Genomic DNA, 144,179 nt, shown 5'->3' on the forward strand with positions numbered 1-144,179 from the left:
ACTTCCTTGAGAGGGTCCCCAAGGTTATGGATGAGAAATAAAGCAGTGCACACCACCGACCTCAACCTGATCGATGCATTTGATACAATACCTTACTCAGGTATTGTTGATAAACTGTCAGAAATTGGCATAAATCTCTAGATATCTCACTGGATTGCTGGATGGCTATGTCACAGATAGGATCCAAGAAGTCAGGATTGATGAGACTACTTCCACCAACAGACCAGTCATCAGTGGAGTACCTCAGGGTTCTGTGTTGGGCCCACTCATGATTGGCATCTACTTCTCAGAAGTCAAGGTGAATATCGAAGGCCTCTGGCTCACTAAGTTTGCAGATGACTGCAAATAGGGAGCTATCAAAGATTCCTTCCAAGACACAAACATCCTACAAAACTGTCTGATACAAGCAAATGACTGGTGCCAGAGCCATGGATTAAACCTCAGCATGAAGAAATGCATTATTTTGCCCTTTGGGAAGTCATCCACCCAAGCTAATTGATTCATTGATAAAACCCAGTAGTTAGAGATTTGGGATCATATGTTCATAGGTTGGTAATAGGCTATCAGCCCTAGGGCCTATACAAGCCTAGCCATAACAAATCCCAGGATATTTCTTCCCACAATATTTAGTTCCCTGAACCCCTGTCTAGCAGGGTGACTGACATGATCCCCTGGTGAATTTCCTATCTCCCACCCAATTGTCAAGGTTCCTTTTGAAGAGGGTCAAGGAGGCGCTCTGCTTGACATGTATGGGCAGTCTATTCCAGAGTATGGGGAGTTTCTGGGTCAGGAACCTATCCCTCCAGCAAATTTTGCTTATTGTGATGACAAGGTTTAGATCCCTGGAGTGTGTGGCTCTAATGAGGGATTGGGATTTCTTTAAGTGGAGCATGTCCAACAGCTCAGGGTTTGACATGGCCTTGTATGTTAAGCAGAGATTGCCTCTGAGTAGACTATATGCCACAGAGTATAGCTAGAGTTTTTTTTAGACTGTCAGCATAGGGCATCTGCTTTAGGCCTGTGATTCTTTTAGTGAGGTATTTCTGTGGCCTTTTCAGCTGTTGCAGATGTCTTGTGAGGTACATACCAAATGGGGTGTTGTACTCTATAATGGGTCTAATGAGGGATGAGTACAGTGGGACAATGACCTCCTTTTTTCTGGATGAAAAGCCCTTAGTGATGAGGTGTGCCACATAGAAGGATTTCCTGACTGTTGTGGCAATGTGGTTATCGAAGGTGAGACCACTGTCTACCTGTGTCCCTAAGTCTCTCATCACACTTTTGGTGTTTAGTGTACTGCCACCTATGTGGTAATTCATGGGTACATGTTTTTTCCTAAATGGGATAATTATACATTTCTTGGCATTAAGCTTGAGCCCATAGCTCTGGCACCAAGCATCTGTTTCTGTAAGGCCCTTTTGTAGAATATACACTTCATTTGGGGATTCAATAATGGCTCCCAGTTTGTAGTCATCTGCAAACTTTATTAGCCAGAGTCCCTTAGTGTTGGCCTGTACTTCAGAAAATTAGATGCCAAACAAGAGTGGTCCCAGGACTGAACCCTGAAGTACTCCACTTGTCACTTGTCTGGAGCTGGATTTGGATTTTTTACAGTTTGCTGTCTGTCAGTAAGCCAGTTGGCAACCCATCGAGTGATGTAAGGATTTATGCCCAGCTTAGTAAGTTTATCTATGACTCCAGAGTGGGGGATGGTGTCAAAGGCCTTGGTGAAGTCCAGATAGGCTGTGTGAACCACCTTACTCTTGTCCACAGCTCTGGAGACTGAGTTGAAGAAGTCAATCAGGTTCAGGGGACAAGATTGGTCCTTCATAAACCCAAACTGGTGGGGTCCAGTGTTTGAAGGTTGTCAGTGTCTTTGTTTATAAGTTCCATGATAGTGCATTTCATGATCTTGCAGATCAGGCTTGTTAGACTGATGGGACAGTTGTTCCCGAGATCCAAGGTGGATTCCCCCTTGTGGAGTGGGATAACTGTAGCTGTGTGCCACTCAGTGGGCACGAAGCCTTAGGTGAGGCTATGATCAAACTTGACACTTAGGTGAGGTGCCAGTTAATTTTGTAGTTCATGTAGTACACAGTCTGGGATGTCGTCTGGTCCCATGGATGCTGTATTCTTAGCTTCGGAGAGTGCAGTTTCTACCTGTGTGGCCGTGATTACCAGAAGTTGGCAATCATTTGGTATTGAGATGGGCCCTTTAGGGGGTGAGAGGGGGGGTGAAGTTGGCACTGAATTGATCTGCCAGAATATTGGCAATATCCTTAGGATCAATATATTTAATGCCATTCTTTTGTAACTCAGAGCAGATCTGAGCACTGCCATTTAGATTCTTGACATAACTACAGAATGCCATGTGGTTGTCTTTGGAATCTTTGGCAATTTTATTTTCGTAACTAGCTTTGGAGGATTTTCTGAGGGATCTCAGCTTCTTTTGAGGCTGGTAAGGGAGTTTTTGCATCCTGGGATTTTCCTCTTTTCTGGAACAGTTTCTTCCTTCTGTTGTAAAGTTTGTTTATGGCAGGAGACCACCAGATTGACTTCCTTTTTTTGGAGGAGAGCATCTTGATTCTATTTTGGATGGCACGATTCATGCATGAATGGATGTGCTTGTACAGTGCCTTAGTGTAGGATTTAGCAGTCAAGCTTTCAGCTCCCGTCTGCATGAGTATCATGAAGTTTGTCACTTCTGACTTGAGTAGCATGAAGTTGGCTTTGGGGAAGTTTTTTACGGAGGTTTCCTTACTGGGAGTTAGGGGTGGAATGTGGATGTCAAGGGTGATTTGCTTATGGTCAGACCTGACCAATGAGGGGGTGACCACTGGTATAGAGCATCTATCTCCCATGTTGGTAATGACCAGGTCTAGAATATTGGAGCCCCTGGTGGGACTATGGATTAGTTGATCCAAGGTGTTGGAATTTATGAATTCCAAGAACCGTTGGGAAAAGGTGTTGGTACCCGAGCAGGTTTCCCAGTTAATGGCAGGGTAGGTGAAATCACCCAGTATTAGAGTGTTTGGTTGTATCTTAATATTTTTCCAGTATGTTTAGAAAGGTGAAGTGAGAATCTTGGGGCATGATGGGGGATCTTTAGCAAGCTAAAATTTGGAGTGCAGTCTTAAATAGTGTTAGTTGCACATGGAGAATTTTAGATATATTGTGTTGGGCAACTAGCCTGGAAGTGTGAATATCCTTGGTGAATATGGGCACTCCTCCACCTTTAGTGTTTTGGGTTTGGTTTGGTGGCCGAAAGGTGTGGTAAGAGTTGTAGCCTGGTATTGCAGGGGTGCTCTCTGGAGCCTTGAACCAGGTCTAAGTTACGGCAGAGATATCGATGCTCTCCATTTTTAGGAGTGCCTCGAGAGAGTGCATTTTGAGGTTTAGACTTCTAGAATTGAGTAGCATTACCTTTAGATTTTGCATGCTTGTATCTGTTACGGTGGTGGTTTTGTCCTTTGAATCTTGCCTGAAAAAGTCACTATAGGGGTGGCAAGAGCTTTAGCCAGTAACCTGAATCCCAGGGGCAACAGGTGCAGACCATCTCTGGCAAAGCATTGTGATTTGTCGATCATGTCATCCCAGGCAGACAGATACTGGATCCCCTTTGAATGACACCAGAAACTTGGCCAACTGTTGAAGTCAATCATTTTGTCCTTATACTGTGGTATCATTCTGGGTGAAGCCAGGATGCTACTCAGGGCTAGGGTCATACCTGCCTGGGCCACATGATCCTATAGTACTGGATAGTAATTTGGCCTTTGACCAACATGTGAACAAGGTAGTAAAAAAAAACTTTCTATATCACCCAGCTATTAAGCAAGGGTATATGATCCAGGTACAACAAAGTTATTGTACCACTCTACTCAGTACTTAATAGACCCATCATCAAATAGAATGTCCTTTTTGGCATATATCATAACCTACAATTGCAACAGATGGAATACCCTCAAAGGTTTCTCACCAGGAGAATCCTGGGCATGAATATCCTATCTTACACAAAGTGCCTTAAGGGACACTGTGGTGGTGGTGCTGCAGTAGCGTTGTCACCTCACAGTAAGACGTTGTCCTGTTTGATTCTCAGCTAAAGCGTCTTCTGTGGGGAGACATGCATGAATGGGCGTACCTTCGTTGAAGGTTGTGTGTCAGGGCTGGCAACTCGGTACGTAAAAATCTACTGCCAATCATTAGCGGACCGGAGTTCCACTGTTGTGACCCCTAACCAGGAAAAGCCGAAAGATACAACAACAACACAAAGTGCCTTAAGGCCCTATCTCTTTACTCAGTGTCATACAGGTTACTGACAAGTTGATCTTTGCCTTGCATATAAGGCGTCCTCAGACCTAGCTCTGATGGACCGGTTGCACATCTTCAAAACTAACAGCACTAGGAACACTAGATCCAAGGACCTGAACTTTGCTGCAACCTAAGAAATACATTCTGGCAAGACAGATATGATTTTCAAAGGATCCCTGCACTATGGAACAGGCTCCCCATCCATGTGAAGTGCAGTTCATCCCTGACTGTTTTCAAACAAAATCTTGCTCACTGGATGGGAAATCATAAATTCACCCCTGGTCTGGCCCCTATGTCTCTGATGGACAGAGGCCAACAGTAAATTAACTAATCCCAAACTAACACCCCCCCACATAATCCTTAGCTAACTCATTACTAACATATCCTCACAGTATAGGAGTCCAATGTACAAAACTGGGTTGGGTTGCACAGCAAGGCTTATAAAGGCCTTGATGATCAATAGCCAAGTACAAACCTATGAACCTAAGAGGTACAGTGTTTGATTCTCAGTAAGGGAAACTGGCTAGGCTTAAAATGGTCTTCAAGGACAGCTAGCCTGGTACCGACCTATGAACCTAAGCAGTGCTAATTGTGCTGTTTATGCTTTACATTTGCAGTGCTAGCTATGCAGGCTGCCTTGTTTCAATCAAGCTTACTGTACTTTAAAGGCAGACCATGCACAGCCCTACCATTTTAGTGTAACAATAAAACCCTGAATTCAAGATATTTATTGCTGTGATTGAGTAGTTTAAATTCAAAATATTCAATTTAACTGAATATACAAGACAAAGAAACAGCAGTCAGGAATGTGATACCTGATTAACAGACTGCTGGAAGGTGTTTATTTTTTTATTTTGTATTTATCTATTTATTTTGTCATGGGGGTCAACTGGCATTATAGCCTGATCATCAACTGCCTTTCACCCCTCAAATTTCATCTTCCTCACTCACGCTATTATCCGTCTTACTTACACTGCTTTGGTGGGTTGTAGTTTGAATCAAGCACCATTATCTTCGCTAATAGCCCCACATGGGCCTGCACTGATTGGGTAAGAAAGGGATGGGGATCTAGTGCCTGATAGATGTGTAGAGGAGATGAGTCACTGTAGTCATACATGTGCTACTCACACCAGGGATTTTTGTTTAAACCATAATCTTTCTGAAGTGCTTGGTTAAAATAACAAGGTGTGGACACTTGCAATGGTGCTGTCAGGGACCTGTCATTACCTACATGGCAATGTATCCTTCAAGTGCCTGCCTCAACACATGATGGGTGTGAGACTCAAATGGCTCTAATATCACCACTCTCTCTCATATGTCTTGGTCATGTGTCTCCAGCATGCTGCCACATCTGGATAAATGAATGATCTGCCCTCCCACATACCTACTTCAGCAGGTGTTGAATGTGCCAAACAAATTCAGTTTGTCTAAGTCACAATTAGGGCTTCATCCTTCTGCAACTAGGTGTTGATTTGATTGGCAGGTCCCACTGAGTCTACACCCCTTTTATAGAGGAGACATGAGAAAAAGTAACCAAAACATGTGTATATATATATATATATATATATATATATATATATATATATATATATATATATATATATATATATAGATAGATAGATAGTAAAGAGGTAATGTTAAAACAGTTAATGAGCTAATGCTATAGAGCTGTGAATGATCATGCATTTTAACTGAGCACTAACTCTTTAAAAACTGATCAATGAAAAAAGCACAAACACATTACAGAGAATATCTGATGGTGCAAATTACAGCTGTGTTCATAGACTACATAGAAAAGCGAGGAGTTATTTTGGAATGCTACTAGGTTGTAGCCTGCTACAGGTCCCCAACCATGTCCCAAGACTCTCACTCCATGTTCCTAAGCACCCTGGAAACTACTAGGGTCCAACCCAACGCGGTCATACTAGGTGACTTCAACTACCCCTCCATCAACTGGGAAAACTACTCATGCACCAGTACACTGGCCCAACGCTTCCTGGAATTCATCACTTCCAGTGCCTTGGACCAGCTCCTTCTTACCCCCACTAGAGGAAGATATATACTTGACCTGGTTATTACTAACATGGGCAACCATTGCTCTACTCCAATAGTCAATTCCTCTCTGGTTAGATCCGACCACAAGCTAATCACCATGGAAATCCACATCTCACCTGCACCCCCTGCAAAGGTAACCACCATGAAAAACTTCTCCAAAGCTGACTTTGGGCTCCTAAAAACAGAGGTGGCTAACTTCACGGCACCCATGTCAATGGAAAATAGATGCATGACTCCCGAATACAGCAATGCATTGTACGAACACGTACATAAATGCATGGAACAAGCCATACCCAACAGAACCAAGATGCTCTCCTACAAAAAAATGAAGCCAATCTGGTGGTCCCCTGCCATTAATAAACTCTACAACAGAAGGAAGAAACTGTTGCAGAAAAAGGTGAAGTCCCAAGACTGGAAAACCTCCCTTATTAGCCTCAACAAAAAGTTGAGATCCCTCATCAAAACCTCTAAAGCCAGCTATGAAAGCAGAATTTTAGCAGACACTAAAAACAACCCCAAAGCCTTCTAAAATTATATCAAGAATCTCCATGGCAATATCCAGGTTTGCTTTGAGTTACTTCACAATGGTAACTCCTGTGCTAAGCCAACAGATATTGCCAACATACTGGCCGACAGATTCAGTGCCAACTTTACCCTTCTCCCCCCCCCCCCCAATGGACCAATCACAATACTGGAGGAATGCCAGGCACCCAGCATTACTGCATTGTCCAAGGCCAAGAATACAGCTTCCATGGGACCCGACAATATCTCTGGATGTGTTCTACATGAACTGCAAAGTGAACTGGCAGCACATCTGTGTGCCCTCTTCAATCACAGCCTCACCTCAGGCTTTATCCCTACCGAATGGCACATTGCTACAGTCATCCCGCTCCATAAAGGGGGAGCAACTACAGACCCTGGGAATTATCTCCCTATTAGCCTGATGAGTCTGATATGTAAGGCTATGGAGCGCATCATCATGGACCTAATTAACAAGGATATAGGGAATCTCCAAATTCTAGATCCCAAGCAATTTGGTTTTGTGAAAGGGAGATCATGCCTGCTCACCCTGGTTGACTTCTTTGAGGCAGTCACCAGAGCTGTAGATAAGGGCAAGGCAGTTCATACAGCCTACCTCAATCTGGCCAAGGCCTTTGATACCATTCCTCACTCAGGAATTATTTATAAACTCACCAAACTAGGCATAAACCCCTATATCACTAGGTGGGTTGCAAATTGGCTCACAAATAGAACCCACAGTGTAAAAGTAGCGGACTCCAAGTCAGTCTGCAGACCAGTCATGAGTGGAGTCCCACAGGGATCGGTCCTGGGTCCCCTCCTGTTACGCATCTACTTCTCAGAAGTCCTGGCCAACACGGAGGTACTCTGGCTGACCAAGTTCACAGATGACTGCAAGCTGGGAGCCATTATTAACTCCCCAAGTAATGTAGACATCCTACAGAAAGGCCTCACTGAGACCAGTGACTGGTGTTGAAACCATGGCCTTAAGTTTAATGCCAAAAAATGCATTGTCATCCCCTTTGGGAAAAACTCAGTTCCCACTAATTACCACATTGATGAAAGCCCACTGAACACTGAAGGCGTTATAAGAGATCTGGGGACACAGCTTGACAGCAACCTCTCTTTCGACCACCACATTGCCACTGTGGTCAGAAAGTCCTATGTAGCACATCTCATTACCAAGGGTTTTGCATCCAGGAAGAAAAAGGTCATCATCTCCCTCTACTCTTCCCTCGTTAGGCCAATCATCGAGTATAATACCCCATTTGGTATGTACCTCACTAGACACATGTAACAGCTGGAAAGGCCACAAAAGTACCTCATGAAGAGGATCCTAGGCCTTAAACACATGTCCTACATGGACAGACTCAAAAAGCTCCTGCTATTCTCTGTCTCATATCATCCACTAAGAGGCGATCTCTGCTTGACTTACAAAGCCATGCCTGACCCAGCTCTGTTAGAAATGCTACATCTAAATAAATCCCAATCCCTCCACACCACATACTCCAGAGACCTCAACCTGATTACCACAATCAACAGAACATGCTGGCGGGACAGGTTCATAACCAAAAGACTGCCCATGCTCTGGAATAGACTTCCCATACATGTCAAACAGAGTACCTCACTGGCCCTCTTCAAGAGAAATCTTGATGAGTGGATGGGAAATAGAAAGTTCACCCTGGGGCACTCCGAACTAAAGTCATGTGGCATGATGCCAGGGAAATTCTATGGGCTAGGCTTGTAAAGGCTCCAGGGCCATTAGCCTAGTACGTACCTATGAACCTATGAAGAAGATTTAGTGAAAAAAAAAAGATGGAAGGTTCAGCAGAGAACAATTAAATATGCATAATAAGGTTCACAGCATTTTTATAATACAAATATGACACCACAGGGATTCATGTAAGTTCAGTTACCCAGACATAGGGGTTGTAGGAGGAGATAGTCACATAAATGAGAACACAAAATCAGATTCCTCATACATATGAGAAAATGAGAGACTTGAAAGAAAATTAGGGGTGTAATTCAAAGTGCTGAAGCAGAACTCTCTGATGCCAAGGATACTTAAGAATCCCACACCACACAAGAATGGCAATTAGGTGAAACAAATGGAATGCAGCGCAAATTTGTTTTTGTAGGGTAACTGCATGCTCTGCAAGCCCAGTGTGGAGGCTCTGTCCTCATATGCGGATCTCTAAATATACCACTCCTGATGTCACACCAACTCAGAGAAAAAGAAATTGGATTATTTCTGCCAAACTGGTGTGTCCTGTGGGTGTGTGGGCAGAGTCCTCACATTAGAGAGGGATTCAATAAGTAATAGTTTCAATTTGGATACATCAGGTATGATATATTGAAGCCTGATAAATCAAATAGACCTCAAGACTAGTGCACATTAGAAAGTGGACTTTGAAGTCAGATTTTTTGTGATAGTAGAAGGTGGAGGTTTTACTTTTTTTTCTATTACATGATTTTATCAGAAAATATTAACAGTTTATGCTGAGATATAGAATTTTCCAATGTAAAGTTTATTATTTTCAAGCATCGCACATCCTTTGTTGCCCAGTGATTTGCTGGTTAGGATTTTCATGAGAATCAGCACATGTCGGTTAACTCTGATTGTGTGTTAGCTGTCCAGTGACTGACATATAGGGGGAAACTGGCTCAAAAACAGGCCAATAATTAGGTCAGAAAATTAAGAAGTATGACAAATCCATGCTGAAAGGTCAGATTATCACATTTCTAAGAAAACAAAAGAAGAAGACGGAATAAAGGGGAAGGAGGTGAAACCAAGAGCAGATAAAAAACAAAAAAGGAACATGCGGGCGGAGAGGGGGGGTCATACATTTCTTCTAAGAGCTGCAACAGGCTTGTTGGGGGCAGAAAAAAATGGAGAGAAAATAAGACTAGATACAGAATCACAGAGATGCAAAAATAGGAAGACAGAAATATAAAAAGTGCAGGTGACTGTTTCATCACAGAATAAATGCAATGTAGACCTCACCATCCCACCTCAGACAGGATTTCACTGTGTTTAATGAAGCATGAACACAAAGAATTGCTTTGAGTATAGAAATATTACTACAGTTTTGTGCAGTTGGTATGAAAGGGAATTCAATGTTTCTACAAGTTCTTTCAGAAAATTAAATGGGAAAGCAGATTACACCAACCACCAGTGCCACATTAGTTGTATGGGTGGTATGTCTTGAAAGGTTGTTGCATTATTTATTTATTTATTTTTATTTTATTTTACATTTGTTGACCGGGCTAGTCTAGCTGGATACATTTCCATTTTCAGTAGAGGCCCGGGGAGAAAAGCTCTCTCAACATTCCCTTCTCTTTTCTTAAACTGCTTCCCTTCCTCCTCTCCTACTATAGTGCTTCTCTTTCTCCTTTTGTTACTAAGATTAGTTCTATATAATATTATAAGTCAATTTTGCTCTCTGTTTTGTGCCACGCATTTGCAGAACAAGGCTGTGTGTGTGTGTGTGTGTGTGTGTGTGTGTGTGTGTGTGTGTGTGTGTGTGTGTGTGTGTGTGCGTGTGTGCGTGCGTGCTTCTGTGTGTCTGTATGTGTTCACTTGCACTTATGCATGTTAATGTATTTTTGAGAGCTTTGTGAAGTTTGCATCATAGGTAATTCAATTTACCATCAGAAATAGACTACAAATGTACTACTCTGTCTCTGCAGTGGGTTTTCTACAGACTGTTGAGAGACGATCTATGCCTGCCAATATAAGCCTTCTTTAGATATCACTCTGATGGACCTTTTGCACATCTGCAAAATCAGTGGCAACAGAACTACTCAATCTAGGGACTTGACCTTTGCTTGTGACATAAATAGGACATACTAGAGGGACAGGTGTGTGTCTCTAAGAATGCCTCTGCTCTGGAACAGGCTTCCCATCTATGTGAAGCAGAGTCCTTCCCTAACACTATTCAATAGTAATATGGACCAGTGGATGGAATATCAGAAATTCACCCTGGGTCTAGCACCTATTTTCCTAATGGACAGAGGTAGTCTGTAAAGCATACCCTGGCTTATGTATACCATTTAAAAAATGGGAAATAAAGAGGAAGGAGGTGGAAGGCACAAAACACTTGCAGGTGCATGTCTAGGCTTATAAAGGCACCACTGGTCATTGGACTACTATACACCTACCTATAACCTTAACATACTGACTTGCTATGTACAAAAACAATGACCTTAGAACAGCCCCTTTATTATGTATATGCATACCTTTATTATGTATATGCATACATAACTATCATGTTAATCAATTGATATGGACATCATTCAGTTTAAGACACTGAAATTATAATTTACTTATAAGCTTATATAGAAATCATAACCTCAGCCTATTAATATAATAGGACGTAAGAAAACAAACATTATTGTTTTACTTGCTTTTTTGTCCTTGCTTTATGTTGATCATCAGATGCCCTCTGATATCCATTTGACAAATTTGTTCTCCATACTGGGACCAACGTTGATGAAGATGACTCATCACTTAGGGGACCATATTTTTTTTTCTGTTTGTAAGCCCTAACCCTTATGCATGTTTGGTAACTTTCAAGGGGTTGTCATAAATGGGCCTTTGTAATGCATACCATGCCACCATGTGATGTGATCGGCTGGCCCTGCCCTCCCCCGTATAGATAAGCATCTCCATATGATCCCCAAAACCCCATCAGGGATTCTGTCATAGAGTGTGTGTTCATGTTTAACCATCCCTCCCCCTTCCTCCAGAACAGAGGGGAAAAGAGGAGTGGATTGCATGCTTAAGCCTTCTCGTTCCTATCACTTGCCATGACAGCAGCAACAGGTGCTTGAGTAACTATAGGATCATAGGAAGTTACTGGGCTATTGGCCTTGAGGCTCTTATAAGCCTTGCCAAGGGTTTAGCCCATGTTTAGACACGTCAGCACCCAAATCCCCTGTGCAAGTAGGGACACAGGTGGAATCCCAGGGGTGAATTTTCTGTTTCCAATCCAGTTATCCAGGTTGCACTTGAAAAGAGATAATGAGGTACTCTGTTTGACATGGAGAGGGAGTCTATTCCAAATATGGGGGAGTCTCTGTGACACAAATCTGTCCTGCCAACAACTCCTATTGATGTCACAGACCAGGTTGAGGTTGCACATATGGGTTACTCGAGTGGAGATTGACTTGCAGATATGCAGCAGTCCCATCAAGGTGGGATCTGAGATTGCTTTGTATGACAGACAGCAGTCACCTGTGAGGAGTTTGTATGAAACTGAGTAGAGGGACAGCGCTTTTAGCTTATCTGTGTATGGTAGATGTTTGAGGCCCTGGATTCTTCTGGTGAGGAACCTCTGTGGTTTCTCCAGCTGGTGCATGTGCTTTGCAAGGTACATGGTGAAGGGGGCATTGTACTCAATACTTGGCCTTATAAGGGAAGAATATAGGGATGTTATGACCTTCTTGTCCCTGGATGAGATACCCTTACTTATGAGGTGGGCCATGTAGAAAACTTTCCATACAATGGAAGCAACATGGTGGTCAAAAGACAGGTTGCTATCAACCTGGGTGCCCAAATCCCTCACAATTGATTGTGTGCTTAGGACATTATTATTAATGTGATAATATGTGGGAACGTAACTCTCCCCAAAGGGGATGATGATGCATTTTTTGGTATTCAGCTTGAGGCCATGTTTCTGGCACCAGCCATTTGCTTGGGTGAGACCCTCTTGGAGGACGTCAACATCGCTTGGGGACTTGATGACTGTGTCCAGATTGCAGTCATCTGCAAACCTGGTCAGCCATAGCCCACTGGCTTTAGCCTGCACATCAGAGAAGTATATCCTGAATAACAGCATCCCCAAGACTGATCCCTGAGGTACGTCACTCCTTACTGGTCTACTGCTTGAGGTGGCTTCCCTTAATTTGATTAAGTGGGTTCTATCAGTGAGCCAGTTTGCTACCCATCTGATAACATATGGATTGATACCTAGTTGAGAGAGTTTACCTTATATTCCCAATTGGGAATAGTGTTGAAGGCTTTGGCCAGGTCAAGGTAGGGGGTGTGCACAGTCTTCCCCTCGTCCATGGCTTTGGTGACTGCCTCAAAGAAGTTGACCAGATTTAACAGATATGACCTCTACTTGACAATGCCAGACTGTGTGGGGTTGAGTGTTTGGAGATTGCCAATGTCCCTGTTAATGAGGTCCATGACAATCCATTCCATGGCCTTACAGATCAGGCTAGTTAGGCTGATGGGTGTATAATTTCCCAGATCAGTGGACGCTCCACCTTTGTGTAAAGGGATGACAGTGGCTGTCCTTCACTTGGCTGGGACAAAGCCGGCACTCAGGCTTTGGTTGAAAAGGGTGCCTAATGGTGCAACAAGTTCATACCTGAGTTCATGTAGGATGCAGCCTGGGATGTTATCGGGTGCCATGGAGGCTGTATGTTTTGCCTTTGAGAGGGCAGTGATGACCTGTTCCCTACAGATAAGGGGAGGGGGGCAGGTACTGGGGATGTCCTGATTTACTGATGGGGGAGGACAGAGGGCTGAAGTTTTCACTGAATCTGTCAGCCATTAGGTTGGCTATATCTACAACATTTGTGTATGTGGTGTCCTTGACCACCAGTTTTGAATCAATCTGGGTGCTTCCTTTGAGATTGCGGACATATGTGAAGAAGGCCTTATGATTGTCTCTAGTAGATGTGGCCAATTTGGACTCAAAGTTGGGTTTAGAGGATTTCACTATTGCTCTTATTTGCTGGTTTAGGCTAAGGTGAGATTGCTTCCAGTTGGGCACCTGCTCCTTCTTGGTCCTGGACAACAATTTTTTCCTTTTGTTATATAGTTTATTTATTGCAGCTGTCCACTAGACAGGTTTACTCTTCCTTGCAGAGGATGATTTTGTCCTGTCAGGTATTCCTGATTCCATGCAGCTATATAAGTGCTCGTATAGTACTGTGTTGTAGATTTGGACATTGGTGCCAGTTCCAACAGGGGGGGGGGCTGGCGGGGGCTGTGGAAGCTGTTTATATCATCCCTCTGGAGGTTGTAATCAGCTTTGGAGAAGTTTTTTTGTTTGACCCTAGCTAGAGGGGGTTCAGGGGATATGCTGACTTTGAAAGTGACCGCTTTATGGTCAGATCTTACCAGGGCAGATGATACTGTAGGGGTGCTACAGTGGTTACACATGTTGGTTAATACCACGTCCAAGATATTATCACCTCTTGTGGGGGTATCAACTAGCTCTTCCGAGGCATTTGCATTGATAAAAATCAAGGAATCTTTGGGCATTTGTGTTCTGGCATGAGCAGTTTTTCCAATCTATAGCTGGGTAGTTAAAGTTATCCAGGATCAGGGTAAAGTATTGAATCTTGATAGATATGAAGAGGTCCAGATAGGTGTAGTGGGCATATTGAGTCAAATTTGGGGGCCTCTAGCTAGCTATGATTTGAATAGTGGTCTTGTCAACAGTTAACTGCACCTGAAGTGTCTCCTGTGAGTCATACTGTTTGACCAGCCTGGAGGTGTGTATACCTTTAATATATATTGAAACTCCCACTCCTTTGACTTTGCTGCCCACAGTTTGGGGACTGAATGTATGATAGGATGAGTAACTAGGTAAGACTAGGGTGCTCTCTGCAGCTTTGAATCAGGTTTCTGTGACTGTGCAGATGTCAGCATCTTCCAGGGTTAGGAATACTTGCAATCAGTGCAGCTTCATGTTTAGACTCCTAGCGTTTACCACCATGATCTTTAATTTGCATTTTGTTGATATTTTTTTGTTGACTTTATTGACCTCAGGACTTTTCCTAAAAAAAGCACTCCGGGGTGGCAAAGGCCTTTGCCAGAAGCCTGAAGCCCAAGTGGGACAGATGCAGGCCATGTCTAGCAAAGCATTGTGGTCTGTTGACCATATCTTCCCAGGCTGTCAGATACTGGATCCCCTGGAATGACCCTAGAAACTAAGCCAACTGTTAAAGTAAATCATTTTCTGTTTATATTCAGGCATCATTCTGGGTGGTGGTAGAATTCTGCTTAAGGCTAGAGACATACCTGCCTGGGATACATATTCAGTGAGCTCAATCATGTCTCTCTTCATATCGTGCAGGGAGGTATGTCTCAAGCCGTTCACTCCAACATGGACTATGGCAGAGTTATAACAGTACCTGTTGTCGAGAGACTTGAGTGCGTGTGTGATATGGCGGATTCTGGGACCTGACAGACAACTAACCATGACTTTCTCCTTATCCAGCCAGGTGAGAAGCACATCTGTGCTTCACACGATGGCGTCTCCTATGACTAATATGTTGGGTTTATGATTAGGCCTTTGTGGTTGCGAGACACTGGTGTATGGACTATGCGTGGTATGTGGTGTGGAGGGTTATGGAGTTCATGTGTGTTTTTGCCTTTGAGGTCTCCTTTGGGTATGTTTTTGTTGAGAACCTCCACATATGTGGGTGTGGGTTGTGTAGTTGTGGTTGGTGTTTAAGGTGCAGTGAATGCATTGATAACCTTCTCATTGCCAGATATACTGGCTTGTGATGGAGAGAGCATAGACTCTAGGTTCTTAATGTAATTGCATATCTCACAAATTGTGTTCCTAGGTGGTAATAGTAGATGGTTGTCCATGTACCTGAGGCAGTTTCTACCCTGTCTCAGAATGCTCATATCAAGCAGGCTGGCAGGAGAAACCATAGGAAATTGTCCAACCATATTTGCCAGAATCTGAGGGAGACTAGACAAATTCTGGTTATTTGAGTCATACTCAAGTCTTTGTCCCTCTATGTCAGCAGAGCTGGCTAACTTATTACTTTACTACTTTTATTAAATGTTTTCTATTAATTGATCTTCTGTATTCCGTCATGTAAAATATCAAATACAATAAATTAATTTTGCTTACAAGGTCATTGAATAAAAAGACTGAAGACAAGGCATGGCTCTTACTACCAACCAAGTATCAACATGTTGGGTGTCAGTGCTGCAACCTGACCCTTTATCTGCTACGTTATGCAACAGCATAGAAATGCATTAAATGCATTTTTGGGTTTTATTTTATTTATTTATTTGACATTTGTTGACTGGGAGTGTTTGACTGAGAGAAAGCCCTTTTTCAGCGGAGGCCTGGGGAGAAAAGCTCCTTAAAACACACAAGTAAAGATTTTTGCATGCTATTGATTTATTAATACAACAATTTCATAAAATGCAAATACAATAGCAAACATTTTCTAATTTGAATAATATATAATATTTTTAGGGAATTTGATTCACATCATCATTAACAGGTTCATAGGTAAGTTGGCCATTTTAAGCCTAGCCAACTTCCCTTTTGGTGCTTGAGTTAAACTATCCTGTTAGGTGTTCGACTGGCCTTACCCATCCCATGGTTGATAATTATATGTTACGTCTAGTGAGAATAACTGGGATCATTCCATGGATAATTTGAGGCAACCTATGCATGGAATAAAGCATTTAAGAGCTGCTGCTGTCCATTAGTACGGGAGCAGACCTATGGTACATTTTTCTAATATGCATCCAAAGATACAAGCTGCACTTGAATATGGACAGGGGTGAGCTTTATTAACTAGATATTTACTATATTCTTTTGTGTCATTTCAGACTCAAGTTTTAAGTGTGAAAATTGTGTCCTATCAGACAACTAATTTTCTGTTCAAGATTATCATTACTATATGTACTTTTTAAAACTGATGACAATTCACTTTATGTTGCAGATTTTAAACATGACAGTATCTCATATCTTGTATTTATCTATTCTGCATTTATCACACATCAATTTAGATTATGAGTATTCATATCGTAAAAAAAAAGAAAAAACTTGCAATGTGATTTGAAAGACAGTACTTTTTTATGCTGGAAATAAATTTAAATAAATTACTGAGTGATATGTCTTTTACATTCTGCAGTCACAGAAAAAAAAACTAATAATCTCTTAACTGGATCCATGCTACTTAAAGTATATTTATTAATTCAAAATTCACCTTCCATATTTTATTAATGAAACACATATGGTTAACTATGCAGCTGAAACAATTTCATTAAAAAGCATGAGTTATAAACTCTAGAGGCAACCTGTCAGAGATTATTTAATTTTGCCTTGTACATTACTTGCAAGAGGCATTATTTACATAAGAATAAAGAAATAATATCACAGTACTGGTGAATAATATAATCTCAAACTCCAAGGTAATAATCTAGCTACAGAATTCCTCACATATGCCAGGTTCAAGCTGTCAGATGACCTTTAGTGATTTATAATGCAATTTGCTTAAAATATCTTTCAAGAAATTGGATATCATTGGTATTTACTTTATCTGCTTGACTGTCACATTGTTTATGTATCAAAACTGACAGAAAATATTTTGATGTCTTTATTTTCAGCACTGCAATTATAGCAGCCTGCTCATTTACTGATTTTGTTTAAATTTAGCAATTGCATGTTTCTCAGTAAACAAAATGGTGAGAAAACCATGCTCTATAAAATAAATCTATATTTGTGTTCCTTCATTTTTTCATAGTCTAAATTGATGTGTCATAAATGTACATTAGACATATACAACAGCCTTTGATATACCATTGGACTTGACGGTGCTGATAATTACATCCATGATAGGCTGGAATTGTGTAAACCTTATCTTGCATGGTTAAGGTTGAGGAGATGCAGGGCAAATGAAGGATCAGGTATTAGGGATAGAGATATGGATGAAGTGCTTAGGTTGTGAATAACATGTTCCTAAGGAGCTTGAGGAAATATAGGACAGTACTGCACATTACAGCAAGCTGCAGAAACTGGTATGGGAGTAGTGTAATGGGATAACAGAGGAGAGAGGTAGGCATAGAGGAAAGGAGGAAGATAGAGCAGATGTGCAGGTAGGGATAGACAGTGGAAAGTTAATCAGAACAAGGACTTTGGCAGGAAAGAGAACTGGTTATCAAAACATGTAGTGGCAGAAAGGAGGAGGAGAAACAGGAAACAGGAATGGTAAACAAGGATTAAAGGCAAATGAAGTGGAAGGGGAAAAGGGAAGAAAGGCATAGTGAAAGAAAGAGGAAGAGGAGGCTGGTCAGGATAAAAAGAAGGGAAAGGCAGCAGGAGGAGAGACTCAGGGAAGAGAGGTGAAAAAGGAAATACAGAAAGAAGAGGAATATGATGAGATGGCATCAGAGGCAGAAAGTAGAAGGGGAGAGGAGAGGAAATAAGAGAAGTGGGAGGAAGGAATGAGGAATGACAAAGGGGTATTGTATTTATTTTTTTATTTATGCTATATTTGTTTACTAGCAAAGTCTGACTGGACAAAATAGTCCATTTCCAGCAGAAGCCCGAGGAGAAAACCTCCATCACATACAAATGACAATCCAAACAACAAAAAAATAAATATAACAGGACAATAAAATAAAGTAGCAAGCTCAATTACATACAAAAGCCAATCCATTCAAGGAAAAAGTATATCTCCAGGACAATAAAAATGGAATGTAGCAAGTGTGGAAAATATAGTCTTCTTACTAAAATATTCATGGATTACGTTTTTAGACTGATAACGCAGGACAGGAAATTGGGTAACATTGCTATTCAAAATGAGATCAGAAGAGCAAAGAAAATATCGGTGTTGTGTAGTTTGGTGAAGGCATCGTATACTGGGATTTATAGAGGATTATTCAGTATAGTGAGAGGAGAAGAGAAGGGGAGAGGAGAATTTCACATAGCTGGCTATTTATGCCTAGTTTATTAACTAAGTAACTCACTAACCTGGGTCAGAACAAGAGCATATCCATGAACTGGACAAGTCGGATTTGAGACTTTTTTTAAAGTTGGATGTAGTTGCAATGCAATTTGAGTACAGGGCCTCCCCAGCAAAGTTTTTACTTTTGGTTATGCAGATCAATGATTTGTTGCTGGAATTTAGGTGCCGGTTATTTGAGTAATGAGCTAGCAGGTTTTTAAGAGATTTTTTTTTCAGACTGGTAAAGTATTTGATGGGACATAGAAAGTTGGTTATATGGCAAAGCTAACTGAGGAATGAACCAAACATCTATAATTATGCAGATGTAGAGACTCAGCCAAGTACTGAGAGAGGATAGGGAAATTATTCAGGAGGGAAAAAGACAGAAGGATGAGGTACAAGATGCAGAAATGGTGTTATAAGTGATGAGGTCAGTCATTAAAGGGACTAGGTTATGACACAGAAGGGACACAAGGAACCTAGCAATGATGGAGATGGTGCCAGAGTTAACACTAGTCAGGGCATGTGAAGCTGTGATCAGAGTGAACTGTAGAAAGCACAGTCAACTCACAGTATGTGGTACATGTGGGCACATATGTTTTGGCAGATAGTACAATGGAGGAGGCAGACTGATAAACTAAGGGGAGGCTGCTAATTAGAAAACTATGAAGCTTGATAACTTTCTCATAAATGGTAATGATATGTCAAAAGCCAGGTGGAACAGGAAAGGCAGGACAGTAGAGTGGAAATGCTGGCTCAGAGTGAGCAAAGGATCAGGTGCATAATATGTTAAGCAAAAGGAGGAGGACATTGGAGGAGGAGGAGAAGAACGAGGACTTGTGCAGCTTGGATGGACTTCGTCACATCAATAGGAGATAGCAGTGCTTAAAGGAGGTCTGTGAATGTACAGCAGGGTGACTGTGCCTTTAAAATGAGATGGAAAAGGGGAAGTAAAAGAAAAGTGCATAATAGAGGAGGACATTATTGCTGAAGGATAAATGTAGGAGGGGAGAAAAGGAGAGAAAGACAAAGTTGGGAAAAATGAGAAGCAGCAAGACTGGAAGGATGTTACTCGTTACTGAAATGCTAAGAGCTTGTGAAAAATATTGAGTTATAGGAAGTTGCAGAGACAAGGAAGGTGGATTTTATGGAAGTAATTTTGACTTTGACTACTAGAAAATAACGAGGCATGTTATCTCCGGACTGTATTTTATTTAGAAAAGATGGATGGAAAAATGGTGAGTACCTGTATATAAGTGGAGAGACTGAATATAATGCATAAAACAGACAGAAGGGGATAGTGGATATGGATGTAAGGATCCTACTAACAAACAGTGACCATGTCAATATATTGTTTACTATCAATATGGAGCCAAAACTATGGAAAGCTGAATGATAGTAGGGGTTATGGGGAATTAACAATAACAAAATAGCAGAAATAGTTATGATGAACTGGTGGGAAGATGAGAATAAGTGAGATAACACTTTTATGGGAAGAAATTAAGGGTATGGTGTAGAAAGAAGATAACAGAATAATGAAGAGAATGTGAAACCTAATGTGGCTAAATGGAGAGGTTAGCAAGTTAAGCTGTAAAACTTTGGGATGACTGATTCTCTAAGCAAACTGCATAGTTAGGTGTTACAAAATTTGTTCTGTTGTATGTGCTTGGAAGATACTGCAAGATCAGTATCGATTAAAGGTAACTGATAAGTATTCAGAAAGTAGTACACAGTAGAAAGACATATTACTTAACTAACAAATACAAACATTTTTTTTGAAGAAACTAACAAGATATAAAGGAAAGACATTGAATAATTAATCTCATCATAGTTGGTGACCTCAGTATGAACTTCCTTGGACCAAATAAACTTCAGTGAAACAGAATTATTTTCCCTCAAGGACCTAATGTAAGTTTTTGCAAGTACAAGACCTAATCCAAACTCAGAAAAGATCACACTTTTAGATTTGTTAATTACAGGCATTTCTCACACACAGTGCTAAATTCCCTCAGTGATCACTGTCCTGTTCTAGCAATATTGCCCTTTAAAGCCACACAAAAACTCCTTCTAATTCTCACAACAAGCTCCATATCAAAGTCCATGGAAGAACAGTGTCATGCTCATCTTAAAGTTGTTGACTGGACCACTCTTTACCAGACGAAGGACCCCACAAAGGTTCTAAAATAATTTAACTCAACAATATACAGCTTTTTTTTTAGATATAAGATGAGCATTATTAATAATGCTGCAGTACAAAGTTCATATGTCTTTATGATAAATAAAGAGGTGCCATGTCACAATGACCAACAAATATGTGTAACGGGCTTGTCCAAAATTTAAGCATTGAGTATCTTCTAGTCAAAACAAAGTTAAATGTCTACCTGATAGAAAACTAAAGGTAGTAGATTTATCAACTCTGAACACATAATACTTTATAAACAAATCCAGACTGAATACCATTCCATGTAAGAAAGTATAATTGAATATGGGATTCTAAAGTAGCCATTTGTTTACTGCATTTTCATTTAATCTAGCAACCAGCACAGCCATTTTAACTCGTAGTAGTTATTCATTATTTCAGTAAAGTTTTCCTGGTGCGCAAATCCTCTGTTTTCATTTGAAAGTAATGTTTTTTCTTCAGGAAAGATCGTTTAAGTTTATTAAATGAAGCAGGATATCCCAAATTGATTAAAAACAAACAATCCATTAATTATTTGCTTTGTCCAGAGCTTATTACAAATTTCCTGAATTTCTAGTTTTTAAAGATTTCGAGGTGAAATTTCCCAGAAACTATAAATCCATCCACCAAGTTTATTCCCATAACATCCAAAATATTAAGAAGAAACTGTGAGAAACATTATGAGACAGCATAGTGGGAATATAAAACATTTAAGTAATCATTGGCATCTCACAAAGTCTGAATTTTTCAATTTCTTGGCATACCTAGAGATTAATATTCTACCCTGGACCCTCTGGTTTATCTACACCTCTGAATCCATTTCCTCCATTAATTTATATTTGGTTAACTCCCTTTCCCTTGGATCATATATTATATAAACTCACTTATGACCCCAGTCTTACAATAAAAATGACCAAACTTAAACATAAAATAAAAAAAAAAAATAAAGTTGGAAAACTAGAATAAAAAGGCTTTATTTGACTAGCACATTGAGTTAACAAACATCCAAGGTCATACAAAACACAATGAACTATAAGAATAAATACCTGCAATACTTTTCATTACTGGAGGAGGGGGATCATAGAGAAAATTGTCTTACGTGATCTTCATCCTAGCTTGAAGTACGATATATCACAGCATTTTTGATAAAATCAGCCCTGTTACTAGAAAAAAAAGGTGTAAAATCCTCAATGGATTGCACCAGAAATATTCAATGAAATGAAATTAATATATGAGGCTTAACATTAATGGAAATCAGCAAAAAATCCAGAAAACTGTAATATCTTCCACTCACAAAGGAAAAATTGGAACTAAAACCAGAGAAGCAAAAACTGTCTATTTACATGATATATAAGTATAATATCATATTAAATTATTTTAGAATACCCTTAAAGATATTGCAAACCATTATTCAAACTTTACTTCTTCCATAATTTTATTGACCATAGTCTTTATGAGTTTTAAATGTAAATACCAGAGTAAATACAATATATCCCATTTAAACACAATACATGACAGATTCATGTCAATTCACTGGCAGCAGTCTCTGCAAGTACTATTATAGCAAATCATCTGAAAACTACTTTTTGTGATAAAGAAACTTTTTTTTTGCAGGTAGGCAAGCTCCATTAAACTCCCGTGTGCTTGGCAGCCACTACCCTATCAACTTGTATATAAAAACCCATAGTTGCACAACAGTGGGCAACTGGGGAACCTCAATTATTGCTGAAAATATTTGCCTTTTAAAATGGATTGCCATCAGTGGATCAGATGGTTTCCATATGACTTTCCCTTACCACTTCATCACTACCCTACCTTCCTCTTTTGGACAATTTCTTTCAAACAGTATATGAATATTGATAAAACTAACAAAAAGCCAACCCAGATCCTTATGTTATTCATTCTACCTTGCTTTACATGGCTGTATCTGCCATTTCCAAGCCCCTTACTCACAGTTTCAATCTACCCTTAACCACAGACATATTACTCAATCAGCTGTAGCATGCCACTATAAAATCTCATTCAAAAATATGCAGACCGTCAGCACCTACTCCTACAGCTAAAACTCTTGAAATACATAGTGTGTACTCAGAATATGGAACATACCAATAATTACAGTTTACTATGTGATTCTTAACATGGTTTCTGGGAAGGTCACTATACTCTTTCTGCTCACTGACACCAATACCAGTTACTCATGGGATAATTTGTGGACAACAAAAGGGCTTTGGAATATGTAGATTATCAGCCCCTATTAAAAATTACAATGGATTCAATCGAGGATTCTGCAATAAATGGGCAAATAATTATATTGTTTCTCTCTCTCTCTTTCTATGATTTAAGAACTCTGAAGACAAATGTTACTCAAGAATCTATTTTAGGTTCCATACTCTTCTCCCCTTTCATTCATAATATTGCCCATTTATTTACAAATACAGTAATATTATATGCAGTCTATCATATTCTATGAACACCTTCAGGAATGCATGGATCATGCAATCCCAAATAAAACCATATTAATGAAACCAAAAGGAGCAACTAGGCTGATGCAGAGTCACAAGTAGAAATGAAAGGCAAAATCCTCAGGTTAAAATCCAAATGAAAGGCAAAATCCTCAGGTTAAAATCCAACTTTAATTCCACTGCAGGTGGATTTTAACCTGAGAATTTTGCCTTTCATTTCTACTTGTGACTCTGCATCAGCCTAGTTGCTCCTTTTGGTTTCATTAATATTATTCAAGTTTTTCTGGAGCACTGGGCGTTTATCCTGTTTGTCAGCAAGTGGTTTGTTCCTGTTTTATTAGCCAAATAAAACCATGACCCAATCCTCCAAAGGCAGATGTCCTGTCTGGTGGACCCCAGCCATAAACAAACTATACAATAGAAGGAGGAAGCTACTACATGATAGAGCAAAATCCCAAAAAGGGAAGGCATCTCTGATCAGTATTAGCAAAAAACTACGGGCACTCATAAAATCGTCTAAGGCCAGCTTCGAGAGAAAAATTGCACAGGACACTAAGGATAATCAAAAGGCTTTCTTTAGTTATGTTAGGAACCTGGGTGCTCAGAATTAGTCCAAAATGACAAAAAATACACCGAACCCACAGACATTGCCAACATCCTAGCTGACAGGTTCAGCGCAAACTCCCCCCCCACCAAAAGGGCAAATATCTATCCCAGCAGAGTGCTGACCCCCTGACATCTCAGATGCTCAGGTAAGAGCCGCCCTCTCCAAAGCAAAAAACACTGCATCAATGGGACCAGACGGTGTCCCAGGCTGCATCCTACATGAACTCCAAGAAGAGCTAAACCCAAACATAAAACTACTGTTCAATCTCAGCCTTACTACAGGATATGTGCCCAAAGAGTGGCGTACAGCAACAGTGGTCCCTCTCCACAAAGGTGGTGCCTCAACGGATCCTGGAAACTATCGCCCCATAAGCCTGACTAACTTGGTCTGCAAAGCTATGGAAAGGATCATCATGGACCTCATGAATAAAGATACTGGGGACCTACAGATACTGGATCCTACCCAGTTCGGCTTTGTTAAGGGCAGATCCTGCCTCTTAAACCTGGTCGATTTCTTTGAAACAGTCACCAAGGCCATTAACGAGGGGAAGGTGGTCCACACAGCCTACCTGGACCTCGCAAAAGCCTTTGATACAATACCCCACTCGGGCATTATAGATAAGCTCACCAGCTTAAATATAAACCCCTATGTCACTAGATGGGTTGCAAACTGGCTCAAGGACAGAACCCACATGGTTAGAATTGCTGGAGCCATGTCAGACTCCAAACCAGTTACAAGTGGCATCCCACAAGGCTCAGTCCTGGGACCTCTCTTGTTCGGTATATATTTCTCGGAGGTACAGGCCAACACGGAAGTATTGTGGCTGACCAAGTTCGCAGATGACTGCAAACTGGGTGCCATAATTGACTCTCCAGCCGATACAAGCATCCTCCAAAAAGGCGTCATAGAAACAGACAACTGGTGCCAGAGCCATGGCCTCAAGCTAAACACCAAAAAGTGTATAGTCATCCCCTTTGACAAAAACAAAGTGCCCACAAATTACCACATAGGTGGTAATCCATTAAGTACAGAAAAAGTAATTAGGGACCTGGGGACCCACGTTGTTAGCAATCTCTCATTTGACAACCACATGGCCAAAGTGGTTAGAAAAACATTTTATATAGCCCATCTAATCATGAAGGGATTCACATCTAGATCAGGGGAGGTCATCGTGCCTCTTTACTCATCCCTCATCAGGCCCATAATTGACTACAATGCCCCTTTTGGGATGTACCTTACCAGACACCTGCAGCAACTGGAAAGACCCCAAAAGTACCTCACCAAGAGGATCAAAGGGCTCAAACAGATGCCATATGCTGCCCGGTTAAAGAAACTCCAGCTCTACTCAGTGGCATACCGCCTGCTCAGAGGCGATCTGTGCCTGATGTATAAAGCCATGTCCAACCAGGAATTAATGGACATGCTGCACCTCAGAAAATCCAAATCCCATCGAGCTACGCGCTCGAGAGACTTGAACCTCAGCACTGAAATAAATAGGACATGCTGGAGGGACAGATTCATAACCCAGAGGCTCCCTTCACTCTGGAATAAAATCCCAGTCCAGGTTAGGCAGAGTCCCTCATTGACTCTCTTCAAGAGGAATCTTGATGAGTGGATGGGAGATTGTAGGTTTACCCCATGTATCACTTCTGTGTCACTGTTAGACGGAGGCACAGTATACTAACCTCGAAAAAGGGCATAGCAAAATTAATTTAAAATGGGTGGCGAAAGCCAAACACACTCTGGCTAGGCTTATAAATCCCCTTGGGCAGATAGCCTAGTATGAACCTATGAACCTATGAACCTATATGATTATTCTTACATCTGGACTAAATTGCCACTATATAGCAAGCTATATAATTGCCTCTAAAAACCTTAACAATGACATAGAGTTAACAAATTCACAATAAACACTGAAAACTGTTCATATCATCTGTAGACCTTATTTGTTTTTGTTTTTTAATTCTATTGATTTATTTATTTAATTATTTATCGCTTGTTGACTGGGTTAGTCTCACTAGTCTAGAAGCCTCTTTTCAGGGGAGACCTGAGGTAGTATTTATAATACTAGGTGAAATTTGGTCAGGACATCAGAGAACTTCCCCTGCTATTTTCAACAGGTGCCATGGGATCCTTTACATCCATGCTGAGCTACTACCAACTCAAGCAGACGAAGATTTGGTTTAATATCTCATCAAAGGATGGCACAATTCATGAGTGCAGCACTTCCCCTAATGCTGCACTGCATCATCAGCAATCAATCCACCTGGTGTGGGAATAGAACTCACAGCCTTCTGCAACACAGGTGTGTGTGCTACCTGTCGTGCCACTGATACTGATAAGGAGTTGAACATATAGACTTTCAATCTGTAGTCAGATGCATTATCCATTGTACCACTGGACCTAGTAAATTCTTAAAACCTACTGATACCATTAAGATTCTTGATCCATTTGAAAACCAGTTAAATAAAGTCTGTATCTATAATAACTTGGGGCTTTTATTTAATCCACACCTATCATTTAAGGAACACAGGGAAATAATGAACTAAAATGTCCTACTTAAACACTCCTAACACTTAAACACTCCTAATACCTCTTAACTTCACCCTCCCACTCCTGACCTGAAACTCATTACCCCATATTTCCATCCTAATGTAATGCTGAAATATAATCATAGGTTCATATGTCCATAGGTAGGTACTAGGCTATCGGCCCAAGGGCCTATGTAAGCCTAGCCAGCAAGGTTCCATAGCTTACGCCACCCAAGAAAGTTATTTTCCTGTGCCACTGTCCAGCAGAGACACAGAAGTGATCCCCGGAGTGTATTTCCTATTTCCCATCCACTCATCAAGATTTTTCTTGAAGAGTGCTAATGAGGAACTTTGCTTGACATAGATGGGTAGCTTGTTGCAGAGTATAGGAAGTCTCTGGGACAGGAATCTATCCCTCCAGCATGTCCTGTTTATTGTGGTGACAAGGTTTAGGTCCCTAGAGCATGTAGCACGGAGGGATTGGGATTTCTTTAGGTGTAGCATGTCCAACAGCTCTGGGTTTGACATAGCTTTATATGTTAGGCAGAGATCACTTCGGAGTAGGCAATATGCTACGGAGTAAAGCTAGAGTTTTTTGAGGTGGTCAGTGTAGGGCATTTGTTTGAGGCCAGTAATCCTCTTTGTGAGGTACTTCTGTGGCCTTTCCAGCTGCTGCAGATGTCTTGTGAGGTACATTCCAAAAGGGGCGTTGTACTCTATAATGGGTCTAATGAGTGATGAGCAGAGGGGAACAATGACCTCTTTTTTCCTGGATGAGAACCCTTTTATGATGAGATGTGCCATGTAGAAGGACTTCCTGACCACTGTGGCGATGTGACTATCAAAGGAGAGACTACTGTCCACCTGGGTCCCAAGGTCTCTTATCATGCATTCGGTGTTAAGTAGATTGCTGCATATGTGGTAGTTCATGGTTACAGAGTTTTTACCAAAGGGGATGACACTGCACTTTTTGGCATTGAGCTTGAGGTCATGGCTCTGACACCAGGCATCTGTCTCAGTGAGGCCCTTCTGTAGGATTAGGATATCCACATAATTTGGGGACTTGACTATGGCTCTTAGTTTGCAGTCATCTGTGAACTTCGTTAGCCAGAGGCCTTCTGTGTTAGCCTGTATTTCAGAGAAGTAGATACCAAACAGGAGAGGTCCCAGGACGGAACCCTGTGGTACTCCACTTGTCACTGCTTTGAGGTAAGATTTGGAGTCTGCAACTTTTACAGTGTGGGTTCTGTCAGTGAGCCAGTTGGCAACCCATCTTGTGATGTAGGGATTTATATCTAGTTTAGTGAGTTTAGCTATAATTCCAGAATGGGGGATGGTGTTGAAAGCCTTGGCGAGGTCAAGATAGGCTGTCATACTGATATCATGCAAAATGTATGTTTCTCTCATAACTGTTGCTACATCTATTAATTGCTGCTGTGCAGTTTTGTATGCATTGTTACTTCTTCAGCTTTTGATATGCATAACTTATGCCCTATCTGTTCCACATTTTTATTCTTTTGTGAATTATTTCACCTGGGCAGTATCTGCAAAATGTTATTTGTGACTGGTGTACTACCCCAGTAAACACATGTAAAATAAAATAAAATAAGATAAATAATGGATAAGATAACAAACTGTAAAATAACAAACAAGCCAAAAGTAGGCAGGTGAGGTTCAATTAAACTGTTTATTACAGTAACAGATGAACTCTTTTGTCTGACATAAAAACCATAGACTTCATCAGATAAAATGCACAAGAACTACCTTTCAATAGGTTATTCATTATCAATTAAGCAATCAGTTTCCCACCAAAATAGCCAAAACAGAAACTACAAACTAAACTACCATTTTAAAATGAATGTTGTTTTTTAAAGGAATGTTTCTGTTTTGGCTATTTTGGAGGGAAACTGATTGCTTAATTGATAATGGATTACCTATTTAAAGGTAGATGCTGTTGTGCATTTTATCTGTTGAAGTCTGTGGTTTTTATGTCAGATGAAAGCACTCATCTGTTACTGTAATAAATAGTTTAATTGAACCTTGCCTGCCTACGTTCAGCTTGTTTGTTATTTTACATTTTATCAGTGTAGTTTTACGTTTTCAGTTTGGATAAGATAACAAATCAGTATGACATATTATACCATATTTAATCACTTCATGACAGAATGACAATACTAAGAAGTGTATTAATACCCAAACTTAACTATAGTCAAAATACCTAGCTACTCCAGATAGCCATTAATAAAATCTACAGCTTCTCAACTGTATACCTCCCAATCTGAATATCCTTGCTTTACAGTAAAAAAGGCCAGCTGGTTTCCAGTTACAACTTAAGTAATTTTTTTCTTATTAACCCTGACTCATAACTTACTGCATAACAGCTAATATACCCCTCTAAAATTAGATACAATGCCCCCCTTACATTTTAAAATAGAATACAGACGATGCCTTCACACTGCATAGATCACATTTTAAATAAACAATGGGGAGAGGAGCTCTAGGAAAATAACCCTAGCAAATTTGAATTACTTACCAGCAGGGATGAAAAATAAAACAGCCAAGTTAAAAGAATACCTAAATGAGGCTAACAAATGTAACCCCTTTTTAGAGATTAAGATTAATAATATTTCTACAACAGAATCACACTGATTGGTGTTTTTTTTTTCTTTCAAGCCTACCCCTGACTTAGGTAAAACATTCTAAAAATGAACTAAAGATTTGTTGAGATAGATCTCTCATTGCCCTTAAATTACTCATCTCACTAAATCTGTTTAATTCTAAAATTGTCATAAACTAAACTTCCTGTACCCCTCACACTTGATACTAATTTACTAAACTTATTATCTTGTCTCACATTAACACCCCATCCTTAAACTTTTTCTCTTCCTTAGCTCTCCTACTGTTTTCAAAGTAGCATTCAGTAGAACTGTACTAATTCACATCAGTATAATGTAAAACTATCCTTATTGTAGAAATGGTTCTGTTGAGTATGGCCTGTATGTTGTAATTCATGCCAAATTTTAGCTGTAAAACTATATTTTTAAACTGTTTCTTTTTGTCTTAATTATTTAAAATCTTGTGAAATATAGGACTGGAAATGATTAACTGATGGGGGTATTGCATCATTTACATTTAAAAGTAAACTCAACAATAAAATTGTAATCTGTGTACTGTTCTTTTGCTAAGGTCTACAGAACATGATGTTGAATGTAATACCATGAGCAAACAATATAGTCATTGTACTGCCTTTTGTCCCCAGTCATGGCTGAAAAGGGTTCTTGCACCAGCCAAAATTCCCAGTAGACAGATTAAACAAATAAAATAGCTAAATAAATGTCCACTAAGGAAGTTCCATTTTCACTGGAATTCCAGGGAATGTCTCCAAATACAGTTACTCCAAGGCTGCAATACATACTTATAACAAAGAGCAGATTCAGAATCAAGGTGCTAACATTCTTTTTTTAAACACCCTTATTAAAATATCAGTTAAGACATAAGCACACATGCATTAATAGAAAACAAACCATATTAATATTTTCTTTTCATTTACACACTTTTCTTCTTTTTAACAGCTGTGTTTCAGTCCAGCATTACATAAGTCACTCAATTCATGTCTTCACTTAAACCCCACTCCTCTTCTTGAACATTATTCTGCATATATTTTCCCACAAATTCCATTTATTTCTATGTAATTTGCTCTTTCATTTTTCTTTTATCTCTTTTACAATATTTAATACTTCAGATATAGCTGGTTTCAATTTAAATTTCCATTTTCTAGTCATTTTTTTGGCAGCAAATAGAATTAATAAAGTTTTACGATATCTAGGGAATTCAGATCCTGTGTCCCAGGTCAAAAGAATCATTCCCCTAGTTACAATAATTTGCTTCTCAATACTTCTGACAGAGTACCATGTAGGGAATTTTTCTTCATCTGCTAACTCATTACACTGTCAGAAGATATGTTCCTAGTTATCTTATTTGTCCTCATCACACCTCCAACATTTTCTATCTGCCTGAGGAAAAATATTTTGAGGTATGCTTGGGGTATAAAAATACCTATGCATACATTGCCAAGGAATAATAGTAAACCATTTGGACTTTGCATACTTGGGATACATACATATGCCCTTCCATTGTTGCTTTTGCAAATAGATTTTCCAGTCTCTCTTCCCAATATTTTCTAATCTCCTGACTGATTCTTATAGTTACCATGCAATATTTTATATGATCTACTAACAGTTCCCTTTTTAATAGCAGCTATTCTAGATTTGACTAAAAACATTACTAGAGCAGGTCTTTCACTTAGGACTTCCATATCCCTTTCTCTTTGCCTATACTTCGATTTTAACCCCTGATAGGGAAGGCAGTCTCTTAACTGCACTTCAAACTTCTTCTTGGCCTCATCCTATTCTGTTGTCTTTCCTTCTAGTTATTTGCTCCAAATACCTTGGTTCCTTTGCTAGTTTTCTCCAGTAAATTACAGCCCTCTCTTGCCAATTCTCTATACCCATAGGTGCAGTCATTCCTAATGGCAACACTTCCTTTCTCCACTCATGTGTTGGCTTGGTTCTTAAAATGCTTTCTGCAACTTTATAAATATAATATTCTTATGATGGTTATTATTCTCCTAAAGGATCTGCATCCAAAATCCCACTCTCTCTTTATTTCTTGACCCCCCAATTCATCATCATCCCTTTCAACTTTGAATTATAACCTTTTGTTTGTATTATGTATATGAACCTTAACTGTGAAGCTCTAAAATATCCCCTCAAATCAGGTAATCCTAAATCACCTTGTTCTTTTGGGAAGGTCAAGCTATCCCACTTAACTCTTCTCTGTTTCCTTCCCAGATAAATTCCTTCATCTCTTTATTAATCATTGACCACAACCTTTACTTTAGTTGATAGAAACATGCCTGATCTGCATATAAAACTAAAATGATTAAAGACATTTTCACTGCTAGCCATATCCACAAACAAGAGCTTCAAGTTTTTTGTATTATCTTTTTGTTTATTTTCTTCCCACACATCCTTAACTGCCATAAAAAGCCTTTTTAGTCTGGTAGTTGGCCTAGAAGATTAAGGAGCCATTAACAAGCTGTTTCTTTGCGTCCAGTGGTGCAAGGTTTGAATCCCTCAGCCTCCACTATCTGTGTGACTCTGAGCAAGTCACTTAACCAGACCCTGCTCTTGGACTGAGCCTTTAAAGCATCCATGGAAATCAGTGCTCTACCCCAGAAAAATATAAATAAATAAAAATAGCATAAAATAAAATAAATCCATACTCTTAAATACTTCATCTTATCATTTCCTCAAAAATATGGGTATTGCTGAACCAAGTCATGTATGGGTATAAATTTATAAATATAGCCTTTGCTTCATCTTTATTAATTTTATATTCCAAAAGACTTAAAGCTCTCTCAAATGTTCTGCAACACAGAAATGTCATTTTCTGGATTTATCATTAAAAATATTATCATCTGTGGTGGTGCAGCGGTTAGCATTGCCACCTCACAGCAAGAGGTTCTCCGGTTCGATCCTCGGCTGGGGTGCTTTTGTGCGGAATCTGCATGTCCTCCCTGTGGTTGCGTGGGTTTCCTCCGGGTGCTTCGGTTTCCTCCCACATCCCAAAGACATGCTGTAGGTGGATTGGATACTCTAAATTGGCCCTAGGTGTGAGGGTGTGTGCCTTCAGTGGAAGGTTGGGTGCTGGGCTGGCAACTCGACACGGTAAAACTCCACTGCCAATCATGAGTGGACAGGTGATCCACTGTGGTGACCCCTAACTGGGAAAAGCAGAAAGAAGAAGAAGATCATCTGCAAATAAAGTCAACTTTTCTTGACTACCATACCAACTATATCCCTTATTATGTTTGCCAGTTGGCACTAAATATAACACAAATAAAGGAAAAAGCGGACACTCCTGCCTGTTTCCTTGGTTCAAATACAACTTGTTGTAAAGGGCACATTCTCTGATCCCCACTGGACACAACCCATCATGGACTTAACACTGACAGAAGTGATCAAGTGACTTTCAATCACTTCTGCCGGTGTTAAACATGTTCAAAATTATGAAAGTTCAATCAAATGGACCACTCTTGGAAATATACACCACCACACTATACCAGCATATAAACAGCTGCATAAATGCAGCTGTACCCTGTAGGAGCAAGTATGGGGCAAACTCTATAAACATACCCGCATAGTGTAACCATAATATCAACAATCTTTACAATAAGAATTTTGACCAAAAGTAAGAAGAGCAATTCCCAGAATGCTATAACCCTTGTCAGTGAGATAAACAAAACACTCACGAGCTTAATAAAATCCACTAAAGCCAAGTTTGAAGCTAGAATAGCCACCCAAGCCAAAGACAATCCCAATGCCCTTTTTAGTTATGCTCATAATCTCAAAAGCACAATGCAGCAATGCACTGAGCTGATTGTGAAGTATGTTAGCTACACTGTGGCTGAAGATATGGCCAATCTACTGGCTTATAAATTCAGCTCTAAGTTTACTCATCTCTCCCCTCCATCTGTCCCTCAAGATATACCTGAAACTGGTTCATGTCCAACTATCACACAAGACCAAGTCCAAAAAGTGCTATCAGAAGCTAAAAATATGGCATCAATTGGTCCTGACAATATCCCTGTATGCATCTCAAATACCATGAAACATGATTTAGCCATCACTCCTAACTTCACTATTCAACCTCAGCCTCCATGCAGGTTTTGTACCAAGTGAAGAACAGCTACAGTCATTCTCCTACATATAAGGGAAGGCCTTTCACAGACCCAGGCAATTACAGACCTATAAGTCTTTCCACAGCTTTCCATATGAGGCTGGTCGAACTTATCATGGAACTAATCAATAGGAACATAGGGAACCTCCAAATACAGGATCCATCTCAGTTTGGATTTTTCAAGGGCAGGTCATGCTTGCTCATCCTGGTGGACTTTTTTGAAAAGCTCTCCAAAACAATGGAGGAAGATAAAACAGTACACACTGCATACCTTGCCCTGGTCAAAGCTTTTGGCAATCCCCCATTCAGGCATAGCAAAAAAAGCTAAATGAACTGGGAATAAACCCCTATATCACTCAATGAATTGACAACTGGCTCACAAGATTCAGGAATTCAAAATAGAGGAAGTTGCCTCCACAAAGAAACCAGTCACTAGTGGTGTCCCCCAAGGCTCTGTTCTGGGACCTCTCTTGTTTGGCATCTACATTTCTGAAGTAAAAGCCTATACCAAAGGGCTGTGGCTGACTAAGTTTGCAGATGAATCCCCAAATGCAGGAATCTTTGTCTCAAATAAATAACTGATGAAAAAATCATGGAATGAAATTAAATGCAAAAAAAATGCATTATTATATCCTTTGGGAAGTCATCTTCCCTGGAGAACTACCAAATGACAGTACACTTCTATGAGCTGATCCAGTTATTTGGGATTTGGGAACTTATGTGGACAGTGACCTAACTTTTGACCAACATGTGTCATTCATTTTAAGATAGTCCTGCTTATAAACAAAGGGATGGTGTCAAGATCTAGGGATGTTATTGTCTCCTTTTACTCAACCCGCATTAGGCCAATCATTAAGTGTAATGCCCTCTACTGCATGAATCTGTCAAGATGTACACAACAGCTTTAATGCCCACAGAGATACCTTAGTGAAAAAGCATACAGGGCCTAAACAATATGTCCTATGTGGACCGACTCAAAGCTCTGTCATTATATTTGTTATTCTACAGACTGTTAAGAGGTGACCTATGTCTGGCATACAAGGCATCCTTCATTCGAATAGTGATGGATTTACTGCACCTTAGCAAGTCAAATTGTATCAGAAATACTAAGTCTAGGAATCTAAGCTTTTTGTGCTAGATCAACAGAATGGTTTGGAAGGATAGGTTTATCTTGCAGGGGATACTGCTGCTCTGGAACAGACTCCCCATCCACATAAAACAAAGCTCATCACTGTCCAAATTCAAATGCCTCCTGGATCAATGGATGGGAAACAAAAAAAAAAATCCACAGGTGTGTCTCATGTGCTACTAATAGACAGAAGAAGCTCCAGAATACTTTATCCTATGCATGTGTCCCCTCAAATTATCTATGGTATGAGCCCAGTTATTGTCAATAGGGTTAATACATAATTATTGACCATGGAATGGATAAGGCCAATCTAACACCAAATGGGATAGGTTAATTAAACCACCAAAAAAAGGAAATTGTCTAAGCTTAAAATGGCCTGCAAAGGCAGATAGTCTTGTACTTACATATCAACTTATAACATGCAGTTTATATCTTGAAATGTTTTATACAAATACTAATAAGAACAAAAATTGTTTTAGTTGCAGTTATGCTTTCCCTTTAGTGTCCTTCTAAACATTAAAGGCATAATGTTAGTATATACTTTGGAATCCACCCACAAGTTTAACAAAGTCAAGAAAAGTCTAGCCTTTTCTCAGCTACTTTTATTTTCAAAGCCGTATTTCACAAATGAGATCAATGCTTTATAGTCTCCCATTAATTTACTAATTTCAGTGTTGGTCTAATCCTTGATCATCTCTCTTTCTCAACACTAGACTCTGGTTCAAGTCCAAGATACTCCCATTTCTTCTAGTCATTTCCTGAGCATTTTTCTCTGTCTCAACCATTTTTCCTTTGGAACATTAGAAAAGGTTTCACTGACAAAGTATCTCTACAAGCTTTATTGCCAGAAGAATGAGAAGCAGAGTCCCCCTCTGCTTGCCAGCTCATTTTATGTTGCATATATATTTTTTTATTTTTTCCCTTAGCTGATTCTGCATCAAAAATGGCTTTGATCTTTCAGGATAAGATACTCTGAGGACAGCTTGATATAGCAACTTGAAAGCCACACCTGCCTCTTGACATTCCCTGACTGCTGGGATAAATTTGCTTCTCTTCTGCCTGCTGTACAGTGAATAATCATTTTCCGCAAACAGTCTGGTGTTTCCAATTTTTAATATATTTTTTTAATATTTTCCCCTTCTGCAAAAGTTTTTTTTCAGGATCAACTCTTTTAGCTGGTATGATTGCATCTTTATTAATATCGGTCTTATCTGATTTCTTAACGCCAGGTTTGGAGCAAACACTTGATGTGCCCTCTCAATTAACAAATCCTGCTGTGGAACACCAGTCCAGTTGTTTATTTTTCCTTTCACTAAATGAACATAGTTTGTTTCTTGTTATTTCTCTGGAACAGTAGAAAATCTCAAGTTTTCTCTGCTTGCTTTGTCTTCTAGCTCTATTGTTTTTTGAAATTGCTCTTTTTGAGAAAATACTCAGCCAGCCTTTTCCTCATTTCATCGTCTGATTTTTGCGGCTTTTATCAGTTCATCTGAATAGCTAGTTAAAGCATCTTCTATCTTTTCAGCCTTTTGTTATTTGAGTTGATATATGACTGCAGTGTTTTGTTTATTTTAATCACCTCTGAATATACTTGATTTATTTTTTCCTCTAAATTACTGGAAACCATCTCATGAAGCAAAGCTGAAGCTTGAACTACTTTTTGCTGAACAGCTGAAGGATCATTACCAGTCAGTGCCTTTTTAGCTTTTCTTGTTGATTTTTTTCAGGTTTTTTAAATTTCTCCTTTGCTAGCATCCAGGCAGTGCACTAACCAGTAAATGAATTTTACCCAAATAACAGTTTCAATGGCAATCCTTTTCTCAATTTTTTTGCATGTGTATGTGACTGTGCAGCCATACTGGAAATCCAAGGTGATACAATTCTTATATACATATAAAATTTCAATTCCTCCTCATAAGAAAAAAACTTTCAGCTGTTGCCATCTTATGAAATCAAATGTCCTTGCTGCCTTGACATTGGCTCTAGGACTTTCTTTGCAGCTTTGACTTTCTTATTGTGTCTGTATTATACTCACAATTTTCACAACTAATCAGGGGGGGACTAATATAGCAATAACCCATGCCTGGGTGTGGGTAATGCTGGATTTACCCACGGTTGGAGTGGTTTGGTCCCGAGGGCGAAGCCCGAGGAACCAAACAAAGACAACCGTGGGTAAATCCAGCATTACCCACACCCAGAAGTGGGTTATTGCTATTATACAATGCCATTATTTAAGAAAAGAAATAATTACTTTTCTTAAATAATGGCATTGTATAATGCCTCTTTGCTGCCCTTCCGCACCTGTCTGGTGTTCCGGCAGTTCTGATGTACTGCGCATGCCTCGCAGTACATCAGAGTTTGGGCAAAGCAACGGAGAACGCAAGTTCTCCGTTGCTTTACTATCTCGCTATGTTAAATGGGTTTAACATAGCGAGACAGCTTTAAAATAAGCAACGGAGATCCCGTTGCTTATTTTAAAGCTGTCTCGCTATGTTAAACTCATTTAACATAGCGAGACAGGTTTATAAAAAAGCAACGGTGATCGCAAGATGTCCGTTGCTTTAAGCTATGTTAAAGGAGTTTAACATAGCGAGACAGCTTTAAAAAAACGGAGATCTCCGTTTTTTAAATCTGTGTCGCTATGTTAAACTCTTTTAACATAGCGAGACAGTGTTTTATACTAACGGAAAAAGTCCGGGCGGCCGGACCTTTTTCCGTTAGTATATTGAGGGATTTACCACGGGCACGCTGGTTGGGCTGGCCAATCAGCGTGCACGTTTTTAGGGTAGGCATTGTATAATATCTAGTAACATCAACAACATGATTTGGAGATTAAGGGGTGCAGAAAGGATGGTCCTTTAACCTAAGTATGCAAATAAAAAGTAATAGTTGGCAGGAATGAAAAATGAAAGTTTGGTAACCTGACATGACTTGTTTCAAAAGCATTGTAGGAGAGTAGTACAGTCTCTTTTCCTTTAATTTGGGTTGATAAAAGCAGAAACATTGTGATATGAAACAAAGTTCAATAAAATACTGGAAATGTATCTCATTTCAGAAATAAGTAATCTGTTATAAAGAAGAATTGCTACATATTCTTACTGAAGAAAGGTCACATTTTTTTTCAGAACCTCTCTCTCCCCCAAATTGCTGAGAATTATTTCTAGTCTGCAGATGTTTTGTACTTGTATTTGTGTAATACATCATGGATGCATAATCCATAATTCAACATTTACAAGTGGAATATATGCAGATGACTTGGACCTGCATGTTGTATTACACACTGTTTAGAGTAGCTCTAAGAGAAGAAGAAAGGGCTCATTATTGGAGGAGAAAAGGGACTTACTTTAGAAGGACATATGAGCAGGGTAGGAGTAGGACAATCAGAAGGTATGGGAGAGTCAGAATGAGCTTGAAGGGCAAAATAAAAGTAGCAGAAAAAAACATTCTTCACATCTACATTGAAAATAAGGACGGTGGGATGGGACATAAGTGAATAATAACAAGATGGCAAGGAGGACATGGATATGCATGATGTAGGTAGGAATTGTGATTTATTTATTTATTTTTTTGCATCATGGTTTACCACAGAAAAGGAGGCACATTGGCCAACAATATCAGGATTCTTACATCAATTGTTTTTACTAACATATAAACAGTTACATTTTGTGTTGCTACGACAGTGAGTTAAACGGTTGTGTATATGGTTTATAACTAGAATTTTTTTTACAGGAAATGATTGATGGAAAACCTGTCATTAAGATAAGTACATGCATTTATTAACCACAAAAACAATAAATTGTTGTGAAATTTACAACCTAGATCAAAAATTCTTCAGATGATCAAATGAACAAACTGACAGTAGCTGAAGCAACATTACAAAAGTACGTGTATTATTTTTTGGCAAGTCATAGGTTCATAGGTTGGTGCTAGGCTATTGGCCCTAGGGCCTATACAAGCCTAGCCATAACAATTCCCTGGCTATTTCTTCCACACTATTTACTTCCCTGGACCCCTGTCTAGCAGGGTGACTGATGTGATCCCCGGGGTGAATTTCCTTTCTCCCATCCAATCATCAAGGTTCCTTTTTAAGAGGGGCAAAGAGGCACTCTACTTGACATGTATGGGCAGTCTATTCCAGAGTCTGGGGAGTCTCTGTGTCAGGAACCTATCCCTCCAGCATGTTTTGTTGATTGTGATGACAAGGTTTAGATCCCTGGAGCATGTGGCTCTCAGGGATTGGGATTTCTTTAAGTGTAGCATGTCCAACAGCTCTGGGTTTGACATGGCCTTGTATGGTAAGCAGAGATCGCCTCGGAGTAGATGATATGTGACAAAGTATAGCTGGAGTTTTTTAAAGCAGTCAGCATAGGGCATTGCTTTAGGACTGTGATTCTTTTAGTGAGGTATTTCTGCGGCCTTTCCAGTTGTTGCAGATGTCTTGAGAGGTACATACCAAATGGGGCGTTGTATTCTATAATGGGTCTAATGAGGGATGAGTACAGTGGGACAATGACCTCCTTTTTTTCTGGATGAAAAGCCCTTAGTGATGAGGTGTGCCCTTAGTGTTGGCCTGTACTTCAGAGAAGTAGATGCCAAACAAGAGAGGTCCCAGGACTGAACCCTGAGGTACTCCACTTGTAACTTGTCTGGAGCTGGATTTAGAGTCAGCTACTTTTACAGTGTGGGTTCTGTCAGTAAGCCAGTTGGCAACCCATCGAGTGACGTAGGGATTAATGCCCAGCTTAGTAAGTTTATCTATGATTCCAGAGTGAGGGATGGTGTCAAAGGCCTTGGCAAGGTCCAGATAGGCTGTGTGGACTGCATTACCCTCGTCCACGGTGCTAGAGACTGATTTGAAGAAGTCAATCAGGTTCAGGAGACAAGATCGGTCCTTCATGGACCCAAACTGGGTGGGGTCCAGTGTTTTAAGGTTGCCAATGTCTTTGTTTATAAGTTCCATGATAATACATTCCATGGCCTTGGAGATCAGGCTTGTCAGACTGATGGGGCGGTAGTTCCCGGGATCCAAGGTGGATCCCCCCTTGTGGAGTGGGATAACTGTAGCTGTGCACCACTCAATGGGCACAAAGCCTGAGGTGAGGGTATGATTAAACATGACACAGATGAGGTGCCGGTTCATTTTGTAGTTCATGTAGTACACAGCCTGGGATGTCATCTAGTCCCATGGATGCAGTATTCTTAGCTTTGGAGAGTGTGTTTTTTACCTGTGTGGCCGTTATTACTGGAATTTGGCAATCTTCCGGTATTGAGATGGGCCATTTAGAGGGTAAGAGGGAGTGAAGTTGGCACTGAATCGATCTGCCAGGATATTGGCAATATCCTTGAGATCAGTATATTTAATGCCATTCTGTTGTAGCCCAGAGCAGATCTGAGCATTGCCATTTAGATTCTTGACATAGTTATAGAATGCCTTGTGGTTGTCTTTGGAATCTTTGGCAATTTTATTTTTGTAACTAGCTTTGGAGGATTTTATGAGGGATCTCAGCTACTTACTGAGGCTGGTTAGGGAGTTTTTTGCATCCTGGGATTTTCCTCTTTTCTGCAACAGTTTCTTCCTTTTGTTGCAAAGTTTGTTTATGGCAGGGGACCACCAGATTGGCTTCCTTTTTTTTGGAGGAGAGCATCTTGGTTCTATTTGGGATGGCCCAATTCATGCATGAGTGGATGTGCTCGTACAGTGCCTTATTGTAGGACTCAGCAGTTAAACTTTCAGTTCCTGTCTGCATGGGTGTCATAAAGTTTGTAACTTCTGACTTGAGTAGCATGAAGTTGGCTTTGAAGAAGTTTTTTATGGAGATTTCCTTACTGGAGGGTGGGGGTGGGATGTGGATGTTAAGGGTGATTAGCTTATGGTCTGATCTGACCAATGAGGGGGTGACCATAGGTGTGGAACATTGATTTCCCATGTTGGTAATGACCAGGTCTAGGATATTGGAGCCCCTGGTGGGACTATGGATTAGCTGCTCCAGGCACTGGAATTTATGAATTCCAGAAACCATTGGGCAAAGGTGTTGGTACACTAGTATTTTTCCCAGTTAATGGTAGGTAGTTGAAATTACCCAGTATTAGGGTGTTTGGTTGTATATTAATATTTTCCAGTATGTTTAGAAAGGTGTAGTGAGAATCTTGGGGCATGGTGGGGGATCTGTAGCAAGCTACAGTTTGGATTGCAGTCTTACCTAGTGTTAGTTGCACCTGGAGAATTTCAGATGCATTGTGTTGGACAACTAACCTGGTGGTGTGAGTATCCTTGGTGAATATGGACACTCCTTTAGTGTTTTGATCCTGGTTTGGTGGCCGAAAAGTGTGGTAAGAGTTGTAGCCTGGTACTGCAGGGGTTCTCTCTGGAGCCTTGAACCAGGTCTCAGTTACTGCACAGATATCGATGTTCTCCATTTTTAGGAGTGCCTCAAGAAAGTACATTTTGAGGTTTAGACATCAAGCATTGAGTTGCATTACCTTCAGATTTTGCATGCTTGTACCTGTTACGGTGGTGGTTTTGTCCTTTGAACTTTGCCTAAAAAAAGCACTATAGGGTTGGCAAGAGCCTTAGCCAGTAACCTGAATCACAGGGGCAACAGGTGCAGACCATCTCTGGCAAAGCATCGTGATCTGTTGATCATGTCGTCCCAGGTAGACAGATACTAGATCCACTTTGAATGACACGAGAAGCTTAGCCAATTGTTGAAGTCAATAATTTTGTCCTTATATTGTGGTATCATTCTGGGTGAAGGCAGGATGCTACTCAGGGCTGGGCCACATAATCCGAGAGCTCTTCCATATCTTTTTTCATGTAGACCAAGTTGACAAACTTCATGCCTTAGCTACAGTAATGATTCATGAAAGATTAAGATGAGATGAAATAAAGTGAAAGACCCATGATCAACAATACCCCTATTTTGCAGTTTTTCACAAAGGGTATACCTTAAGCTAGGAAATCTAAGTAAAACCATTTTTATAACTATATGATCACAGGGTGAATTCCAGGAAAAGATATGCAACATTAAAAAAATTCTTGAAAAGGTGAATTGTCCAAAAGAAGAAAGACATTGGTACTGCTTAGTGCCATCTATCAAAATGTATTAATATATTTCTTTGGCTTCTTAACTTGCCTGGAAGTCCCAGAGGAATAGAAGAATTCTGTAGCTGCAACTATTTTCATTGCACTAATGACATATTCAGTACAAGGAATACACAGCTACTGCTGTAGTACTACTGCGGTAGCAGAAGAACTACAGAAAAACCTGAATTATACACTACTGACAATGAGCAGTGTGACGCCCGTGCCCTGGCCCAGCAATCAAGGAGCCTCAATCCTCACCACTAACACCAGTAAGGGGCATCTCAAATAGGAGGAAAAGATAACAAATACACACAGTAAAGTGCAATTTCCCTTAAGAGCACACAGAGATCATGGTCAGTCAGGGGCTGGTCGCTCCCTTGCTCTCCAGGTCCCTAATAAGACTCCCCACTGGCACAGCTATGGGGTCCAGATCTCAGCCTAGTGGGCAAGCTCAAACCTCCAGCACCCTCTCTGTCCAACCAGGGCTTCGTGTCCCTGCCCAGGTAGCTGACACACATGTATACACACACACACACACACACACACACACACACACACACACACACACACACACACACACACACACACACACACACACACACACACACACACTTTGAGAAGAGTTTATACAACCATACAGACACTCCTGGGGAAGGCTGGCACAGGTCCTCCAGCTGTGCCCCTGTTTCCCAGACTATATGGTAGTACCAGCTGCCACCACCCACTAATATTTATCAGCTACTCAAAGGCCCTTAAAAGGGTGTCCAATTATTACTGTGCAATATTATTATCCAATTGGTAGTATAGCCCAGGGCTAAAGCTATTAGAGTGGCTTTGTACAATTTTACCAGATTCATGCAAGTACTCTAAAGAGCTTAAATTATCTCTACAAAAACAGCCACAGTTGAAAGGGTTTAAAAATATTTAATAACAAATAGACAAAACACAAGACAATAATTTTTACTACACAGTGCTAGTCAAGAGTTCAGAGATCACAGAGTAATACTTAAAATAATTCAGTAGTACAGTTCTGACATCACAGAAAAACACTTAGTCTAATCTTTCTAGTTTCTAGCTTTTCCTAAGAGAAAACACAAGTCTATGATAAACTTACATATAGAGCAAGACAATGCTGATGAGTTGGATGGTCAAGACAAAAATGCTTTAGTTGGTCAGCAGAGTGCACTGTTGTTACATTTTTGCAGTTCCACATGTAACAGCCTTTTTTCCATTTAAGACAACAAGCCTGTGGTTTACATTAATATTTAAAGATGACAGAATTATCTCCAAAATTCTATCTGTCTAGGCTGGCAGCCTTCATCTATCTTCAGCCAATCTTCACATATCTCCCCCCTGGAGAACTTAACCTAGTTTTTCAAGTGACCCTTGAGAAACACTGCTTGAGGGAGTTAGGTCTGTCTAAGTATACCTTACCCCATTCCCTGTCTTGAGAGCCCATCTGCATTGGCATTGCTAATCCCACTGCGGTGCTGCACAGACATATCATATGCTTGCGACCCCAGGCTCCATCTTAGCAACTTAGCATTTTGCTGGCTGGCTCTATTTAATCATGTTAGGGGGATGTGATCTGTCATAACAGTGAATTTCCTTCCATACAGATAAGACTGAAGTTTCTGCAGTGCCCACACTAGGCTAGACATTGCTTTTCTACAGCTGCATAGCATTCCTTCCTTGGTTGGAGCCTATGACTGAGATAAACCACTGGGTGCTATTCGCCCTCTGAAGAAATCTGGCTAAGTACAGCCCCCACCCCATGGTTTGAAGTATCCACCTGCACAACAAATTCCTTGCTGTAATCTGGACTTGCTAACACAGGGGATCCTCCCAAAGCTTCTTTAAGCTTCCAGAATGCCTGCTCACATGCTGGGGTCCACACTACCCTATCTGGCCTGTTCTTCCTTGTCAGGTCTGTGAGGGGAGCTGCTATGGTACTATAACTGGGGACAAACTTTCTGTAGTACTCTGCTATCCCCTAAAATGCCCTCACCTGCTTTTTAGTAACAGGTGCAGGCCATGCCTGAATAGGTTCCACTTTGGTAGGTTCTGGCCTTATCTTACCATTCCCCACTCTATGTCCTAGGTAGGAGACCTCTGCCATACCCACCTGACATTTGATCGATTTAATGGTAAACCCACCCCTCTGTAGTCTGCCCAGCACCTCTCTGACACGCTGAAGGTGCTCTGGCCAAAAATGGCTATAGATGGCAAATTCATCTAGGTAAGCAAGGGCAAACCCTCCTGTTCCGGCTAGGATATGATCTAGCAGCCTCTGGAAAGTTGCTGGGGCATTCTTCATCCCAAAGGACATCTTTGTGAACTCTTACAAGACTAAAAGAGTCACAAAGGTTGACTTCTCTCTAGCACTGGGAGTCAAGGGCACCTGCCAGTAATCCTTGGTAAGATCAATGATGGTAAGATACTTAGCCCCACCCAGCTGCTCTAGTGCCTCATCTGTCCTAGGCATGAGCCTAAGCATCTGACTCTGTGTGACTAATTTCCTGTAGTCCACACAGAATCTGGTGCTGCCATCCTTCTTTAGCACCAGCACCACTGGGGAGGCCCAAGGACTGTTGGACTCTTGAATCACCCCTAGTTCCAACATCTCCTGTACCTCCTCAATCAGAGTCTGTTTGACTCTCTCAGGCACTCTATATGGGGCCTGCCTAATAGGCCTTTGGGGTCCTGTATCCACCTGGTGCTGCCTCAGGTGGGTGCACCCTGGTTTCCGAGTGAACATGTCCCCAAATTCCTGCAACACTGCTCGGATTTCTCGAATCTGGGTAGGAGATAGCTGCTGGGACATTGCTACCCCTTCCACTGAGGTGTCAGCCCGAGCCTCACTGAAGAGATCAGTCACCAGATCTCCCTCAGACTCCTCCTGCAATCCACTGCAAATGCTCAGCACAAGGGCCTCCCTATCATGGTAAGGTTTCATCAAGTTAACATGGTACAATTTGTGCCCCTGCCTTCTTCCTAGCAGCTCCACCATGTAGTTAACATCACTTACCTTTCTTACCACGTCATAGGGTCCCTCCCAAGCTGCTTGCAGCTTGTTGTGTCTGACAGGAATGAGGACCATTACCTGCTGCCCCACAGTATACTCTCTAGCTCGAGCATTCCTGTCATACTACACCTTTTTCTGTTGTGGGGCTTCTGCCACGTTCTCCTGGGCCAAGCCCATGAGTTCCCTGAGCCTTGTCCTGAGATTTAGGATGTATGCCACAAAAGACTCCTTGAGAGACTTGCACTCACCTTCCCACTCATCTCGAATTAAATCTAGAGGTCCCCCCACCTTATGCCCATACAGCAATTCAAAAGGTGAAAAACCTGTGGATTCATGGGGAACCTCTCTGTAAGCAAACAACAGATGGGCAAATATTTGTCCCACTCCCTCTTAAACTGATCTGCAAATGCCCGTAGCATGGACTTGACTGTAGAGTTTAACCTCTCAACAAGACCATTAGTCGGGGGATGGTAGGGAGTGGTCTCCATGTGTTTAACCCCATAGGACTTCCACAGATAAGCCAGCAGGTCTGACATGAAATTGGCACCTTTGTCAGTGAGCATTTCTTTTGTGAAACCTACACTGCTGAAAATCTCTAACAATGCATTTGCCACCTTCTCTGCTTCAATGGAGGACAAAGCCACAGCTTCAGGGTATCATGTAGCATAATCCACTATCACTAGGATATACTTTTTCTCTGTGGAACTTGGGGTTCTCAGAGGACCCATAATACCCATAGCTACCCTCTGAAATGGCTCCTCAATCACAGGCAAAGGCATCAAAGGAGCTCTCACCTTGTCTCCTGCCTTGCCTACCTTTTGGCACTGCTCACAGGTCCTGCAGTACCCTGTTATATCTCTGGAAATTCCAGGTCAATAGAAGTTCTGCACAATACACCTCTTTGTATGTTTTATGCCCATATGACCTGCAAAGGGAATATCATGGGCTATTGGTAGAAGCGCCAGACGGTAATCTATAGTCACTACTGACTGCTGTACTCTCTCACTTTCTATCCCTCCTTCAGGGGTCCACTCTCTGTACAGTAACCCTTTGTCCAAGTATACTAATTCCCCCTTTCCATGAGAATCAGGTGCCTCCCTAGCTACCTGCTCAATGCCTTGCAATGTAGGGTCTGAGAGCTGAGCCTGACTCAACTATCTCCTTGTAACCCTTCCCAGCTCCCCTTCCACAGGAAGTCTGGCATCTTCTGACAGTGGTGCCTCACTGTCAGCCTGGGTACTACTACTCACCTCTACCTTTGCAGTCACTCTGTCCAAGGGACCATCGGTACCACAAGCAGCTGTGACTCACCTTCAGTCTCACAGCTACTGGGTAGGTCCCTCCCTGAAGTAACCACCTCACCAGTCATGGCTGCAAGTATGCAGTTTGTCTGGGTCTCCCGCAGGCTACCAGACCCACATGATTGTCTCCTAGCCTGACTGTATATAACTTCACAAATACAGGGGTACTGCCTCTTCCGAATCCTTCCCTCTCAGGACATCTGCAGGATGGTAGTTTGGTACCCTTGGGTTTTCAAGACAACCTACTATTGGCATTTTGTCTTTCCCACTTTCTGGCTCCCTCAGCTTTTGTTCCCCACCTTGCCTCCATGGACATCTGTATGCCACATGGCACCACTGGTTGCATTCAAAATATTTAACCCTAGCTCCTGGACATGTACCTGGACTAGTGGCTTCCCCTGCTACTGGTAGATTCTGTTGGGGCAGTCTGTGCTGCCCACCATGGTTTCCTTTGGACTCATGAGCAGTACTGGGGGTCCATTTCCTGTGTAGAGCTGCCCTGCTTGCCAGGTATAGGTCTCCCTTCTTTCCCAACTCATCTAAAGTGGCACATTGTCTATCAGCTAACCAGATCCTCATATCCTCAGGCAAAGTGCTAAGGGCTTGTTCCCTCACCAAAATGTCTGTCAGCCCTTCAAAAGTGCTGACCTGACATTCACTCACCCACCTATGGAAATAAGTGCTCAGTTCAGCAACATATTCACACACACTTTCATTTGCCTTGCGTCTATGCTCACAAAACATTTTCCTATACATTTCAGGTGTTAGCTTAAACAATTCTAACAAGTGATTTTTAACAACAGTATAATCAAAACATGCAACATCAGGCATTTTTGACAAAACAGTTACAGCCTTACCATTGAGTAAGGGGATCAGGAACCGTACCCAGAGCCTTTGGTCAACACCATACTGTTTGCATAACCTCTCAAACATATGAATGAAACTATCAAAATTATCCCCCTCTTTAAACTGCGGAAGAAATTTACTGACCCTTTGTGCTTCTGGGGACCAGTTACTCCCTTCCCTATTACCTCCATGACTCTGGCAAAGAGTCAGCATTTCCCTCTCATGCTTCCTCTGCTGCTCCTTTTCCTCGGCTTCCAGGCATAGCAGTTTCTCAATCTCCTCAGCCTGTAGACTCCTCAGTCTCTCAACTGCTTCTATTTCCAAATGCCTGGCCTCCAACTCAAGTCTCTTTAGCTCCAGATTGATTTTTAAGTCCTCTGCAGAAAGGTTAAGCTGTCCATTCTCCAAGGGTATTATATCTCCACTGCCAGTCTGATTGTCCTCCTGGTTGCTGTTTTCTGATGCAGCTGTAACCAAGGCTGCAATCAGGTCTGCATTAGTCAGGTTTCCATGCACCAGTCCCCTAGCCTGGCACATCTATGCCAGCTGGCTCGTTGTCAGCTTTCCATACTCCTCTGCTGACATGCTGCCTGCTCACCCTGACTAACTAAGCTAACAAACGAAATAAAGCAATTGTGATCTAAATGCTGAGTATTCACTGCGTGGCTGATTTAGAGTACAAAACACCTTCAGAACTCACCGTACACAAGCTACAGGAATTCACTCTACCCACACCAGTACAAGCCAATTAGTATTTGCCAACTAATTAATATGTGGTGTGGATATCCCACCACTGCCAAACAATTAATATGTGATGCCCGTGCCCTGGCCCAGCAATCAAGGAGCCTCAATCCCCACCACTAACACCAGTGGGGGGCGTCTCATATAGGAGGAAATGATAACAAATGCACACAGTAAAGTGCAATTTCCCTTAAGAGCACACAGAGATCACAGTCAGTCCGGGGCTGGTCACTCCCTTGCTCTCCAGGTCCCCAATAAGACTCCCCACTGGCACAGCTATAGGGTCCAGATCTCAGCCGAGTGGGCAAGCTAAAACCTCCAGCATCCTCTCTGTCCAAACAGTGCTTCGTGTCCCTGCCCAAGTAGCTCACACACACAAACACACACACACGCAAACACACACACACACACACACACACACACACACACACACACACACACACACACACACTTTGAGAAGAGTTTGCACAACCACACAGACACTCCTGGGGAAGGCTGGCACAAGGTCTCCAGTTGTGCCCCTTTTTCCCAGACTATACGGTAGTACCAGCTGCCACCACCCACTAATATTTATCAGATACTCAAAGGCCCTTAAAAGGGTGTCCAATTATTACTGTGCAATATTATTATCCAATTGGTAGTATAGCCCAGGGCTAAAGCTATTAGAGTCGCTTTGTACAATTTTACCAAAGTCATGCAAGCACTCTAAAGAGCTTAAATTATCTCTACAAAAACAGCCACAGTTGAAAGGGTTTAAAAATATTTAATAACAAATAGACAAAACACAAGACAATACTTTTTACTACACAGTGCTAGTCAAGAGTTCAGAGATCACAGAGAAATACTTAAAACAATTCAGTAGTACAGTTCTGACATAACCGAAAAACACTTAGTCTAATTTTTCTAGTTTCTAGCTATTTCTAAGAGAAAACACAAGTCTAAGGTAAATTTACATATAGAGCAAGACAGTGCTGATGAGTTGGATGGTCAAGACAAAAATGCTTTACTTGGTCAGCAGAGTGCACTGTTGTTACATTTTTGCAGTTCCACATTTAACAGCCTTTTTTCCATTTAAGACAACAAGCCTGTGGTTTACATTAATATTTACAGATAACAGAATTATCTCCAAAATTCTATCTGGCTAGGCTGGCAGCCTTCATCTATCTTCACCCAATCTTCACAAGCAGCACACTTCTGCTTCTGTTTGCCTTCCGAGATGAGAGACCATGGATGATTTCCTACAATGACGTGACAAAATAGTATAAGTTCCAGAGTTTTCAGAGAAGAGACACTTATTACTTAACAGGCATTCAGTTTGAGTGTACAACTATATATCTCTTTAAACAAGTTACATGATTTATAATATCAGGCTTTATGACCTTCACAACTACTGACAAGAACGACATCTCTGAGGAACAGTAAGAAATAATAATGACACTATTCTGATTTACATTTCATCTTGCGTGTACTTTTTTGTTATTTCTAAATAAATGCAAAATAAGAGTGAAGATACGATGACAAAAATATCTGAACAATGACTAACACCTGTTTTCATTTAGTTTTGATTTATAGTTCACTGTAAAGAGAAGTTACAAGTAAAATATTTTTTGATAATGGCTGTAAATGTTAAAGAGGTTTACATATCAAAACCATATTGGAAAGGGGCCAGACTGGTAGCCATGAAGTGTATCACAGAGGAGAGCGCACAAGTATGGTGTTTGAAAATATTCGAAATACATATTTGAAGGCTATAAGTATCTATTGTTACCTTTCCAAGGATGATACCATGGATCTTTGCTTGGCAACTGAAGATGTTCAAAGTTTATTTACAGTCATCCCAAATAACACAGGTAAGAATTTTTTTCTGGAGACTTAAAGAACACTGCCACACATGTCCAATAAGTCAAAGGAAATCTTTAGTATAACATTGGTTAAGTGTTTTCATCCTTATTGTGTATTAAGAACTTCATCAGAAAATAGTTTCTGGAGACTATAAACAGCACCTGTAATTTATCTAATACAGACTTGAGACTAGTTGAGCAATTTATGGAAAAATTATTTTTATTTCGAGAATGAATATTATTACCAAACTCAAGGATTTGCTAAGGGAGATGCCTCTACCATCATATATGCTGTTCATAGGTTCATAGGTTCATAGGTTCATAGGTAAGTACTAGGCTATCTGCCCAAGGGCATTTATAAACCTAGCCAGAATGTGTTGGCTTTTGCCACCCCCTTAGATTAGTTCCATGTGCCTCTGTCCAGCAGAGCCATTAGTTCCCTGCGCCACTGTCCAGCAGAGCCACTGCCGTGATCCCCGGGGCAAATTTTCTGTTTCCCATCCACCTGTCAAGGTTTCTCTTGAAGAGTGTTAGTAAGGGGCTCTGCCTGATGTATATTGGAATCCTGTTCCAAAGCATGGGGAGTCTCTGGGATAGGAATCTATCCCTCCAGCATGTCCTATTTATCGTTGTGGTGAGGTTTATATCTCTGGTGCGTGTGGCTCTTCGGGATTTTTTATTTTTTAGGTGGAGCATGTCCATCAATTTTGGGTTGGACATGGCCTTGTATGTCAGGCAGAGGTCACCTCTGAGTAAGCGGTATGCAAACGAGTACAGCTGGAGTTTCTTGAGTCGGGCTGCATAGGGCATCTGTTTGAGGCCAGTAATCCTCTTGGTGAGGTACTTTTGTGGTCTTTCCAGCTATTGCATGTGTCTTGTAAGGTACATCCCAAATGGGGCATTGTATTCTATGATGGGTCTAATGAGTGATGAGTAGAGAGGCACAATAACCGCTTTTGTTCTGGATGTGAACCCTTTTGTGATTAGGTGGGCCACATAGAAGGATTTTCTAACCACCTTGGCAATATGATTATCAAAGGAGAGATTACTACCTATTTGGGTCCCCAGATCCCTTATTACATTTTCTGTATTTAGGGGACTACCACCTATGTGGTAGTTCACGGGTACTTTGTTTTTTCCAAAGGGGATGACTATGCACTTTTTGTTATTGGATTGTTACTGGATTATGGGCAATGGGAAAGATTTAGTGTCTTTTCATTTGAATATATGACGTATGTTAGGTTGTATCAGCAGTTTTTAGATGACATTTTTGTAATGAACAGGAGATAAGATATTGCTGGCAGAATTTTTTGGCTTTCTGGGTTCAAGAACAACTTGTCTAAGATTTGTACATTGTGTGTCAAAATGTGTTATTAATTATATAGATTTCAATATATATAAGGGTGATCCAAACAATACATTTGGATTCAATATTTAATCCAGTATTTACAGAAAGCCATCCATTTCAATTGCAATTTTATATTTTAGAAACAATTAACCCCTGCAAGAAAAAAAGAACTTGGTAAAAGATCAAGTGATAATACTATCCACATTGGTAAGTGATGATGGTGTTTTTCTAAGTGAAATTACCAAACTGGAAAAGATGTTCATTGAGAGACACTACTTACCAGACCTGGCCTATGGATTAACTAAAGAGATTATTACTAGGAGAATATTAGATTGAGCCACCTTTGCTATATCAAGTTAGGCATATGGTTAATTACATTCATCAATTTAATAAGAAAAGGAATATTTCCAGGGCAATGGTCATTCCAGGTTTTTCACTATAGTGTATCATGTACAATGTAAACACTATAAAGAAGAATTAAAAAAAAGATACTGTAGCTGACAAAAACTAGAAAATTAGGTGAGTGCCTTAATTTTGTTTAAAAAAGATGTTTAAATGAGCCACATGAATAGACATGAAGTAAATCATAGAGGAAAAAAGAATGATCAGATGCAGTGTTTGCAAATACTGTAACTACATATATAAAAGGCCCCTATGCATCTGCTGTTACTTCCAAGGATACTATGCCCCAATGCAAGTAATTGCAAAGGTAAGAATATTGCATTCCTTGCAATGTGCCTCTCATGTTATGAATTTTATTTAGGCAAAATGGTGAGGCAGTTTAGCCAGATGATATATAGCCATTTGTATATTAAAAATATTGACACATGTAATGCACTATATAAACATACTTCTAAATATATCCACTTCAAAAAATTCCTGTTTTTTTGTGAAAAACAAAACATTAATTTCCCCTACAGGAGGAAGTTGGGAATATACCTTAGAATACAAATAACTGCATTTACAGTTGATGAATAGTCACCCCATTAGGGGTTAATGACGGTACATCTATTATGAGTGTCTTTAAAATCAAGGCTATGAAATTATTCGTGTGTGTGCGTATGTGTGTGTGTGTGTGTGTGTATATGTGTATATATATATATATATATATATATATATATATATGTATATATATATATATATATATATGTATGTAATATATATATACATACATATATATCTATACACACACACACACACACACACACACACACACACACACACACACACACACACACACACACAGTGGATATAAAAAGTGTACACATCCCTGTTAAAGTGCCAGGTTTTTGTGATATAAAAAAATGAGACCACAATAAATAATTTCAAAACTTTTCCCACCTTTAATGTGACCTATAACCTGTACAATTCAATTGAAAAACAAACAAATCTGTTAGGGGAAAAATATAAAAATAAAAAACTTACAGTAAGCTGGTTGCATAAGTGTGCACACCCTTAAATGAATACTTTGTTGAAGCACCTTTTGATTTAATTACAGCATTCAGTCTTCTTGGGTAGGAGTCTATCAGCATGGCACATCTTGACTTGGCAATATTTGCCCACTCTTCCTTGGAAAAGTGCTCCAAATCTGTCAGATTGATAGGGCATCTCTTACGCATAGCTTTCATCAGGTCACCCCACAAATTTTCTATTGGATTTAGGTCTGGGCTCTGGCTGGGCCATTCCAAAACTTTAATTTTCTTTGGATGAAGCCTTTCTTTTATTGATTTGGATGCATGCTTGAGGTCATTGTCATGCTGAAAGTTTAAATTCTTCTTCATCTTCAGTTTTCTAGCAGACACCTGAAGGTTTTGGGCCAAAAGTGACTAGTATTTGGAGCTGTTCATAATTCCCTCCACTTTGACTAAAGTCCCAGTTCCAGCTGAAGAAAAGCAACCCCAAACCATGAATCTATCACCATCATTCTTCACCGTGGGGATGGTATTCTTTTGGTGATGCAAAGTGTTGTTTTTGCGCCAAAGATACCTTTTGGAATTACGGCCAAAAAGTTCAACCTTATCTCATCAGACCATAACACATTTTCCCACATGCTTTTGGGAGACTTGGTGTATTATTTTGCAATTTGTAGCTGAGACTGGATGTTTTTCTGAGTAAGAAAAGGCTTTGGTCTTGCAGCCCTACCCCATAGTCCAGACATATGGAGAATATGGGAGATTGTTGTCACATGTAGTACACACCAGTACTTGCAAGAAATTTCTGCAGCTCCTTCAGTGTTGCTGTAGGTCTTTTGGCAGCCTCCCTGACCAGTTTTCATCTTGTCTTTTCATCAATTTTGGAGGGACGTTCAGTTCTTTGCAACGTCACTGTTGTCCCATATTCTCTCTACTTCTTGATGACTGTCTTCACTGTGTTCCATGGTAAATCCAATGCTGTGGACATTTTTTTGTATCTTTCTCCTGACTGATACCTTTCAATAATGAGATCCCTTTGATGCTTTGTAAGCTCACTGTGAACCATGGGTTTTGCTGTAGCAGGCAACTGAGTAAATGTCAGGAAAATCCTACTAGGACAGCTGAACTTTATTTGGGGTTAATCAGAGTCTCTTTAATTGATGGCAGGTGTGTACCCAAGAAGACTGAATGTTGTAATTAAATAAAAATGTGCTTCAACAATGTATTAGTTTAATGGTGTGCACACTTAAGCAACCAGCTTATTGTATGTTTTTTATTTTTTATATTCTTCCCCTAACAGATTTATTTGTTTTTTAAATGAATTGTACAAGTTATAGCTCACATTAAAGGTGGGAAAAGTTTTGAAATTATTTATTGTAGTCTCATTTTGTTATATCACAAAAACATGGCATTTTAAAAGGGGTGTGTACACTTTTTATATTCACTGCATATATATATATATATATATATATATATATATATATATATATATATATATATATATCTGGGATTCATACAGATCCCCGAAGACAAAATCACCGAAACTAATTTCGGTTTGGCATACTTGCGCGAAAGTGCTTTTCACCGAAGAAGCACTTTCGTGTAAGTATGCCTGTTTGCGAGACCGCACTATGGTGTGGATAAGGGAAAATTCCCTTTTCCTCACTGTAGTGCGGTCTCAGAGTGAGAATATTAAAGTAGGGGGGTGTGGGGGTTGCAGGGGGTCAAAGCCCCCCTGCATAAACGTAGATTTCTTTCTTTCTTTAACGAAAGTGCTTTTTCGGTGTAAGCGCTTTCGTTAATATATGTTTGGTGATTATAGATTCGGGACTTTGCACATTCGTGCATAAGTCCTAGATATATATATATATATATCTGTGAGACAATTTCAAAATACCAAAATCTTGTGTTTCAAAATCTCGAGTTCAGAATCTCGAGATCTTGGAATCTCAAAATTGTGCCCCCCTGAAACACTACCCATGACAAACATGTGTATGCAGGGGGGGCAAGCCCCCCTGTACCTCACACCCCCCAGAACTTAAATATACCAACTCCGAGATCACACTACAGCGAGGACAAGGGAAATCTCCCAGTCCACACTGTATGCCAATCTCTGTTCAGGATTTCAAAGTTTTAAGCTTTGAAATTCTGAATAGGACCCATATATATATATATATATATATATATATATATATATATATATATATATATATATATATAATACACAAGTGAATTAATTCCCTGTTATCGATTGCTTTTGTTTAATATATATTTTCATTAGCAAGAGATTTTTAAAAGTTATTTATGAAGTTTTATTTAATTATTAAATATTTAGGTATGTGTGTGTTTTTTAAGTAAAACATACTGTGGTCGGCTGTACTGAAAATCTAGACCATGTGACTTTTACAGCTATTTAGTGAATTACATTTTTTTGGCATTTTTAGGTTATTTTTTTAAATAATAACTCCACAAGGAACAAACCGTGCACCACACAAAATGTAAGTAAATCCAAAAACAATGCAGATTCACTGAAACATGACTGAAGTAAAGAAAACACTTTATTACAGACTAAAAGAAAGGTAAGCACTTTCACACTGCTCAACAGTGCTTCATCAGACCATACTACAAAAGCTCTTATAATCAATTATATATTAAAATAAAATACACTGCTACCAATCAGCAGAATTCAAATGAACCTATCACAGTCCCTCACTAATAAAACATTAAGTTCACTTGAAAAGTCTTCTTCTCTTTAGGGCAGGTCTTAAAGAGACTCTGCCATTTAACCCTGGGTACTTATCAGCTTGCACAGTGAAAATCCAAAGCAATTCCCTTTCCTCAGTGTAATTCCTAAAATTAGCCATCCTAGCATTCACCGAGACTCTCTCTATCACCCTTTTCTGTTACATGCTTAGCTAAAGAGTTCCTAGTGTCCTTCTTATTTATGCAGTATAAATGTTCCCTAATACGTTCAGCTAAAGATGGGTGGTGATCATTCTTCTGAGGAAAGAGAATTGCATTGGATTTTACATTACAATCGACGTAAGATGAGTCCATCCGAACAAACACATGCACATTACTGGAACTAAATAACTTTCTTTGTGCAAAGTTATTGTATGTGATAATGTGAGAGATTGCAGGATTTAATCATTTTTAAGAACTGATGTATGAAGTGACACACAAAGGAAGGATAATACAGAGGATTATAGGATCATAGGATCACAGGAGGTTACTAGCCTAACGACCCCAGGGCCCTTACAAGCCTAGCCGAGTTCAACCCATGTTCCCAAGGGTATATGGTTCAAGCAGATACTGAAATCAGCACCTATTGCCCCTGTCCAAAAGGGACACAGATGGACCCCCCCAGGGTGAATTTACCCATCAATCGTCCAAATTGCACTTAAATTGGGCCAATGAGGGGCTTTTTTTAACATGAACAGGAAGCTTGTTCCAAAGGTGGGGCAACCTCTGTGAGACAAATCTGTCTCTCCAGCAAGTTCTGTTGATGTCACATACCAGTTTAGGGTCCTTTGAGTGAGTGACCTGTGTGCCATTTGACTTCCAATGTACAGTATTTCCATCAAAGCTGGGTCAGAGATTGCTCTTTATGTAACGCACAGGTCACCTCTGAGCAGTCTATATGACACAGAGTAAAGTGGTAATGATTTCAGTCTGTCTGTATAAGACAGGTCTTGAAGACCCTAAATTTTCTTCATAAGAAACCTATGTAGTCTCTCCAGTTGATTCAGGTGTTTGGAAAAGAACATACCAAAGGCAGCATTACACTCTATTATTGGCCTGATGAAGAAAGAGTACAGGGAGTTTAGAATGTCTTTTTTTATGGAGGCAATGCCCTTTTTTATGAGATGAGCAATATAAAATGCCCTTCTTATCACTGTGGAGACATGGTGATTGAAGTCAAGGTTGCTGTTAACCTGTGTGCCCAAATCTTTCACCACTGAATGTTTGCTTAGGGTACTGCTATTGATTTGGAGTTTGCAGGAACATCACACTTGTCGAAGAGGATGATAATGCATTTTTTGCATTAAGTTTAAGACCATGACTTTGGCACCAGTCATTAGTCTGCATAAGACTTTCTTGCAGGATGTTGACATCGCTAAGGGTTTCAACGATCACTCCCAGTTTACAGTCATCAGCAAACTTTGTCAGCCACAGTCCTTTAACTTTTAGCCTGAACTTTGAAGAAGAAGATTCCGAACAGTAGGGGCCCCAGAACCGATGTCCTGTGAAAACACCAATGGTTGTGGGTCTGCTTGAGGAGGTGGAGTCCCCTATTTTAACTGTATGAGTTCTATCAGTGAGCCAGTTTGCAACCCACCTGACAATATATGAGTTGATACCAAGCTGGGTGACTTTATTGATGATGCCTGAGTGGAAGACTGTGTCGAAGGCCTTGGCTAAAACTAGGTAGGCTGTATGCACAGATTTGCCTTTGTCTAGGGCTTTGATGACTGTCTCAAAGAAGTTCACCAAGTTTAACAGGCATGATCTCTCTGTGACAAGGCCAAACTGGATGGGGTCGAACATTTGGAGATTTCCTATATCTTTGTTAATAAGACCCATGAGGATTCTTTTCATGGCCTTGCAGATAAGGCTGGTCCGGCTAATGGGTCTATAGTTCCCAGGGTCTGTGGATGCACCTCCTTTGTGCAAAGGTATGACGGTAGTTGTTTTCCATTCCACTGGGATGAAGCCAGTGCTTAGGCTGTGATTGAAAAGCGTGCTCAATGGTGATGCTAATTCCTATTTTAAACCCATGTAGAACACAGCCCAGAAGTTGTCTCGTCCCATAGTGGTGGTGTTTTTGACCTTGGAGAGGGCATTTAATACCTGCTTTTTAGTTTCACTAGGTGGGGGACAGGTGCTTGGGATGCTTTAGGGTATAAGTGGCGAGTACAGGGGAGTGAAGTTTTCAGTGAGCCTGTCAGCCAGCAGGTTTGCTATATCCATAGATTCTATATATGTAGTACCATTAACTACCAGTTCAGTGCAAATTTGGGCCTTACCTTTGAGGTTACGGATGTAACTAAAGAACGCCTTGTGGTTATCATTAGTTAGGAAAGCTAATATGGATTTATAGTTAGCTTTGTAGGACTTCACTAGGAGTCTTATTTGCTTGTTTAAGTTGAGGAGAGAGTGTTTCCAGTTCCTTCCTGCTCTTAGCAATTTTTTTCCCCTATTGTATAGCCTATTAATGGCAGTTGTCCACCAGGCAGGTTTGTTTTTCCTTGAAGATCTTGCTTTGGTTCTATCAGGTACAGCAGAGTCAATACAATTGTACAGGTGCTTGTATAAAACATTGGTGTATCACTCAGCATAGGTGTTTGTTCATCAGTGGGGGAGGGACTATGAAGCTATTTATGCCATCACATAAAAGGTTGTAATTGGCCTTGGAGAAGTTTTTTAGTCTAGTTGTTGCTAAGGGGAGATCTTGTGTTATAGTTACTTCTAACAAGACTGATAGACTGATTTGTGGTCAGATCTCACCAGGGGTGGCCACACACTGGGGGTGGTGCAGCGGCCTCCCATGTTGGTGAACACCAGGTCCAGGATGTTTGAGCCCCTTGTGGGTGTGCTAACCAGCTGGCCCAGGGCATTGGAGTTAATGAAGTCAAGGAAACTTTGAGCAAGTGAGTTAGAACACGTATAATTTATCAAGTCTATAGACGGGTAATTAAAGTCACCCAAAACCAGGGTGTTTGGCTGAATCTTGATTGACTCAATTAGATCCAAGTATGCTGAGTGGATGTCCTGATTTATGGAGGCAGTCCTATAGCTGGCAATGACCTGAAGAGGGGTTTTACCTACAGTCAATTGCATCTGAAGTAATTCAAGGGAATAATGCTTTTTAACCAATCTAGAGGTGTATTTATCTTTAATGAATATTGATTCACCTCCTCCTTTAGTTCTCATGCCTTCAGTTTATGGTCTGAACGTGTGGAAGGAAATGTAACCTGATAAAGCTGGGGTACTCTCTGCAGCCTTAAACCAGGCCTTGGTGACTGGACAAATGTCAGAATCTTGCTGGGTGAGGACTGATTCCACTGAGTTCAGTTTTCAGTTTAGACTCCTAGCATTTAACAGCATAGCCTTGAGGTTGTTTTTAGAGGGTATTTTTATGTCGGGAATTTTGTTCTTGTGACATTGCCTAAAAAAGGCATTATGGGGATGGCAAGAGCCTTAGTCAGTAACCAAAATCCCAGGGGTGACAGATGAAGACCATTTCTGGCAAAGCATCGAGGTGTGTCAGCCATCTCATCCCAGGCTGACAGATATTGGATCCCCTTTGAATGACACCAGAAACTAAGCCAACTGTTGAAGTCAATCATGTTTTGTTTCCTAAGCGAAGATAAAATGCTGCTTAAGGCTAGGGACATACCTGCCTGAGACACATAATCTGAGAGCTCAATCATGTCTCTCTTCATATAGTCAATTGAGGCACATCTCAAGTCGTTCTCACCAAAATGGACTAAGGCAGAGTCATAACAGTGCCTGTTGTTGAGAGACTCGAGTGTGTGTGTGATGTGGTGGGGTCCTGGCACCTGACAGACAGCTGACCATTACGTTTTCCTTATCCAGCCTGGTGAGAGGCACATCTGTGTGTTTCATGATTGAGTTGCCTATGACCAAGATGTTTGTTTTTGTGTTATGCCTTTGGGGCTTGACTGGTGAGACACTTGTGTGTGATATATTATGTGTGCTATGCTCTGCAGAGGATGAATTATGTGATGTGTGTTTGGGAGGTCTCTGATGTTTAGGTAAGCATTTTGTAAGTATCTCTGCATATGTAGAGGTTTATGTGTTGTTGGTTTGGTAGGGGCAGGAGGTGAGTGTGAGTTGTGTATGACAACCTGCTTAGTATCAGATGGACTGACTGGTGTGTGAGAGAGCCTGGATTCTAGGTTCTTGATATAGCTGCATCTCTCACATAATGAATTTGTGTGGACTAGAAGAAGTGAGTTATCAGTGTACATGAGGCAATTGCTACATTGTGTCAGGATGCCCATGTTGACCAGGCTGCCTGGAGAAACTGTGAGAAATTGTCCATCCATAATGCTAAGTAAGTTGATGTGGTCATAAAACAGGGAGAGGACAGGAAGGAACAGGTAAAGTAGAAGACAGGAGAAGTGGACATAAAATATGAACGGCTAGTGGGTAGGATCTGTGCTGGTATCTCAGCAGCTTCACTGAATATATCACCTGTCAGTGAGGGACAATCCCAAGAACTCACTGATGGAGCAGCAGCAGAGCACTAAGGGAAAATTTGCAGGCAAAAGTGTTTGCTTCTGTAACCGCCACCGGTGCCCACTGCTGCATGGCAGTGTGAAATACACAAACATGGTGCTATGCAGCAAATGATCACAAACTAATTTAAACAATTTAACCAATAAAAAAGTTCAGAACTGAGCCCTGTTCCAACAACCTTCAATCAAATGAGTTCTAACTGCACACTCCTGCCACTAAGGTGCAGGGGACTACTCTCCAATAAAAGATGGCCTGGCTTACTGTTCAAGTTATACAAACAGAACTAGATTCAGCAGGTCTGAATCTAGTCTATACTACAGCAAACAAAATGCAACAATTTAAAAAAACAGCTCAGATAAGCAGGGACATAGTAAAAAATGCAGTTCAAAAGTGCAATATGCAGTGAAAAATTCTACTTAAGTTTTGCCAGTATCAGCAGATGGATTGGAATTGCTTATGTAGCAAATGAGAGCAAACTGATTTAAACAAATTAACCAATAAAAAAGCTCAAAACTGAGCCCTGTTTCAGCAGCTTTCTATCAGACGAGTTCTAACTGCACAGTCCTGCCGCTAGGATGCAGGGGAACCCTCTCCAACAAAAGATGGCCTGGTTTAGTGCTCAAGTTATATAAACAGAGCTAGATTAAGCAGGTCTGAATCTAGTCTATGCTACCACAAACAAAGTACACCAATTTCAGAAAAAAAAACAGTTCAAATAAGCAGACACAATAAGCCTTCAACCAGCAATTCCCAGCTCAGAAGGGCAGAAGCTATCCTCTCCTCTCACAAGAGTGTAGACCACAAACCTTCTTAATAGGTTCATAGGTTTATAGGTGTGTACTAGGCTAATGGCCCTGGAGCCTTAACAAGCCTAGCCCATAGGATTACCCTGGCATTAGGCCACCTGACCTTAGTTCCCAGTTCCCAGTGCCTCTCTTGAGTAGAGCCACTGGAGTGATCCCCGGGGTGAATTTTCTATTTCCCATCCACTCATCAAAAGTTCTCTTGTAGCGGTCCAGTGAGGCACTCCGCTTGACATGTTTGGGAAGTCTATTCCATAGCATGGGCAGTCTCTTGGTTATGAACTTGTCCCTCCGGTTTGTTATGTTGATTGTGGGATTTGTTTAGATGTAGCATTTATAACAGAGCTGGGTCAGACATGGCTTTGTAAGTCAAGCAAAGATTGCCTCTAAGTAGGCGATATGAGACAGAGAATAGTTGCAGTTTTTTGAGTCTGTCTATATAGGACAAGTGTTTAAGGACTAGGATCCTCTTTGTGAGGTACTTTTGTGGCCTCTCCAGTTGTTGCTGGTGTCTAGTGAGGTACATGCCAAATGGGGCATTGTACTTGATAATTGGCCTAATGAGGGAAGAGTAGAGGGAGACAATGACCTCTTCCTTCTTGGATGCAAAACCCTTAGTAATGAGATGTGCCACATAGAAGGACTTTCTGACCACAGTGGCAATCTAGTGGTCAAAAGAGAGGTTGCTGTCAACCTGCATTCCCAGATCACTTATGACGCCTTCTGTGTTCTGTGGACTGTCATTGATGTGGTAATTCATGGGAACTGGGTTTTTCCCAAAGAGTTTGACAACACATTTTTTGGCATTGAGCTTAAGGCCATGGTTCTGACACCAGTCGTTGGTCTAAGTGAGGCCTTCCTGTAGGATGTCAACATCACTTGAGGAGTTAATTATTGCTCCCAACTTGCAATCGTCTGCGAACTTTGTCAGCCAGAGTCCATTCGTGTTGGCCTGGACTTCAGAGAAGTAGATACCAAACAGGAGAGGACCCAGGACCAAACCTTGTGGGACTCCACTCGTGACTAGTTGGCAGTCTGACTTGGAGTCAGCTACTTTCACACTGTGGGTTCTATCTGTGAGCCAGTTTGCAGCCCACCTAGTGATATAGGGGTTGATGCCTAGCTTAGTGAGTTTTTCTATGATTCCTGAGTGGGGGAATGGTATCAAAGGCCTTGGCCAGATCAAGGTAGGCTGTATGAACCACCTTGCCTTCATCCACAGCTCTGGTGACTGACCCAAAGAAGTCAACCAGGTTGAGCAAGCATGATCTTCCTTTCAAAAAACCAAACTGTTTGTGATCCAGAGTTTGGAGATTCCCTATATCCTTGTTTATTAGATCCATGATGATGCGTTCCATAGCTTTGCATATCAGACTTGTCAGACTAATGGGGCGATAGTTCCCAGGGTCTGTCTCCTTTGTGGAGAGGGATGACTGTAGCAGTGCGTCATTTGGTAGGGACAAAGCCTGAGGTGAGCCTGTGATTGAACAGGGCACACAGGTAAGGTGCCAGTTTACTCTGTAGTTCATGTAGAACACAGCCAGGGATATTGTCAGGTGCCATAGAAGCTGTATTCTTAGCCTTGGATAGTGCTATTTTAACTTGTGCAGCAGTAATATTGGGTGCCTGGCAATCTACTGGTATTGTGATTGGTCCATTGGAGGGGGGAGAGGGATAAAGTTGGCTCTGAATCTGTCGGCCAGTATATTGGTAATATCTGTTGGCTTGGTATAGGAGGTGCCATTGTGCAACAGCAGCTCCATGTAAAATAACTGGCCTGAAGCCCAAGTGCTTAAACCAGAACTAAGACACTTTTAGAATAATAGATACACTATACCTTCAACCAATTCCCAACTTAGAAGAATGTAAGCTATCTCTCCTGCCACAAGAGTTTAGACCATAGACCTTCCCAATGTAAAACAAGTGGCCTGGAGCACAAGTGCTTAAACCAAAAGGCTTAGAATAACAGTTACTATTTAATCAAGCTACTAACAAGCAATAATGAGTATAGCAGAATAAATGCAACTTTTAAGAACAAGCAGCAAAGCAAAATAAAGTAATAAAGTAGGATGAAATGCAAATACACTAAAAGCAGCTGAATAAAGTGTAATTTTTTTAGGTTAAGTGGGAAGGGAGGAAACAGAAGATAATTAAGGGTTGAGAAACTTAGGAGTGGGCCTTCCCAAATTATCTCTCTGTACTCAGTAGAATGAGCTGATGAGATGGGACTGGGAGGAGTGTCCAAAATTAGATTTATAGTAGGGGCGGGCAGCTCAAAAGCCACCAAATTTAAGAACATACCAACGAATGGGCAGGTGTGAGGGAAAAATAAAATGCAGCCAGAGATCAGCAATATTCAGGCACAGTACAGCAAGCAGGCCACCAAACAAACACTTCAGTTAAGTAGAGATATTTCTAACGAAAAGAGCAATGCTGTTTTTCAGCTCCTCCCATTAACTGATGTTATTCACTGTTTGCAAAGGAATTATTTGCTATTTTTTTAACTGTCCCTAGCCAAGACCTCTTAAAACTCCAGCAGAACAGAGAATTTAAAACAAAACAATGTTCACTAATCATAACCTGCTTATAATGTAAGACATAGATGCCAAGAAATTCATCTCAAGGGTGAAGCTGAGATCACATAATTTAAGGTTAAGATTGGCAAATTGATCATAATTCTTTGTAGCACGTGGAGCTAATTTGCTCCATGTATTACTAGTTACAGGGAAAAAAATCGCCCAGTGTTTTCCTTGCTTTAAAAGCCATAAAACACTTAGTGAGTGCTGTCAGAAATGTAGTGCAACATAGTCCAATACGTTTACACTCATCCTTAATGCCTCTCAACTGTATAGATTTTCCCAGGACGTCCGGTGTATTGCTTCATATTTTCAGTCTGTTCCTCATAAAATCTGTGGTTTTCAGGCAAACCCAAGGACTGAATTCACTAAGAAATGACATACATTTGCATTTCATTGTTCATATCCTTCAGAAAATGGATGCTACTTCATACTGTTATTCTAGCAACTGAGTTTGTTTGAGAAGTTGGGGACGTCATCAACATGGACAGCAGGCAGAAACCAACCTTTTATTTCTGCTAATGTCATTTTCTTGTCAGTTTGTTCGTGTCTTTCGGCTTTTCCCGGTTAGGGGTCGCCACAGCAGAACTCCGGTCTGCTAATGATTGGCAGTTGATTTTTACATACCGGCTTGCCAGGCCTGATGCACCGCCTTCAACGAAGGTATGCCCATTCATGCATGTCTCCACACAGAAGACGCTGTAGCTGAGAATCGAACCGGACAGCGTCTTACTGTGAGGCGACAATGCTACCGCAGCACCACATTTTCTTGTCAGTACTGGCAGATTTTACTACCAAGTACTAGAGCTGACCCTAACTTAAGCAGGGGGTGCTTAACATTTGTTAAGCTTAGGTTGCACACCACTCTGGTGCTTAACAGGTTTGTCTTTTTCGGAATATTGGAGAGTAATCTGTCCTTGCCATGTGCTACAATTGAGTTTTGCATGAGATTATTTTAGAAGTGTGATTATACAAGTGACCTGCATGTGACTTTTCATGTTTTTGAGCTCAAGGTTACTAAGGTTTAAACATATTGTGAAATAGGCTTTCTTAATTGCAGACATTACAGATGTAAAGGGACAGAATAAACTTAAGACTGTTAGTGATAAGATATATTTTAGATTTTGCAGACAATAACAGTAGGCTTGCTTACTGGATTTTTAAAGGAAAAATATTTTATAATAATATTGGCACACTATGCAAACTTAGTAGTGTCAAAACTGTATGCTTCATAAACAGTATGACAAATGTTTTGTTTGCTTTTTGAGCGATAACTATGAAAAGAAAAAAATGTTATATTATGTACATCTAAGACACCAGATGTTAAAAAATAAACATTACTCTTGAAACTATTGTACGCCAATCTAAGCAAAACTGACACTGAGAAACTTCAGTAACAAGGTATATATTTTATTCATATAGTATATTCATGGATACTACATTTTCTGACTCAGACAATGGAAAGAATGGCTCATGAGTTACATATCTGTAATGTGTCGAGATTCTTCAGGACACTTTAACTAGCCTACACAAGACATCTAGGATGCAAGCTACACAAAAATGTCATAATTTGTAGGAATTCTACAATCTCAACAGTCACTGGAATTCGACAAGTGGATCTTGGTAGGAGCAAGAATTCATATTTGACATCTGACACTTGAAATGACATGTTATTTTATATTTTTAGAGAATGACAAACTGCAACTGATTACATTAAAGTCAAGACATTCTTGATGCTTTGCTATTATCCTATTTATTGTGACAAAGGAAGATAGCAACAATATAACCTACCCATTACTTAAATATATACATTTGTTTTAAGACATTAAATATTTCAGGGGAAGTTGATAGACATAGGTAAAAAGATTAAGCTTTTCTATCATTATGTAATGTGCATCTCTCTGTTTACATACTTTGTATTTTTCTACACTGACTTTAAATGTCAGGCTGAGACAGGATAATTCTACAATACTAGACATCTTTAAATATGTAACTGAATGTCCTGTGCAAAAACACTTGCAAGATGACAGAAGATTCATGATAACGCGACCAAAGATGTTTTTTTCTAAGAATATACAAAACTGCAATAGACATGAAAAGAACATTCAGGAAGGGGGGTGCATGGTTTGGCCCGATGAGAAAAGGTAGCCTAGCTTGCACTCTCTCTCCAGTGACTGGCTATTTTAAACAAATAACAGTGGTTACAGAGTCTTCAGGCCTTTAAAAAGTGAAGACATGATGGCACAGATGTTTTATTCTATAGCTAATGTTCTGTTGGAGTGCTTCAAAGAGGCAAACACAGAAAAAAAGTTGGTTTTACTATTTGAACACCATTCTGCGATGGTGCGTGACATGGAGGTCATACCATTCTTTGGTGGTAACTGTGCAAGAGACACTTGTATCCATGCAGAATCAAATTATTGCATTGCATTCTTCCTTTTAATGGAGAGTGCACCACCTTGAATCCTTTAACAGATATGTACTTACATAAAAGAATATAGACAGCAAATGTCATGGTGAAAGTGCATTTCATCTGAGAAAAATCAAGTCTCTTCCAGGGAATTCTTTCAAGAATCATCCAGTGCATCAGTTTCCCCTCAAAATAAGCAAGAAAAAATTTCTCACAACAGTTAGTCTTGAGGAAGTAGCTTTTTTCTTTTCCTCTCCCACCTCATATCTGTCTGTGGCATGGGGACCAGGTTAGGAAGGAAGGACACAGAACAATGGTCATATTTTTGGTAGACATATTGTCAACAGGAATACAGAGACTATAAAATACTGCATTTCTCTGTATATTGTTTACATGATGTGTATTATTAAAAGGTGGGCAATTATCAGACCGCATGGAAAAAATGCATTAAATGTGGTAAATTTTCATTCCTCACTGTCTCTGACATTTCAAAAGTAACAAATATTTTGTAAAAAAAAAAAAAAAAAAGTCAAACTACTGCATATGGAAGAATATCACAGGGAATCTTGACCAGTCTTCAACAAACACTAATAGGTGCTATATGTCATACACGGGATCTTAAAAATTGATACTTAGATTGATCCACATCTCTCTAAGGATTTCAGAAATTTGGATGGGCACTGCTTGTTATGCTATATATTTGAATTCATAGGTTCATAGGTAAATACTAGGCTATCAGTCTGCAGACTATAACAAACCTAGCCAAACACTAGAGGTCAGAATCAAATCCTGTACTTTTGACCTGTGAGATAAAGATCTTAACCATTATGTCAAACCTTCCACTGGGTCAAGAATGGCCTCATTCATACATAGAAATCAAATATTCTTCTTTGTAATTGATTTGTTTTTTATAAGTCCTAAGTAGCTCTCATGTGTGTATGTTTTTTTTTTCCTCTGGAGTTCCCTGTGTATAGAAGTTTAAGACCTTTAATGGAGCATTTCCACTCTCTGAAACTGTTATGCTTTCTTTAAAATGTCTTACATTTTTTTTTTTGCTGCTTCAACATTAATACACACACATCTTGTCTTCTGCCAACTGCCAGTAATGGAATATGATTTTTCTTTTAGTAAAACAGTGTCTCTTTTAGTTCCACTGTCTATGCCATGGATTGTTAACACACTAGGGACATTTGATTATGCATGCATGCACACATAACCCTCAGCTGATCTAACATGCCTGTTTCAATTTTAACTTAAATTCATGATGGTTTTGACAAACAGACAGTTGTCCTCTAACTTTTAAGAGTGCATTACAAACTGATGAAGCTGTAGCAGTAGTGGAGGCCTTGACCTGGATTTAATGAATAGTCACTAAAGCTTTGTGATCTGTGATTAAAGTGAAGCTTTACAAAGAACGCACAAATAGAAATGCTAATGCATGTGAACCAGGTCAAATTCCTTTGAGCTTAGCTAAATCCTTCATCATTTGACAATACCCTGTTGGCATATGCAGTGATTCTTTGGTGACCTTCTTGCATCTGGTTAATAATGCACCAAGCCCTATAGAGCATATGCATACCTTCCTAAAACATAAGGCTCTTCACATCCAGATAAAAAGTAATGGTATCTGAGCTTAACTTTTTCTTTTTTATCGTATCTCACAATTTTATCTGCATAAATAAATTGTGCATCTTTCCTCATTAATTTTTAATGCTCTTCTAAGTGTGTTGAAGCCTTCTAATCTTGAACTGCAATTAATTGTTTCTAAATGCTGCTGACATATTTTGCTTCTTTTATGATTTCTGGCCTGTTTGTATTGTGTTTATCATATAAGGTAGTCACTCTACTCAGTCCTGTATCATTATCATTGTTACTCTTTTAATTATTTATTTTGCTATCACATTTATATGATGTTACTTTTAAACAGATCTTTATCTTTTACTTCAGGGAATCATTTTGCCTCTCTGGCTTAAATTTCTGTGCTGTGACTAGCTATTTTTCATTTTTCTTCTACCCACTTTGGCGAAATGATTATGCTTCTTGCATTTTAAACATGCTGAGCAAGCATGCCCTTTAAGAAAATACATTTTTAATGCAATATTTTCATTCTTTTCTGTAACGTTCTCCTTTCCATAACATTTGTGTGTATTTTGTGTGAGTCTGTATTACTCAATATGCTTTCTGTTTCTTTAGAAACTGTTGTATTTTACTGTATTAACTTATTTACATTTACTTTTCTTTGCATTTTCTGAAATATTGTAGAATCTAGTAGTATTCCCAGGATCACTCCTAACTAAACCACTGCATGTCTTCTTACAATGTCACTGTTACATAGCAGTATCATTTGCATCTTTGTATATTACTGCATGTGAATTCACATGTTCTATCTAGATAGTGCACTAACTCTATTATAAGACATCAGTGTAGATTCATATCTGTTCTGCCTTGCTTTTTTGAACTCAAGTTATACATTTTATGTTCTACATTTTTGTTCTCAAAGGGTGTTATTTAACTTGTGTAAGTAATATGTTCCTGACAAGGCTTCACACACACACACACACACACACACACACACACACACATATATATATATATATATATATATATATATATATATATATATATATATATATTTGAGCTCTTGTCACATGCAATAATAATAAAAACAGTAAATATCAATTTATGTTATGATTATGCCTTTGCATTGTAATGAAATCTGGCTATCAGCTTCTTCTAGTGTGTATAATAGTCTAGATAAAATATTGAAGAAAAGAGAAAAAAATGTTAAAAGTACAATGAAAATGGAACACCAAAACTGTAAATGAACTCAAAGTTTAATAAAATTGCATACTCAGTGCAAAGTTATGTATAAAACAAACAAGTAAGCATGTTCATCTTACACAGTTATCTCAATGGATGGAGATAATGAACAATCTGCCTCTTATATTCCAAACACTCCAAATAAAAAATCTTCTCCACTTCCACCCCTCACTTCTTCTCTTGCAAAATTCAACACACTGAACACAAACTTTTTAAAAAATTAGAACATGCAGATGAAAATGAGATTGCACTTTTTGAGAAGGCTGATGAGAGTGAATCTCCCATCAACAGTTCTCACTACCTTCTACAGATGTACTATAGAAAGCATCCTGATGAACAACCTCATAGTATGGTATGGAGGCTGCTCTACCTCTGAGTGCAAATCCCTCCAGAGAGTGGTGAAGACAGCTGAGAAGGTCATCAAAACTACCTTACCATCTATCCATGACGTGTACTTATCCAGATGTCTTGGCAGGGCCAGAGGAATAATTAAAGATTGCACTCACCCTGTTTACAGACAGTTCCTGCATCTATTATCTGGAAAGTGCTTCTGAAACATACGTTGTAGAACTATGAGATTCAGGAAGTAGCTTTTTCCATAATGTCATCAGGCTGTTGAACTCTAGTAACAACTACACTCCATGATGGCCATCTGAGTCAGTAGAAACTGTAGTAACTTTTTCTGATATTGTGCATTAGCCTGGTTACCAGTCTCATCTAATTGCTTAGTGCAATATTCACCATGACTGTTAACTTACAGGCCAGCTAGAGCAGTAGCAATGTGGTAAAATATCTCTTATTTTAATGCAATACATGTTGGGAATTTGTAAATTAACCATAGTGCAATACTCTAAGGTCCATAGTGCAATACTCTAATGTTCACAGTGCAATTCTTAAATGTCTCTTTCTGTGCAAGGATCAGTGCAATGTCTTAACCATGTATATGTGCAATACTAAAGTCTCATGCAAGTAAGTGTTCACTGCGAAAAGTGATAAATGTGTTTCTAATTATTTGCAGTATTAGTCTGTCTATCTGCATGTCTGTGATGTAATAGCTAGGTGTTATATGTGTAAATGTCTGTGAAAAGAGTCAATATGTTGTCGGCACATTGAGTCTGGAGACACGGAATTTCGTTCAGTTTTTGCACTTGTGTGATCTCTGAATGACAATAAAGTTTACTTTGACTTGACTTTGACTTTGAAGGTCTGTAACATCTTTAGCTTCATGTATTTTCTTTTCTTTAAAAAGTTGTTTGGCAGATTGTGTTTAATGCCACAAATAGTTCTGGTCTTAATGCGGTTATTAATTTAAAAATTTATATAAAAAGATAAAAACTTTTTATGTACCATCTACAAAGTCAAGTAACTCATTGATGTTTTATAAGTGCATCTAAATATTAACATGATTTACTGGTGTTTGTCTGATGAACTCTCCATCCATTGAGAGGACTGAGTGACATGAAAACACTTTTTTTGTTTTGTACTTAATTTTGCATGGAGTATGGAATTTTATTAAACTTTGGTTTTATTTACAATTATAGTGTTTCATCTTCTTTGTACTTCAACATTTTCTTGTTGTTCATTTTTGTGTTTATATCTGAAGTTCTAGGGAAAGCCAGTGAGAGTTGTGTATGGATTTTTAGGGTCTATATTAGATCAGCGAACGCTGATTGATCGAACTTATGTAAGCGAATGTTTAAAATATTGAAGCAACAGAAACCCGAATTTTTTCCTAGGGAAAGAATTTGGTTGTCCGTTTCTGTTGCTTTGGTATTTTCAGTGCTGTGGTGGAAAGTTACGGGTTGGGTTCAGGTAAGTGTGCAATTGTGTGGATGTGAGTGTTAGGGCAGGTTAGGTGAGTTAGGGTTAGGGTGCGGGTTAGGTATGTGTTCAGTTGTGTGGAAGTGAGGGTTAGGGCAGGTTAGGTGAGTTAGGGTTAGGGAGCGGGTGAGGTGAGTGTGCGATAGTGACGGACCTTAGGGTTAGGGTTTGGGTTAAGGTAAGTGGATAGTTAGTGGTGTGTGTATAGTTTAGTGTAGGGTTAGGTGTCAGATTTTAGCTATATGTGTGTGGATTGCTGTTTGTTTGGTGTGCTTGTGTTGTGTGTATGTGTTTTGGTTCTGACAGTTCGAGATTGTAAGCTTTCACTTACATAAGTTCAAATAATCAGCGTTCGCTTTTCTAAGTATTCACTGATCTAATATAGACCCAGAATTTTATAGCTCAAATGTTAATATGTTAGTAATTTTTCCAAACATCTCTCTTATTTCCTACATGCTTAGACTTTAAACTTTTCTTGCTTTTATTACTCTGTTACTTGCCTTTCCTCTTATGTACCCCTCACTGTGGCAGTCTTGTACAAATGTCTAAAAAAAGCTCTTTGCTTTAAAATTTTCTCTTGATTGCAGTCTTCTGTATGCATTATTCCCAGATATGTTTTAGTTATTGGGAAAATGTACTTGTGACCAAGTAAAATATTAAAATGTAGTTTGCTAATTGACCTACATTTCTTTCTAATGAGCAAAGTCATTAAAAGTGCTGCCACTTTCCATACTTAAATATCCATAGATTGGAGGCGACAAAAAACACTGGCTCACTAAATAGGTTTTAGCAGGATAAAGTCACAGCCAGATACTGTGACTAAAATATGCCTTTGGTGCATGCATTAGGTATTCTGCACAGTTCAGCACAGCATTTTGTATCCCTTTAAACAAAAGATGGCTTAAGACAGTTTCAGCTGTGCAGAGGGTCTCTTTAATAAAGAGTACTTAGGCACACAAACAGGTATCTGATCATTAAGCCATCTCAAAATAACAAATATTGATTTTTTCAGACTCTTTCTTTAAATACATGATTAGATTCTCACAGAGAACATGATCACTTATGCAGCCAATGTAGACCAGTCTTAACATTTGGTTAATGCATAGACCAAGAAGTTTTAATTACTAGATTTCCTTCATGATTCATGTCTGAATGATGGATTTTGTGTTCTGGACCAATCAAATCCCAGTGGACTCTATGGTAAGAAAAGATACACAGAGTCATGGGAAACTTTTACTTATTCTACAACTACAGCTGCATGTCTGACTGTCAGATGTCATCTTAGGACAGTATTGTTCATGAATTAAGAATACTGGATGACTTTCCAAACTTTTTCTTTGACTTTTCAATAGGCATGAAAATAAGCAAGTGGTTAGAAGGAATGGATTGTGAAGAGATACTTCACAACAGGGATGTTCATAATTTCACAGGTTCCAGTGTACAGGCCTTGAGGCCATGTTGGAATACCAATTCCTTAAGATTTAGATCAACACAAAGTAACTGGTAGAGATTTTAGTTGAATCTAGAACTGAAGCTGCTGTTGAAAAAAGGGATAATTATCAAGGCATATAAAGCATTGCATGATAACTACAGGAATCAGCTGGAAGAGGTTAGAAAGGATTGGGAAGAGAGATTGGATAAGAAATTCACAAAGAAACAAAGGGAGGGTATATATATATATATATATATATATATATATATATATATATATATATATGGCTCAAAAATATGCAACAAAGTCTATAAGATTTAGGATCTTTGCCTGGAAGTGTTTCCATAGGTATATTTATACCCCAAGCAGACTCGAAAGAATTTTTCCTCAAGTAGATTGCAAATGTTGGAGGTGGGATGGGGAAGAGAGAGGTAATTAGGATCATAGTTTAGGCATGTAATGAGTTGGCAGACTTTAAAAATTCCCTGCAGACTACTCTGCCAGAAATACTGGGTAAGCAAATTGGTGTAACTAAGGAAATGATGTTTTGAGCTGTGATACAGAATCAGAATTGTCTAGAATTAGTAAGGCCTTACCGGGTATAATTCTGGTTACTGTCAAAAAAGCAATTACTAGAAAATGGAAATCAGAGTGTAAACTAACAGTACTAGAAGCAGTGAATATAGTAACAGAGATAAAAGAACTGGAAGTGGGATCTTTATAAAAGGGGTAGGAGCACATTACACAGAAAAATGGGAATTTTGGGAAAATACATGCAGAATAATGTTTTGGAGGAGGAATGAGCTTTAAGGGAAGTCAGAAATTGATGAGCTATATAATATTGACAGACTATGACTGTATAGACTATATGTGATATATAATGTCTGCAACTGAAAATATGTCAATATGGTTTGTTTTCATTTATATAAATATATGATTGCCTATGACATAAGTGATAATTCAACACAGATGTTTCTTGTTAAAAAAAAAAACAAAGTGCCACACTCAAGAAGGCAAATTCTTCTTAAAGATGTTTAGTGATTCAGAACCTTGTATCTTATTAGATAACTTATTCCACATAATTAAAATGCACTGGTTTAAATTTAACTAGTGTTTGATTTGGTTCATTTTTATAAAAAAAAATATGCTTGTAAGTTATGTACTTGTGTATAAGGTTTCAGCTTTAGAGTCACTTGTAATAATTCATTCCTATGAGATTTGTATACTAAAACTGATTTATCCCAAATATATCTGTATTGCAATGTGAATAATTTTAAATATGTACATCTTTCCATGTAATTAAGGTCAAATACAACTTTGAACATCTTTAGTAAATTTTCTTTGTATGGTTTCCAACATTTTTACTAGCTGTCTGTAAGGAAGCAGGATTATTCAACCCCGGACAGTTCGACCCAGGACTGTTCGCCCCCAGACGGTTCGACCCCAGTGCATTTCTATACAATTTCATGTATAAATTTATATGTATTGTATATGTGATTTTTTAGTCAACAGTTCAACCCCAGACTATTTACCCCAGACTGTTTGACTCCAAATATATTCAAATAAGTACTTTATCATTATATTATTTAATCAATTATTCAATAATAACACTTTTAATTTTTCATTGTAAATATATATATATTTTTTTACTTTAATATTTTTATTTATTACATTGGTTAGTCTAAATATAACACATAAACTTTTACCATATAATAACTAGTGTTATGTTTTATCCCACATTGAAAATAAACTTAGCCAGCAACAAGTGAGCCGTGAAAAAAATTGTAGTTTATTGAAGCTACTTCAAGACTTCATAAAAGCTTAATTCAACAGACCGGTTTCGGCCTGGGTTTAACCTGGCCTTCTTCAGTGTATAAAAGAAAAAAGCACACCAAATATGCAAAGTCTTATATAGTGAAAAACCAAATGAAACAAGACATTTGATAGGCTGACAAGAGACATCACAGAATTTATCTCATAAATATTCATTAAGCCCTGGATTAAACAGAGCACCTAGTTTGGTAATCCATTTCTTTTCTTTAGTATCAAGTCTGTGGTGCCATCCAGATTTATGGGTTCGATCCCCAATGAGTTTATCAATAATAATGAAATGAAATTTAGCTGTCTGATGTTTGAGTGTGTGTTTGTGTAATGCATTGGTAGTTCTTTTACCTTTAATGTCACTCAGGTGCTCTGACATACGTAACCTAAATGGTCGAGAGGTCTGACCAATATAAAATGATTGGCAACTGCAGCAAGCCATATAAATAGCCCAGTCAGTGTTGCAGTTGGCAAAAAATTGGATATCATATACTGTGCTGCTGTTTTTACTACTAAATTCTTTAGATTTCAGGATATGTTTACAGTTGATACAATGACCACAGGGGAAACAACCGATAAGTTTGTCACCCATGATGGTGGTTTGATACAACTGAGGTAGTACAGAATCAGAGTGGTGTTTATAATGATTAAAATGTGCTGTAAGGTTTTTCCTTTACGGAAAGAAAATGAACATACATTAGGAATTATCGTGTTGATATTAACATCTGCCTTCAATATGTTCCAATTGTCCTTAATAATATCCATAAATCTATTAGTATTCCTACCAAATGTTGTAGTAAAACGTAATATATTTTTAGACAATGGTTTCTTCTTATATGTCAATAGATCATGTCTACGGAGACCTGATGCATAGTTTTGAGCCATGGTGACATACCCTGAACTGTAGCCCCTATTGATGAATCTATTATATAGGTCCTGAGAGTGATGTTTGTAGCTGAGATCATCCGAGCAATTGCGTCTGATTCTGATGAACTGTGATTTGGGAATGTTTCTGGTGATGTGTTTTGGATGATAGCTGGAGGCATGGAGTAAAGTATTATTCTCAGGAAACTTCCTATATACTTCTGTATTCAAGGTATTGTCCAGGTATAAAAGATAAACCTTTATTAAGTAAAGATGTTTGTTCTGGTGTTATTACAGTACTAGAAATGTTACAGACATTGTTGACAACAACATGATTTACTTGTTCGTTAATACTTCCATAAGATTCTGTAGACTTGTGACCCTTCTTGTGTTTCCTACCCCTTCTCCTCCCTCGATGTTGCCTAAAGGGGATGTATAATTTTACGTTTAAGGGTGGGGGACTCCATGATGTGCTGTGTTTCCGTGTCAGTGCCTGATGATGTGTCATAATCAGTGGTGTCAGTGTGGTTGCCACGTCCTTTCAAAATAGGATGGACGTTTCCTTTTGAATTGGATGTATTTCTATTGTGCATATCTTGAAATCTAACATGTCTAGTATATTTGAAGGGTTGTCCCTCTCGTAATCAGACTGATCACGAGAACATTTTTTAAGTTTCCTTTCCTTGAGCTGAGCATCAAAATTTAGCAAATCTGTGCTGAGTTTAGATAGTGATGCAGAAAAAAATGTATCATTCTGATACTGGTTGCAGTCATCTATAAGTTGTAGCACCTTGGAGGTTTCTTTATCAATGATCCTAGTATAATACTTCGATAAATATTCATCAAACTTCATTGAGCATTCTTGTTGGATGGATAACCATTCTGTGGTTAAAATATCATCAGGGTCCGCTACTAGAGGTTGAATTTTGACTCTCAGACCCCTAGGACTCATGCCTTTGACCAAATAAGCTTTAAATAATTTGAGGTGCCAAACAAAAGACCTGAGTGTTTTCATATTTTGTTTAAACCACTAAATAGTTTCTCACATCGTTGTTCCGGCTTCATGGAACTAGTATTAACTAAACCATCAGGAGCTTGACCAATACCAAAGGTGCAAGATCATCCTTATCGGATGATAAATTCAAAAATATTTTGTTTAAATCCATGACTGATGTGAAATCAATCAATTATAATATTGAAAGCAACCACGCCCTGTATTAAGGATCTTAAAAATCAACAATTGGACAATAATGGCAATATTTCAGTTTGTACAGTATTGTACAAACAATAGCCACGTCCAATACAGGACAATAATGGTATAAAGAAGTCATATTAAGGTAGATAGATACTATAATAATCCAATGCAGAATACTGAAAGGATATCAAACCAATCAAACAGGTCTGATGTAAGGCACTTCGAACGTTACAAAATATAAAATATACTAATATGGCTATGGCTGTAATATATGGTCCAAGAGGTCAGAAAGACAAAACAAAGTATGGTATAAGATATAGTTATTAAACCCTGAAATGATATTAACAACCCAAGTAGAATGAACAGGTTATATATATTATTTATATTATACCATCCAAGAGAATGCACATATATCACTTAAATCAAGTGTCGTTGTTGATTTCAAAAAGCGATATAACCAAAATGTTTTTATAGAGACTAATAAGTAGTGTCAGGATGTGTTACTGATAAACATCAAAGCAAGTATAGCAAAAATATAGCTGGTATACCAATTCAAAACATTCTTATGTCCAAAAAAGGAAAATAAATTGACATAGGATCAAGTATTGTTGTTATTCCAACATATGAAAAACATATAAATAGATGTATGAGATATAACTGTGTCAATAAGGAAAACAGTAATGCCTATAATGCAATATTTAGAGGTAATTCTGACCAACATCCACAATCATGAATCAAAAAATATATATGATCCTAAGGAAGTCATACAAATATGACTATATATACACAAAGGCATTCGTCACATATAATCCTAGCAGTCTCGTTTGTATCCTGATTAAGTAAACAAACGAAGACTATAGCCAACTGATGTTAAACATTCATATAATTCACTAGGGAGGTCATACAAATATGACTATATATACAGTAAGGCATTCGTCACATGTAATCCTAACAGTCTAGTTTGTATCATGATTGAAAAAACAAACGAAGACTATGGCCAGCTGATGTTAAACATTCATGTAATTCAAAAACACATACCCAAAAAAGGTCATAGTTTCCAACATATACAGAGGTTTATCTGTAATAAAAAGCCAAAGTAATATTAAATGATGTCCAAAAAAAGAATATGATATCCCTTTCTCATAAAGCATAGACACTATTGTCCAAGGAAAATATGATGGAATTGCAGAATATAACGTCAAAAAACTATGTTAGTGCAGGTTCAAGCACACTAATCACATTCCCAGTTCAAAGTCTGATGTTCAACGACCTAATAAATCACACTGTCCGTTCCTGTATATGATAATACTTCAACGATATAATAGTCAATGTACGTTACCAAACAAGAAGATGAAGATATCCTCCAAAAATAGTTTAATGTCGACTGTCACAATCACGATGGTAATCCAATTAAATACGCCATTTAGTACCTCTGAACAATAGTAGATGTTCCTAGAGCAGTGAGAGTAATGGGACGCCTAGAAAAACACCGCACCACACAAATGAAAGTAGTTTCATAACAAACCAGTTGACAGATGTATCCTTCAAGCAATGAATGTCAGTAGGCACCCAAATCAACACATCACGTAGCCAGAATAATTTTTCAAGTTCGAGTAGTTGTAAAAAAAGACTCACCAGGAATCGCTCGAACCACAAAATGCTACTGTTTGCACAAATTTCGTGATAATATAAGAACAAAAGAAAAAAGAATGGTCCAAACTTGAGGAAGGATGTCCAAATTTACTAAAAATGAGTCAGCCACATGAATAGAGATGAACACGTCCACACAGCACACCATGGATCCCCAGCAGGAAATGAGAACTAGTGTATCAAAATAAAATTCCCCTGCACGTAGGAAGTTCCGCAGCAAAAAACGAAAACATAGAAAATAAACTTAGCCAGCAACAAGTGAGCCGTGAAAAAAATTGTAGTTTATTGAAGCTACTTCAACACTTCATAAAAGCTTAATTCAACAGACCGGTTTCGGCCTGGGTTTAACCTGGCCTTCTTCAGTGTATAAAAGAAAAAAGCACACCAAATATGCAAAGTCTTATATAGTGAAAAACCAAATGAAACAAGACATTTGATAGGCTGACAAGAGACATCACAGAATTTATCTCATAAATATTCATTAAGCCCTGGATTAAACAGAGCACCTAGTTTGGTAATCCATTTCTTTTCTTTAGTATCAAGTCTGTGGTGCCATCCAGATTTATGGGTTCGATCCCCAATGAGTTTATCAATAATAATGAAATGAAATTTAGCTGTCTGATGTTTGAGTGTGTGTTTGTGTAATGCATTGGTAGTTCTTTTACCTTTAATGTCACTCAGGTGCTCTGACATACGTAACCTAAATGGTCGAGAGGTCTGACCAATATAAAATGATTGGCAACTGCAGCAAGCCATATAAATAGCCCAGTCAGTGTTGCAGTTGGCAAAAAATTGGATATCATATACTGTGCTGCTGTTTTTACTACTAAATTCTTTAGATTTCAGGATATGTTTACAGTTGATACAATGACCACAGGGGAAACAACCGATAAGTTTGTCACCCATGATGGTGGTTTGATACAACTGAGGTAGTACAGAATCAGAGTGGTGTTTATAATGATTAAAATGTGCTGCAAGGTTTTTTCCTTTACGGAAAGAAAATGAACATACATTAGGAATTATCGTGTTGATATTAACATCTGCCTTCAATATGTTCCAATTGTCCTTAATAATATCCATAAATCTATTAGTATTCCTACCAAATGTTGTAGTAAAACGTAATATATTTTTAGACAATGGTTTCTTCTTATATGTCAATAGATCATGTCTACGGAGACCTGATGCATAGTTTTGAGCCATGGTGACATACCCTGAACTGTAGCCCCTATTGATGAATCTATTATATAGGTCCTGAGAGTGATGTTTGTAGCTGAGATCATCCGAGCAATTGCGTCTGATTCTGATGAACTGTGATTTGGGAATGTTTCTGGTGATGTGTTTTGGATGATAGCTGGAGGCATGGAGTAAAGTATTATTCTCAGGAAACTTCCTATATACTTCTGTATTCAAGGTATTGTCCAGGTATAAAAGATAAACCTTTATTAAGTAAAGATGTTTGTTCTGGTGTTATTACAGTACTAGAAATGTTACAGACATTGTTGACAACAACATGATTTACTTGTTCGTTAATACTTCCATAAGATTCTGTAGACTTGTGACCCTTCTTGTGTTTCCTACCCCTTCTCCTCCCTCGATGTTGCCTAAAGGGGATGTATAATTTTTACGTTTAAGGGTGGGGGACTCCATGATGTGCTGTGTTTCCGTGTCAGTGCCTGATGATGTGTCATAATCAGTGGTGTCAGTGTGGTTGCCACGTCCTTTCAAAATAGGATGCGGACGTTTCCTTTTTGAATTGGATGTATTTCTATTGTGCATATCTTGAAATCTAACATGTCTAGTATATTTGAAGGGTTGTCCCCTCTCGTAATCAGACTGATCACGAGAACATTTTTTAAGTTTCCTTTCCTTGAGCTGAGCATCAAAATTTAGCAAATCTGTGCTGAGTTTAGATAGTGATGCAGAAAAAAATGTATCATTCTGATACTGGTTGCAGTCATCTATAAGTTGTAGCACCTTGGAGGTTTCTTTATCAATGATCCTAGTATAATACTTCGATAAATATTCAACAAACTTCATTGAGCATTCTTGTTGGATGGATAACCATTCCGTGGTTAAAATATCATCAGAGTCCGCTACTAGAGGTTGAATTTTGACTCTCAGACCCCTAGGACTCATGCCTTTGACCAAATAAGCTTTAAATAATTTGAGGTGCCAAACAAAAGACCTGAGTGTTTTCATATTTTTGTTTAAATCACTAAATAGTTTCTCACATCGTTGTTCCGGCTTCATGGAACTAGTATTAACTAAACCATCAGGAGCTTGACCAATACCAAAAGGTGCAAGATCATCCTTATCGGATGATAAATTCAAAAATATTTTGTTTAAATCCATGACTGATGTGAAATCAATCAATTATAATATTGAAAGCAACCACGCCCTGTATTAAGGATCTTAAAAATCAACAATTGGACAATAATGGCAATATTTCAGTTTGTACAGTATTGTACAAACAATAGCCACGTCAATACAGGACAATAATGGTATAAAGAAGTCATATTAAGGTAGATAGATACTATAATAATCCAATGCAGAATACTGAAAGGATATCAAACCAATCAAACAGGTCTGATGTAAGGCACTTCGAACGTTACAAAATATAAAATATACTAATATGGCTATGGCTGTAATATATGGTCCAAGAGGTCAGAAAGACAAAACAAAGTATGGTATAAGATATAGTTATTAAACCCTGAAATGATATTAACAACCCAAGTAGAATGAACAGGTTATATATATTATTTATATTATACCATCCAAGAGAATGCACATATATCACTTAAATCAAGTGTCGTTGTTGATTTCAAAAGCGATATAACCAAAATGTTTTTATAGAGACTAATAAGTAGTGTCAGGATGTGTTACTGATAAACATCAAAGCAAGTATAGCAAAAATATAGCTGGTATACCAATTCAAAACATTCTTATGTCCAAAAAAGGAAAATAAATTGACATAGGATCAAGTATTGTTGTTATTCCAACATATGAAAAACATATAAATAGATGTATGAGATATAACTGTGTCAATAAGGAAAACAGTAATGCCTATAATGCAATATTTAGAGGTAATTCTGACCAACATCCACAATCATGAATCAAAAAATATATATGATCCTAAGGAAGTCATACAAATATGACTATATATACACAAAGGCATTCGTCACATATAATCCTAGCAGTCTCGTTTGTATCCTGATTAAGTAAACAAACGAAGACTATAGCCAACTGATGTTAAACATTCATATAATTCACTAGGGAGGTCATACAAATATGACTATATATACACTAAGGCATTCGTCACATGTAATCCTAACAGTCTAGTTTGTATCATGATTGAAAAAACAAACGAAGACTATGGCCAGCTGATGTTAAACATTCATGTAATTCAAAAACACATACCCAAAAAAGGTCATAGTTTCCAACATATACAGAGGTTTATCTGTAATAAAAAGCCAAAGTAATATTAAATGATGTCCAAAAAAAGAATATGATATCCCTTTCTCATAAAGCATAGACACTATTGTCCAAGGAAAATATGATGGAATTGCAGAATATAACGTCAAAAAACTATGTTAGTGCAGGTTCAAGCACACTAATCACATTCCCAGTTCAAAGTCTGATGTTCAACGACCTAATAAATCACACTGTCCGTTCCTGTATATGATAATACTTCAACGATATAATAGTCAATGTACGTTACCAAACAAGAAGATGAAGATATCCTCCAAAAATAGTTTAATGTCGACTGTCACAATCACGATGGTAATCCAATTAAATACGCCATTTAGTACCTCTGAACAATAGTAGATGTTCCTAGAGCAGTGAGAGTAATGGGACGCCTAGAAAAACACCGCACCACACAAATGAAAGTAGTTTCATAACAAACCAGTTGACAGATGTATCCTTCAAGCAATGAATGTCAGTAGGCACCCAAATCAACACATCACGTAGCCAGAATAATTTTTCAAGTTCGAGTAGTTGTAAAAAAAGACTCACCAGGAATCGCTCGAACCACAAAATGCTACTGTTTGCACAAATTTCGTGATAATATAAGAACAAAAGAAAAAAGAATGGTCCAAACTTGAGGAAGGATGTCCAAATTTACTAAAAATGAGTCAGCCACATGAATAGAGATGAACACGTCCACACAGCACACCATGGATCCCCAGCAGGAAATGAGAACTAGTGTATCAAAATAAAATTCCCCTGCACGTAGGAAGTTGCGCGGCAAAAAACGAAAACATAGAAAATAAACTTAGCCAGCAACAAGTGAGCCGTGAAAAAAATTGTAGTTTATTGAAGCTACTTCAACACTTCATAAAAGCTTAATTCAACAGACCGGTTTCGGCCTGGGTTTAACCTGGCCTTCTTCAGTGTATAAAAGAAAAAAGCACACCAAATATGCAAAGTCTTATATAGTGAAAAACCAAATGAAACAAGACATTTGATAGGCTGACAAGAGACATCACAGAATTTATCTCATAAATATTCATTAAGCCCTGGATTAAACAGAGCACCTAGTTTGGTAATCCATTTCTTTTCTTTAGTATCAAGTCTGTGGTGCCATCCAGATTTATGGGTTCGATCCCCAATGAGTTTATCAATAATAATGAAATGAAATTTAGCTGTCTGATGTTTGAGTGTGTGTTTGTGTAATGCATTGGTAGTTCTTTTACCTTTAATGTCACTCAGGTGCTCTGACATACGTAACCTAAATGGTCGAGAGGTCTGACCAATATAAAATGATTGGCAACTGCAGCAAGCCATATAAATAGCCCAGTCAGTGTTGCAGTTGGCAAAAAATTGGATATCATATACTGTGCTGCTGTTTTTACTACTAAATTCTTTAGATTTCAGGATATGTTTACAGTTGATACAATGACCACAGGGGAAACAACCGATAAGTTTGTCACCCATGATGGTGGTTTGATACAACTGAGGTAGTACAGAATCAGAGTGGTGTTTATAATGATTAAAATGTGCTGCAAGGTTTTTTCCTTTACGGAAAGAAAATGAACATACATTAGGAATTATCGTGTTGATATTAACATCTGCCTTCAATATGTTCCAATTGTCCTTAATAATATCCATAAATCTATTAGTATTCCTACCAAATGTTGTAGTAAAACGTAATATATTTTTAGACAATGGTTTCTTCTTATATGTCAATAGATCATGTCTACGGAGACCTGATGCATAGTTTTGAGCCATGGTGACATACCCTGAACTGTAGCCCCTATTGATGAATCTATTATATAGGTCCTGAGAGTGATGTTTGTAGCTGAGATCATCCGAGCAATTGCGTCTGATTCTGATGAACTGTGATTTGGGAATGTTTCTGGTGATGTGTTTTGGATGATAGCTGGAGGCATGGAGTAAAGTATTATTCTCAGGAAACTTCCTATATACTTCTGTATTCAAGGTATTGTCCAGGTATAAAAGATAAACCTTTATTAAGTAAAGATGTTTGTTCTGGTGTTATTACAGTACTAGAAATGTTACAGACATTGTTGACAACAACATGATTTACTTGTTCGTTAATACTTCCATAAGATTCTGTAGACTTGTGACCCTTCTTGTGTTTCCTACCCCTTCTCCTCCCTCGATGTTGCCTAAAGGGGATGTATAATTTTTACGTTTAAGGGTGGGGGACTCCATGATGTGCTGTGTTTCCGTGTCAGTGCCTGATGATGTGTCATAATCAGTGGTGTCAGTGTGGTTGCCACGTCCTTTCAAAATAGGATGCGGACGTTTCCTTTTTGAATTGGATGTATTTCTATTGTGCATATCTTGAAATCTAACATGTCTAGTATATTTGAAGGGTTGTCCCCTCTCGTAATCAGACTGATCACGAGAACATTTTTTAAGTTTCCTTTCCTTGAGCTGAGCATCAAAATTTAGCAAATCTGTGCTGAGTTTAGATAGTGATGCAGAAAAAAATGTATCATTCTGATACTGGTTGCAGTCATCTATAAGTTGTAGCACCTTGGAGGTTTCTTTATCAATGATCCTAGTATAATACTTCGATAAATATTCAACAAACTTCATTGAGCATTCTTGTTGGATGGATAACCATTCTGTGGTTAAAATATCATCAGGGTCCGCTACTAGAGGTTGAATTTTGACTCTCAGACCCCTAGGACTCATGCCTTTGACCAAATAAGCTTTAAATAATTTGAGGTGCCAAACAAAAGACCTGAGTGTTTTCATATTTTTGTTTAAATCACTAAATAGTTTCTCACATCGTTGTTCCGGCTTCATGGAACTAGTATTAACTAAACCATCAGGAGCTTGACCAATACCAAAAGGTGCAAGATCATCCTTATCGGATGATAAATTCAAAAATATTTTGTTTAAATCCATGACTGATGTGAAATCAATCAATTATAATATTGAAAGCAACCACGCCCTGTATTAAGGATCTTAAAAATCAACAATTGGACAATAATGGCAATATTTCAGTTTGTACAGTATTGTACAAACAATAGCCACGTCCAATACAGGACAATAATGGTATAAAGAAGTCATATTAAGGTAGATAGATACTATAATAATCCAATGCAGAATACTGAAAGGATATCAAACCAATCAAACAGGTCTGATGTAAGGCACTTGAGCGTTACAAAATATAAAATATACTAATATGGCTATGGCTGTAATATATGGTCCAAGAGGTCAGAAAGACAAAACAAAGTATGGTATAAGATATAGTTATTAAACCCTGAAATGATATTAACAACCCAAGTAGAATGAACAGGTTATATATATTATTTATATTATACCATCCAAGAGAATGCACATATATCACTTAAATCAAGTGTCGTTGTTGATTTCAAAAGCGATATAACCAAAATGTTTTTATAGAGACTAATAAGTAGTGTCAGGATGTGTTACTGATAAACATCAAAGCAAGTATAGCAAAATATAGCTGGTATACCAATTCAAAACATTCTTATGTCCAAAAAAGGAAAATAAATTGACATAGGATCAAGTATTGTTGTTATTCCAACATATGAAAAACATATAAATAGATGTATGAGATATAACTGTGTCAATAAGGAAAACAGTAATGCCTATAATGCAATATTTAGAGGTAATTCTGACCAACATCCACAATCATGAATCAAAAAATATATATGATCCTAAGGAAGTCATACAAATATGACTATATATACACAAAGGCATTCGTCACATATAATCCTAGCAGTCTCGTTTGTATCCTGATTAAGTAAACAAACGAAGACTATAGCCAACTGATGTTAAACATTCATATAATTCACTAGGGAGGTCATACAAATATGACTATATATACACTAAGGCATTCGTCACATGTAATCCTAACAGTCTAGTTTGTATCATGATTGAAAAAACAAACGAAGACTATGGCCAGCTGATGTTAAACATTCATGTAATTCAAAAACACATACCCAAAAAAGGTCATAGTTTCCAACATATACAGAGGTTTATCTGTAATAAAAGCCAAAGTAATATTAAATGATGTCCAAAAAAAGAATATGATATCCCTTTCTCATAAAGCATAGACACTATTGTCCAAGGAAAATATGATGGAATTGCAGAATATAACGTCAAAAAACTATGTTAGTGCAGGTTCAAGCACACTAATCACATTCCCAGTTCAAAGTCTGATGTTCAACGACCTAATAAATCACACTGTCCGTTCCTGTATATGATAATACTTCAACGATATAATAGTCAATGCGTTACCAAACAAGAAGATGAAGATATCCTCCAAAAATAGTTTAATGTCGACTGTCACAATCACGATGGTAATCCAATTAAATACGCCATTTAGTACCTCTGAACAATAGTAGATGTTCCTAGAGCAGTGAGAGTAATGGGACGCCTAGAAAAACACCGCACCACACAAATGAAAGTAGTTTCATAACAAACCAGTTGACAGATGTATCCTTCAAGCAATGAATGTCAGTAGGCACCCAAATCAACACATCACGTAGCCAGAATAATTTTTCAAGTTCGAGTAGTTGTAAAAAAAGACTCACCAGGAATCGCTCGAACCACAAAATGCTACTGTTTGCACAAATTTCGTGATAATATAAGAACAAAAGAAAAAAGAATGGTCCAAACTTGAGGAAGGATGTCCAAATTTACTAAAAATGAGTCAGCCACATGAATAGAGATGAACACGTCCACACAGCACACCATGGATCCCCAGCAGGAAATGAGAACTAGTGTATCAAAATAAAATTCCCCTGCACGTAGGAAGTTGCGCGGCAAAAAACGAAAACATAGAAAATAAACTTAGCCAGCAACAAGTGAGCCGTGAAAAAAATTGTAGTTTATTGAAGCTACTTCAACACTTCATAAAAGCTTAATTCAACAGACCGGTTTCGGCCTGGGTTTAACCTGGCCTTCTTCAGTGTATAAAAGAAAAAAGCACACCAAATATGCAAAGTCTTATATAGTGAAAAACCAAATGAAACAAGACATTTGATAGGCTGACAAGAGACATCACAGAATTTATCTCATAAATATTCATTAAGCCCTGGATATCCCACATTGGTCAAGCCTAAATCATATAACCACTGACTAATTAACTAAACAAAACATTGCTGCATGTGCACATCTCATAAAACATATTGAAAAATACAACAAATATATATATATATATATATATATATATATATATATATATATATATATATATATATGACTGAAAACTGATTCACATAGTAATAACTACTACTTACTAAAAAAAAAATCTTAAAAGGATCCCACATTCAATGGCGTATTCTTAATGACTGCTGTTTCATATTCGTGAAACTAACCTCCTGTACCCTCCCGTATGTGTACATAAAACATGGTGTGTCAGGTTGTCATAGCAACCTAAGCAGATATTAATGTCTCACTAAAAAATAACACATAAGCGAACAGATGTAACACTCAAGCATATGCTTGAGTGCATCACCAAAAACTAACATATCTAATATCAAAATCAAATTTAATAAAAACCTTTAAAACATGTAAGCTCACTCACACACTACTTCTAATGACCGGACCGAACATTTGAACTGGCAAATTATAAACATGTGCATCTGTATCGTGTCTATATATTATCTGTGGAGCAATGGATATAGTGCATAAGTAAAAATTATCTAAATGCAGACCAAACACCTGATGATGCAAAAGATATGATGTAAAAGAACTGGCTACAATAAATAATAACTGAACCTGCACCTAAAAAGCTAAGACACTTGCGCTGTTGTAGAGATAATAATGCTGCATACTGAACAGCTAAACTACAAACTTACAAATTAAATCAACTAATTGCATTTTTTGTAAAGTAAGTGTAGTCGAAGCACATAAACAGAAAAGAAAAAGACTGTCTAAACCAATTTTAAGAATGTTTAAATAGTCTTTCTTTTCTATTTATGCTTTGATATGCTTCAGCTTCATTTACATTATTTTTTTATATGGGTCCAACCGGCTGGGGTCAAACTAGTTGGGGGCAAATCGTCTGGGTCCAAACATCCTGTACCCATCTATAAAAATATTATATTCCAGTAATGGTCCAATTTATAGCCTATACTGATGTACTATGAAGCTTCCATCCCTTGTTATGTTTCTCAACAAAATCCCAGTTTTGCTAATGGCCTTATTGTCAATAGTTTTTACTTCTTTATTAAAGGAGATCATAGACAGATAGATAGATAGATAAATAGATATGATATATTTGTTGACATCTTCCAGTATTTCAGCCTGTAAATGTTGTTATACTCTCTTTTTCTTATAGGAAATTATTTAACTTATTTTTTTTTTCTTTTTATCAACCTAGATTGTGTACTTGTCATATTTTGAGGTACTTTACATGATTGGAAGAGATTACTAGCTAAACGTTTCTCTTTGTTGCATTTGTTAGAAGTGACAAGAGATTTTTTATGTCTAGATTTATTTGACTCAGTTCATTTAATACTGTCTTTCCAAGATGTGACATTCTAATTTTGTTTGAAGTGTTATACCATTATTACATTTACAACTCATGGAGGCATTTTTTTTATTTTCTAGTATGATAAGCTCATGTGATTTATCTCAATTTCTAAAAAAAGTAGTAGCTATGTCATTATTTTAACATAAACTCTACAATTATTCCATTAAGTTAAGTATCCTCAAGTTCACAAATGTTTAATATATCTATACTAGAATCAAAACTTGTGTGAATTTCCTTATTTGTTAATTGGTTTACAAAAAAAAAAAAAAAAAAAAAAAAACATTACTTTACTCTTTTCAGTGCTAAAAATTCATCATGATTTGTTAGTCTAAATTACAGTTTCATTTATATACCTATTAAATTGTGAAAATCCTCGCAAAGAGTGACTAATAATCCAAAAGTCATCGGTAAACTTATTTAACTATTCTTGTTTTTAGAGATAGATGCAAAAACTAGATTGAATAGAACTGGATCAAGCACTGAAACTTGTGTGACTTCTGTAGTCACTGCTAAACATTTAGAACAATTACCTCAAATCACAGCATACTGTTTCCTACCAGTCAGCCATGATGTCATCCATCATGCGAGGTATGGGTTTATTTTCTCCCTGATCATGGCATTCTATATAGTTAAGTGTGGAAGACAGTTGAACACTTTTGCCATATCCAAAAATATTACACTAAATGATAAACCATGATCTATTACTATCAATATTTGTTCACAAAAGTCAATTAAATTAGTGAGAGTGCAACTTCCCTTGATAAATCCTTGATGATACATATCCATAAGGGCAAATGTCGTTTGCTTTTCCTTCCATTAAATCTATTAAGCAATGTTTAAAACATTTTCTATATATTCTGGTAAGGGTAATTATTCATTAGTTCTTAATATTACCAGGATACCCTTCTTAGCAATTGGTATAATATATAAAGTTTTCCATTAATTTGACACCATGCCAGTCTGGATTAGCCAACTAAAGATGTTAAATAAAATGGGGCTCAATTAAACTCTGATTTTGGATAAGACCAGCACTGGCATACTTCCTGATCCTTTTGTTGCGATTTTATTGATTTTACTTAAAACATATTTAAATAGATTTCTAACTTATCAGAAAGGTTCTGCATATAAAACATTGCTTATTCCCACCATTCTGTTGGATGTTTATTTTTCTACCGTTATTTTGATATTTATCATCACAGATATTTGTAAAGTATTTATTAAATTCATTAGTTGAAGCTTTGGATCTTTGCTTAATGTGCCTTTGACTATTAAGGAACAAACTGTTTCCTGTGAATTTGTTAAAATGTATCTATAATTTAAATGTTATTGCCTATATTATTTGGAAATTTTTGCATTTTATCTTTCTTAGTTATTATCTTTTATTTTAATTATTTGGTTATCTTGTTTAATTTGATTTTCTGTAAATGACTTGGGAATTAGCTACACAGTTGAAAAAGTATTTTTTCTTAGATAATTTGAGTTCTATCAAAACGGAATTTTGCTTCAATTGATACTATAACGTCAACACCACTAATCAACATGTTTTCCAAGGTAGAGTAACTACAATTATTCCATTCAGTTAAGTATCCTCAAGTTCACAAATGTTTAATATATCTATGCTAGAATCAAAACTTGTGTGAATTTCCTTATTTGGTGAAGTGTTATTAACACTTGTAAAGGATACAAGGATGCATAGCTATTAACTTAAAAGTAATAAGTAAACCAAACTAACACACCAGTATGTGTTGCAAGTATGTCTGAAGTATATGAAAAAGGAAATTGTACTTTAATACTAACATAACGGAATTCATAAAAGAAAAACATAACAGCTTGCATGCCAAAAGATATTTTATGAGAAAATTAAACACAAAAATTTTCATCTGTGTTATTTAACGGACTTCTTTAGACTCTGAGTTACACATTACCTACACTTTATTAAATAGTAAAAGTAATATGACATCATCAAACATCAACCAATTTAAAGAATAGATCTCCTTGTAAAACGAGTGCACCTAAAAGCTTACACCTTAATTTTATAGTCTAAAGAAGTCTGCTAAACAACACATATAAAAGCACTTACTCTGTTTTATTATTATTATTATTATTATTATTATTATTATTATTATTATTATTATTATCATTATTTGCAAATAAAAGTGCCACTCCATGTTTCAAGCTGTTATTTTTATGCTTTTTATTTTATTTGGTTTTACTATAGCTGTTTGGCATATTGTTGTTTGCTTTAGAATGTACTTTATGTTATCTGTAGGGAACCACAGCAAGCCATTTTGTTGTTAGTAGATGAGATTCTTCTCTGAGCTGTGTCTTGAAGCTTAGGTAACTATAATATTAATTTAACACAGTGATAATACAATAAGAAAAGACCTATAAATAGGCAAAATATGATTGTTAATAATCTTACAGTTACAGATCAAATATATTGCAATTTGGTTCAAGAGCAAAGAAATATCAAGCTTTTAACAAGCAGTAGGAACCAGGTCATCAAATCACAGAAATTACAATACTTTAATAAAAAGTAGGGGTCAGATCACAACACAAGATAGCTGGCTGCTATTTACTTTAACCTTGGTTTACAATAAATATATTACAGGGTAATACAAAATTGTATAAATACTAACACAACTAAGGGATCAATGTTTGCTTACTGCATACAGATATATCAATAACAGCAGTTATAATTTAAAGTAACACCAGTCACACCAACTATCCCTCCAATGGTGTAGCACCAAATGCTTAAGAAACAGACCAATTTAGATTTAGTTACATGCAAGTTAGTTGGGTGAATCACAAATTTAATACAGCTTTAAAATACAGTTTGGCAAACCGACAGTACAATCAACTAATAAATAATAAAGGACTAGGTATAGTTAAATAATATTCTCACAGTTATTAGGGTTATAGAAATAATTAGAAGTTCACCCATGAACAATAATTACCTGCATGTCAGCAGAGAAAAGGCATCAGACTATCTAATTAATATCATGGTATTCTATCCCAAGCCAATTAATTGAGTTACTGGGTATAATTTTTTTTCCGTAGCTGTGTGTTGTTATGAGTCAGTTCAATTGGTTAACAAGCTTTTTAACTTTGATTTGTAGTGAATATCATACAAGATAAACACATTTGTATAAATATCAGTATAACTAGGAGATCATTCTATTTGATGCATAAGGATGCTTCAGTAACAACAGTTAGAATACAAAATGACAAAATAATACTAAGCACACCTGCAATCCCCCCTGAGGTGTCCTCTCAAATGTTTATATACCGTAGAACATTGAATTTTATCAGCAAATCATTTGAGTCAATCCCATATTTTGTGCAAAATAAAAAATGGCACACCAAAACTGCTGTCAGACAATATAATACAGTGATTAATGTGAGTAAAAAAAGACATTAGTTTGCCTGATTACTACACATAGGTGACTCAACTAGCAGATGATAATGGGTGGTATTCATAGCTGTTACGTGAATGCGTGAAGGCAATTGGAGCTTTTTGCACTTAAGCACAGCCATTCATAGAAGCCCTTTACAGCAATGTGCGATGACTGTAAATAACCCTAAGTAAATGAGGTAATAATGAGATGGCACTGAGAAATTATATAAATCCTTGCATGCTAATAAATCCTTCTCACACCTGTTTCTAACTCACAGTCCTATTTTGACGTGTTTCAACTCTGTGCACAGATTCTTTATAAAAGGCAGAAACAAGCCATTTCTATCTACTTTGTAGTCAACAATGACACTCTCTTCTGCTGATAGCATTGCTATTACCTAGTGACAGCTGCTTTTCCTGGCTGAGCCAGAACCACAGACATCCAGTGGCACTTTCTGGCCAAGAAAGCCAAGACCCCTACACAGAATACAGAGTAACTCATCCTAAGTTTGATAATCAGGAAATCCTTGACAGGTTCAGTGTAGACAGTGATATTTAAATGAGGAGGGGTGTGCCTTCCTATCCCTGTGGATAGCAAGGTATGTATATTCCTCACTATCCTTACTCCAGAGTCAGACTGGGCACACTGGGTATTTCTCAGACTTCTGCCTTGAGGATAACTTCAGCAGTCCTTAGATGTACTCTTGGGATATGTGGATCAATACATCTATTTCCCAGTATCACCTCAGGACCAGTCCTGGACTACGAATGCCTTTTATGTGGTGGCATGTTTCCCTGAGGTTTTGGTCTAATAGACTTCCTGCATGTTACAATTAGGGCTCCATCTGGCCTATAGGGGGAACAGTGCCACAGTATGAAGGGCTACCATTTCATCAACTGCCAAGTAGTATGTAATGCTTAGGGGGTACATCACCAGGTGTCTGCCCATCATTCTGGCAGTGCACACAATGCCTATATCTGCTGCACTATCACACTCTACCACCTCTTCCTGCATAGAAGGATGCCCAGTGATCATCTTGTTGGTAAGTGTAATTTTTTTTTTTATTATTTAATTTGTTGATCATAGTAAAATGTATTGCTTAACACTAAACCACTTTTCCTTTGCCCCCCCCCCTCCTTTTTTGTTCTATCAGGTAATGCAAAATATCCACTCAAGCCATGGCTCATACCAATTAGTAATCATAGAGGAGCTGAGGAAGATAATTTTAATACATGCCTGTCCCAGACTTGTATTGCAATCAATAGAGCCTTTGGCGTCTTGAAAAGCCATTTCAGATACCTGGATAGGTCTGGGGGTGCCCTTCAATATAACCCAGCTACTGCTAGCAGGATATTTACTGCATGTTGCATTCTGCACAACATGATCATTTACCACTCTGATGGTGATGTGACTCATGCTGTCACTGCAGATCCCAGTTCAATGTTACTAATATTAATGATGAGCAATGGGCAGCAGTAGTAAGGGACCCCATTTGTGGTAGGCTTGAGCATGGCATACGATTGCACAGTTAAGAAGGGCATCTAGGCCAGAACTAGAGACTATGATGTTCAGGTTAGTGTTTCCTTTTTGTAAACACACACACACACACACACACACACACACACACACACACACACACACACACACACACACACACACACACACACACACACACACACAGTATAACTGATGCATGCAGTGATATGTTTGGGCTACTCTGTGGGGTTCATGTCATGTCACTGTTTAGCAGACATTCCCTGTTAGCTTTATTTTTTTTTTTATTTCATACTATTGTTTATCTCTCTCTCTCTAGAGAGAGAGAGAGAGAGAGAGAGAGAGAGAGAGAGAGAGAGAGACTATTGTTTATAAAAGTTATGCCTGACTGCTTACTAACACCATTTCAGCAATGTCATCATGTAAGGAATTATATTTTTAACTACTTTGCACAAGAAATTTTGCTTAGGTACTATAATTAAATATGAATATATTGAATATCCTGAAATGGTAAATTAAATAAAAGTGTTATTTCAGTATTTGACTGCTTTGAATTTGCCAAATCGCACTTGAATGGAAAATGTATCACATGCTGTTTATTATTATGCAATGTTATTATGCAAGGTTTCCTCAGTTTTAAGTATGGAATATTAGAAATGATTTACTGTCTTGTCTTAAAGTACTGCATATCAGATTTGTTCATTATGTCATATAAAACAAGTTGTGTCCTCAGAGATATAAATCATCACTTGTGCAGTACTGAGAGTGAAGTGGCAACTCTGCTACTGTAGATGGCAGGATGCTCGTGTAATCTTTTTTTTTCTTTTCTTTTTTTTAGGTGGGTTTCCCTTAATAGTACACATATTTATTTTATGTTCTTTGTAATTCAGCTGTGGCACTGCTGAACTGAAACTCTTGATAATCAGTGTGGCAATAATGGTGTAAATCAGTGCAATTCCCATGTTATGCCTTACACATTTCTTTCAAAATTATTTTCTTTACTATATATTTATTTTTGTTAACACATTACATTTGAAGCTAAACATTGACATCGCTGTATTGAGGAGCATGGTAGCCAAATGCTAAGTTTCATATTGTAAGTACCTGAAATGTCTAGCCTGAATTACAGTGGGTCAGGGTCAAATATGTCATATATGACATTGCCTAAAGATAGGGTAGTGCAGGTGAATGTGATCTCAAGGAGGAGCTGTCAAGTGAGCTGGATGGTGACTTGCTGCAATGATGTGACCACCTTGATGCAGGTGATTACAGAAAGTGATCTCACCGTGCTGTGGGACTGAGACCTTGAATGAGGGGTTTTGCTACATGTAGGTGAACACTGACATGGCTTGCAAGATATCTGTTGTGCTTGGACCCCCTACTATTTCCACTACCATCTTGAGATGCACTTATAGTGCAATTTGATATGCCCCTCTGTGTCCAGACTGTACCTCATCTGCTTCCCCTTCAAATGCTGACTCCTATTTGAGTCTAGCAAGTACTCACTAGTTTATGAATAGATGTGGAAATGAATGCTTGGGAGCTACCACACTATGGATAAACTTGATTATGGCATATCACTACTCTATACCATTTCCATGTAGTGCTGGAAATTCTCATGTACACCCTGGAGGACCTCTGACCATTTCTAGCTGACTCGTTGTGTCAGTGCACTCAGCCTTAATAATGTCACAACACATTTGCTGCTGAACAGCCAATGCTTTATTTATTTCCTGAGGTATCTGTGACATATACTTGCACTTTGCATTCCTTTGTTAAGATGTCACTATGGGCGCTGTTACCTCTGAATTTCTGCCATCATCCAAAAGGTGTTCCTGTGAGTCTGGAGACACTGGTGTGGAGGTGCAGGTTTTTTTTCTCTCTCTCTCCAATCTGTAGTGTAATGTCACCATGTAACTGACTTTGTTATTCAGTGTCACTTCTTGCAGAGTTAATGACATGTTATGGGGGAGTGTGAGATCCTAAAATTAAACTTTGTGACTGTATGCCACTTTCCTCAGGCTGTCTTAAAATATAGCTATGCTATCATCATCACCATTAGCCATTCTGCTGCTAGCTTCTAAATTTACTTGTTTCTGCTGCTGACCTTGTAAAGATTTAATTGACTACATTACTACTTGGATACAGGCATAGTCTACTGTATGCTGTGTAATGAAGTGTGCAGGGTACTTACCACTACTCTCTTTATTGTCATGTCCAGAAGGGGGTGGGTTTGCCTGTTAATAGTAATTGTCATGTGTTACATGTAATCATTCCTCATGAGCATTCATTTCCCTAAGAAAATATGTTACAAATAACCTTCCAGAGCAGATATCTGTTGATGGTGCATATGTGGTAATAGCTAGTACCCACACCACCCCTGATTATGCCAGTACTATTGCCATCTGTTTCATACTCATCCTTCCCCATAATGGAGAGGAGATATTCCTCATCAGGTCTTAAAGGAATAAGTATTTGAGATCCCCCACAGTACAGCTATGAGCAATCTGCTGTACCTTTGCTCTGGCAAGTCCTACCATATTATCGGTCCTCTTCTTGCACTGTGTTAATGCACAGTTCCTTCCACCAAAAGCAATTATATCCATAACTACTTGGTTCCAGGTCTTTGTCCTCTCAGCTTGTTTGGGTCCTCCCTTCTCCAAAAGGTGTTTGCCTTATATCCAACTGCCATGAAGATGCAGTTCTCCTCATGACTAAAATTGTCTCTTATCTGGCTGGATCCCTGAGGCTGCATCATTCATATAGCTGAAACAACACACAAAAGTAGTAAACTGAAACTTGATCCACTCATGCCAAACACTGCAATGAATGCATGCCTGCTTTCATCACAAATAAATCAATGATCTGCATGCAAAATATTTATTCTGTCAAAACACCTATATTCATATGCTCATACTGCAAGTCCATCTTAAAAGTGTGTTGTATTAACCTCTACAACATCATCCACAAATGCATACTAGTATTGCAACCACTTATTATATGACTACGTTATGCCACTGTTACCAGAACTGTATCCTCCCCCTACCACTTTTCTGTATTTATACTGCCATCTTTCAATCATGAGTGATGGACAATTCAAATTATGTATTAATTATCCATGTAGTGTAATGTATAAATGCAAAAAAAAAGTATTGCAAACATTTATCTTTCACATTGCCATTAGTACTACTTTCCTATACATTTCCAGTGTTACTGTCATGAATTTCTATTTATAAATAACACTCACATCATCAATATTAACGATCAATTGAATCTGACTATCAGATCAATGAAAGACACAATTCTTCTAGTAATAAGTGTTCTATGAATTCATTATGAACTGTTTCCCAATAATTTATAATCATATCGCTATTTGTATCTTACTTGATAAAGTTCACACTTTTCCAAAACACTTGGCTCCTAACTTGAGTAATCCCAACTAAATATGGTGTTATTAAACGTATTCACATAAAATTAGGTTCATTAATATATTCTGTATGCAAACTAGACTGAGTTACGCTAATCTCTGTGAATTTCGGTAATACATGAATGCATATGTCAATAGATTCACATAACTAGACCTCGGTTAGCTTTGGATGAGCTGCGCTAACTGGTACTGAGCCAAGTCGTCTTCGGGATTGCGCAAGCAACTCTAATACTTCTTAAATTTCCCTATACAATGAAGAGAGGAAATGAAGTGCCAGTTAACAACGATTAGGTTGCATAAGCATGAAGCCTAGTATAAGACCATCCTGTGTACTGTGACACATCTTGTCATCTCAAAACTCCCCCTACTTCATATTATAGCAAAGTAGCACCTACAGGAGTACTTATTTACAAAGCAAAGTGAAAGGAAAAAGAAGGTATTATTTACTGATGCAATACTTCGGGAAGCTTACAAACATAAGTAATGCAAGACCTGAAGTTAATTCTACAAAGAAACATTAGAGTAGTTCTGCACAGAAGCAAAACACATATAAAAATATGAAACATTAATGATTTATTAACAGGCTTTCATTTGCCATAGCAATAGCCAAACTTGCCTATAATAAGAGTTCCAGACTTAATGACCCTACGTGGTAGTTGAGTTGGGTCTATATTAGAACATCGACTTTTTAAAACATCGAATATTCTAATATCGACCCCTATTCAGCAAACGCTGACAACATCGAATATGCAGAACAGCAAATTTTTTCCAAGGGAAAAAATTCGCTGTTCTGACACACATACACACAACACAAACACACCAAACAGCAATCCACATACATACACCTAAATTCCTACATCTAACCCTACACTAAACTGTGCACACACCACTAGCTATCCACTTACCTTAACCCAAACCCTAACCCTAAGGTCTGTCACTATCGCATACTCACCTCACCTGCACCTTAACCCTAACTCACCTACCCGGCCCTAACCCTCATGTCCACACAATCGCACACTTACCTAATCCCGACCCATAACTTTCCGCCACAGTGCTGAACATAGCGAAGCCACAGGAATGGCCAACCGAATTCCTTCCTTAGGAAAAAATTTGGTGTTCCGCACCTTCGCTATTTTCAGCGTTCGCTGAATAGGGGTTGATATTAGAACATTCGAAGTTGTGAAACTTCGATGTTCTAATATAGACCCAGTTGGGTTTGGTTATAGTGATGTTACACTCCAAAAGGTGTGTTTCCAGCCCTGTGAGATACAGCCTTGAACTTATATTATTCACATTGGTACTGTCACTTTGAAAGATGGCAGCACCTGTGAAAGCACAGAAACATGCTCCAAGATGCTCTGATAAGCAGAACAAAACAATGGCCTACCTCTTGCAGGACTCATACTTTGATAAACTGAACAGCAGTATGTGTCATGAAGTAGAAAAGAGTTGAAGTCTGGCAAGAGCTGGGTGATAATCTATCTTCACTAACAGGGATCACCCATTCTGGGACCCAGTGCTGCCACAGATACAATGACCTGCAGTGGTGCAGGTCTGACCAGCTAGGTGAATGGGTAGACCAGGTAAGTGGGATAATGCTAGAGTTCTGCAGTAAGTATTTTAACATTTATTTTTTGAATATATATTGCAAAACATGCCAGATAAGTATTGTATAAATGTAGGTAAATGTAGGAAGAAGTGCATGTGTAAATGCAAATATGTATCTATATGTAAGCCAAAGGTATGAGTAGGAATAAACATATCGGTAAGAAGAAATGCATCTGAATACAAATATAGCATGTTTACATGCAGACATACTTTTGTGTATAAATACAAATGTATATGCACAGCTAAAAAATACATGCAAGTATACATATATATGAAAGTGTAAAATGCAGGTATATATGTACTTATACATAAATACCGAAGAACATATTTACATTGCCACACAGTTTCATATACTTTAGCTATTAGCTTATTACTTGTACCACAGGCAGACAGGTTTTAAAAATGCTTTGCTTTGTGTAGGCCACAAACTATTAACTAATATAATAATTGTATAAGTAATTTCTTCCAAAATATTAACCATATGTACAAGATGGCTGAACTCAGTTAGCCACCACACCTTAGCCAGAAAGGGATTAGATGTTAAAACAGCAACTGAATGACCAGCACAGTGATTAGTGAAAATTGCACTATTCAATGCCTTACTTTCAGAATTTAAAAGTGTGTTTATTTTAGCCATTTTACATGATCTGAAATAAAAATGCAGTTAAAGTATACAAGATATAGTGTAAAGTAAAAAAAAATAATGGAAATATTTGAAAAGGTTGAAGAAAGCACCTATCCACCAAAGGGAGAAGCTGTGCACAAACATGAAATGTCACAATTTGGGGTAAGTTAAGACTTTTGTGTTCAACTTGCAGTAAACAAGAATAGTATCACGGATGGATTCAGCAGAAATACTTCATGAAAAGTCTGCTTTGCTGATATGATTAGCAAATGTAAGCATAAAACAGAAATAGATTCAGTATAAATGCATATAGAAATAAGCACATGGATTCAGAACAAGTACAAGAATAACTTCTATGCTTTGCTGATTAATAAATTTAATAATGTAAGAAAGATTTGAATACACATCTATGATAGGTAATCAGACCCCCCGATTCACGCATACACAGTCTCTTCTGCTTTCACAAACATACATACACACACACAGACTCCTCTGCTTTCATTACTACACACATTCACTCACACAAGATCTGTCTCACCCTTTTTCTCAATCTCTCAGTCTCCAACTGTTTTCATACACACATTCAGTCTTACGCTCTCTCGATCTCTCTCATAGGCAGTCTCCTCTGCTTATGTAGCTCCCACTGTATGTCACTGTGAACAGGGTATAACAGAGTGCTGATTAGAACTGATCAAGGTTACAGCGGCTGTTAGTATTGTTGCATTATACAATCTTTACTGCTCAATGACATTGCAATTTTGCTCATATTTGAATGACAAGACCTCTCTTAGTGAGTTCGGGGAGGTGTGATTTCATTGTATGTATACCAAACAAACTTCCAACCAAGACTAGTAAGCAGCAGCAATCAGAACCTTGACTCCTAGAGTTGATGCACAATCCTCTTTATTACGAATAAAACTGGACCACAACGAAAACAGTGAAAACAGTTGTAAACAGTTATAAACAGCAGTACTAAGCGCTTTCACCCTTCCATGTCAGGGCATCATCAGAGTACAAAATAACTTAGCCTAGAACGTCCCTTAAATACAATTACTATGATTACTCTAATTACATAATTGTGTTAATCAACACTCATTGACTGAAGCTTGTATTGTGTTGGCAGTGAATGAAAAATGCATTTAAAATAAATTAAGGAGAAACTGCTAGTGCAGACATTAAACATAAATTTAACCCTTGTATCAGTTTGTTATAAAATTTTGAAATTTTTTTTTTTTTTTTTTTTTTTTTTAAAAATGTTTTGTTCATACTACAATTCCTCACGTTAACATGAACATTTGGTATAAATTTGTTTGAGTCTATTTTTGTATTTGTGTCACAAAATAATATCAAATAATTTATATAGTTGTGAATTAATGTAATGAAAATATTTTACCAATAAGTTAAACATTGAATGTAATAAATATATATGTATATGGTAGTTAAAATAAAAAATAAATATTAAATATTAAATATTAAATATTATAAAACTGAATAAAATCTGATTTAATTTGATATATGTGTGTTAACCTTACATTTAAATTTAATGAATTTTATTTTGTTGTAATGGTGTTTAATAATTCACAAACATCTTGATAACCCTCCATTTAGACCTATAGTCTCCGCCAAAGGATCAAAAACAGAGGCTTTGGCTGCCTATATTGATTTTAAGTGTAAAAAAGTTTTGTCAGACTTTCCCCACATTATTAGAGATTCGTGGCACTGCTTGGATTTGTTGCGTGCCTTTGTTGATTCTTTTAATGGTCATCTTGATTCTTGATTTTTGTATGGTCACCATTGACGTTGTTAATTTGTTCAGTGTGATTCCACACCAAGAAGGGCTTGAGTTGTTTGAAATTTGTCTCAACAAACACAGTGGCTATAGCAACTCTGAAACTAGACTGTTGTCACAGATGTTGGAAATAGTTCTAGAAAATAATTTTATTTATTTTAACAGTCAACATTATAGACAAAAAAACGGTGTTGCAATGGGAGCCAAATGTGCCCCTATTTATGCTAATTTGGTGCTGGCAGCATGGGAGGAGGAATACGTTTTTACTAGCACTTATTGGAGTAACATTTTGATCTATCTAAGATTTCTTGATGATATTTTAATCTTTTGGAAGGGGTCTGAGATTGGGCTTAAAGAATTTATTACATATATTGGTTCAACAACTAGTTTTTTGAAATTCACTAGCCACACTTCTGTCGAAAAGATTAACTTTTTAGATATCACAATTTCATTTCAAAATGGTAAAGTAGAATCTAACATTTATCGGAAAAAAACTTACTCCAATTCATTTCTACACTTTGATAGTAGCCACCCGAACCACCAGAAAACGAATTTAGTCAAGGGCCAGATGGTGAGGCTGTCAAGATTAGTGAGTAATGAAGAGGCCTTTTTAAATGAGCTCACCATACTGAAAAATATGTTCACCGCTAGAGCTTATCCAGAGGAGTTGGTATCAAGAATTGGTAATAGTGTAAAAAGTAATAGGACAACACTATATAAACCCATTATACATTATGGATTACCATGTAAAGATGTATCTAATATCAGGAATGTTGGACATGACACTTTTATCATCCCCTTTAACGAAAAATCTCAACACATAGTTAAAGTGATGTATGACTCATGGAACATTATTACAGAAATCAATGTTGACTTGGGGAACATACTTGGTAACAAGCCAAAATGTACTTTTAGTAAGGGGCGAAGTTTAAAGAATTTATTTGAGAAACCCTTTAGTAATGAAATGTACACGAGATCCAAAATGTACAAATGTGGACGATGTCGTTCATGTAGGTTCATTAACAATGGACCATATTTATCTATATACAATTATGAAAAAACAATTAGATGTCCAGGAACTTGTGATTGTAATACCTGTATGGTTGTTTATGCTGCTACTTGTACAAGTTGTCAGGCCTTTTATATAGGCAAAACACACAGAAAACTAAAAACTCGTATCATTGAACACACCAGTGACATTTAAGATAAAGAAAGAAACAAGTGCCTTATATATTCACAGTACGGTGTGTGTCAATTTCAAAAAATTTTTATTTTTCGTTATAGATAGAATACCACAACACAAGTTGTACAATGGGGGCGATATTAAGACCCTTTTGGAAGCCAGAGAATGTATTTGGCAACTAAGATTAAACGCCAATAAGTGGCAAGGTATCAACGAACAAGTTTCCATTACTAGTATATTGAAGTTAAAATCACAAATTATTTAGTAGTTAATGACACACACACAATGTTTCTTATATATATTTATTATATTTATTATATATATTATATACATTTTTATACTCATACATGTTTCTCACAGCCCTTACATCTATTTATACAATTATAATATATATATACACAAAAAATAGTCATGTAGTTAGATATTACCAATCTAAAGATATAATAATGTTTGTACATATATTTTTAATTATCAAAACTATTTGTTATAAATTACTCAAATTATTTTTTATTCCCATTTTTAATAAGTTTTATTCATTTTATCTACAAACTTATTAAATTTAATAATAATTGGTACAATTCATCATGTCAACGTAACATTATATAATTAATTTATTTTTATTAAACACCATTACAACAAAATAAAATTCATTAAATTTAAATGTAAGGTTAACACACATATATCAAATTAAATCAGATTTTATTCAGTTTTATAATATTTAATATTTAATATTTAATATTTATTTTTTATTTTAACTACCATATACATATATATTTATTACATTCAATGTTTAACTTATTGGTAAAATATTTTCATTACATTAATTCACAACTATATAAATTATTTGATATTATTTTGTGACACAAATACAAAAATAGACTCAAACAAATTTATACCAAATGTTCATGTTAACGTGAGGAATTGTAGTATGAACAAAACATTTTTTAAAAAATTTCAAAATTTTATAACAAACTGATACAAGGGTTAAATTTATGTTTAATGTCTGCACTAGCAGTTTCTCCTTAATTTATTTTAAATGCATTTTTCATTCACTGCCAACACAATACAAGCTTCAGTCAATGAGTGTTGATTAACACAATTATGTAATTAGAGTAATCATAGTAATTGTATTTAAGGGACGTTCTAGGCTAAGTTATTTTGTACTCTGATGATGCCCTGACATGGAAGGGTGAAAGCGCTTAGTACTGCTGTTTATAACTGTTTACAACTGTTTTCACTGTTTTCGTTGTGGTCCAGTTTTATTTGTAATAAAGAGGATTGTGCATCAACTCTAGGAGTCAAGGTTCTGATTGCTGCTGCTTCATTGTATGTATACCTCATATTGCCTTATTGCTAAACTTAGTGCTACTGCAATAATTTGTTTGCTACTTTGCTGTTGCCTGTTAAGACTAGAGTTGCCATCTAGAATAAAATCTGTTATTAATTGCAACCTTGGTGTGTTGGGTGTAAATAGGGGTGTCACCAGAGTCAGGTAGGAAGGAACCCGTACACTATTCAGCTACACATGTGGGTGCGCTACATTTGGGTGCTCGAACAGGATTGCCTGTACTGCCTAGAACTCCACCCTATTCCCATGAATGTTGTAAAGCAACATCAGCAGCAAGATGAACCCAGAAGTAGCTGCTAAGTGGTGCAAACAGCACAATGCTCAGTCAGAGCACTGCTTAATTCTAATGTTGCCAGGTGTCACATGGACTGACATGCAAATACATCAAATCACAGAATCCTTACCAGTTGTAGGCCTTGGATTTTTATTAGACAGCACCATGGACACAATAGAACAGAGCACATTGACCCTATTACAATGGAAAAATCTTCTAGTATATGAGCATATACCTTCGAGTGTATCAGTTTCAGGCGAGAATGCAGTCCATGTGATAATCACTGAGAAGTGCACTACCTCTGCAACAGAACAAATACCTGTGGAAGGTATCCAAGCAAGTCAGAACCTTACACCAGAAAATGAAGCTTAACTGCCCACAAATACTATAGGGCCTGAAGTTTTGAATGCTTTGGGAAGTCTTGTAGAAAAATGCTTAAGGCCTACACAGCCATTCACTGGGTTTGGGTACTGCAAATTAAGTTTCTTCTCGGGCAAACAACCCACACCTCAGGGAGAGGAAGATTTTGAATCTTGGCTGGATCAGGCTTCACAAGTCCTAGAGGAGTAGGATATCCCAGAAACTCAGAAGAAGCAGCAGATAGCTGAAAGTTTAAAGGGATTATCTGCAGATACCATACGCAACCTAAGGATGAGTAAGCAAGATTGTCCAGCCAAGGACTATTTAGGAGTACTGCAGGATATGTTTGGAAGACAAGAAAGGGCTGCTGACCTATTGTATCAGTTTGAGCAGACATACCAAGAAGTTGGTGAGAAACTATCTGACTACATTAAGCGATTAGATAAAATGCTCCACCAGATCATCCTAAAGAAGGGGATGGATCCAAAAGTAGCTGACCAAGTACGAATCAGTCAGATTTTACAAGGAGCTCAAGCTATGGATCCCATTATGTGGAAACTGTGGATGAGAGACAGGAAAGCGACTCTAACCTATTCTCAATTGGTTAAAGAAGTGAGGGAAGAGGAAGCCCTGTTGGAAGCCAAATCTCAGTGTTCAACATCAACTAAAGCAGTGATGGAACACAAGCAGTAGCCTGCAGCAGTGCTTACTACTCAAATGGGAGTCATGGTCCAGAGTGTCCACAATGTAGAGATGTCACAGTTGCAGGCGCAGGTGTCTTCCCTAACCGATGGCATAGCCGAAGTTACCAAGAAGGTTGCAGAATTACAGAAAGCAGTGGAAACTTTAGTTGAAGGGAGGAATACATCTGCTAGAACCTCCATGAAGGGACTCAGGGAAGAAACAAACAAGCTGATGCTCAGAGTTCCTACTGGATTTTGTTTTCACTGTGGCGATGCAGGGCATATCAAGTGACAGTGTCCACCCACTGTGCACACTTCTAGCTCATTTGAGGGGAACAACCAAACTGTAAAGCCATCTCAGCAAAAGTCACAGCATCCAAAACCACAAAGGATTCCTAAGAAAGAGTTACATCCTTTAAAATGGTGAAGCTAACCGACTGTACCTCAACAACATGCTGACTGCCGTATGGTTGAACAACACTGGAAACAGAAAGTATCCGATGGCCTAGTGGGACTGTCCACCATCGTGGCAGTGAAGATAGAGGGTGAGTACAGTAAAGCATTGTTGGATACTGGTGCACAAATCACCATTCTGTTCAGAGACTTCTACCAGAAATACTTAAAGTATTTGCCACTTGGAAAGTTAGAAGACTTGGAGATCTGGGGACTAAGTGACACGAAGTTCCCCTATGATGGTTATGTCTCACTCAAGTCAGAATTTTCCACCTCAGTTGTTGGGTCAACAGAGGTTTTTGAAACTCTCACTGCTGTGTTCCCCAGGCCAAAAGGAAAGGATTCAGCATCCATTTTAGTGGGGACAAATACTGACCTCGTCAGAAGAATGCTGATGCCTTAGTTAGCCCAGGAACACCCAACATTACATCCACTCCTAAGACCAGCCTTTTGTACCCTTCAGAAGGAGAAGGATAGTAAGAAAGATGAAACTGGTCATGTATGGACCCTTCCTGGGAAATCACATATAATTCATCCTGGTCAGGTAACCTGCTTGAGGGCCAAAGTGAGGATGTGTGGACAAACAGCTTCCTCTCATCTCATGATGGAAATGGATCCAGAAATAGACTTGCCACTGGAGCTGGAATTAGTCCCCAAAGTTTGGCCTGCTGACAAGCTGAAGCATCCTTATGATACTTTGCCTGTGGGGTTGAAAAATAAAGGAAGTACCTCCATTGTTCTGCATTCACAAGTGCATTTAGGAAATGTTTATGCTGCCACTCCCTTACCTGCTTCTGTTTTGAAAAGAAACAAGAGCAGTGTCAACAAGCTGAAGCTGGAAGATATTGGTCTTGGAGGTGATCTTCTGTCACCTGAGTGGGTAACCAGAGCTAAAGAGCTGTTGATGAAAAAGAAAAATTGTTTTTCCTACAAGTGAGCTGGATGTGGGTTGTGTGAAAAGTGCAAAATACCGAATAAGATTAAAAGAAGACCGGCCTTTCAGAGAATGTTCCAGAAGGGTAGCCCCAGGAGATCTGGAAGACTTGAGAAAACATCTGGAAGAACTTAAAGCTGCAGGGATAATTTGAGAGTCAAGAAGTCCATATGTCTCTCCCATTGTTGTTGTCAGGAAGAAGAATGGGTCAATTTGCATGTGTGTTGAGTATCATACTCTGAATCAGCGAACCATTCCAGACCAGTACACAACACCCCGATTTGAAGATGCTCTAAATTGCCTGGAGGGCAGTAAGTGGTTCAGTGTGCTAGACTTAAGGAGTGGATACTATCAAATCACTATGCACCCAGAAGATAAAGAGAAGACTGCCTTTATCACTCCTTTGGGATTTTTCGAGTTTGATCGCCTACCTCAAGGTTTATCGAATGCACCGGCAACTTTCCAGAGAATCACAGAAAGAACAGTTAGAGACACGCATCTCCTGGAAGTCTTAGTCTACCTTGATGGCATCATTGTCTTTGGGAAGACCCTAGAGGAGCACAAAGAAAGACTGACGAAAGTATTGGACAGAATTGAGAAGGAAGGACTGAAGTTGTCACTGGACAAATGCAAATTTTTCCAACCTTCAGTGACCTATGTGGGACATGTAGTGTCTGCAAATGGAGTATCCACAGACCCCAGCAAAGTTGAAGCTGTGACATCTTGGCCCAGACCCAGGATATCACAGAGCTGAGATCTTTCCTTGGGTTCTGCAGTTACTATAAAAGGTTTGTGGAAGGATTTTCAAAGATAGAAAGACCACTCAATCAATTGCTCCGATATGATGAGGAAGCAGATGAAACAGATGAAGATGTCCTCCTGAAGAAGCCAAAGGGACCAAGGGGCTGTAAAGAATTCATTGAGAGTAGTTGGACTCCTGAGTGTGAAGAGGCATTTGAACAGCTTAAGTATTGTCTCACACATGCCTCAGTGCTGGCATATGCTGACTCAACAAACCCATACACATTACGTGTGGATGCTAGTAGGGATAGTTTAGGAGGAGTCCTTTACAAGGAGCATGACAAGAAACTGAGACCTGTGGCATTTATCAGTCGAAGTTGATCTCCAACAGAAAGGAACTATCCTGCATACAAGTTGGAATTCCTTGCTTTAAAGTTGGCTGTTATAGACAAACTGCATGACTACCTCTATGGGTCTGAATTCGAAGTTCAGACTGACAACAGTCCTCTGACATACATCCAGACCACTGCAAAGCTAGATGCTACTGGCCACAGATGGATGTCAGCTTTATCCAACTACAACTTCAGTTTAAAATATCACCCAGGACACGAAAATGGAGATACTGATGATCTGTCCAGAAGACCTCATGGGGATTTACACCCTGATGATGAATGGGTGGAAATTCCAGCACCAGGAGTGAGAACTATGTACCAGATGGCAGCCTGTTACCAACAACTTGAATGTTGGGCCCAGAAGTTAGGGATGTCTGTGAAAAGCATACCCCAAGCTTACTGTAATCTGATTACTTTACAGGCTTCATCGCTACCAGCTTTGAGTAACAGTGACTTCAGGAGAGATCAAAGAGAAGACCCCTTAGGTCAGATAGTGGCAGCTGCTTTAGAGGAGAAACAAGTTGATATGCTTCACACAGATATTCATCCCCTGGCAAGACTTTTGGCTAAAGAATGGGACAGACTTCAGATACAAAATGGACTAGTGTATAGGAGATCTCCTAGTGCACTTGGCAGTGAAAAATGGCAATTGTTGCTTCTTCAAAAGTATCAAGAAATAGTACTTCCAGTCATTGCACAATGAACATGGTCATCTTGGTTAAGACAGAACTCTGGGACACGTATGAGACAGGTTCTACTGGGCATGCATGAAACAAGATGTTGAAGATTATTGTCGTACATGTCTTCTCTGCATTCAGAGAAAGACTCTGCCCACCAGAGCTGCCTCATTGGGTCAAATGGAGAGTAGTGGGTCCATGGAACTGGTCTGTATAGTTTTCCTTTGCATTGAACTGGACAAAGGTGAGATCAGTAATGTGCTGGTGGTGACAGACCACTATACCAGATACACTCAAGCATTTCCATCTCACGATCAGAAAGCTATTACAGTGGCAAAGCTACTTGTTGAGAAGTTCTTTGTACACTACGGCCTGCCAAAAGGATACACTCTGATCAAGGGTGTGACTTTGAGAGCAAACTTGTCCATGAACTACTCACTCTTTTGGGAATTTAGAAAAGTCGCACCACTCTCTATTATCCTCAAGGGGATCCTCAGCCTGTACATTTCAACATAACTTTACTAGACATGTTGGGAACACTATCTGCTGAGAAGGAGAGTCAATGGAGTAGACATGTAGCCACAGAGGTGCATGCATACAACAGTACTAAAAATGATGCTACAGGATTTTCACCTTACTTAATGTTTGGAAGAGAAGCTCGTCTTCCTGTTGATTTAACTTTTGGAGTCACAGCTGATGATATGCCAGTGAGATCTCATGGCAGTTATGTGGAGAGACACAAGAAGCACCTCAGACAGGCCTATGAGCTAGCTGAACAATCAACAGGACAAAGACATCAGTGAAACAAGGCTCACTATGACAAGAAAGTGAAGATAAATGACTTGCAACCAGGGGATAGAGTTCTCTTGAGAGACTTGGACCTGCAAGGAAAGCACAAACTAGCTGACCATTGGGGATCTGAGATCTACATAATTTGTTCTCAGCTACCTAACATCCCTGTCTACCAAGTCTGCCCTGAGGGGAAAGAAGGACCCATCAAAACCTGGCACCGCAACAACTTAATGCCTTAGGCAGAATTAGTGAGACTTATGAATCTGGAACCCAAAATGGCTCAGTGAAAACTTAACTCAAGGCGATCCAGAAGACTAAGGTGGAGAGAAGATATCCCCCCAAATGTTCAAGAGCCTATGATTCCTCCTGCTGAAGGAGAGGAGGACAGTGATGATGACTGGGGTTTCAGGGGACTTTTCTATGATGATATTTCAGACCACATGGACTGCAATCTCAATGTAAATGTACAGGAATGTGTCCCTTGTCACTTTGAACAGTCCAGCACCAACAATAGACTGAGTGATGTTTCTGTGCCTCTTGCAGAACTGGATGCTGATGGAGATCCTGCTATGTAAACTTTGGATAATGGTGCTGAGGGCAGTTGTAAAGTTTTGGAGAAAGAAAATGAAGTTATACGAGAGGAAATCTTAGAAGTAGACAATATGCCCAATGAGGAGCTGGACAGTGAGTGTGATGTAAGTGACCAACCTTCAGAGCAGAGTTCCCCAGTTGTCTCTTTCAAACCAAAGCCTCAGAGACTGATTTGGTCCCCACAGAGGCTTACATATGGCAGTTTGGGACATAATACACAGGAGCCTGTGACCACTGCTCATCGGAGAGTCCATGCCCATGATCCCTATGTCTCTTGCTCAGTTGGTGACATCCCATCCCAAGTTAAGCATAATGTTGATCACCCTTGGTGAAATGTTCCTTTTGAATCCAGAAATACTGTTCAGTTGATGGTGCATTAGTGTATGTATATATATTGCTGCTGCCTTTGACTTGGGAGGACCCAAGTTTTCAAGTGGGGGGAGAGTGCATCTCCCACTGTATTTCACTGTATGGTTAACAGACTGTAGTTTTCCGATACACCACAAGGTGGAGCTCCTTTTCATTCGCTATAAAAGAAACTAAAGTGAAAGAGATCAGACTGAAACTCAGGGGGAAGGAATAAGGGACCTTGCATTAAAATTGGATGTTTCTAGTGTCTGGGAGCGGGAAGTGAAGTTGCAGATCGTGTTTTTCCCTCCTTGAAAAACCTGGTCGATGGTGATCTGTGGAATCAGGAGAGAAATCTGGAACCAGTAGTCCCATGCCTGCATCTGATCAGCAAGGACAAATACTGCTGGGCCTATTATAAAGAAGCCATTTTTGATTACCATACGGTTGTTGGGTGATCTCTGCACTTCTCATCAGTAGAACTGCAGTGGCTGACATCCAGAATATTATCAATAGAGTGGTGAGAGGCTTCGGCCACCATTTTATACTTTCATAAGATTGTGCTATAGCTTCGTCTGGGACTGTGGGCTTAGGCTTTTCCCTTTTTCTTTTTCTGAACTGGAACTGTTTAGCTTTATCTCAAAATAGTACTGGCTGTCGTTTTGGGGATCTCATGTTACTCACCCCTCAGTGTGGATTTCCCCTTAAATGCTTTGTGGATTACAAATACCAGGGTTTCATATGAGCTCCAACTTTGGGCCCCATCATGCTGGCATTAAGACTGTAAGTAGTCACTGGCCAGTGGCCAGTGAACAGGGTATAACAGAGTGATTTCACAGTTTGGTCTGATTAGAACTGATCAAGGTTACAGCTGCTGTTAGTCTTGCTTCATTATACAATCTTTACTGCTCAATGACATTGCATTTTTGCTCATATTTGAATGACAAGACCTCTCTTAGTGAGTTCCGGGAGGTGTGATTTCATTGTATGTATACCTCATATTGCCTTATTGCTAAACTTTGTGTTGCTGAAATAATTTGTTTGCTACTGTGCTGTTGCCTGTTAAGACTAGAGTTTCCATCTAGAATAAAATATGTTATTACTTGGAATCTTGGTTTGTTGGGTGTAAATAGGGGTGTCACTAGAGTCAGGTAGGAAGGAACCTGTACACTATTCAGCTACACCTGCAGGTGCGCTACATTTACATACATGCACTCACTCACATCATACATCACTCTTGCTTTTTCTCACATACACACAGTCTCTGTGCTATCATGCACTCATTCACACACACATGCAGGTAGAAACACACACACACACACACACACACACACACACACACACACACACACACACACACACACACACACACACACACAGATACACACACACTTACCTTTTTCTCTTCTTTTTAATATTTTACACTCACTAAATACCAAACCCACTGGTTAGCGAGTGTAAAATAATGGCAGTCATTCCATTTCTTCAGTCCGAGCTCCATGGCGGCTTGATAAGCAGCCGTGAAGCAGCGGACATGTTCTTCTAAGCAGGCATTACTTGTACATTAATACCCTGCTGGAGAATGCTTGTTCTCCAATCAGGGTATTGATGTACAGTTTGCTCATTGTCTAAAAGTGTAATATATTTCAGTAAATCAGCCCTGGATTGGCTGAGTGGAGTGTCAGTCTTTCAGCTCTCCGTTAATGCACCAGGAAGTAAATTATTGGCTGTCTCTACATCTTAGTAAAGATGAATGAAGAAGAACAATAAAAAAATAGAACCAAGTGTCAGCTTGAATACTAAAAGGGACACTAGGGAAGGACAAAAAGTGAAAAAAGAACAGCTGTTTTACCCCCAAACAGAAGTATCTGGCATCTGCTTGAGTGTGGGTAGAGTATATTTCAGTAAATCAGCCCATGGCTAATTAGGCAGGTTATCAGTCGTTCAGGTCTTTTCTACTCTGCCAGGAAATAAAATACTGATGATCTCTATATCTTGTGTTCTCAGCCCAAGCAGATCAGATGGATGGTTGACAGGATTTGAATATGCCAAGTAAGGGAAGCTTGTGAGGAGTTAGGTTTAAAACAAGGCGATATGAAGTGTCATGATAGATGAAAATAGCAAGCAGAGAGGGACTGGCCCATGACAGATATAAGGATATAGCCATTCCTAATGGAGAAACATTCTTTGTCTGCACTTAAAAGCCAAACATTTGAAATCAGGGTGCTAGTCCCACCTGCCCCACCCGCCTCTCTCATTTTATATATATATATATATATATATATATATATATATATATATATATATATATATATATATATAGGTGTTTGACTTACAAACCCAAGGTGCAGGGTTTGAGTCTCACAAGGGATAATTGGCTAGGCTTAAAAAATGGCTTGCAAGGGCAGTTAGCCTAGTACTAACCTATATATATATATATATATATATATATATATATATATATATATATATATATATATATATATATTTATATATAAATGTCATGTAGTAGCAGTAGATTTCATACAATTTTCAGGAATCCATATCTAACTAGAATTGATGTTCGTATACAGCTCAGCAAGCTCCTGCCTGCTGCCCTGCAGAGTTCTACAGCAGCAGAGAGACAAAAGAGAGACTTTGGAGTGATTAAGTATCATTTTTCTGCATTTTCTTGCTGCCTTTAGCTAATTCTGCCTAAAACGCTGATTTAAAAAGCTTGTTTCAGCTACATATTGTACTTATTTTACTGCCTGCACTTTAACTAAGTCATTTTTGTGTTTAAATTACTTGTTTAACTGTTGGAGGCTACACACTCAAGTGTGATAGCCATTTCTGTGCATTTAAAATGTTTTTTTTGATTGTATCTGTTTTATTTTCTGAAAAAAACAAAAAAACAAAAAAAATACTTGTTTTCCCACCTAGTGCTGAATTCAGGGCTGTGTTACAAGTTTCTGTGTTTGCTCATACCTTACTTGGATGGAAGGAAGTTTCTCTGTTCACTGTGAGAGAGGGAGCTTTGAGCAGCCTATCTGTCCCTGGAGGAGTGGTTTCAGCCCAGAAATTAGTAGTGTATTGGCTATTTTGGGCTAATTTCTATCTCTCTCATTTCCCTGCTATAAAACCCACATTTGCAAGGTTTTTGTGCTAGTATACAGCTCAGCAAGCTCCTGCCTGGTGCCCTGCAGAGTTCTACTGTAGCAGAGAGACAAAAGAGAGACTTTGGAGTGATTAAGTATCATTTTTCTGCATTTTCTTGCTGCATTTAGCTAATTTCTATCTCCTTCATTTCCCTGCTATAAAACCCACATTTGCAAGGTTTTTGTGCTAGTATACAGCTCAGAAAGCTCCTGCCTGGTGCCCTGCAGAGTTCTACTGCATCAGAGAGACAAAAGAGAGACTTTGGAGTGATTAAGTATCATTTTTCTGCATTTTCTTGCTGCATTTAGCTAATTTCTATCTCTTTCATTTCCCTGCTATAAAACCCACATTTGCAAGGTTTTTGTGCTAGTATACAGCTCAGCAAGCTCCTGCCTGGTGCCCTGCAGAGTTCTACAGCAGCAAAGAGACAAAAGAGAGACTTTGGAGTGATTAAGTATCATTTTTCTGCATTTTCTTGCCTTTAGCTAATTCCGTCTAAACATTGATTTTCTAGAGTTTCTGTGATTTAAAAAGCTTGTTTCAGCTACATATTGTACTTATTTTACTGCCTGCACTTTAACAAAGTCGTTTTTGCGTTTAAATTACCTGTTTAACTGTTGTAGGCTAGTGTGAAAGCCATTTCTGTGCATTTAAAGTGTTTTTTGATTGTATCTGCTTTATTTTCTGAAAAAAAAAAAAATACTTGTTTTCCCACCTTTCTAAGCTAGTTTAGTCCAGTTTTCAAGTTAATGTTGAATTCAGGGCTGTGCTACAAGTCTCTGTGTTTGCCCATACCTTACATGGATAGAAAGAAGTTTATCTTTTCAGTGTGAGAGAGGGAGCTTTGAGCAGCCTATCTGTCCCTGGAGGAGTGGTTTCAGCCCAGAAATTAGTAGTTTATTGGCCATTTTGGGCTAATTTCTATCTCTTTCACAAAACCTGGACCGAAATACAAAAGGTGGGGGAGTATCCATATTCATCAAGGATACCCACACCTCCAGGTTAGTGGCACAGCATGATGCTTCAAAGATCATCCACGTGCAACTAACAACGGGCAAAACTGCTATTCAAATTATAGCTTGCTACACATCACCCACCATGTCCCAGGACCCCCATTCTGCATTCCTGGAAACACTGGGAAATATAAAGTTCCTATCAAACACCCTGATATTGGGTGATTTCAATTACCCAAACATTAACTGGGAGAACTACTGAAGTACGAACTCCCTTGCCCAACATTTCCTAGAATTTATAAACTCAAACACCCTGGATCAACTGGCCAACACCCCCACCAGAGGTGACAACATATTGGACCTGGTCATCACCAACATGGGTGACCGGTGTTCCACACTGGAGGTCAACCCCTCGCTGGTTAGATCTGACCATAAACTAATCACTCTGGATATCCACATTCCGCCACCACCCCCGGTCAGAGAAACCACTGTGAAAAACTTTTCAAAAGCAAACTTCATGTTACTTAAGACCGAGGTGGGAAGTTTCAAAGCCCCCATGCTAAAGGATAACGCTATCCAAGCTGCAAAATCCTTTACTAATGCACTCTAAAGGCACCTACAAGAATGCATGGATCATGCTATCCTAAACAAAACCAAGACTCACTCCTCCAAGAAAAGGAAACCAGTCTGGTGGACCCCTGCCATAAACAAGCTATACAATAGAAGGAGGAAACAAGTACAGAAAAGAGTAAAATCCCAAGAAGTGAAGACATCCCTGATCAGTATCAGCAAGAAACTATGTTCCCTCATAAAATCATCCAAGGCTAGCTTCGAAAGAAAAATTGCCATGGACTTCAAAGATAACCACAAGGCATTCTTTAGCTATGTCAAGAATCTAAGTGGCAATTCTCAGATCTGCTCGGAGTTAGTGCAGAATGGCACAAAATACACTGAACCAACTGATATAGCCAACATCCTGAAAGACAGGTTCAGTGCAAACTTCACCCCCCTCTCACTCCCAAAAGGGCTCATAACTATACCAGAAGAATGTAGTGCCCCTGAAATCACAGACACTCAGGTTAAAACAGCCCTCTCCAAAGCCAAAAACACAGCATCAATGGGAATGGACGGTGTCCCAGGCTGCGTTCTACACAAGCTCAAAGATGAACTAATCCCCCACCTAAACACACTGTTTAAACTCAGCCTCTCCACAGGCTACGTGCCCACAGAGTGGTGCACAGTAACGGTTATTCTGCTGCACAAAGGTGGAGCCACAATGGACCCCGGGAACTATCACCCTATAAGCCTGACTAGCTTGGTCTGCAAAGCTATGGAGTGCATCATCATGGATCTCATTAACAGAGACATTGGAAACCTCCAAACACTGGACCCTACCCAGTTTGGCTTTGTTAAGGGCAGATCATGCCTCCTAAACCTGGTGGACTTCTTTGAGACAGTTACCAAGGCTATAGACAAGGGAAAGGTGGTCCACACAGCCTACCTAGACCTCGCAAAGGCCTTCCACACCATTCCCCACTCAGGTATTATAGATAAGCTCACCAGCCTGAACATAAACCCCTACATCACGTGATGGGTTGCCAACTGGCTCACGGACAGAACCCACATGGTAAGAGTTGCAGGAGCTAGGTCTGACTCTAAACCAGTTACAAGTGGATTTCCCCAGGGCTCAGTCCTAGGACCCCCTCCTGTTTGGCATATACTTCTCAGAGGTACAGGCAAGCACAGGAGGACTATGGCTGACAAAGTTCGCAGAAGACTGCAAACTAGGGGCTATAATTTACTCTCCGGCTGATACAGACATCCTCCAAAAGGGTCTCATTGAGACAGATACCTGGTGTCAAAACCATGGCCTCAAGCTAAATGCCAAAAAGTGCATAGTCATTCCCTTTGGAAAAAACAAAGTACCCACAAACTACCACATAGGTGGTAGCCCCCTAAATACGGAAGACATAATAAGGGATCTGGGGACCCAAGTAGATAGCAACCTCTCTTTTGATAATCACATTGCCAAAGTGGTTAGAAAATCCTTCTATGTGGCCCACCTAATCACAAAAGGGTTTGCATCCAGATCGAAAGAGGTCATTGGGCCCCTCTATGCATCACTCATCAGACCCATCACAGAGTACAGTGCCCCTTTTGGGATGTACCTTACAAGACACCTGCAACAACTGGAAAGACCACAGAAGTTCCTCACCAAGAGGATCACTGGCCTCAAGCAGATGCCCTTTGCAGCTCAACTGAAGAAACTCCAGCTGTTCTCGGTTGCATACCGCCTACTCAGAGGTGATCTCTGCCTGACATACAAGGCCATGTCCAACCCAGAATTGATGGACATGCTCCACCTAAAGAAAACCATATCCCCTCGAGCCACATGCTCCAGGGATCTAAAACTCACCTCAACAATAAATAGGATGTGCTGGAGGGATAGATTCCTGACCCAGAGACTTCCCTTGCTCTCCAACAAGATTCCAGTCTACATTAGGCAGAGCTCTTTGCTAACCCTCTTCAAGAGAAATCTTGATGAGTGGATGGGAAACAGAAAGTTTACCCCAGGGATCACTTCAATGGCTCTGCTGGATGGAAGTACAGGGAACTAATCTAAGGGGGCGGCAAAAGCCAACACATTCCAGCTAGGCTTACAAGTGCCTTCGAGCAGATAGCCTAGTACCTACCTATGAACCTATGAACCTATGAACTTGAAAATCCAACAAGTCAAAAGTGAGTGCTTCTATAACTCCCTTGAAAAAGGTAGTTGCTGTACCCAAGAGTGCATACATTACGGTGATGATACAATGTAGTATGTGCCTTGCTCTGTTGTACTTTGATGAAATAAGTAAAGCATTATGTTTAGTCATAGCTCAATTTGTACTGCTATAACACTGTTAAAGACATCAAATTACTGACTGTAATGCATTTTAGCACCTTGCAGAGAGTTGTTCTATTTAAGTATTAAACGTTGGCACAAAATGACTTTATGTCTTACCTAATTTCTAGCCATAATATCAAATGGGCCCTCTATGGTAATTAAAGTGAAACTAAAGGGGAGCAATATATGCTGACACCTAAAGAAGAGCATTGAATGTTGACAATCACTGTTCTCCTTTAAAGTTACTTTTTTCAGGGGGATAAGTCCCTTGTAGCCTCCATACCTCCCAATATTTATATATAAGAACTGTAAGCCTGTCATAATTCAGAGAAAAGGTACAAGGCACAGCTATCTGAGAGCCCTCTCTCTCAAGGAACCAATCCTCCTTGATCTCCTACACTTCCACAAAACAAAACAAAATGGCTACATAACACTCCAACTAAAGACTTGAATCTCCATCAACAAAAAGAAATAAAACATGCTGGAGGGATTGATTTATTACTCGACACTTCCCCCACCTCTGCAGTAATATTCTGTTACGTATAGATTAGAGTGATAAGTGAAACAGTCATTTAATTTAAAGCAAATCCTGATAGCTGGATGACCACCCATAAATTCATCCTGGGTTGGACTTATTTCCTGCTGGGAGACAGGAGGTGCCGAATGAGGGTGAGTTTTGGCAAAGCAATTATGGTCTATGGACTGATTCTGCTTTGCAAACTCTATGAATCTATGAAATACAGATGTATTGTGTGCATGGCTGTCTGTCTATCTATCTATCTACTGTATCTATATGTCTATCTATATGTACTGTATGTAGGTACGTCCCCATTTTTCCACATTCAGTTTTTGGATTCTAAGGCTTGTATTTACATGTCTCATCATTTGAAACTGCTGCCTGTCAAATGTTGTGTAGAGCTGTATAGCCATGTAGTCATACACAATGTGATGTCTTTAATTTAGAAGTTGAAATCTCTATGCATTGTCATCCTAAGGATCAGAGACAACTCCTTTACCTTTGTGTCTGCCCTTTGTGTTGTGTGTAATAGAGGTCATAGCAATACATTTTCAGAGTGACTCAAATTAGTTGATTCCTCATGTGAATGTTTGGCAAAACCACTGCTGACCATATAACACATATCAATGGTAACTATTCATAACAGGGGTTATACAATATAACGTGGGTCAGGGTGCCTATTTATAACAGGAGTTATACAATATAACGTGTGTCAGTGGTGCCTATTTATAACAAGGGTAATACAATATAACGTGCATCAGTGGTGCCTACATGCATCAGTGGTGTCTATTTATACCAGCGGTTATACAATATAATGTGTTTCAGTGGTGCCAATTTATAGCTGGGGTTATACAATATAACATTCATCAGTGGTGCCTATTTATAGCAAGGGTTATACAATATAACGTGCATCAGTGGTGCCTATTTATACCAGGGGTATTACAATATAACGTGCATCAGTGGTGCCTATTTATACCATGGGTTATACAATATAATGTGCGTCAGTGGTGCCTATTTATACTAGGGGTTTTACAATATAGCGTGCATCAGTGGTGCCTATTTATACCAGCGGTTATACAATATAACGTGTTTCAGTGGTGCTGATTTATAGCAGTGGTTATACAATATATCATTCATCAGTGGTGCCTATTTATAACAGGGGTTATACAATATAATGTGCGTCAGTGGTACCTATTTATGACAGGGGTTATACAATATAACATACATCAGTGGTGCCTATTTATACCAGGGGTATTACAATATAACATGCATCAGTGGAGCCTATTTATAACAGGGGTTATACACTATAACATGTGTCAGTGGTGCCTATTTATAACAGGGGTAATACAATATAACATGCGTCAGTGGTGCCGATTTATAACAAGGTTATACAATATAATGTTCATCAGTGGTGCCTATTTATAACAGGTGCTATATAATACAGCGTGTGTCAGTGGTGCCTATTTATAATGGGGGGCTATTCCTTAACTTATCCACCCTCATTCCAATCCTCCCCACATATCATTAATACTCCCATTAATGCCATCAACGTACATGAGCATTTTATAGATGTACACATTTACTACTTAACTTTACAACATGATTAAAAGTATATAAAACAGTTATAGTACACTGTCTCTGATTTGGTCTGTAGCAATGTTGTTCAGTCTATGCAATTTCTGCTGTATCTAACACAATACAGATACTTTACCATGTGCTTCACAACTACTATCTGTACTATTATACTTTTCGTGTGCTTTACAGACATTAACTTGCAACTAACGTTCATTAATTTACTTCCCAAAAAACATATTAAGGATAGTAAAACTCTTCTTACACTGCATGTTGTAATACTTCACCTTTCTACAGTTTACCTTATCATCACCTACCAAACTACAACTTGGTCCCAAGTCTTCCTCATTTTTTTTGCTCTGACTGTATCCTACTCCCCCCTTCCCTTTCATTTTACTCTTACTGCATCCTACTCCCCCACTTCACTTTCTTTTTACTCTGCATCCCTTTCACACACTTCACTTTCCTGTTACTCTGACTATCTCTCACTCCTCCACTTTCTGTTCTTTTTTATCTGACTGTATCCCACTCCCCAAATTCCCTTTCTATTTACTCTGACTGTATCCCAACTCCACTCTACTTTCCTTTTACTCTCACTGTATAACACTCCCCCACTTCCCTTTTCCTTTTACTCGGTATCCCACTCCCCCACTTCCCTTTTCCTTTTACTCTGACTGTATCCCAAACCCACTTCACTTTCCTTTTACTCTGACTGTATAACACTCCCCCACTTCCATTTTCTATTTACTCGGATTGTATCCCACCCCCATTTCCCATTCTTTTCACTCTGACCGAATCTACCTCCCTCTACTTACGTTCTTCTTACTCTAACTGTATCCAGCCTCCCTCCTCACTTTCTTTTTATTCTGACTATGTAACACTCATCTACTTCTCTAAGGTTTACACTTGGTTCAGTTATAAATTCTCTTAAATAAATTTATCACCACAAAGCACAACCACATTGCTGGATCATGGTAAAAATAAGCACTTTTATTTTCTTATCAGATGTATCCAAGATATGCTAGCAATCTTAATTTCTAACAACTTCAAAATCAAAAACACAAAACAAACACTAGCTAAAGGATTGACATTGGAATTATATTTCTGTCTGTGAGTTACTCATAAAAGACATCTCCATCACTAACTTTCATGATTACCCTAGATCATGTTCCTCCACACAAACATTAATATCACAAGAATCAAAAGCTGCAATTAGCAAATCACACATAAATATTAGGAATCAGATACTCTTATTATCAGTGAATGGCCATCTTAATCCAGGTCCTAGTATAACATCTTAGCTAAGTTCTCCATTATGTATATACCCATTCCTTAATTAACCCTTGTAGATATGATGTCCTCTCATCCCTAAAGATCTGTAACGACAGCATACAAATGGCCTCAGGATTATTCAAGTTAATGCAAGAAACAGATATTAAAAGGAAGTAATTACAGGCATTCACAGATCTCTATATGACTGCCAGTAAAGTAATTTTATCAGGTTACATAATGTTCTGCTAGAACAGAACACATAAGAAGTAGTGGTTACCATAATCAAAGACTTTATAAACATAAGTGGAAAGTCGTATTCATGCCAAGAGAAGATTTATTTATTTATTTGTTTACCAGGAATGTCCGACTGGGCCATCAACCCATTTTCAGTTTAGGCCTGGGGAGAAAAGCTTCAACTGCAAAAAAATGTAACAAGAGAAAGTAATACATTATATTTGGCTTACAGTATGCATTACATACATATAAACATGAAGGGATCAGATATACATTTGTAACATGAAACAGCATAAATGTTGCAGGTAAATGATGAACATGGAATCTGCTGCAGGGCTAGCCAGCCTGCGGTGTAAACCTTGGTTCAGAGATGATTGTCACTGCTGAAGTGACACCCTATCCTATGTGCAAAATGGGAAAAGGGGTTGAGGATGGATGGTTGGCTGGATGAACATGAAATAATATATAACACAGGAGAGAAATGTATTATTGTTCCTACAGGAAGTACTAAATCCTTAAAGCTTATAGTTAGATATATACTTTCAAAACAGCCTCTTTCTTGCAACAAGATATACACACATACATGGATAGTGATAACTATATTGTTTGAAATGTTTAGATTAGACAAACCCTTTCTCAACTTAGCCATCCTATAACACATTTGTTTGACGGGGGTGGGAGGTTGGCATAATGGTTAAGATTCCACTATACAATAGTTGAAGAAGTTTTTATATTGATAATGGTTAAGATGTTTACCTTACAGACACAAGGTGCAGGGTTTGATTCTCACATGGGGTAACTGGATAGGCTTAAAATGGCCCACAATGGCAGTTAGCCTAGAAACTATGAAGTTCAAATTCAAGTATATGGCCTCACCCAAGTAATATCCCTTCTCACATGCATGCATAAATGCATCAAAAGATGAACAATTCCCAAAATGAAAGACATCCAAAGATACACAATCAAGGAGAAACTCCCTGTTAATCTTTCATTAATTTCATGTCTGCTGTTTTGATATTACTGCCAATACCACACCACAGCAAACCTGCTATATTCAGCAATATAAAATCTCTATTATATATATAGGTATACATTAATTTGAGCGTCCACACCAACCTTGAATGGGTGTAACGCCGAAACAGAATGCCGAATTTGAAAGTGGTGAACGGTCGGAATGTCTTACAAAACACCGAATGTGACATTTCTGACCGCTCTACCACCTAAACAAGCGCTACCATGGGTCAAAAAGGGGAGGGGGATATTGTGTGTTTCACATATCTCCGGTTCGCAATTGTGATTACCTGCTGCACTGCTTTCACACATTTTCCGATCGGCGATCCACAGGCCGATCAAATGAATGTATACCATATATATATATATATAGATATATATATATATATATATATATATATATATATATATATATATATATATATAAGCACTTTAGTATCTTGAAATACCGAAATCTCGAATTTCAGTATCTTGAGACGAAAATGCTGAAAGTACAGTTGAGTGAAACTGCACTTGATCGAATTTGAAGTATCAAATTTGCAGTTGTGGTGGCGCGATAGATGTGATTTGCTGTGTTTGTAAGGTGGTGTGTGCTGTGGGATATGGTTTGCCTGCCGTTGTGTGGAAATATGTGGAGATTTAGGTAAGTGCTGTTTTTTTAAGGGTTTTGGGTAGGGATTTGAGTGTATGTGAGTGTGTTGAGAAGTTTTAGGTGTTAGGGTAGGTAGATAAGAATGTGAGTGTGTAAGTGTTGAGAGTGGTGGTGTTTGAATGTATGTGGTGTGTGTTTGTGCAAGGGGAATATAGAGTATGTAGTGGTGGGTTTAGTGTCTTTGTCTTTTTTGTGTGACCTTGGAGTTAGTTTATATAAATAGTGGGGGAGTGGGGGTGCACCTGGGGTGTGGAGGCTTGTCCCCCCACATAGGTGGTGCATGGGGGCTTGCTGTAGGTTAGGTGTGTGTATTTGTGTTGTGTTTGTGTGTGTTTTTTGGTTTGTTGTAGTGTGGAGAGGAAGGTATATAAAGCTATGTCAAACCCAGAGATGTTGGACATGCTACACCTAAAGAAATCCCAATCCCTCCAAGCTACATGCTCTAGGGACCTAAACCTTGTCACCACAATAAACAGGACATGCTGGAGGGATAGATTCCAGTCCCAGAGACTTCCCATACTCTGGAACAGGCTACCCATCAATGTCAAGCAAAGTTCTTCATTAGCACTCTTCAAGAAAAATCTTGATGAGTGGATGGGAAATAGGAAATACACCCCGGGATCACTTCTGTGTCTCTGCTCGACAGTGGCACAGGAAAATAACTTTCTTGGGTGGCGTAAGCCAGGGAACCTTGTTGGCTAGGCTTACGTAGGCCCTTGGGTCTATAGCCTAGTACCTACCTATGAACCTATAAGGTGTATGTATGTTTGTTTGTGTGGTGTTTAAAAGTTGCGATTTTGAATTTTGTGATTTTTGGGGTTTTGATATTGTGAATGTTCGGCTTTATGGTCTCGCGATACTGAAATTTGAGATTTCAGTATTTCGAGATTATAAAGTATATCTATATATATATATATATATATATATATATATATATATATATATATATATATATATGTGTGTGTGTGTGTGTGTGTGTGTCTCTGTCTGTCTGCCTGTCTTTCTATCTATGCATTTGTCTGCGTATTTGTCTAAGAAGCTGAAGACCTGAAAAAACATACAACACAGCTACAAAACTGATTCTTGCTATTAACTGGTTAAGGATTTCTGGATGATATGTTACTGCAAACTCCTAAGGGAAAAAAACAATGCAGGTTCCTATTTTTAAGTAAAAATAAAGGTGTTACTGAGCTGCAATATTTAATCATTTTTATATGTTTTGATTGCTGGTTTTATTATAGTATCACTGATACTCGTGAGTTGACAGATGATGTTTTTGAATCCCTGACCATCTTAGAGCCAGCCACTGGAATACTTTAAAAAAATCTTTAAAAGAATCTAAGTCTTCTTTGAAAGTGAATAAATATCCTCCAGGCCATTCTAGTACCATCAAGCTGCTGTGCCCAGCAAGACATTAGTCTCCATCCTCTCAGCATAATGCATCAGATAAAGAGACTATTGAAATATTAACATTGGTTTAACCACTTGGGCTTCAGGCCAGTTGTTTTACATTAAGAAGGTTTGTGGTCTGCACTCTTGTGGGAGGAGAGGGTCTATATCAGAACATTGAAGTTTTAAAACTTTGAATGTTCTGATATCGACCAGTGTTGATCAAACGCTAAAAATAGCGAAGCTGCAGAACACCGAATTCTTTCCTAGGGAAAGAATTTGGTTGGCCGGTTCTGTGGATTTGCTATTTTCAGCGCTGTGGTGGAAATTTACGGGTTGGGTTCAGGTAAGTGCGCGATTGTGTGGTTGTTAGGATTAGGGCTCGGGTTAGGTGAGTTAGGGTTAGGGCGCGGGTTAGGTGAGTTAGGGTTAGTGCGCGGCTTAGGTGAATTAGGGTTAGGGAGCGGGTTAGGTGAGTGTGCGATAGTAACGGACCTTAGGGTTAGGGTTTGGGTTAAGGTAAGTGGATCGATAGTAGTGTATGTATAGTTTAATGTAGGGTTAGTTGTAGGATTATAAGTGTATGTGTGTGTATTGATGTTTTTTTAGGTGTGCTTGTGTTGTGTATGTGTTTTGGAATAGCAATTTTTTTCCCAAGGAAAAAATTTGCTGTTCTGAATGTTCGATATTATGTCTTTTAGATATTTTAGTTTCAATGAAATAGCATCCGCTATTTTCATCTTTCGATAATGTGATATAAACGCGGAGGAGAGGGTAGATTCTGCTCTTTTGAGCTGGGTATTGCTGGTTAAAGGCTTACTGTGTCTGCATATTTGAACTGTTTCTTTCTGAAATTGGTGCGCCTTGTTTGCTGTAGCATAGACTAGATTCAGACCTGCTGAATCTAGCTTTGTTTGTATAACCTGAGCACTAATCCAGGCCATCTTTTTCGGAGAAGGTTCTCCTGCACCCTGGTAGCAGGAGTGTGCAGTTAGAACTTGTCAGATTGAAGACTGCTGGAACAGGGCTCAGTTTTGAGCTTTTTTATTGGTTAATTGGTTAATTTGTTTAAACTGGTTGGCTCTTGTTTGGTACTGTTATATTTATGTGTGTATCTGTTCTCCTGTGTTAAATTGACCTGAGCAGAGTTTAAATATCTTTAGCATAGTCTGGTTACGGGTTGTGCTGTATTCAAATCTGTAGTCAGATCTGTGTGATTCCTGTGTTTCCTGCTATGCCCTCTTGAGTTGGTCAGGGCCTGCCTGCACTTAGTGGGAGTAAGTGAACTGGTCGGAACTGTTCTGGCATAGGGTGTTGAGCTAAGAGCTCAGGGACAAGGGTTGATCGTCAATTCCAGTGTTTCTATTTTACTTCATTTTTGTGGTATTTAAACCCAGCATTTGTGTGGGTTTGTGCTTGTTTGCCCATTGTGCACTGCCGCTGTGCTGTTTTAACCCTTTGCGAGGTATCTCAGTTTTTTTTCCCTTACCAGCACTCCTTTGTGAGTGAGGCCCTTGCCTGCAGCTACTGTATTGATTTTATCCAGCCCTACTCACACCTATAGGTACTCTCCTCAGATAGTACCCACTCTACTACCCCTGACCTGTCTTCCACAGATTCTGATAACCTTGAATGGACAATTTCCTATGGTTTCTCCTGCTAGTCTGGTTAATATTGGCATCCTAAGACAGTGTAGCAACTGCCTTCTGTACACAGACAACCCCCTACTACTACCACCTAGGAACACAATATATGAGAGATGCAATTACATTAAGAACCTAGAATCCTTGATGTCTCAGTCACAAGCCAGTACATCTGGCACTGAGAAGGTTGTCTGCACAAACACTATGAACATCACACATCTAACACCACCCACATCTATAAAACACACTCCTACATATGCAGGGGTTCTCAACAAATCATACCTAAACAAAAGAGACCTCCGAAGCAAAAACACACACTCGCATCACAACCCACAGCACCAAGCATCACGCATAGTAGACACGTCTGTGTCTTACAGCATCTAAGGCCCAACCACAAACCCAACATACTAGCCATAAGAGACTCTATCGTGAGACACACAGATGTGCCCCTCACCAGGCTAGACAAGGAGAAAGTCACAGTAAGTTGCTTGTCAGGTGCTAGAATCCACCACATCATGCACGCACTCAAGTCTCTTAACAACAGGTACTGTTATGACTCTGTCATAGTCCATGTTGGTGTGAATGACTTGAGACATACCTCTCTGGACTATACGAAGAGAGACATGATTGAGCTCACTGAATGTATCCCAAGCAGGTATGTCCCTAGCCTTAAGCAGCATCCTATCATCACCCAGAATGATACCTCAATATAAACAGAAAATTATTGACTTTAACAATTGATTTAGTTTCTCGTGTCATTTCAAGGGGATCCAGAACTTGATAGCCTAGGAGGACATGACTGACAGACCACGATGCTTTGCCAGAGATGGCCTCCATCTGTCTCCCCTGGGCTTTAGGCTTCTGGCAAAGGCTCTTGCCTCCCCCATAGTGCCTTTTTTAGGCAAAGTAATGAGCACAAAATTACCAACATGAGAAATTCTAATAAAGGAAATTTAAAGGTCATGCTGCTAAACTCTAGGAGTCTTAGCATGAAACTGCACTCATTGCAAACATTCCTTACTCTGGAGGATGCTGACATTTGTGCAGTCACTGAAACCTGGTTCCAAGCTGTCGAGAGCACCCCAACCTTACCAGGTTACTCATCCAACCATACTTTCAGACCCCAAACAGAGGGCTACAAAGCCAAAGGAGGTGGAGTTTCAATATTTATCAAAAACATACGCACCTCCAGGCTGGTCAAATGGTATGAACCACCAAGTGCAGTTAACTGTTGACAAAACACCTATTCAAATCATAGCTAGCTACAGACCCCCATCCATGACTCAGGACACCCACTCCACCTATCTGGACTTACTTGAATCCATCAAGATTCAACTGTCTACCCTGATCCTGGGTGACTTTAACTACCCAACCATAGAGTGGAAGACCTATTCTAGCCCAAACATGAATGTTCAGAGATTCCTTGAATTTGTCCATGCCAATGGATTGGATCAGGTGGTTGACACCCCTTCGAGAGGTGAAAACATCCTGAACCTGATCCTAACCAACATGAGTAGCCACTGTAGCACTCCTACACTGTTATCCTCCTTGGTAAGATCCGACCATAAAGTGTCAGGGTCAAATGAAAAAACTTTTCCAAAGCTGACTACAATCTCCTCAGAGCAGGTATAAGCAGCTTCACAGCCACCGTCACTATGGTTGGAACTAAAATTAATGTCCAAGCCTACCCCAAAAAACTATTTGAGCACCTACATAGCTGTATGGACTCAGCAATACCTCACAGAACCAAATCATCTTCCTCACGGAAGAGTAAACTTGTCTGGTGGACAGCAGCAATAAACAAACTCTATAACAGAAGGAAAAAATTGCTGTCCACGGCCAAGAAGGAGCAGGTGCCAAGTTGGAAGCAATCTCTCCTTTGCCTGAACAAGCAAATAAGGTCACTGGTGAAATCCTCTAAGGCTAACTTTGAGTCCAAATAGGCCACATCCGCCAAGGACAATTACAAGGCCTTCTTCACATACACCTGCACTCTCAAAGGTAATACCCAAATCTTCTCTGAACTGGTGGTCAATACCAACACATACAGAAATGCCATAGATATAGCCAACCTGCTGGCAGACAGGTTCAGTGAAAACTTCAGCCCCCCCATCAGTAAACCAGGACATTCCCAGCATCTGCCCCCCCCTCCTCTCATCACCAGGGAGCAAGTCCTTTATAACCTCTCAAAGGCAAAAAAATATAGTCTCCATGGGACCCGATACTGTCATCTCCGTTAGACACCCTATTCAACCAAAGCCTGAGCACTGGCTTCATTCCAGCTGAATGGAGGACATCCACTTTCATCCCTTTGCACAAAGGTGGAGCGTCTACTGACCCAGGCAATTATAGGCCCATTAGCCTAACTAGCCTGATCTGCAAGGCCATAGACTGCATTATCATGGACCTAATAAACAAGGACATTGGCAGCCTCCAAACACTTGACCCCACACAGCTTGGGTTGGTCAAAGGGAGATCATGCCTGTTAAACTTGGCTGAATTCTTTGAAACAGTCACCAAAGTCATGGACGAGGGGAAGACGGTGCACACCGCCTACCTTGACCTAGCCAAAGCCTTTGTCACTATTCCCCACTTGGGCATAACAGATAAACTTTCCCAGTCAGGCATCAACCTGTAGGTTACCAGATGGGTAGCTAAATGGCTCACTGATAGAACCCACTCAGCCAAAACAAGGGAAGCCACCTCTAGTAGTAGATCCGTAACAAGCAGTGTACCCTAAGGATCGGTCTTGGAGCCTTTACTGTTTGGGATATACTTTTCTGAGGTGCAAGCCAAAACCAGTGTTCTGTGGCTGACCAAGTTTGCAGATGACTGCAAGCTGGGCACTGTCTTAAATTCCCCTAGTGATGTGAACATCCTCCAAGAGGGCCTTACCCAAACTAATGACTGGTGCCAGAAGCATGGCCTCAAACTGAATGCCAAGAAATGCGTCATTACGCTCTTTGGGAAAATCTCATTCCCACAAATTATCACATTAATAACAATGTACTAAGCATGCAATCAGTCGTGAGGGACTTGGGCACCCAGGTTGATAGTAACCTGACTTTTGACCACCACATTGCCTCCATTGTACAGAATGGTTTCTACATGACCCACCTCATAAATAAGGGTATTTCATCCAGGAATAAGGAGGTCATAGCATCCCTGTACTCCTCCCTTATCAGAACCATTATTGAGTACAATGCCCCCTTTGGCATGTACCTTGCCAAGCACATTCAGCAGTTGGGGAGACCACAGAGGTTCCTGACCAGGAAAATTCAGGGTTTCAAACACATATCCTATACAGGTAGGCTAAAAGCCCTGTCCCCTCTACTCAGTCTCATACAGACTGCTCATATGTGACCTGCATCTGGCATACAAGGCCATTTCAGATCCAGCCTTGATGGAGTTGTTGCATATCCGTAAGACAAACTCCACTCGCACAACCCACACGCAAGGCCTTAACTTGGTCTGTGACATTAATAGAACTTGTTGGTGGGATATATTTGTGTCCCAAAGACTCCTCCATCTGTGGAATAGACTTCATCTCCATGTCAATCAGAGTACGTCTCTAGCCCCCTTTAAGTGGAACTTGGACAACTGGATGGGAAACAAAAAATATACTGGGATCCTACCTGTGTCCCTGCTGGACAGGGGAAACAGGTGCTGACTTTGAGGGAACTTGGGTGAAATTCTTGGCTAGGCTTATAAGGGCCTCTGGGCCAATAGCCTAGTATCATCCTATGAATCTATGAACCTATGCGAATAAGCATTCTAGTTTCAATACGCAAGACCAATTGGGGCATTCCCAACTGTGGGCTGTACACAGTCATAAAACTCCAGGAAAGGATGGTGGATAAATGAATATGCACAGTACTAGAACATGTGTTGGGATATGAGCAGTTTGGATTCAGATCAGAATGCAGCACAACCTACCCGATATTTGTAGTGAGACAGACAGTGGAGAAGGAACTGGAGATAAGGAAAGTCCAATTGGGCATTTCTAGACTTTGTGAACACATATGCTATGGTCCCAGGAAAGCTGATTTAGGCAGTCCTGCAATGGTTTGAAATCGTGGAAATAATGGTAGAATTACTGTTAATGTACAACACCTAACAATAAATGAATGAACAATGTTTGGACTCACAGATAGGTTCCCAGAGATTGTGGATATGCATCGGAGTTCAACTCTGAGACCACTTCTCATTTTATTGGTGGCGGACTGCATCAGTAATCAGATCAGCGAGGAAAGATCAACAAAGCTGCTGTATGCAGAGGATGTCTCATTTCAAGCAGACTTTGAATGGGGACTTCAGCAAATGATAGTAGACTGGAATGCAAAACTGAAGGCTTATGGGATAAAGCTCAACAGAGACAAGACAGAAGCCATGGAAACAAATCGAGGAAATCTGAAGAATATAAAACTGAGAGAGAAGGGAAAATATTGGAACTAGTTAACAGGTTCAAATATCTGGAAGGGGTGGTTGAGGAGAAGGAATACTGAATGTACAGGTCAAAGCTAGAATAATAAGTGCTACAGCCTACTGACACAGAGTGCCAGGGGTAGTATATGACAGAAGAATGCCAAAGAAGATGAAAAGTAATGTGTACAAAGTAGTGGTGTGGTTAATCCTTCTGTATAGTACAGGAACTTGGCCAGGTAAGGTAGAGCAGTAGCAGTGAGAAAGCTTGAGGTGATGGCGATGAAGTGCTTGAGATGGTTGGTAGGATGCACACTATGGGTTAGCTGATAAAATAGCTGTTTGTCAGGTCTAAAGGATGAGAGTGATAATAATGGCTATTGTTTAATTCCACAGCTTTACGCCCCACTGTTTATTTATTTATTTATTTTACATTTGTTGACCGGGATAGTCTGACTGGATGCATGTCCATTTTCAGCAGAGGCCCGGGGAGAAAAGCTCCAAGGGTAAGCAGATACAGCATTACATAATACCAGCATTACATATTACAAACAGACTATTTACAGAGATTACATAAGTAAGCAAGTTAAACAAGTTCCACAGGTTACAGTTAATCCTGAGCGCAAGTAGGATTAAATTAAATTACACAGTAAACTGGTTAACAGATTTTTACACATTCTAGAGAGAGTTAGCCAGGCTTGATACATTGACATAGCCAGTTAAGTGACAAATGTTGTTTGAGTCTAGTTTTAAATTGACCTAAGGTGGAAAGTAAGGTAATATCAGCTGGAAGAGAGTTCCAGGATCTACTTACAGAGTTTGCAAAGAGAGAATCACTGGCTGTGTTATTAATTTTGCTAGTCTGAATTAGTAGTTTGTTAGAGGATCGAAGCGGTCTAGGATTGCTATGGGGGTGATAATATTTTTAAGTGCAGGAGTATTGTCCGGATTATAGAGGATTTTATAGGCCATAATCAGTTGGTTATACTGGATTAGGCTGGGTAGTTCAAACCACCCAAGCTGATTTAGATTGATGCAATGATGCATCCTAAAAGGCAGCCCAGTGGCAAACCTGGCAATGTGGTTGTAGCAAATTGAAAGTTTGTTAAGGACAGTCTTGTTTAAATTCGAGAGTAGAGGGGATGCATATAGAAGGGTTGAAAGAAGGTGAGAGCGAGCTATGGCAATTTTAGCTGGAGGGGTTAGGAAGGCTTTTATTCTGTAAAGTGACCCTAGTTTTTTATTGATGGTTTTGATAGTTTGGTTAACATGTACGTCAAATTTTAGATTATTGTCTATGATGACACCTAATAGTTTTGTAGAGGGGTCAGGGGAGATTATTGTGCCATCATTTGATTTTATGGTAAAGGTGAAAGCGGTAGACCTACGTGTTGGTGAAAATAACAGCATTTTAGTTTTTTTGGGATTTAGGATCAGACAATGTTCAGAAAGCCAGTTTTCTATTGTATTAAAGGTGGTCTGGGTAGCTGACCATAACTCTACTGGAGATGTGGCTGAGCAAATCAGAGTAGAGTCATCAGCATATTGGATACAGCTGACTTTTGGGATGACAGTATAAAGGTCGTTAATGAAGATGGAGAACAGCAAGGGCCATAGTATAGGGCCTTGTGGTACTCCAAGGGTGTTAGGTAGAAGGTTAGAGAGTTTGTTCTGCCAGAGGACAGCCTGCTGTCGACCATTCAGTAGGATTGAAACCATTGAAGGGCTCCAGTATCTAGACAGAATGTTTGCAGGGTGTGGATTAAAAGTTGGTGATCAACCATATTGAATGCCTTGGAAAGATCCAAGAAGAGGGCTGAGGATATATAATTATTGTTGCAATTATGGTTTATGGTGTTGGTAAAGGCTAGGAGGGCTGAAGTAGTGCTGTGATGAGGACGGAGGCCATGCTGAGTGTCTGCCATAAGGTGAATTTGGATTAGGTGGTGCATGAGTTGTCTATGAATACATTTTTCCATAATCTTTGCAAGTGGAGAGAGTATAGCTATTGGCCTATAATTGGAGAATTCAGTAGAGCTGCCTCCTTTGTGACATGAGATTACATAGGATATTTTCCAGATGGTGGGAATTTTAGCTTCTACTATGGTTCGATTGATTAGTATTGAGACGGGGTAAGCAATAGCATCAGCTGATTTTTGTAGGTACTAGGCAGGGAGTTGATCAGCAGAAAGTGTAGTGGGTTTTAATTTTTTGATCAAGGTACGGATAAGTGAAGTGGTGACTGGTTGGAAGCTGAACGCGAGTAGGTTTCTAGGGGTGCTACTTTCAGGACCAGGGGAGCTAGGAGGTAGTTGGCTAGCTAGGGCTTGAATTGTCTCAGTAAAGAATTGGTTAAAACTATCAGAAACATCTTCAGGGGTTTTATCAATAGTAGCAGCAGGGATTGGGGTTGAAGTTTGTCCAGGATGTAGTAGATTATTTAAACCTTCCCAAAACTTCTGAGGGTTATTTTGATTTACTGTCTGTAAATTACAGTAGTATTGTTTTTTGTCTTGTAAAATTGATTTTTTGATTTTGTTCCTGGATTGCCTGTATTTAATGTGATCTTGAGGGTCTTTAGAAGAACGCCATAAGGCCCATGCTTTGTTTCTAAGGGTAATTTTGAGTTTAGACTCTTTAGAAAGCCATGGCGCAGTTTTTGCCTTGGTTCACTTTGAACGAACAGGTGCATGCAAATCAAGGATCTCAAGGAATTTGTTGTTAAAGTATGCTACTGCTTCCTCTAAGGGGAGGTGTTTTAGAATAGACCAATTACATGAGTTTAGTTCTTCTTGGAATTTGGCAGGGTCAAAGTTTTTATTGTTTCTAACCTTTCTGAGTAAGGGTTGTTGGAAATTAATGGTTTTGTGCTTAATTACATATGTGAGAAGGTGATCGCTTAGGCCATCAAGGAGGGTACCAGAGGTGTACAGTTGGGGGTGACTATTTATGAGTACCCAGTCAAGTATACTTTCTTTTTGGTTGGGTTTACCTATTCTGGTAGGGGTGGATAAAATTTGTGTAAATGCATGCAGGTTAATATGGGTGGTTGGGGATTCTGAGGAACAGGTGCCCCAGTCTATGTTAAATTCTCCAAGTAGTAGGGTTTCTTGGGGGTAGTGACATGATAGCCAGTGCAGGATATCTTCAAATGTAGATATATTGTTACCTGGGGGAATGTACATACAGATGATATTAATGCATTTATTTTTATTAAGTTGCAATTTGGTGGCAAGAATCTCTGAGGTATTAATCTGAGGTAGTTGTATTACATCTATGGTGACATTCAACTCAGATTTATATAGTACAGCTACCCCCCCCCCCTTCCTCGAAGCACGATCCAGCCTGTGTATGTTGTACCCAGGTGGTAACACTTCATTGTCTTTAGTGTTAGGTTTTAACCAGGTTTCAGATAAACAGAGAATCTCAGGGGAGTGGACATCCAGAAGTGCATGCAATTCATGTACCTTGTTATTAATGCTTCTAATATTGAGATGACAGAGTTAGTTGGCCTATTAATTGTAGGTTTGTAGCTTAGATTGCAAGTAGAGGGGGTATGTGTATCCGAAGTGAGTGGGCCAGGGTTGGGGTGAATATCACCACCAAGTATTAGGTTGAGTCTATACTTGGTGATGAACTTCAGGAATTTGTTTATTAGTTTGTGGTAGTGTTTGGATCTAGCACTAATGTGCCTGGGGTTGAGATGTTGACAGACTGAACAAGATGTTGGATAGGATCTGGTACTGTAAGTATGGTTGAAGGTGGAAGGATTTACAGCTGGGGTGATAGTATGGCCTTTTGGGACCTGTTGCTGTTAGGTGTCCCACAGTTGTTAGCAACCAGTGGTATCTTGATCTTGCAGTAGTCAGCTGAGCCCATGGTTGTCGCAGCTTTTTGCTGACCTTTCTAGCTGTTGAACCAGCTCTAAGGCTGAGGATGTTCAGCTCCTGTGGGGGTTAGTCATGTCACTGGTTGTTGGAGTCTAATGTAGGATAGTCTAGCTGTAGAGACAGCTCTTAGACTTTAGCAACCATCCCTTTTTTCTCTAACAGTGGTCAGATCTTATGCTTGTAAGCCATGATAATGGCCTTTGGTGGTGCCTTAAGTTTTTAGTCCATCAGGAAGCTGGTCCTGTGTTGTTTCTGGTCTATCTCAAATCTTAGTGGTAATAACAGCTGTTGGTGGTTGGGCTATTGTTTTCTGTTTTACAGTTAAATGCCAAAGAAGTAATAGTACAACTAAAGCAAACCATTAGTAATGAAGATATTTCCAAAAACAAAATTCCAGAAACTCTATTTGGAGAAGTCAAACCAATATATGGTTATGTAGAGGTAGAAAGAGCATGAAACAAAATGTAGAAGAGAATTTTACCAACAAAGCGAATACATTAAGGGATGACTTGCTGGATTTGATAGAAATGGATACCTAATAATATATATTAGACGCTACTGAAAGTGAATAAAATATGAACTATTAAAACATGAATGAACCAAATAAATACAATTATCGGAGCTATAAAGAAGAGCTATGTGATATAACAGGGATTAAGAGAATATATTACTGTGCAGATAAACCAACAACAGACAAGGTATTTCACCAAGAAAGAATAAAGTAGTAAAGGAAAGTAAAGGAATAAATAGATCATCACAATGAAACTCCAATTAGAAACAACTGTGAACCAGTTAAGAAACAAAGTGTTATTGCTGGAGGAATTTAGCAAAGGAAATCAGTCTAAAAAGTTCTTAGAAAGACAAATGTGTTAAAATAAAAACTGCACATAAAAGCAGATCAAGATGTTAGTTACACAATTTCCAACAAATAATTAAAATCTCGGCAAAGGCTGAAAAACTTTGGCGATACACAGAGAAACACAAAGAAAGGATACAGAGCAAGCTGCTTAGGGATCACCTAACTAAGCAAGTTACATAGGGAACTGGAAAAGAAAATAACAGTAACTGAAACACCACCAAGAATGCAGGAAATTAATAAATTCTGAAAAAATATTTATTAGGACCGTATTGATCACAACAAGAATGGTGAATGGATAAAAATATGTGAAAGAAAAATAAATTCTAATACAGAAGATATGGATTGGAATGAAGTAACATCTTTACACCATGATTTAGCCTTGACCAAAACCTACCTGGAGACTATACAAACATTACATCATACAGGTATTTGATATGCACTAGAAACGTGAACCATAAAGGATTACTGAAACTGTAATAGTAATCACATGGTATTGTCCAATACCGATAGCTAAGAAGGTAGAAACATGGAAACCAGTTACAAGTAGCTGAAGTGAAAAAGGCACAGAAGCATTGATCATCAAAATTGCAGTGACTATAATGTCTTACTAACAGAAGGACATAAAGTCTTACAATATCAAGATATGCAAGCATAAGCTAGAGCAATATGGAATAAGGACATCCAGATAGTTCCAATGGCAACAGGTGCAACTACGCTAACAAAACAGAATTTCCAAGCATATTTAAAGATGTTATCAAAACATGTAATTCCATAAGAACTACAGGAGGAGGTAATCATGGTCCTTAAATTTTTTTTGAGAAATTAAAGTCAGAACATTATAATGAAATGTGTTTTTCAGCTTATTGTTCCCACTCTGTTTTACTACTTTTATGTGAAATGTTTTTTAACGTCCTATTTGTCTTACTGTTTGTTTATGTAGTGAGCTGTGGCTAAATTTGGTCCACTTTGGATCAATCCACTACCCTACTTAACAAACCTAAATAAGTAAATAAATAATTTTAGTTGGACCCCCTTGTTCCTAAGGAGATTCAGTTTCCATGTATTATAGCCTTAGACTTATTAGTAATGAATATTAGATCACAGTTACTTAATCCAATTGACCTCCAAATAAGAAATATAAAGGAATACTGCAAGATATAGGCCTTGAGAAGGCCATGATGAACTCACAGGGGAATGGGATAACTTGGAACTTATCAGTCATGAACATATTAGAGACATGGAAGCTCCAAGAGAATAGTCCACAGACCAAGGCAAAGTGGACTTAACACTTTAGAAGGGTAGACTTTGAGCTGCTGAATAAGTTAGTTTAAAAGAATATAAGGAATGGTACTAACTCATTGTGTCAAATGTGGAAGGCAATCAAAGACAGCATCAGAACAAAGAAATGGAAGTCTAACAAAGAAAGGTAGCAAGTGTGGGTGATGGAAAAATAGAGGCACTGGAGAAGACTACAGATCCAAAGAGGGGGGTTTAATAGTAAAGAATGGAAAATACAGAAATTAATAACTTGATCTATGAGGAAGTTATGAAGTGGAGAGTTAGGGTCATAGGAAGGTCAGGGCAACTTTTAAAGAGATATTGGTTGGGGATGGACATATAAAGATATTTAGATACACAGAAAAGCCCAGAGACACATCCAGATACTGGGATGGCACAAAAAAGAATCAAAGTATACGCTGTGGTTTCACTTAATGCAGAGTACTATGAACCAGGTGTTTAGGCCACCTTCATAGTTATGATTTCTATTTTTTGACTCTCTTTGTCTATGGAAACTTCTTTTTGAATTTATGTTCAAGCAATTGTATATTTTTTGTATAATATATTGTTTAATTGTTTCTCAATATTCTAACCACTGTATGCTGCAACATTTGTAAAACTCTGATTTTACTCCGTTTATATATTCTATGCTCTTTGTACAAAATAGCTAAGTTTATATAATTTTTTACTATGTACCAGTAGCTTTTCTCCCTCGGCCTCTGCTGAAAACGGTCACCTTGTGTCCAGTCAGACTAACCCGGTAAACAAATGGAAAATAAATAAATAAAATAAATAAAAGTACATTCTTTACTTCTGTTTTTGGAAAAGAATGCAGGGGATGGGTTGACACAGAAGAAGGAGAAGCTTGGACTGGGGAAGATTAGACACATGATGTATTAACAAGATAAGAGTAAGTGAGGAATCATGGATGATAAGAAGTGACACAGTTTAGGGATGCACATTACTTAGTGGCTCACAAATTTAAGAAATGTTCTGAAATGCTTGTGTGGCCAATGTTAGGGTTATATAACCTCATCTTAGGATCCAGGATAGTGTCTGAAGACTTAAATTTATTTGTGGTAATGCTGTTACAACATGATTGTGTACAGGAAAGATGAAGGCATTTGCCCACTAGCTGATCCGATTTCCTGTCTTGTGTAGGTGCTGAAAAATATTTTGGAGAAGAAGCTGGTGGAATCCCATGACACCATTGACAAAATGTACAGGCACCATCATGGATGCACACAGTAAAGGTAATTCTAGTCTAGTTGCATGCATTTCTGTGAATGAGTTATTAGTGGGCTAGTTAAAAACAATCAAGCGGATGTGATATATGGGATTTTATCAAGTCATTCACGTTGGTCCACATACGAGTGTGGAAAGGTTAAGAGGTAAGGAGGTGACTATATAGGAGGGTGGAGAAGCTAAGAAGTATGGGGGTAGGGAGGACCTAAGTCAGCACAAAGGATGGAGACCTAATTGTCAGATGGAAATGGGGGGAGTGCTCAGAGTGTATCTGAACTTCTGTAGTAAAAAAATCAGTAGCCAGCTGAATACCAGTGCTAAAGTCAATCTTGGTTAGCATATTTATATTGGAAAGGACATGAGGGTGTGTGTAAGCAGACTTGATCTGTTTATTGATGGCATCAAAACTGATACTGTCATCATAAATAGAAAAGTCAGCTTTCTGTCTGACCTGGTAAACTTAGTGTAGAAACAGCTGGATGACAACTAGGATACAATATTGCTGAGAAATGCAGAGTCCTACAGTTTAGAGGAAGGACTTTATAATTTAACACGTAGAGAGGATGGGAGATGAGAAAACTGATTTGGATAAGGTTAAGGAAGAAAAAGATATTAAAGTAATTTTTGGTTTTAGATCCTGTCATGTTTACCTACAAAAATACAAATGTAAGTCTTTCACTGAAGACATCATTGGAGAGGCTAATTTAGAATGTCATGTATATCTCTAAAGACCTTACAAAGAACAAATCACCAAACTGACAGACTGCATGTTGAAGAGGAATACTAAGACAGTGAGAGAGATGGAGACAGAATGACGGCACTTGGCATATATACACTGAATGATGGGTGTTAAGGGCAACTATAACCATATTATGTTGACAGGTGGGTGGGACAGAGTTGAAAATAAAGCACAGATGAGAAGGAACATGAGTGGCACCCAGAAGAAATTAGATTTTAGGAAATACTTTTCACTGAGAGGGCTGTGTGACCTAAAAATGTCATACAAGTGTGGGTATTATAGCATAGGGTAGTGGATGGAATCATTGGAGCCTGCCGTAAGTGGAATGGCTGAAGGCAATGGCATAAGGGTTAGGACCTGCAGATAGCAAGACAGATTAGATTCTGCCAGCTTCTTTGCTTGTTGTATATTGATATGCAGTATTATACAAGTAGCGTAGAAGGTTTATTCAGCTGCACTCAGTACCTTAGTTTTCTCTCTCCTTCTCAGTGGCACCTATTTGGGGTCTTAATGACAGTTGTCCATGGGGAACCCACCTGGTTAATATATTAACTAAGAGTTTTACAGGGCATAAAGAAAACTGGCATTTTACTCAGATCTTTAACATCCATCTTCACTTTGGCAAGCCATAAGCAAGTACAGTGAGGCCATGGAGAAAATTGTAGGGTTAACTGGCTCAAAATTTGGGGGAAAAATGATTCTGGAACTGCAGACTCCAGCCACTCAGATACATGATTGCTGTCTGACATGCAGCAAAACAGAGTATATAATAAATGTAAGGGTGTTTGCATTCAGAATGTGATTACACATAACAGCTTGGCATGCATCCTTTGTAAATTATTTCTAATTTGCATCTGCTTCTAATCACGTTCATTAATCTTGTGCGTAATAGCTAAGAAAATATTATTAGTTAAAGTAAACAGACAATGTGTACTCAGTGGTGTTATACCATTTTCTGCTACCTCTAAGTCTGAAGTCTTAATTAGGCTTTACTGTGAAGGTGAGAAGACTGATTTGGCTCTGATATGCTGCTGAGTTTAGAATTAAAAATGATAATATATTTCAACACATAGTGGCAGGAGTAACATTAGATTATCTGGTTTTACTGAAGAGGCACATTCTCCTTTTGAAAATTTTGAGTATAATTGTTTCTCAGTCACCATCTTTCATGTCTCTATTTATCTGCAAAACTCCACAGTGTCTAATAATAACTTATTATTTCTTTAATTTTAAAAGATTACTAAGGAAATGTATGCTGAACTGGCATTCAGACATTTAAATATTACTTATTTGTTTATTTAATAAGCAGGTAAGCATGATATTAACAGCTGACATCTCATAAACTAGACTCAAACCATGTCAGATGTATACATAAGTATATATACAACAACAATAAGGTACAAGTAAACTAGATAACATGATACAGAACACAAGATGCAGTAAAATAAAGAACATTCATGATACTGGTAAACATGCTATGTAAACAGGAAATACAGACTAATGCCTAAATTAAGAAATTAAAGGTATTAATTATCAGATATGCATTTCACTAAATATACATAAATATCACTTGTTGACAGAAGGTTATAAGAAGGACAACAGACAGAAGAAAAATTCTTTGGGTAGAAGCTCCCAGTCTCGCATGTAAAGAACATGACAAAGCATTCAGAAGGCATATCAGTATCTGGCTTGACATCAGTTGTTACTGTTTCAGACATCAGTATATTAAAAGGGGTCTATATTACATAATTGAAAAGTGAATTTGCTGAACTGCATCTATATCGGAAATGCAGTTCAGCGAATTCACTCTTGTGGGGGGCTGCACCCCCTGCTAATTATATATATATATATATATATATATATATATATATATATATATATATATATCAACTCCGAGATTGCACTACAGTGAGGAAAGGGCAAATTTTCCAATCTTCACTGTACTGCGATCTCACCATCAACAGTTCGCTGAACTGCATTTCCGAAGCAGATGCAGTTTGGCGAACTCACATTTTGATAACATAATATAGACCCTATTAAAAGGTGATGGTGCCCTCCCAAGAAAAAAAAAAAACAGGAATATTGATAGGAAGCTTTACCCACTCCCCACAATCCCCGCTATCCCAATATGCCTTACTAAATGCAGTTACCCAAGAAGTATACAATACTGTTAAACAAAGCAAAAGCAAAAGGATAAATACATTTCCTCTTGTATTCGGAAAGGTTTATCACAAGAAAGAAGAATTACTATGTCCCTTTTCCCATTCGGAGTCAGCCTTTATGAACCAAAGACTACCTTACTACTAGGAAATTGGATCCTCTGCATGGGGGAGGGGGGCTGCTGGCAGATCTCTTTGCATGGTCCTGCTGGAAAATCCCTCTGCATGAGGGTGGTCCTGATGGCAGATCTGCATGATAGTGTAGCAATCTGGTGGAGTAGATAAGCAAGCAATAATGCCCGACAGGGTGTGTGTGTTAATGTGTAATTATGTTATGAGACCCAATGTCGCGGGTACATACTAATAGTAAAATTCAGCAATAGTCATTTTGACCTGGAAGTGATTTTGTTTAGCTCTCTGTCATGCAGATCATGAGGTGAAAGCATTATTCCTCTGAGTTAAAATAATCTGCTGAAGGAAATAAAGTTTCAAATGCAGAGTCATCTGCATGCACAGATATCCAACTGGTGGGTGAAGAAGGAATATGAGGGAAGTACAAGACTAAATAAAACAAGTCTTAACATTGATGACTGTGTTTTTTAAGCAAAATATTTATCCATAAGCCTCATTTTTTGAACTCAACATTACAACCATTTGTTAACCCATCTGGTTATATGAGACATTGTCACATGCTTTGGATAAATCCAAATATAGCATGAGGACTGATAAGCATTTGTCAGGACAATAATGATAATGATCTCATAAAAAGTGTAATAAGCTACTTTGTGTAGTTCCTCCATTAATGAAGCCATGTTGGAAAATATCTGTTAACTTACAGTGCTAACAGCTTTAATAGGCTTATGACTGATTACTAAGTACAGGTATGACACTGATAGACCCATAATTGTATACAAGATGTAGCTTACAGCTTTAACAGGCTTATGATTGGTTGCTAAGTACAGATGTGACACTGATAGGCCCATAATTGTATACGAGATGTAGCTTACAGCTTTAACAGGCTTATGATTGGTTGCTAAGTACAGCCGTGACACTGATAGGCCCATCATTTTATACAAGATCAAGTTTACAGCTTTAACAGGCTTATGATCAATTGCTAAGTACAGATGTGTCACTGATAGGCCCATAATTGTATACAAGATGTAGCTTACAGCTTTAACAGGCTTATGAATGGTTGTTAAGTACAGCCGTGACACTGATAGACCCATAATTTTGTACAAGATCTAGTGCTACTCCCCTACGAAGTACAAAGGCTCTCACCAATCTTCCAGAATATAAGAATTATTTAATAAATCATTGAGTATTTCTACTACTTCAGCTATGACAGATCTATCATGGCAAACAAAATATCCAGGCATACTATCAGTCCATATGCTGCAATTTTTTCTTGATCTTATTCAATGGACTTATGACCATTTCTTTTTTAAGTAGACATGGAATCACAATCTAAACATTCAAACTGAATTAGTCGTCTTGTATCATGTTTTGGATGTAGCACTGGTAAGGTAACCATTAAGAATTTAGTTATTTCCAGAGATATACAATACCTTGAGTAACAACTCATAATTTAGAGACCTCGTTTTGTGACGACAGACTTGCATTAGGACTTTGTTGTCTATACAAGTGGCAAGATTAACCTCATATTTGGAGTTAGCTTGGTGAATAGTTCACTTTAATTGGCTGGTAATTTAATTAGAATTACATTTGTAGACATCATTAGGAAATCTCTTAAATAGCTAGCTGTGTTGGATGTTGTTACACCAAGTGTACTATCTATCTTGATAGTCAAGTCAGAAATGTCAGGATTAAGCATACAGATGACTTTTATTACAAACAACATGACAGCTCAGCATAAACAATGTTAACACTTAAGCATCTTTCACCCAATTGAAACGTGCCATTAACTTTGCATTTTACCTCAAAGACATAATTTTTACTTCACATCCATCATTTGCCATATTTAAATCTGCATTTTGCCTTTTAGGAATTCATCTGCTCCAGCAATTTGAACCACTGCTACTAAAGTTAGATTAACTTCAAACTGCAAGTTCTGAGATACTTCTACATCAGCTAACCCATTCATAATCTTGTCCCTTATTTCTAACTTTTAGTGCCATTAAAGCTACATTTTTCTATTTTTTTCATTCTTTTCATACAATCACCTTACAAATATTTTAACATACCCACCCTTTTCTTATATATATATCCATGAAAACATGCTAACACATGTTATATTTCACTTTGGCACAAAATATTCATTGAGTTTGATAATTACTGATTCATATGTAACACCCTGGCCCCCTATGAATGCAAATAAACTATATATGGCCTCTACCTCTAAGCCCATGACATACAAAAACATGTTTACCTGGATTTCTTATGATTCTTTACCTAATTTTGTTGCTTCTAGGAATCGTGCATCTCTCATTTTCTCTCTCTTTCTCTCTCTCTTTCCAAGCAGGCCAGTCAAAGGGTTTGTAGAAACTGCTCCAGTGGGTTAAACTTCATCATGGCAGAAGAAATTCAGTACTTCTGAGCTAAACAGCTTACATTTGGTTAAACAAGGACTTTGCTAAGTAAAATAATAGTTTTCATTGAAGAATTTGACTCTGAGTGCTTCATATCACTCAAAGTGAATAGTGTGGATTTGGAACCTTGGCAGACATTTTTCATTCATGGAGAAATCTCAGTTCTGACATAATACCAGACATTGCTGAATCCATCATATTTACCTCATTGGTCAAGCCAGAAATATTAGAATTTAGCATTAGTTTCAATAAGTAGGTAGTTTTTAATACAAATAATCCAGCTGGTCAGTATAAACGATGTTAACACTTCAGGATCTCACACTTAGATCAATACAGTTCTGAAACTGCATCACATTATAGTTTACATTACTCCTTAAAAGGGCTATACCACCCCCATATTTTAAAAGGAAATTATAATATATATGGAAAAATCACACAAATGGAAGGTGAAGTCTTTGCCTTCCATTTGTGTGATTTTCCTGGTTTGTGTTGCTGTTTTGAAGCTTTTTGCTTTAAAATTATTTATATATATATATATATATATATATATATATATATATATATATATATATATATAAGCATTGTAGAAGCTCTGTATGACTTATTACAATCTGGAATCTGTGTTTCTACTTCCTTATTAACTGATCTGAATTATTATTCCATTAAGATGGTGATTCCACCATGATAGTGTATTTGCCCTATTTTGCTGTTTATATATTATTTCTATTTGCTGCCATTATTCAGGGAAAATGCACACAGTAATTTTAAGGTATTCCCAATCAGTATTAACAACACTGAAACTAATTTCAGAAAAAAATCACCTTCTTGTAATGGAATTCCTCAGTTCTATAAGTAGAATGTCAGACTTGTATACTATAGATGGATTTACCCAGTGGGTTAATTTATTAATGGTTTGTAATAAGGTTAGACACATTAGTCAATATAATGTCCAAAATATTCTTGCCCTGCATTGTGGTCTTTACCAGCTGGAAGAGACTTTCAGTGCTTATGTGCAACTATAGAGTTTTTATGAGAAGCTGCAGTGAAGTTATTCCTCTCTATACTTGGATAACTCAAGTCCCCAGCCAATGTTATTGCTCCATCATTTAAAACATTTAACGCAAAGAAATTTTACAACATGATGAAAGTGCATGTCTGGGATCCTGTAGCAAACCAAAGGGTGGGTTGTGATACTGAACTACTGGACTGCATACCTTCCAAATTGTTTTAAAAACGTCTTTCATTAGCTTTATTTCAATATTTTTATTTTATGAAATAAATGACTTTCCCTATTCTCAGCACTTGGAACTTGGTATGTTACTTTCACTGAGTTCCAATTTCTGTCAAGGAAAAAGAAGTCATCTTCTACAAATGTTATAAAACAGCCAATTATTTAAACATACTCCCTTAGAGAATAAGACAGTAATGCCTTATCACACATTCCCCTTCCATTATGACAGGGCTGAAAAAACATTTCAGTGAGGTCTAGACAGGCTGTTAGATGAAGCTGCAAGTACTGATTTCCCATGGGGTCAAGCTGCATCAGGTCATTGAAATCACAGCTGTGTAAGTAAACTTACCGTAACAGTAGCTGTTTAAATTATCACTGCTGCAGTAGCCTTAGCTATATGGGTATATCTTGCATAGGCTATAACAACTGGCCAGCTTCCAAAGCTTCAGGGTACTTTCCATATGCCCAGATTGTCAGTCAGCTCAAACTGAGATAACTAAAAATGCAGGTTTGGATGACAAGCTCTTGAGAGATTTCATGCCAACAGAGATAGGTAGCCTCTGAAAGGATGATTTTATGAACTTACCACAAAAAATAAATGTTCAAACCCTGGCATAAACAACACACCAGAAAACAAGGGTGATGGAGGGATGAAGCAGCTGTTGCAGAAATTATCATTCAGATATCTACTGTTATGGTAAGATTACTTATGCAGCAGTACTATATTCATCATATTTATCACTCCTACAGCAACCTTAGCTTTATGGTAGATTACCCCAGCTTAGTACATTTGGGAGGTCGAAGAAGAAAGGTCCAAGAGCCCCTGGAGAAGGAAGGAATCAGTCTTGTAATGCTTTGTAAAAGCATATACAAAGGACCAAGTTTCTGTTTGTAGAATACTTTTAGAATCCATCCCTTTCCAAAGAAAACAAAAATGAAGACAAGGCCCTGGTAGAGTAGGCCTTGACCTTGCCTGGAATAGATTTATCATGGTGAGTATAATAAAAGGTAATAGCCTTAGGCAGCCATTTGACACAGGGTGTCATTTCCTCTTACCATTACAAGAAATTAACTGATCTAAAGATCTTCCAGATTTACCAAGAAAGTTGTAGAAGCAAGGAAACACACAGGTAGATCCACTAAGACACTTTATTGAGCTCTTTCATTGGCATTCACCTCACGACTTTTTCAGAATACAATCTAAAAAAATAAACACTCCATTAAATACATAACCTAATATATCACATGGTGACAACTAAAAACTTCATAGGCTAATAGCACAATCAATCAAATCCTAAACAATGTGCATAAAATTATATTGAACCAGAACAGAGGCAGGCAACAAACAGAAGTTCTCTATTATATACTATATTCCCCAGATTAATTGTGACCAGTATAGCTGTTCCTAACAAATTTATTTGTAACAAACTTCACACATAAAATTCAGACTTAAGTTTTAAAAAAACAAGAAATAGATAAAATATCATTTAAGCCAGGTTTTTGTGTGGCATTACATCTGAGCTGCCATAGCAGCTCCTTGTATTCAAGGAAAAGGTCAGTCGGCCCTCCCCTACTGCCATATTTTTGTACTTATTCTAAAACTGAAAACTTAAAGTGATGTTGTGGAAACTCAATAATGTGCTTGGCCAAGGCATTGTTTAAATTGCCCTTCCTCATATCGTATAAGTGCTGGTAAACACGTTTGTTCAAACTGTTTATCGTTTTCCTAATATAAAATTGCTCACATGACTGACATATGACATTATAAACTAACCACCTACTAAAACAGTTGAATTTTTGTTTCAGGTGAACATTACCATATCCCCTTATGTGAATGTTGTTGGTTTCAATAATAAATGGACACTGTGGGCAACGTCCACATCTACTCCTTTGGCCTTTTACCTCATTTGATCTTTTTCTTTCCAACAAGTTCTTAATACAGGAATCTCTCTTATATACCACACATGGCATTTCCCCTATTTTTGATTTACAATTAATGTCAGTTGTTAAAATGGTCCAGTTGTTGTACAGTACATCCCTAATGTTGTAAAACAGGGGGTTGAAAGTTAACACCATGGCATCTGAAAAGGGTCTGGTTTCTCTTCCCTGAGTGTCAGTTGTTGTAATGGTGTAATCCCCTAATGAAGTTAGGTCTTGTGTGACTCCCAACAGTGGAAACAAATGTCCACAATCTTTTTCTCTCTCACTTTATCTAAAATTGGGTCTCCAAAGGGACCAGGGTACCCCCGTCTGGTAAGCACCGTCCTTAATTTGTCCATCTCATCAATAAAGGTAGTATATTCACTTACCATTTTGGCCAATCTAACCCCCTGTCCTTTTACCAATGATTTTTTCTGATGTGTGGGGTGGCAACTGTCAAAGTGTAATAAAGTATTTGAATAAGTAGGTTTCCTAAATAGGGTTGAAATAAATCTGTGGTTAGTGTTGTCTTTTTGTATAGAGATGTCTAAGAAATGTATAACTTCTGAACTGACCTCCATAGTAAGTTTTAGGAACCCAGTACTTAAATTCAAGAAGTCAAAAAATTGGCCCAATTGTTCACGTGTACCATCCCAGAATATCAATAGGTTGCCCAGGTACCTATCATAAAATCTACAGTGTTGGAATAATGCACTTTTGAATACCATGTTAATTTCCCACTGTGTAAGGACAATGTTCGCAAATAGGGGTCACATGCCATCCCCATTGCAGCTCCCACTTTCTGCTTGAACAATTGATTCTCAAATGTGATGAAGTTGTTATGAAGAATTAACTCCATTAATGTCCTATACATAAGTACCCTTGAATGACTGTGTGAGGTGTTAGTACACAGGTAATCATAAAACATAATGATACCCTCGTCGTGGGGGATAACTGTGAACATATCTTTGATGTCCATGGTTATAAGTATGAGGTTATCTGAGTACAA

Source organism: Protopterus annectens, chromosome 9.part0 (genome assembly GCF_019279795.1).
Source record: "Protopterus annectens isolate FY-2018-M chromosome 9.part0, PAN1.0, whole genome shotgun sequence".
In the NCBI taxonomy this organism is placed as follows: Eukaryota; Metazoa; Chordata; order Ceratodontiformes; family Protopteridae; genus Protopterus; species Protopterus annectens.